The sequence below is a fragment of the Phalacrocorax carbo genome, chromosome 3 (genome assembly GCF_963921805.1).
Source record: "Phalacrocorax carbo chromosome 3, bPhaCar2.1, whole genome shotgun sequence".
Lineage (NCBI taxonomy): Eukaryota > Metazoa > Chordata > Aves > Suliformes > Phalacrocoracidae > Phalacrocorax > Phalacrocorax carbo.
In genome coordinates this window covers 67,756,337-67,900,515 of record NC_087515.1, presented here as the reverse complement: position 1 = coordinate 67,900,515, position 144,179 = coordinate 67,756,337, and the positions used below count along the sequence as shown (strand labels likewise).

The window sequence follows — 144,179 nt, the reverse complement described above, 5'->3', positions numbered from 1 at the left end:
AAGCACAGCTTTGTCAGCTCTGGGAAAAGGAATAACAGGTCTTGAGCCAGAGATGCATTTTATTTAAAAAATCTGGCCTGCCTGTATTGCTTGTGTGGCACGAAGTGCTAATCTCCACAACACAACCATTGCCAAAGACAGCATAATCACATCAAAAGCCCCGCCTCCATGCTTCCTTAGCTTCTAGTACTTCACTAAACATTTTACCAAAATTACATTGTGACTTCTGATTCACTGATGTTATTATCCAAATGAAATCACACATGACATTTTAACATTATTTTTCTTCTTTTACCTGGAATTAATTTTTAAATGATAGTAAAGTATTCCCAAACAGATGGTTTTGTTAACTTTGCAAATGTAAAACATACCAGGAACAAACAGTAGGATCACATCAAAATTCTACCTTTCACAAATATAATTAATGCAATTTTTTAAAAAGTACAGAAACATACCAGCTTAAGTTTTATAGACAAACCAGGAACAAATCCTGGTCAGCTGGTCAGTTCAAGGATGGCTAGTAAATGGATTTCCCATTTCACAAAGATTGCCACAAAATCAGAACACAAACCTGGCCAGAGGTAGAACAAACTCTAAGCAATCAGAATTTCCCAATACAATAATTTTACAAAATCTAAGGTTTTCAGTGATTTTGTTTTTAGCAAAATATTCAATTTTTATTTTGTCTAACAAATACAAGACTTTTAAAAACTGTAACAAAAACTCATCTTGAAAGGAAAAAAACAAATTGATGGTGAATCATTTCTGTTCTTTTTGTTGAAATCAATGTAGTGCAAAGTCCTTTTGAGAAATTATCGACTTCTGACAGAGAAGCAACCTTCTTCAGAGCTGTCTGACTGCAATTAACTGTGATGTCTCTGCCCATGTCCTGCTGGGTACCGTGCATTTCTACAGCCCATCTCACACACAGCAACTCTATTGTCAAGGTGATAGCGAATGTGCGCTGAATGTCAGGGAAAGTCCTTGTGTGGACAAGCTCTCTGAGGTGACGCAGAAAACTCATCCTTACTTACAAACTGCTTCTGATGGCTCTAGTGTCACGTTTTTCTCCAGATCAGAAAGACACAATCTCTACAGCGTGGCACATTGTCTGCGGGATCTCTGGATGCAGCTAACCCCTGCAGTTGTAGGTGCCTTTGGGCACTGGTACCATCTGGTCTCTCTGGCTCTCAGATCAGCGCATACCTTGGAAGGAAACAGGGTGGTCTTTATGGGTTGTGATCTGCAGAAGGTCATGATGCAGATATAGATGGCCCTCTTAACATGGCCTTCTGTAAAATTGATGGACTACGTTACGAGAAGCAGTCCTCCACAGAAACATTTAATGTGACAGTGAAGAGAGGGAGTCTCAGAGCCCCAGAGAAGGATCAAGAGGTATTTTTAGAGGCTACGTGCAGAAGAAGATAATGGTTGTTGTCTCTGCTTCCCCTTCCTTTGGAAGTTCTTCAGTGGCCTATACTTTCTCAGGCTCAGCTACAGTCTTCTGCTTAACCAATCCCCAAAGGTTCAAACTCTTCATGCTTTATAAATCCTTGGTAGTCACAGAAGTGGCAAATGGTGAGTGTCAGTTTGGCAATTCTATGGTATTTTTGTCTGAATGTACTTGCGGCTCTGTTTTCTTCCCTAATTTTGCAGCATTGCCTGGCTGAATGCCTTGAACTGAGTCCACAGGGGCTGTGAAAAGATGGAGAAAAACAAGAAGAAAAAAGAAGAATAAGGAAATTTGGTCTCAGGTAAAGAGCTTCAAAGGTGTTCAGATAACAGTAGTTGGCTCCAGCCATGTTAGGACAGAATACGCTACCCAAGAGTAATTCCAGGACCAAAGGAGACCTAAAACTTCTAAGAACTGAGAGCGCTCCAAGGATGCATCAGTGAAAACACTGACAGAAGGGGGAAAATCAGCACAGGGAAGGGGAGCACCCTGTGGCAATACAGCCTGCTCCTTGCAGATGGGACAGGCATGCCTGAGCTGTCGTGGAGAGGTTACAGTTAAGGAGATATATCTAACTTTATATGAGGCCTCTATATGTCTTGGACTCCTGGAAAAGCATTGTATTCTTCCTTTGGAAAGACCTCTGAGTCACTTTACCTTTAACCATTTCCTTAGCCATGCTGAACTCTTCTTGTATTACTGGTGAAGCTCATGGCTAGAAATGATACTCAGATCCCGATCTGGGACTTGGCGAGTAGCTCAGTTCCACCTCAGAGAAGGTAAAGGCCCAAGGCCTTGGTGGTTTCACTCAGAGAACAGAGACAGGCTCTTGTGATATTCTGTTTTCCACAGTATGGGAAAGGAGGGTAGTTAACTCTGACCTGTTGAAGCTAGCCTTTCTGTGTTGGCACCTGCACCAACTTTCTTCGCTTGTGGGAGGATAAGCAGGCCTTTCCCCTGAAAACTCAGTCATTTTACAGTCTTCTGGATACCTGCAAGGTGCCCCCAAGCTCTCCACCCTCACAGGAAACTTCAGATGAGTAAAACTCATGACTATGTGATGGGATAGAGATAGCAACTCCAGCACAGGAAGACCTGAAACACACTGGAGTACAAGAGGAGAATAGAAATAAACTCTACAAATTGGAGATACTTTTTAGAAAAATGAAACCAACTGCAGTTTAAGAAGTGAAAAATTTTACACAGGAAATTCTGCCCAAGTACAGAGTAGGGGCCATTGGTTGGCAGCTGCTCTACAGAAAATACAACATCCTAGAGTTGATCGCAGCCTGACTGCAAGTTAAAAATAATCACCATCTTTAGGAAAAAAAAAAAAAAGGAACCATCCCAGAATGTAAAAAAGGGAGTATCTATTATACCATAATAATATATAATTCCTTTGATTTACTCAGTACTGGTGAGACCCAACTGCAGAACCAAGTCCAGTTTTGGTGCTTCAGGAAACCCACTGAGCAATGACCACGAAAGAGCAGCATGAATTATCAGTGGTCTAGAAAGCACAACCTACAAAGAAAATTGGAAGGAACCAGAAACAGAAACGATATGACACAAGTCTTCATATATTTGAAAAGACTGGCTGCTAGGAGAAAGGCAATAATTTGCTCACAACAGTCACTGCAGAGAAGGCAAGTAGTCTCAAGGAATAAAAAGATCAACATTAAACCATCAAATGAGGATTGTGAAGCTCTGAAATTGATATGGTAATATTTCTTACTCGTATTTGTACCAAATGCTCTTATTTAGAGGCACAGCAGGTCTCTTGAAATTTCTGCTGCAAGATTACTTCCCATCCATTCCACTGACAGGTGCACTGAAAGACTGATCATACAGGCAAAGGAAATGGTCGTCTGTTTCTGAGTAGTTAGTGCTGCCCTTCACTGTGTAACTAGGGGAAGGTACACCAGAACAATGAAATTCTCACAGTGAAATGCTGTCCTTTCTGTTAATTGCCACTGTGCTGATTTTGCTAAATATGCATCCACAGACTAAGCAGACACAGACACATATGGCATGTCACTGTTAATGTTGTCACTGTTCTTAAAGGTGATTGCCAAGAACAATTCTATGAAGTGAGTAATTTGCTTACTGTGTAAAGAAAATTAACACCTTTGAAGCCAAAGTCTGGAAAATGAGGGAAATGCCTTCACTGTTATATCTCTTTGTGAAAGAGGCAGCTATTAATCTATGTGGGCAGAACTGTATACTTGGTCAGAATAGACCGAGGGTGGTAATTGACAGGTACAACAGCCACTTTGCTTTAGCATCCTCCCATTGTGACATGGTCTGCTTTGTTTTTAAACCTCAGCTTATCTGCAGCTGCTCTTTGTGGTTAAACTGTGGCTTAAAAAATATCAGGAGCCCCCTGTTACAATGAAGCCTTCCTTGGTTGCCAGTGACCTGAAATAACACCAGTGTGGTAGAACCAGCATGGATGTTATAGGATAATATTCCCCAAGATCACCCAGGATGCAGAGGCAGTGCAGTCCCTCAGTCAGGTGACTCATATCCCTGGGGATTACAGAGGGGCACAAACTCCCATCCTGGGCTCTGTGCTGAACACGCAGCACCTGTCTGAGCTAGAAAGTGGAGACTTGTCCAAGAATGACCAACCTTGACCAAAGCCGTTCCCCTCTGGAGAAAGAGCTGAGCTGTGCCATCTGGTGTCTCAGGAGCCTGTACACCCAAAACACACATGTTTCAGCAGCAGAGGTCAGTGAAGAAGGATACCTAGTGAGCCCAGCCTCTTCTGGAGCCTGACTTCTTATGCAGCAAACCCCACCTTATAAAGCAAAATCTCATCTTTTTTTGCGCAAAACCCAGAATAGCTACCTGTTTACCAAAAATGATTTTGGAAGTACAGGTTCTAGAAACCTAGCTGGTCTGGGTAGGAAATAGCCCACAGATTTTGCTCATATTGATTTGCAGACTGTAGTCTGATTTCCAAAGCCCTGCCCATGCACAAGCACTGAGGAAACAAGGCAACCCAAGAAAGTACTGTCGAAGCAACATGCTGGCCTCAGTGAAACCAGCAGGGCTGTGCCACCAGCAGTGCTGGCAGCTGGAGCCCATTCGTGTTTCGTGTTCTGCAGAGCTTGCAAGTCAGATGAAAATACGACTTGATGAGACAGCAGGGAACTGAATCTAAAGTGGTAACAGTTAACACAAGTGATCCCAGAAAGACTATGTTTTCCCTCTAGGAAAGAAAAAATATTATTTCAGAGGAAAGGATCCTTAAAGACCCTATTGTGGTTTGAAGACTCTCCCAATAAAAATATTCTTTGAGAGTAAAGGATCCTTAAATACCCTATTGTGTTTTGAAGACTGTCTGAAAGATGTAGATCTTAAGGAGAGTATTAGGTGGCAAAGGGAGAGCAATCAGCTGGTAAAGAAATGTGTCTTCCCCATGAATGCATCCCAGCAGTACTGCAAAGCAGGAAAAGTAGGCTGTGTTCAGCCAGCAAGTCCATCCTTACAGCAAGTTTTTGTTCTCTTCATATATTATGTGTAAGCCCTGTGCACAGCTTGCACAAGACTACGCATTATGAATAATAAAGAAAGCTTGAACTGTAACTATTTTTTACAACATACAATTTGCAGATATACCACTGTGTTTTACTGGACATTAGAAAAGAGAAATCAGCATGAAATTCCAGGTTTGAAACATGTTAGCTGAGATATATAATACATCAAATAAGATTTAAATGTTAATTTCTAACTTTGTGAAGGAGTAAAGTATGAAACGAAGCTCTGCAGTACTGTATGGTATCCGTATACTGACTCTTTCACAATAACTGGCACTCCCGCACCTATTTTCCTAGGTATTCAGAGGTCTTGGGAGGTGGCTCTGAATTGCTGTACAGACTAATTTGAGAGTTGTTAACTCAGCAACTGAGAGGAAGCAACCCCTTTCGGTAGAAGTGGAAGGAGGTGGAAGTTGAAAGCAGGTACAGGTAACCTGGGAGGAACACGACACTGTCTGAGCATGCAGAGACCTGGTTAGGAAAGCCAAATCCCAGCTGGGATTTAATCTGGTTAGGATGTCAAGGAAAACAAGAAAAGCTTCTTTAAGTACATAAGTGGTACATAAGTTGCTGAATGAGACAGGGGCCCTGGTGACAAAGGACATGGAAGAGGCTGATGTACTACATGCCGCCTTCACCTCAGTTGTTGCTATTAAGACTAACTTTTGGATATCTAAGGAGCCAAAGACCAGGGAGAAAGTCTGGAGCGAGAAAGTCAAGAGCCCCTACTCTTGGTAACAGGGGCTCAGTCAGTGAATACTTAAGCAACATGGACAAACATAAGTCCATATGACCTGATGGGATGCACCTACGGTTGCTGAGGGTGATGTCATCACAAGGCCACTATTGATAATCTTTGATCAATCATGGTGACTGGGAGAAGTGCCCAAAGACTAGAGGAAAGTAAAGGACAATCTTATCTTCAAGAAGGACAAAAGGAGGACCCAGGGAACTACAACCTCACCTCAAGGCCTGGGAAGGTGATGGAGCAGCTAATCCTGGAAACCCTTTCCAGGCACATTAAGGACAAAAAAATCATCAGGAGTAGTCAGCATGGATTCACCAAGGGAAGTCATGCTTGACCAACCTGATAAACTTTTGTGATGAAATGACTGGCCTGGTAGATGAGAGGAGAACAGTGTATATTGTCTACCTGGACTTCAGTAAGGCTTTTGACAACATTTCCCATAAGATCCTCATAGAGAAGCTGTTGATGTATGGTTGGATAGGCAGACAGTGAGGTGCATTGAAAACTGGCTAAATAGCCAGGCCCAGAGAGTGGTGATCAGAGACAAAAAGTCTGGTTGGCAGGCAGTAACTAGCATCGTACCCCAGGGGTCAGTACTCGGTCCAATCACATACCACATCTTCATTAATGATCTCGATGATGGGGCAGAGTGTACTCTCAGCAAGTTTTCTGATGACACCAGACTGGGAGGAGTGGTTGATATGCTGGAGGGTCGTGCTGCCATCCAGATGACCTCAACAGGCTGGAGAAATGGGCTGACAGGAACTGCATGAAGTTCACAAGGGGAAATGCAAAGTTCTGTACCTGGGGGCTGACTGGCTGGAAAGCAGCTTGGCAGAAAAGGACCTGGGCATCCTGGTGGACACTAAGTTGAACAGGAGCCACCACTGCACCCTTGGGGCAAAGGCTGCCAATGGCATCCTGGGCTGCATTAGGAGGAGTGTTGCCAGCAGGCTGAGGGAGGTGATCCTTTCCCTCTATGTGGCACTTGTGAGGCTACACCTGGAGTTCTGCATCCAGTTGTGGGCTCCCCAGTACAAGAGAGACATGGACATACTGGAGTCAGTCCAGTGAAGGGCCATAAAGATGATTAAGGGACTGGATCATCTCTTCTACAAGGAAAGGCTGAGAAACCTGGGGCTGGTCAGCCTGGAGAAGAGAAGTCTCAGGGGGATCTTATCAAAGTATACAAATACCTGAAGGGAGGGTGCAAAGAGGATGGAGCAAGGCTATTTTCAGTGGTGCCCAGTGGCAGAACAAGAGACAATGGCCACAAACTGAAACACAGGGCATTTAATCTGAACATCAGGAAGTGTTTTTTACTGTGAGGGTGAGCGAGTACTGGCACAGGTTACCCAGCAAGACTGTGGAATTTCCATCACTGGAGATATTAAAAAGCTGTCTGGACATAGCCCCAGGCAACTGGCTCTAGGTTGAGCAGGGGGTTAGACCAGATAACCTTTAGAGGTCCCTTCCAACCTCAACAGTTCTGTGATTCTGTAGCTCATGATCTCTGCAGTGATAATGAAGTGGGGAGCACACTTGAACCCTGAAGACATGAAGAAAAAAAGAAATCATGTGATTCCACCCTTGCATAAGTCCCTGTGAATGTTTTTGAGGTGTTTCTTACAGACCAAAAGCATTTTGTATTACAGAGGGGTGTGACAGATTTGTAACTTGAGTTAGTTCTCACAAATGCCTTTTTAAAAGTATCTTCTTGTAAAACTGGAATAACTTATTGAATTATATATTTCAAATTGAGATTGTGTACAGCTGAAGATGGTAGTACAGTTACCCAGGATCCTGACCTTAATCTGTTTTCTAATGCAGTTAATACAGTGTATTGCAGATCTATCTTTGATCATTATTATGGGTGAGCTGGGTGTTATTATTCAATGTAGAACACTTGATTTAACTATTGATTTCTCCTTCATGTGTTTGCATTGAGTGCAATACTCAAGAAGTTTCTTAAGAACAAAAGTCTTCAAGAAGTTGAAGGATTTGCTGCTTTGAATTTCCACTGACATCAGCAAAAGTCTCTTGCACCTTCCAGAGTATGGCCCTTAGCAGGTCTTCATTTTGCTTTCTGCTAATCCTTCTAATAAAGGTGTTGAATCCTAAAATATGGATGCAAAAATCCATTGCAGAATAGGCTTTGAACACCGACACTTTCACACAAACCATTAACAGACATAAGCGATTGAATAATGATTTTTACCCAGCAGCAGAAGTGTCTGAGCTGCAACTGACCTTGTGACCTCTGAACAAGTCTCCACAGTTAAGCCATCACCAAATGATTAGCCAAACATTCCCTCTTTCCTTCCATATCAGGAGCATTAGCTCCTGATGGAATAATGATGATCATAATGGTGGTAGCAGCTGTGACAGTTGCGGAAAACCGAGGCCACATAGCATCATTGCTAATTCCACTTCAGTGTCTGTACTCTGCAGGTTTCCCTTCATTTTGGAAGCTGAGCATCACCCAATAGCTGACAAATAATTACAGCCTTACTACTATCCCCTACACAGTGAAATGATTTAAACTGAAATCCCTGTGATCATTGTTTCATTTAAGGCTTTTGACCAAATATCATCTGAAAGGGCTAGGCAAAAAGCCAGGTTAATAAAGGTAATGTTTGAATGAAGCAATATGCCATTATGTATACAGAGAAGTTAATTCAGATTGTCAGCTAACTACATTTTTAATAATGTCCTCAGAGCACTTAGAGTCAAGTTGCTTTCTGAAAATTCCCTTTGTCATTCTACCAAATGAATTTTATATCTTGGAAATTAGTCAGATTTCTACTTATCTGGAAATAATGTGGTGGACATCAACATACTTGAATTAATGTATGAGATTGCCATTTATTGACTCTGAGCTCTAGAGCTTTTTTCAATTCCTTTTGGTGCACCTGCCCAATCAGATTATTTTCAGTCACTGGGGTTTTGTTCAAACATCAGCCTGTCTGGATCTGGACTGCCCCTGCAGGTATCTCCATGGGCTTCTGGAACGTCTCAGGCCACTTGTTTTTTCACAGCAGCACAGGTTATTGCAAAACATGTGCCTCTGGTTCATATAGCCTGTTGTAAGAGCTTTTCAACCACACTCTCTATCTCAGATTTCTGCTGAGAAATACACACTCCCTCTCTTTCTTCCCTTCTCAGTGATCATCACATTTTTTGGAAATGCATCTCTGGAAAAGAAACTCAGATCTCCATGCTATGTGCTGTGGCAGGACAACACAGCCCACATAAAGTAGTATCATTGTTGGGGGAAATATCTGCAGCCAGAATCACTATCTAATCAGATATATTCTCAGCCAAAAAGCACTGGACCTGGAAACTCTGGAAAACCTTGAGGACTGTAAGTCTGTTAAAATTATTTAGGCATTTAGACATTTACTACCAGTACTTCAACTAAATCCCGCTGGTCTCATGTTTTCCTGTCCCAAACATTTCCTGGTGGACCTTCTCCGGAGGCCAGCATGCCTACATCTCTCCTATAGTGGGGGGGTCCAAAGCTGAGCACAGTGCTCTGGATGCAGACTCACAAATGCCAGTTAGACATAAATTAATCACTTCCACCAGCTTGCTCCTTAGGGTCTAGTAATAATATCTTCCTCAAAGTTTCAGGAAGAAATCTCACATGGGGGCAGAGCAGGCTCTTGTTTGGCTTCAGCTTCCTGTTTTCTGTGTTTTCCATGTTGTGTGCGTCCAGATATTGGCTCCTAGCTGGGCTTCTGGCACCCTGCTTTCTCAAGGAAAGTGAGCATTGCCCTGTCCCAGGCACATTGCTCCCATACTCAGTTTCCCCCTGTATCTCTTGGCTTTGGTCTCCATTCTCCAGTGAACCTTGTTCAAAGCCCTCCTCACTACACTAGCAAGGCTGTTGGCAAAGATGATTTGTCAGGTGGATCCTGTCTCCACGCAGGAGCTCTCATCCATCAGAAAGTGGGCACAGAAACCAAAGCTCTCCTGCGACACAAGGTGCTCAGCTAGGCACTGATCCATAGTTTGTATCTGCTTTCACCCAAGCTTTTCCCCTTGACTGTGGGGACAAAGGTGAGCAGTAGCTGGGCACCTCTCCTCTTCACCCTAGGCCTCAGAGCCAGTAGTCACCATGTCTTCTTCCCTTCACAAGAACTGGGAGCAGACCTAGGACCCAGTGTCTGGACAAAAAACGATGGTGAATGAAGTCCTGCATAAAATTGCCATAAGATTGTTGGGTGCAATACTAATAATTTTCATGCGAAAACACAGGAGAAGGGTTAGGCAGCTGTAGGAGTGCAGCTAGTCAAATGCTTGATGGAAAACAAAACGGTATCTTCTCAATAATCTGCTTGTTACATTTTCATAAGAAGGACAGAGTAGGTAAAGAAATAATTGAGATTTGCATTTATTCCTCCACTATTCCGGGCATAAGAGACATGTGACCTGTGGAAAGTTGGATAAATCAGGTGGTTGTCTACTGACTGCATATTGTAGCTTATGCTCTGAAGTTGAGCATGTCCTAAAAGGTAAAAAGTCAGTCCTTAAACATAACTGAAGGCTGTCATGCCCTATCTGGATTTTAGTGCTAGGCATGATTGGCACTCCTCCACATCTAGTCATCAGCTGATGTAGTCCTTGAGAAGGTGAGTCAAGACAACCTGGCAGTAAGATGTTGTGTCAATGCACATGATGCTGATACAGACCAAACTCCTCCTCAGGTCCAGCAGGGCTGGGAGGGCTTGCGCCAGGAGCGAGCGCTTTGGGTGTTCAGCCCAGAGGACCCTGGAGGGGCCGCCAAGAGACCTGTAGGCCTTGGCCCCTAAGGGTACAAGCAAAGGGTGAGGGTGGAGGCCTGAGAGACATCATAGCTGAGGGCCCCTGGATGTAAATATAAATCCATCAGACAAATACAAGTCATGGAAGGGATACAACCTTGAGAGCTGAATAGAACAAGTTCTAGGTCACAACAAAGGAAACAAAGAACATATATCAAACACATGTGTGAAAGCATCCCTCTGTGATATGAGCACAAAGGAAATAACAAGGTACTAAAAAATGTGAACAAAAGCAGAACAGAAAGAGAGGAATGGCTTTGGTATGGTCAGCCTTGCTAAGGACTCCATCCCTGGTCAATGCCACTACTTACCTGCAGCCAGTCTCCCTTGCCTCCAGTAGAGTCAATGCTGCTTTTTAAATTGCCACTCACCATATTTTATACTATATGTTGGCAATTTGTATGTGAAGTTGTATTTTTACTCTACACTTGGTTAAGTAAGTTAGAATTTTAATTCTAATTTAATTCTAAAATACCCTTCACATAACAGCAAGCTTTACCAAGAGTAACACCCCATTTGCCATGTATCAAACACAATCATCTAAAAATAGCCCTTATTAAGCAGCTGCAGGGCCTCAGTCTGTAGGAGGGATTTGTGTCTGTGCAAAGAGGAAACTAATGCATTTGTCTCACATCAATACCTTCCTAATGGCCTTGTCCAACTGTCCAATGAAACCAACAGCCTGAGGGTTGCTGGGTGTGGTGGGCTCTGGATTGGGCCTCTAGCTACTGAAGTCTGAGTAATCTGTTGGAAGAAAGAACATCTGAGCCCCCTGGAAGCTGCTTTAACAAAATCTTTTCCAAAATCAAACTATCATTTATACCACTTTCTAGTTTGCATTTGACATCTGCACTTCTCATCACCAAGGCAACGTAGTGATGTGACCCAATGTATATTCTTATAAAAATTTATAGCAAAGTGTTTTATCAGCTTAAGTCTGATAAACCTTTCTGAACAAAGAGAACAGCAGGGCTTCTGTTAGCCAAACCGAAGTGCAAATGTAGAGGGTTTCCAGGGTTCATGGCAACCAGGAGTCTGCAACACTTTCAGAAAAAATGATAATCAGTTTGAACTACTTTGCTGTTCAGGGAGAGAAGTGATGAGATGCTTTTACTTTCTCTTTCTTTCTCTTTCACTCTCTAAAATAATTGCTTTTAGTACTTAAGTGTTTATACTTAAGTACTATATGACAACATGTTGGAAAATATCCATCAGTTTAAAAGACAAACATGCAATTAAATGATTAATTGGTTTTAAGTATGATTCAACTAAAATTATACAAGTTTTAAAAACTATGAGATGACTATTATTTTCTCCCTGAAGCCCTATGTGTTATGCGGTGTAATTTAAGAATAATAATCTGTTTACTTATCTGTTGATTTATCTAATAAAGATGGCCCATTCCAAACAAGAAGAGTGACTTCACAGATGGATTTACCTACCTACTTGTCCCTAAAATGTATATGCTTTTAAAAATCTTCACCACTGCAACCCTCAAAGTACCTCACATTCCTGGGTTTTGGTGCTCCCTCTAACAAGCTCCTTGGGTTTCTGCTTGCGGCATTGAAGCCCCACAAAGCCCCCTTCTCAGGGAGGTCACTTCCCTCCTCACTCCTGCTATGGGCCCTGCTGGGGTTGGTACAGAGTGCCCATTACCCTGCTACTTCTGGTGAACAAAAGCAATGGCACAGCTGGGATCCTGTTCTATTTACTGCCTTTAACCACTTATTAGAAGTCTCACCTGATACAGAGAAACCAGGGTTATTCTCTTTGCTGTTTGCATGGTGTTAGATCCACATCTCCAACGTACTCATGAATAATGCAGATGTGAGATACTCTGGGGTAGGGCTCCTCAAGCCTTCTGGTTTGAACTGTACCAGTTTGCATCGGATAAGGAATGGTAAGTACGACTCATTAGCTATTCTAGGTAGCTCCCTTCTTAATTGCTATATTTCATTGAACTTGGTCTAACATATTTAATTATCCCTGTCAATTTAATAAGGAATTTAATGGCCTAGAGAGAAACGTGACTGAAAATTATATATTGCAATGTCCTATTGTCCAGGAATTCTTGTAGGTGTCTACCTCTACTGAATTGGGTTCTTACACAGAGCTGTTCTTAAAAGTATGATACTGCTGCTTTCCAAAAGGCTCAAGAGAACCACACGGATCGGGATGTTGGATCAGACATGAAAGCCTTGAAAACTTTAGGAGGCATTTGACCTAAAACATTCCTTTAACTTCCTTGAATCATCACCCTTTGTGATGCCAAGTTATGGAAAACTTCAGTTAGAGGGCAGGGAAAAGTCTCAAAATTTAGTCTGGCAATTCACAGAATAACAGAAAAATTTAAGTTGGAGATCTTCTAATCCAATCTCCTGCATGAAGCTTAGCTACTTATCATGTAATTGCAACACTAGCACCAGGAAGAAGATTCTAAGGCATACCTATCCTACACAGTGAAGCCTGGAGGTACCCCAGTTGCTGCTGTACTCACACAGAGCAGCCATCCAGTTCAGCTGCGTTGGCCCAGACCTGAAGCATTGAAGAATTGCTTGGCATCAGCAATGCTGCTTTAAGGCCACACCTGGGTAGTCTGCACAAATCCTATTTGCTGTGTTACTCTACCACCTTCAATAACCAAGACCACACAGGTCCTAAAAAGCTCTGCCTGGACTCAGTTGCAAATCACCTTGAAATTGGTATTAAAGTATTGAACTGAACTATAATAATGAGTAAAAATGGATTTATATTAAAGATCAGTGAGGAAATAATAGGGCTATCCTTACTAAACTATTTGTTTAGTAAACAGAATGCAAAATAATGAGTGGCTTCCACAGATGCAAACTTCCAGTTATTCTGTTGTTCTTCCTATTTTTCTCTCATTTTTGTTTCATGTTGCATCCTCAAAAAATATTGTAATATATCCTCAGTGCTGAGATTTCAACACATGTGGACTCATATACCATGGTAGTTAATATGCAGGAATTTTGATATTTTACCCAAATCATTCCCATTTCTGGCTGCTAAAATGCATGGCCCAACACTGAGCAGAATAGGACAGCCCATAACAAGCCCTAGCCACAAGAACACTGAAATCCAAAATCACACCTTATTTTGAGCGAAATCACCATGCCTAATATTTTCCCTGACAGTACAGGGTGAGCCAATAAGAAACTCTTGGCCCAGGGATTTATGTGGATTTCAGGCTTCTTAAATCTGGACCTAAAGAGCTGGACTCAAATCCCACCTTGGTTCACGGGAGTCTTTCTACAGAGGTTAACCCATTGTGCACAGGAGCGAACCACCATCACACAGGGCAATATAGGATGAGAACAGCTGGCGCAGCTTTTCTGTGCTTGTCTCAGTTGCTGCTATACTTTCCCATGGGTAGAAGGAGGTATGATGGCAACTAGATTAAAAGTCATGATTCCCTTAAAATAGTATTTCTGAAAGAGACAGGGTACCTGGTACAAACAGAGGAGAAAAGTGGGTAGAAATGAGTAATGTCACAGTCTGGCTACCCACAACAAGGATCGCTGCCTGATATTAGGCAGCAGTGTGGAGTTCGAATGCATGGTACTTTTCCTTAAAAGCCTATGAAGAAGAGAAGGCTCAAGGGAGATGTTACGACTGTCTGCAGCTGCCTGATCAGAGGATCTGAGGAGACAGAAGACATGAGAAATTCCTGTTAGGTATTAGGAAAACCTTTTTTTTGCCAAGAAGACAGTCCAATACTAGAACAGGGCCCAGGGACGTTGGGGAGCCTCCTTCTCTGGAGACGTGATTGGAGAAAGGTGAGAAAGATGATCTGATGAGACCTTCTCTGAGCAGAAGGTCAGAGTAGATGGGATCTCAGGACATCCCTTCCCACCTAAACTATTCTGTGATTTTCTGAATCTGTGATTCAGGACACACACAACCTCGCAGGGATGGGCCTTCAATCTTTGTTCACTCATTGTTATGATCCCTCTCTGGATATGTCAAACATGCAAGTCTTTCAGTGTCCACACATACAAGTGGACAATCTAGACAAGGTAATACTTTATTTCCTTTAAATATGCTCCGTGTAATTAACCAGGAATATTTGTATTTCTGAATTTCTGTACAGTGCTTCTGCAGAGAACCTCAGGATGCCAATCTAGATATTTTGGGGGGAAAAAAAAAAGATAAAAATAATTTTAAAAAACCCTTTGCCAGACCCAGAGTTGGAGCCTGATACAGACCTTACAAACTGCAATACATTGGGTTCATCCTTAATTTGGGTGGCTTTTTGCCTAAGGACTTTCTGGAGGTAATTTCACCACAGATGTACTCAAAGTGGTGTTGGGAGATCCTTACATTATAGATGAACTGGTTATACTCCAACGCTCGTTCCCGTTTACATGTGGAAGCATAGGATTTTGCTTCTTTTGCCTGTTACTTGTAGGTTGCTGTTAGGAGCCTGCAGAAAATAAATTATACTGAACATGATTAAACTGTCAGACTTTTGAGGTCTGCTTACTGTCCATATAGGCATGATGTAAAAAGCTGATGTAAAGGTAGACATCAGCAGAGAGAAGGCTGGTACTCATTTCTCCCACAGCCTGTTCCATGAAGGAACCTATCCCACTGAAAGTGTCCGTGGTGTTTGTGATTCACTGGGGTCTCTCTTCAGGGTTATGAGCTGTGCCCAAGCTGATGCAGACGCACAAAGCTTCATGCTCTCATCTGTTCCAATCCTAAATTAATAAAATCTTAATTACAGAAGCAGGGGAGCAGTAACTGTTTTTTAACAAATTAAAATACTCTATCATGTGCTTTGTACTTTTTCCTAAGCAACTGGTCTTTTTCCCTCCTCATTAATGCTTTTCTCTGAGGATGCTAATGACACAGTCAGTAATGATGCCATTGCTTTTAGTTAATCAGTGCATTAGCAGTCACTGCTGGTGTCAAAATGAAACCAACCTCCTCATCTCCCATCGAGTATAATTCGCACAGTGAATGTTAAGCAGTGAAAGCATTCGCAAAAGGTGTGTTGTAAAGTAGCTTTTTTACCCCAATACCTTTCTGTCACAACCACACCAAATTCATCATGAACTATTAATATTTATTCTCCAAAAATAATAAATTCCTCTGCATTTGCTTCTCATCTGCAGAGGGTAACAGTTACACAATTGGAAAGGAGTCTAACCCTGTATAAAACAGAAGGAAAAAGTTCTCAGTTGAATAATTTATCTAAAGAACATATAGCACATGCAAGGAAATAGGCTATGGTAGAAACTTTTGAGGAATCATCCATTTACATATCAGTATTGTCAAACTTTGATGGCTGGAACTAAGGTTCCTGATCTTGATACTCTCAGTTTTTTATTACAGTTTAGGTACCTGTTTTTAAAATAATTTATCTCAGGTAAAGATGACAATATTGGTTTCAGATTGCAAGAGGCCTGGAGCACCCTTCTGTCCATTTTGAACTTTTCTTTGTCTAGCAGAATGTGGTGGGGTCAACTGGCAGGTACTGATACCTTGTCCTACTGTCAAGGTAGACAGAGGATGTGAAACAAAACCACGATTCAGTGAAGAGCTGGCTGCACTCTCACCATTTGGTTTGCTTGTTAATATTTCTATAGGTAGACTGGCAAGAAATCATTGACGGCAGAGGGCAAACAGGGACTCACATTCAACACTGAAAGTACAGAGACACCCAGCATCAAGGAGAAAATGCAAGTAAGTGGTAGCCATAGCACTGCTCTGGTGCTCCCTGAGCTCTGTGCTACGGCCTTCAAGGGAAAGGAGTACCTGGAGGAGAAGGAAGAGGGATATTTGGGAGGTTCAGGGAAGGAATCATTGCATTTGCAACCCCAGATTGGAGATGAGCCTAGGAGGAAGGACTGCAAGTTGTTGTTCCTTTGGAAGGAGGGCATAAACAAACAATTTGAGAAATACATTCACCATCTTTTTCTCTTTGTAAGGCATGCACAAGAATTTCAGAGCAGTGCATTTCTGGTGTACTCACAAAATGTACCAGGTATAAATGCCGACTATCTTGGTGCTTTCCATTTCTTGCATTTTTTGAGCCATTTAAAATTGAACCTTGAAGTAAGAAAAGTAAATCTAGCATGAAAAGTAAATCCTTCATCTTACAACAGGCTGGATTAATTTCAGACTCTGTTTACTTTGCCCCCATAAATCTGCCTTTCTGAATACTGCTTATTACCGGTTGCTTATTTCAGATTTTATTTTTCGTTTTATCTTCTACTGCTGTATTTTGGACACTTTATGCTGGCCTGCTCATACGTGTCTTCTCCCTTTGAAATTTCCTCCTTTTGACTCCAAGCTGAGGCAGTAAGACCAATTGCCTATGAATAAGGAGACTGGGCTGGAGGATACAGAAACTTTTGAGGATGTTTTTCCTTTCAATTACTATCCTATCAGAGTCATCGGAAAGACTCCCATGAACTTCATTAATTATCAGACTGGGTCTTTACTGAACACCTACCTTGATGACGATAAAGACAGAAGCTCTCTAGTTAGCTGTTATAAGTATAAAGGAAAGGTAGTGAAAATAGGTCAAGTTCAACACTGTTGAATGTTTCTCCCACAAGGAATGAAAAAGGTAGTTTAGCCTTTCAGTTTAGGAAGAATATCAGCACATCAACTAGAATTCCTCTCTTTTCATTATTTTTAGTTGGCCTGGAGTAGAAGGTGCAAAGAAAGATAATAGGAAGGCCTTGAATTTGCTAAGACAATTAGCTGAAGTTGCATTTTTCACTCAGTTTAGTTTATAGTCCTTATACAGTAGCTGATCGAACATGCAAACCATCCCTCCTAACAACACCCTTGTAGAACAGAGGTGTATGAGACAAGATTACAGATTCAGAGAAAGAGTAAACAATGTAAGCTACCTCTTCTGAGTTTTGTTCTAGTGCCTTAATGCAAGATGATCCACCTCCTCCAGTCTATAGCACAAAATCTTTCACAATGAAGCTGTCGTCTTCCTCTGAGACTTGATGCCATCTAGATGCACACCACTGACAAAGCATGAAATAGTCGTACCACCCAGACATTGAAGGACATCCTTAGCATTTTATGCAAACAAGGTTAATGCAATGAGAGTTCCCAAATTTTGTGATATTTTCAACAGATGGCGCTAGAGAATTGAAGTTCTTTAGGAAAGAAAGGCATTTACACCTGATCTCACTGATCTCAAAGGTACCAAGGAAACAAATATAGATATATATATAGTTATCGTTTGTAAGAAAGTGAAAATCGCTTCCTATCACTCAATTCTGCCTGACCTTCCATAGAAAATGTTGTTCATAACCAGCCTTTGGCTTTATTAAATCTTGCAAAAAAAACCCCACCCAACACAGAAGGGCTTGTTCACAGAGCAGTCTCTTGAACAAGCAAAGTGTTTTGAACTGTGCTTAAAAATATGTATATATGCTCCTTGCAACAAAGCAAGTCTTATGCATTATTAGGTCACTTCAGAATAGTTTAAAAAAACCCCACCTACTTAGAAAGAAAAGCCATTATGATGACTGTGTGGGACACATTCCTCATCAATTCCTTTTTCTTTATTCAGTCACAGTTTAGCATTTGGGTCACTAAAGCTTTATTTCACCAGCATGCTGTATGTTTTCACGCTCACAGCTCCAGTGTCATCCCTGATGTGCCTCTGATGGTCCTTATGAAGAAATAGGTGAAATTTTGCCCCTCTGTACCTGTGTACATGAAGTGATTTAGGGTTTCCAGCTCAGAGGGAGTGATACCTCAGCCTTTGCTATCAACTCCCAAGCAGTGATAAAAGCCTCATAACTTTTCTTCACCACCAGACTGGTGCAGTCAGTCAGTCAATCAACCCCTCTTTCTCTCATTTAAGGCAACAGCTGTGAATATTAGGACAATAACATAAAAAGTTCATTCCCATCTTTGGCTGCTGATGAATTCAAACTAGAAAATTCGCAGCTAATTAACTCACTAGGTAGAAGCTTGTTGACATAATTTGCTCTGTTTGTGATCTAAATTATTCAACAATAAAAATAAGGCAGTTTCCTATTTAGATTTTTTTAAAGCTGAATTGGTACCAGTGCTTTTGTTGTCCTATTCCTCCTTGCCAAAAGCCGAACAAAGGCCCCTACTGAAAAAAACGTTGCATCACAGAGAACACTGATGGTAAAATGACCTCCTCAGGCAGGTTTCAGAGGGGTTGACCTTGCTTGGATGAAGGAAATGCACAGAAACCACTGCTAAGGAATGAGTTTTGTGCAAACAAACTTGCTAAAATAAACCTTTCAGTGTGCTCTCAAGCTGCATAGAAAGAAACCATTGATTAGTCCAAGGACACTCCCATGTTTGCAATTGCCCATTAGCCAAAGGCGAGGGCTGTGGGAACATGCTGGTGAGATGTGAGACTCGTGGGAAGTGTGGCAAAGTCAAAGTGAAGGGAGGGACCGCGGGGATTGGGATCCAGAGGGCCAGGAGGCCAAAACCAGGCTTTCTAAAACGTGTTCAGAAAGGGCACAGAGTGAGAGTAGACCAGGTGTATAAATCCAGGGGTTTAGGTCCACAGATGAACAGTAGGAACTACCCTGTCCTCCCCTACTCTTGCAAACAAAGAGCTTTAATTAAGCCAAAACAAATATTATCCTCTCAGATGAAAACAACCTAAACAATCTGATGATTCATTCAGATAAAACAAAATATGTTGTGCGTAATTAAACTCCTTTCAATTTTGCTTTCTTGCTATACAAAAACCTGTTGTTTTGAATGAAACGTCAAACCATTCTAGTCCAACAGCATTAACACAAAGCGTTTTGACATTTTCAAATCAAGATTTTGTTACCATGTCCCTTTTGTTTTTCTACTGTTGAGGCATTTTACAGACCTACGTCATGGGTGGAGAGAGTATGAGCAGAACTGTCCCATTTATATATGAGTTTTCTGAGGTGCTTCTGCTGCTGTTTCTGAGGTCCTAGTACGCTATAGCACTGAAGGCCACATAAATGTGTATATATGACATAAATAAATTTATTTAGAGAGGAACTGGACAAGATTAATTTATCATTGCTGTACAGCACCCTATGAACACAACATTCAACAGCAAATTCTTAAACTGCAGATTATGAATGCTGGGAGGATATGCTAAGGAAAGGAGCCTGTTTTGCCTTACTCTTTCTCTGAGTCGTGCTCTAAGTTTCTGTTTCTGTGATGAGCCAGCAGCAGTTCTGGACAACAGGACACAGAGAAATACTTTACCCTCATAAATCCAGTGTTAATATATTCAAAAATACAAATAAAACCTAAATATCTGCTTATCTATTCATACTGCCATTCTGCACAGCGACACCATAGAATATATATTTTAAGACGGATTTTATATTTATATATTAAATTATTGACAGATATCAAATTACTAAATATTGCATATTAAATATATAATTATTAAATTATTTTAAAACAAGTATAAAATATAACTGGAAGAAGGGAAACATTGTGACCATCTTAAAAAAGGGTAGAAAGGAGGACCTGGGAAACTACCATCCTGTCAGCCTCACCTCTGTGCCTGGGAAGATCATGGAACAGATCCCCCTAGAGGCTATGCTAAAGCACATGGAGGACAGGGAGGTGATTTGAGGAAGTCAGCATGGCTTCACCAAGGGCAAGTCCTGCCTGACCAACCTAGTGGCCTTCTATGATGGGGTGACTACATCAGTGGATAAGGGAAGAGCTACAGATGTCATCTATCTGGATTTCTGTAAGGCCTTTGACACAGTTCCCCACAGCATCCTTCTCTCTAAACTGGGGACGTACGGATTTGGTGGGTGGACTGTTTGGTGGATAAGGAATTGGTTGGATGGTCACATCCAGAGGGTAGTGGTCAATGGCTCGGTGTCCAGATGGAGACCCGTGATGAGTGGTGTCCCTCAAGTGACCGTACTGGGACCAGTACTATTTAATATCTTCATCAATTGCACAGACAGTGGGATCAAGTGCATGCTCAGCAAATTTGCATATGACACCAAGCTGAGAGGTACAGTTGACACACCAGAAGGATGGGATGTCAGCCAAAGAGACCTAGACAAGCTGGAGAGGTGAGCCTGTGAGAACCTCATGAGGTTCAACAAGGCCAAGTGCAGGGTCCTGCATCTGGGTCGGGGCAATCCCCGATGTCAATACAGGCAGGGGGGCAAAGGCATTGAGAGCAACCCTGCAGAGAAGGACTTGGGTGTACTCATGGATGAAAAGCTGGACATAAGCTAACAATGTGTGTTTGCAGCCCAGAAATCCAACTGTATCCTGGGCTGCATCAAAAGAAGCATGGCCAACAGGTTGAGAGAGGTGATTCTGCCCCTCTACTTGGCTCTGGTGAGACCCCACCTGGAGTACTGTGTCCAGCTCTGGAGCCCTCAGCACAGGAAGGACATGGACCTGTTGGAGCGGGTGCAGAGGAGGCCACAAAAATGACCCAAGGGCTGGAGCACCTCTCCTACAAGGACAGGCTGAGAGAATTGGAGTTGTTCAGCCTGGAGAAGAGAAGGCTGCGGGGAGACCTTATTGCGGCCTTTCGGTGCTTAAAGAAGGACTATAGGAAGGATGGGGGCAACCTTTTTAGCAAGGCCTATTGTGACTGAACAAGGGATAACCATTTTAAACTAAAGGAGGGAGATTTAGACCAGATATAAGGAAGACATTTTCTGCAATGGGGGTGGTGAAACACTGGCACAGGTTGCCCAGAGAGGTGGTGGCTGCCCCATCCCTAGAAACATTCAAGGCCAGGTTGGATGGGGCTCTGAGCAACCTGCTCTAGCTGAAGATGTCCCTGCTCAATGCAAGGGGATTGGATTAGATGACCTCTAAAGGTCCCTTCCAACCCAAACCATTCTATGATACTATTTAAATAGGATTTCAATTCTACTGAGATTATGAATTTTTTTTCCCCGTTATAAGCCTACATTAAAAACTCTGACTTCAGCCCATCTGTTGGTGGGGAAAAAACAACCTTTCCAGAGATGGCTTTTGCTATTCCGGCTCCATCCTGTGGCTTGCTATATTATCACAAAATCTTAAAAATTCAGAAATTTCTCTTGCCCTCCAAAAGCTTTTCTGGATAGTGCCTTCCACAGCTTTTCTCTTGACACAGAACAGCATTTGCACAAATGGGTAAGGTAGCAGTGGCACTGTAGCAGAAAAGGCTCCTGGTAAGGCCATATAGCATTTGTCAGAGCAAAAGGTAGAAGTTCTTAGTTTGTATAGGGGATAATGGAGGGAAGATGTGCTAAGTTAAACTCACACAGTATAGGCTGAATACAGCACTACAACTACACTTCTCAGGAGGACTAGGCAATGGGACATGTGGTTGTCGACCAACCCTAAGTGTAGTGGGTCACAGGGCCATGGATAAGCATGCATATGCATTTGGTGCAGCGTATGTTTGCCTGTCCTGCACTACCATGCATGACATGGTGTTTCAGCCTGTTCCTCAGAGGCAAGTTAGCTCTGCAAGGAACAGCAGCAGGGACAGTCAGCACCAGACTTGGCTCTTTTTAAGCCTCCCTGGGGTGGCTTCTAACCCCAGGTCCCCTGGTGCCATCTCACCGCCCTTGTCTTAGGCTGGGGAGACTGGTAGGCGCTGCCTGTCCATCTGCCTGACTCACCTGAAGATATGTTTCTGAGCACTAACAGCCCATTGGGCCTGAAAAATTATTTAGGCTACACAGATCAGACATTGTTTAGCTGGACTGCAGAATAACCCACAGCATCTCCAGCGCACTGCAAGGTCTGCTCTATGCACCTTGCTCTCCTGACGCCCAGCCGCCGCAGGGAAGGTCTCTGCCCAGTGAGAAAACACTGGCGTGCATCTTACCTTCCTTTCTGTTTCATTTTCAACCACACTTACAAAGAGCTACCTTCTGCTTTTCCTTTTTTTTTTTTTTTTAATTTCCTTGTGATGTTATGTCTTAATCAAAGTACTTGTGAATCCCCCTCTGTGTTATCGCAGCATTTTAGGAATTGGAAAAATGATAATGGTTTTTCCCTAGCTGAAAAATAATGAACAAACATTGCCAAACTAAAACCAAGAAAAACAACTGATGAGTATAAAATCTTGCATGTGATACACCTTCTTATCCTTAATGTAGGATTTGCATTTCTGCCACAATTTGACTGCTGTTCAATACACGCATCTAACTTTCTTGCTTTGTAATTGGGTTGTTTGAACAAACTCCAGGCTTTCATGTGTTACTTTTGTGGGTGGTGTTTTTTTAATTCGCTCATTTACCCTAATGCACAAAATTATAATTCTGCATATTACTGAATATCTTACAGATATTCTGGTCTACTAAAATGAATCCACATGATTTTGGAGCACTGTCATGTCAAGGTATATCATGGCTATAGCACCACTCGGTGTAAAGGTGAACACCCCAGCTTGGATGAGTGATTTTTGGAATGTGTAAAACCAAAACAGAAGTAAATCGCCATCTATGATCCGCTGGGTGTTTATATGACAAGGGTGTAACACTTTGAAAGAGCATGCATTCTGAAATGACGTGTGCACCCAGTTTCATTCTTTTGAAATAATATTGGTGAGGCAAAATCCAGCTCCCTTGGAAGCCAGGAATTTTTATCAGAGTAGCAGCATTATAACTGTAATATGATGAAGGTTGTAATACAAGCATAAATCCCTGCATTTAGTCCCCCCTCCTGAGGAAGTTATAAAAAGTTTCTTCTAAATTGCAATTTATTGATTGGTTTCAAGGATCTTAGCCAAAAAGACGAACAGAGGACTATTTCACAGCATTCCCATCAGGACAAGCAAAGCCCCTGAGCAGCACTGTGTAGGCATTTCAAGGAAAAGTACACGTCAGAATCTGCAGAGCACCTAATGTTGCAGCACAGACGCATCTAAAAGCCCTGCTGAGGGAAATTAAAGCTCTGTTTTATACGTTACTCAGAACAGATGCAATAAGAGAGTTTTCATTCCAGGGAACTTTAGACCTTGTATGTGGTAAGACACAATAGACAAACATGCGAAATATGTAGGGAATTTGGCCAATGTAAAATGATCAGGTTTAGTATGAGCATCAGTTGAAGTTGAAAGATAGTTTAATATCTCACCTAAAAACTGAGGGGAACAGCAAAGCTGAGTGCAATTTTTTGTGTCACTACTGTGACTTCTAAAGCATCGGTATGTTACCTGTCTTCCTTCACACACTCCTGAACCTCCACACAAAGTTTGCATGACAACACCCAAACCGTTTTTCCCTTCGCTGCCTGCTGATACGAAGAGCTGCTGGTTTGGAAGCAGTAACTTTGGCAAGACTGATCCACTCAGCGAATGATCTCTTCTTCTGAATGTTCAGAAAAATAACGGAAGTGTCTTTGTTGTGAAAGGGAGAGGGGGAAGGAGGAGGAAGAGAGCTGACACAATAGAAGAGAAAGTTTCTCTGCACCAGTTTCCAACAGAACAAATTGCCATCGGTATCTGCTTCTGAACAGCTGGTAACAGTGAGATGAGGAGGCAATTTGTGAACCCTGGGGAAACCAAGTCCCACCTCTCCATATGATCAGAAGAGAAGCTTTTCAGGTCACTGTGGTCTTGCATATTTGCATGTGGGAAAAGCACAAGCTCTAGCTGTCTGAAGGGCTTGAAGTTTGCTGTCACTGATATGACTGTCGCTTCTGGTTCTTGGTTATGGCTGCATAAACTCAATATATTAATCTGAAGTGCTGGAGGCAATGAGATTAGCTGTAGTGCATTGTTAGGCACACTACTGCAAACTCAGGGTCTGTATGTATAAAACTATGGTAACTGGATTTACATACGCTTCTGAGTGATAGCATGGGCTCCCCACGTCCCAGCAGGGGGCTGCTTTCAGCACTTCGGGATGTAGCAGGGCTGCAAATGCCTCAGCTTTCATTTTATTTCATTAAAACCTCCTTGTGACCACGAAAGGCCAGGCCGTTTTCCTGTTGTCACCTGTTCATCTGGATTGCTTTGTCCTCAGAGCATCACGCCCCGGAGAGAAGAGCTCAGTTGTGGGGGGCGGTGGGCACGGGCGCCCCTGTCCAGCCCTCCTCCTCTCACCCTCGCTGTCCAGCCCCGCATGAGGCCTGTCAGACTGGCAAGGGCCGTGGTGGCAACGTTGAGGGGCGTTCCAAAACTCAGTGCACTGAGCACAAGCAGCACTGCAGCTGCAGTCCTTGGATGGAGTGATCCGTGTTCAGCCCAGGGCCTGACGCCCTGTGTGGGAAGGGGAAGAGGAAAGGGGAAAGGGAAGGAGAAGGGGAAAGAAAAGGGGAAGGGAAAGGGAATAGCTTCTTCCACATCACGTATTTAAGATGAGAAAACAAGAAGGACCATTATTATTCATTAAAGTGTATTTTCCTGTTGAAAGAAAACTAGCTGTCCATGTTGTCCATTTGTGCCTGGTTTGGCAGCAGCAGGAGCCATCACACTGTCCCTACGCCTGATGCCAGGCAGGGATTACAGAGCGGTGGTAAGTCACAGTCTGCCCACGCTCACAGTTCATGTCTGCTCGCTCACCTATCCTATTCACTGGACTCCTGGTGGTACCACAGGGGTGCTGTTTACAGGAAAACCAGCTTGATATACAGCCGAGCAAATGATGAGTCCAATTTTTCCTCATTTACAGCTGTGATGTTGCTTCACCACATCAGGAGGTGAACGAAGCTTAAAAACACCTTGGCACAACACGCGGAAGGACAAGCACAGAAACCTCGCTGCGAGGTGGAAGAGCTTAATGAGGGGCACCACATACCTGCCACCATATATGCTACGGAGTTGCACCACTACCACGCTCTCCTGTCTGAATGACACAGCTCTGCTATAAACAAACTCTTAGTCTCCTCTGGACTAATACCTTCTGACAGTTTCAAACTGAGGTCCTTGACTAAGTTACTACAGGGATGAATTTAATTGTTTGGCTGTAGCAGGGGTTTCAACAGTCTTCCCATACCTTCACTGATGTTTTTTTGCCCTGGGATGATACTAGGATTGCGGACAGGGATTTCAGCAGGAAATGTCACCCATTCAGATAAATGAGCTCATTAAAAAAAAAAAAAAAGGTGTATAGAATAAATATGATCTTGTCCCTGGAATGCTTATGCCTCTATCCAAAACTTCCTTTTGTACCCTAGTTTGGGGAAAACAAAATCCACCTCCATCTTAACAATCGTTATATAATTTGACCTGGGACTCCCAAATTGTGGTAGGTTTGGTATGGGGCCTGTAAGCTGTTATTTCAGATCTTACAGATGCTGACCAAGCAACTGAAATTTTTCTGTAACATACAGAAACCGGGACAGCAGCTGATAACGGTGACGATGGTGGCAGCACAACAAGTTTGGGAACCTCTGCAGAAGACAAAGCAGACAGTACCAGGCTCAAGGGAAAGGATGCTTTTAGCAGTTTAGTTCATGATATTTCCTGTTATTTCCCTATGGCCATCACATGGCCCTGATTGTCACTATGTATATATGAGTACTTTACAGTCTCCATGGCCCAAGCAGGACGCTGGGGAAGTCTTATTTGCCATGTTTTACTGATGGAAAATAAAGGCACAGTGAATGCCTGAGCTTTTTTCTAAGGCCACTTGGGAAGACTGTCAGAGAAGAACGAATCTAGGTTCTTGCAGTCCTTTCTTGTACCTCAGCCACTAGCCCATCATTCCTTGGTGGTTTGTCAGCATTTTATATTTTAATTTCTCAAATACTCCCACTCTGTAATGTTTCATCCTAATTCCTTTTTAATGCTGTCCTACTTTCCTGTCTTTTAGCTTGCCTAATTTCAGGGAGAAAGACAGACAACTGATGCCAAGGAAACCTACAAATCACTTTATATAATTCGTAACACTACTGAAAAATCTGTTTGGGATTTATGTCACCACAAATGAAATATACCATTTGCAAGCTGCCTTTTATAATTTATTAAGCAAGTTGAAAATGTTATTTAAAACAAGCTTTGTCACCTTGTCATCTACTGGAGCAGAAGAAATAGTTTGCTGATGGATCACAGAAATTAGATTTTTGTGGTGTCCCATACATTTTGAAGAGCTTTCTGTTCTCTGACAGGATTGACACAGAATGCCACTTCAGAAGCATTGCACGTGCTCCAGAGCACTGCCTCTACTTTTAATTCATACAACTATCCATCCTGCATTTTTCTCAAGTTAGCTGAAAACCATATGTTCCAATGTCTTAATCTAAAATTATAGGCGTGTGTGTACACACACACACACATTAAATGCTTAGGGCTGACGTGATGCACATTTGAAAAGCTTTAAATGGAGCATTCGTGTCACGTAATCTGCTTTGGGCCATTGCTCGCTCGTGGCTGGCTGTGCACAACCCCACTGGGGAAACCTGGTGACAGGGGTGCGTGTGCCTGTCCAAGGAAGTGGCCAAATCCCAGATCCAAATCCCAGTGAAGTGATGACAAGTTTCCACGGGGCTTCACCGAGGTTTGACAGCGGACCTGAAGGAACATGTCTGAGCAATGTGTCCATTTTAAGGCTTTTCTTTAATAAGCCAAAACATTGGGAAGATGCCTAGAGCAGGGACTAGCCTAAGGGCTGTACCAGTATTTTGGGATACAACACTAGAAAAGCCTCCTCTGTGTGACAGCTTGGATACACTACATCAGTCTCATATGTTTCTAATGTAAATAAGGCCCAGACGAGGAATGTGTATGTAAAAATCTGTTTCACAGCTTGCAGTACTGCAGGTTCGGCTTGCACACTGGCTGGAAATATTATCAAGCCAACACCTTCTTGAGTGTTGATTTCATGCACCAGGAGAAAAAGAGAATATAATTATAGCACCCTGTTATTTTTACTTTGGCTAGAGTGCTCATTTTGAAAAGAAGAAAGTGGTAGTCCAAACTGCCTCTGAGAGAGGCGAAAGCACCATTAACAACCTCTTTGCAGGCTGGGAGGTTGGACCATTGCCACAGCTGATGTGATAGCCCATCTCCCAGAAAGCTATGCAAAATAAAATCACATAGTAACATTCCTTTGCAAGTGGCAAATATTCTAATCACCCTCACATGTTAGGGTGACTGAGAGAAAAAAAACCCAACACGCTAAATAAATTTCTCTCAAAGCTGCATGGCAAATATGGTGCTTTGTATTTTCCAGATTTCTCAAGACCTTTTTTAGATTTCTTCTGAAAATAATGAGAAATTATCATGCTCTTATTATTTTCTTGATTATTATAATTTCTCTTGTTCTCTTTTAAAGACAAGAAGTCCCATGTCTTCACCAAATGGTTACTTGTATTTGCAATACGCGTGCTCAGCTCTTGGCTGCTTCACATGCTCGCAGGGGTGAGGAGCTCAGAACTGGGGAAGGCTGAATCCAGTGGAAGTTGTGGATGGTGGCCAGTGAGGTTCTGCAGATGAAAGCTGTGGTGACAGCAGTGAGAGCAGGAGCATGGAGAAGTGGCAGAAACGGGATAATGCCAGCATGGAAATCACAGAAAACCAAGAAACCACATTGCAGTGGTTCATGATGGGGCCACCCTCCATGGGCTGGTCTGAAATCTGTCCATTTGCTCACTGGGTGAGAAAGCAGAAAGCTCAGGGTTGCAGGAGCTGAATGTGGTGGAGCCCATGAAGGCAGACATGGAAAGGTGCTTTGTGCCCCTGCTCTGCGTGACTCTCTCCTGTATGGGCTTGCCCAGTTGTGCCCTGCATCTGGGGTAGAGTTTCTTGCAAAAACTGAAGCACAGGAATTTTAAATTTTTCTCTGAAATGTGACAATGTACTGTGGGGAATCATGAAAATCCTCTGGCCTTGATTTGTCTGTCTTTTTCTTCAGAAAATTCTGAGTAAAAAAGAAGGCGATAGAAAAAAAGACAAGGAAATCTCAGACGGAATTTGAAATAGTTGCCAGAGTGCAGAGTTGACAGTCATTATTGGTCAAGGATTATCCATCCTTTTAAAGCTTTTGTGTACAGTAAAATGAAGCTGTTGAAAAAAAAAATTTACCTATTTTATAAATAGCAACATGAGATAGGATGTATTCCGTGAAAGCTTTGCCCTTCAAGGATACCTAAGAGATGCCACCCAGCACTGCACATCATGAAAGCACATATTTCTTAAAAACTGCTATAGTGGCATCTTAGTCATATGAAAGACTGCAAATTAACAGTCTAAGAAAACAGTAAAACCATTACTGCCTTGCAAGAGGCTCATTGACAAGAAAGGAGTAACTGCTGCTGCTGGGTTTGTACATTTGCTTTTTCCTGTGGATGGAAAGAAAAAAAATAATCTCTGTACAGTAACTTCACCCCTGTTGCAGGTGAGGGAAGGCTGCTTCCTGCCGGGAAGACAAGGGAGAATCTGTCATCCAAGGGGAAGGACCAGCGCTGCTTGGTGCGACTCCCCAATGGCGAGGCCGTGCGACACAATGAGTGTCAAGTTGAAGCCGTGAGCAGGAATAATTGGAGCTCCTCTTTCAAAGGGACAGGTAAACAGCATCTCTGGCTTTTGTCAGACCAATCTAGAAACACTTTTGCTTGGAGCGTGTGAGGCTGCAAATAATGAAGTTGCCACTGACTGTGACCTTTCTTCAAGGCTGTTCACGCTTTTTGTGTGAAAAGAGGGGCACCGTGGAAAATATGGAAAACTGAGCCACATTTTTTCTACTGGGGAGGAAAAGGAGTTTTCATGAATGTTACGTTCAGGATTGACATCTGTTGTCTTTGTTTTGGACTTAACATAGAAGTCATTTGGGGAAAATCAGAAGCTAATTTTGTCCAGTGTTCAGAGTGATGAGGCCCCTCAGCCATGCCTCATCTCACCCCCATTTTTGGCCTATTTCTCCAAACCCTGAACATTGCAGAGCTCAAAACCAGCTATTAAAATGTGTAAAACCAAGCCTAAATATTAAAAGGTGCCTTTTTATTAAGAAAAAGAGGGGAGTTAAAATGAAATTACTGTGGTGGTTGTTCTCTTACATCTGGAGCATGGGAGTTTTACTCATCCTAATACTGCCTCGAAGAGTGCAGACTCTGGCACGCAGCCACCTTAACGTAATAAACTTATTTGAGGCTACTTCTTCAACTAGATACAGCACATAGAGTGTTTCTGCCATGTTAAATTTGAGGCCCACAGGACTCCAGACCATAATGCCAACGCCTGGGTGCTGTTCAGACTTCTCTCAGTTGTTCCTTTAATTGTAGAGGTGAAAGGCTCAGAAAGCCTTTATTGTGTGTGTTGATTTGCATGCTGTCAACATTTAGCTTGACCCGCAACGCGTGAGCCCTCAGCACCCTCCTCCCTTCAGCTACAGTGAGGGCCCTCCAAGGGATGAGCAGGGACTGGCCAACAGCCAGGAGGTAGCAGGAGAGGCGAAATCCTGTCCATCCTGTCCTCAAGAGGGCCAGGATACGTCCAAGGCATCACATGTCTTAATCTGGGATCATAAGTAGGAAAGAGACTGTAAGGTCCCTGTTTTCAGCTGCTCTAAGAGTTTGCATTGAGCGCCTCCAAAAAAGGCATTTCTCTGGAAAAACCTAATTCTCCAGCCAAGCTCTCTCTGGGGAAGTGGGCACAAAGCCACCAAAGAAGAGGAGGTGACATGGCTGGTATGTGACCTGCGCTTCCAAAGTGTGGGCACATCCAGGCGTAGAGACACATTACTGGCATGGGCTCAGTTCTTTGCAATTCAACCAGCAAGAACAGTCTGTGCCGTGGCTTAGTTAGATGAGAACTGCACCCCAAATCTTTCTTTCCAACCTCACAGAGCTTCCCCCATCACTGATCTACTTCTCAAGCTACTAAGTAGCCTAAATGTACCCATTCAACAGTTCGGACTTCATTTCATGCTGACAGCCCTCCGCTAGCACGTTCACCACAGGCCGCATCAGCTACCTGCAGCATGGAAGCTGGGAGGTGCTCGTGGTGCCCGCCCAGCCTCTCCCACGCCAGCTCCCAGCTGGGATCTGCTCCCGTAGGGGAGAAGTCATGTTTTATTTTCACAGGGCAGTTCTGCAGTTAGGTAGGAGGGTAGTCACTGGGGGCAAGAACAAATAGAACAGGTGGGAAGGGAGAAGTGGGAGCCAGTATTGCTGCCGAACTCTTTTTATCATGTCTTTTAACATGGCTTTTGCTCCCAGAGCAACACTAATCCTGCAGTGGCGGAGGGGATATATTCTCCATCTCTCCCCTTTTTATCCATAGTCAGAGCACCGCCGTTGATTAAAGAAGGCTAAGAGCTAGCTGAAAGCAGACAACAATCTACCTTTACTGCCTTGCATGGAATCAATCTGCACTCCTAAAGGAAATCATTTCATCTATCGTTTTCAAGAAAGCAAATAAAAAAGGGAATCTACTCCTGTAAGTGCCCTTAAAGGCTATTTCAGCTGGGGCTTGATAACACAAAAAATCCAACAGAAAAGATACTGATGTGACAAGCTACACCCAGGTCTCCTTTCTGCTAAAGTATGTCTTAGCAGGAACGACATGAAGGAAGGAGCCTACAGGGATTTTCTTAGAGAATTCAACCTCACAACCCTTCTGCAAACATCAACAGTTTCCATTCCTATCTGTTTATCTCATCCACACCTCTTAAGGCCCTTCTGCATTTGCCAAACAAGTCAAAGATGGCACACATCCACCTTGCCTCTGCAGCACTCACAGGTAAATTGATAGGCTAATAAGAAAACCCAACAAGTTATTATTTTTTTCTCAACTACACAATTTTTCTGCACACCTTCATTTATAGGATATAAGTTCTTCAGTGCAGAGACTGGTTCATTCAGGACCTTGTTTCGTGCTCTTCATTCTGTCAGCATTTAATAAATAATGGCATGCCTGACTTTTAGCTGCAGTGGGAATCAACACTGAATTTCTCAACTCCAGTGCCATCATACGGATAATGCTATGCTGTCATTTCACACTGAACATGCTAATTGTATTTTATACAACTTTCAGTAGAACGTCACTAATTTTAAATGTACCTGCCATTGCTTTCAAGACCAGCATTGGGAAAATGTGCTTCAACCGAAAGGAAAAAAAAAAAACAAACCAAGGAAATGTCATGACAGATACATTTCTCACATTAGTGTGGAACAAGCCTCTGCAAATCTTGTATCTCAGTACAAGTGTTACGCAGAAGGACTGCCAGACCCTTTTCTGTTCATTTTTCACTGTAGCCATCAGTTTTCTATTTGTAAGGATGTGAATCATGGAACTCACCGACACTTGCATGTCCTTTCCTTGCTTGTTTTGCTGTATTTAACATGTCCTAGAGATCACTAGGTATTACATCCTATCAGCACTAGACTGTACGAACACTACCCTATCCGCCATTCAGCACCTAGCTTGGCCAGCCACTCTCCCTTGACTCGACGAGCAGTCAATGGAAAATGGAAATGGCTAATCCAAGAGGGAGGTCATCTGCAGCCTTGTTTTATCACATTTTCAGGGAATGCAGTGCAAGCCTTAGCCTATGCCCTCCCAGCCCTGCCATTACGGAGACATGCATTAAAGAGGTGGAGATATCCAAAATCCATACTTGTGGGGACCCTAAAAACATAAAGCACGTGAATCTTGGTTCATATACGTGATGAAGAAATTGCATCTGAGAGGCAGTAACTGTGAGAATGGCTCTTGTTGATGTGCAGGCTGATTTGACATGGCTCAGCCTACAATGAAAGGAGATCACTTTGCGTCTGGGGGCTTACAGCACCACAGCTGTGTGTAAGTCCCCAGGTAGGGCTTGCAGATGCAGCTCTAATAAAAAGCAGCAGCTTTACTACAGTAAAACGATTCTTTTTTTTCCTTTTCAAATTTCTTTGTTGAATTCTAACGTCACTCAGCTGCAATCTGCTACCACATCAGATTTCTCTCCTTTCACTTTCCAAAAATAACTCTCATCCCCTCAAGTCTGCACCACAATAAACAATTCTGACCCAAACAAAGCTTTACTTTAGCCTGCATAGCTCTTCTCATGAGCAACAGTCATTAGTGGAGTCCCACCTTAAATCTGGAATGTCAAACTTCCAGCTATGAAAGGATCAGGGCCCTCTACAACGTGGATGGTGTTATATACCTAGGGACTATTTAACAATGTTGGGTTTTTTCCCTGTGCCTGCATGGCCTCCCTCAGTCTCTCCTGCTTCCTGCAGCTCAGCTTTTTGCTTCAAAGCCATCTGGGTTGCTTAAAAAATTTCCCATGAAGCACTGACGGCGGGGGGAGGGTGGAAATTAGGTGTGGGGCATTTCAGTTTCATAATTAAAATTAAACTATAAAGCAGCTCGAGCCCGCTCAGTGCTGAAACAGGGTTAGGGCAGAACTATAGATCCTCTGCCTTTGATGGCTGACAGGAACCCACTGCGTTCCTCTCACCAGGACACAGACAGGATTCCCCTCACATTTCAAGAGAAAAATATTCAAAGGTGCCCATTTATGTTTAAAAAAACTCAATTCTATTAAATCTGACATCAAATGCCATCACCAAGTCAGAGAGTGGTCTCTGTGTGAAAGTCTATGAGGTGAAGGACCAGACCTGAACAGCACTACAATTTAAAGATTATACAGAAGAAACATACAGGAGGGAAGGACAAAAAAAAAAAAAAAAAAAAAGACATATCCCCCCCACCCCCCCTAAAGGAAAGAGAGACCAAAAAACCCAGGACCTTTCTTCCGATTCAAATGATTAGAAGAAAGGAGGGAGAAACACAGTGGTGCCTCTGACCACTGCTAATACCGATGTGTAAGTAAAGAAATAGGAGGGTTGGAGGGGAACCTCTCCATGCGGGGTTTCTGGATCCTAAATCAGAAAAAAAAGTTTGTGCCTTACTGTGCCGGTATCTGCTGAAGGAACAAAGGCACAGCAGAAACCTAAAACATTCTTCTGCTTTTGGAGTTGTAAAAGGTTTAAGTTGGCATTATTGTAAAGCTGATAGAGAATGTGGGACATGGAAGCATATGTGCTATGGTCAATCCTTGTTTTTAAGGTAATGGATATGGAAAATAAGTAAGCTTAATACTAATACAGTCTTTTAAAGAGTTTTTTTTTTAATTTAAAAAGTTTGTCAAACAAGATTGAGTATTTACAAAACACTGAGCCTTTCATTCTGTTATCAAAACCTGCTGAACACAGTACACATAAAACTTAAGTAGAATATTATACAAATCTAAAATATAAAATATCAGTAAAATTCATGTGATTGGCTTAAGAAAAACTACACCATTTCCCAAATCGGAAAGATAAAATACGAACCAGCACAGATTGAACTGAATACGCAGGCTTAGACAATAGATTCATTAGCGAGAGCCTCTGGGTGGTACTCTAACAGTCTAGCAATTGATGCTAGATCAAACCCATGGCTCATCTGTTGAATATAAACTGTACATACAAAATTTGCAGACATTTTCAAAGGCTTAGTCTTTGGAAAGATGTTACAACTCAATGCAATTGATGCAGTCTCTCTGTCTAGGACCGTTTCTGTATAAGGACTGAACTTGTCTGCCCAAAAGGCAAAAAGAATTTAAATTCTTCTGTTGGACAAAAAGAATACAAATTTGTAATGAGGTGGAACCCAAGTTTAAAAAGGCCATTTCCTACCAGGCTACATACATTGAGTGTCCTTTCATATCACAGACAGAAAGCAAGGAAAAACCCAGATGACTCAAAGCAGGACAGGGAGCAGGATATTGTAAACTCTTCAGAAATCCATGCATTTGGTTGCAGAGAATCTTTACTCAGTGCTTTCAGAGAAAGGCAAAATACACCTCATCTAGTGCCTGATATAAACAGGTAAGAAGACTGGCATGCGTAATAAAGTTAGACAGCTTTGTTATGCAAAATAAAATGAAGCACAGATCTGTACGTGGTTTGCTTTCCTTTCGCACAGCACACCAGATTTCAGATCAGCTGATGTTTCACCTTGGTCAGTAATAGAAGGAAGCCTTCACACCGAGGCCAGCTGAACACTTCATGTCACTGTGTTACTGGCAAAGCAACATTGACAGGCACTTGGCTGGGCTGTTGTGCTGGTGACCCATTACTGAGCTGCTGTTGTGGAACAGCAGCTGGTTCCATTTTGCTGATGTGTGTTATGAAGCGTAACCGAAGTTTCAAAGCTGGTCTTAAATTACAAATTATTTTCTCAACCTGTTTAAAATAAATAAATAGGACAGAAATGCATTTGGTAGAATAGGAGTATTTTGACACATGTCACTACTATACACAGATGTCACATTAGTACAACGAAGAAAGGAAAAAGATATAGTAAATAGTGGTATTTATGTTAATGTTTTATTCACTGTGTTAACTTTTGGACCTCTTCTGATAACTAACCTTAAAAAAACCAGATAACCCTCCCTGGTGTAACAGTTCTACACCAAAGCTTTGCAAAACGATTCACACAACAGACACTTTTAAAAGTGCATACAATTATAAACCAAACTTAAATCAGATGAACAATTTTTCACTGAACATGGACACATTCTTGCTTTTGTCACATGTCAAGTTATATTAATGAAACAGAAATTGGGTAAAAACTTAAAAGGGACAGACTGAAATGAGGAAAAGTTATAAAACATCCAGTAGCTTTATTTCAAGCGATTGCTTTAATAGTAGTACTTAAAGCACCCTCAAGCTTATCTTAAAATTCAGACTACAGAAACTGATCTTGAAATCTAAGATACCTTGCCTATTGCAGCTAAAGCTTTTTAATGTGTAGAAGTGCACCTACTTCCTAATTTGCACAGAGAGATTCAGCAACTGCTAAGCATTTTGTTGTACTGCTACCTATGAAAATAATTCATAAAGTGATTGAACTGCTATATGGGGAGAAAGGTGATTAAAGTATGAATATCTACTGTTCACTTACTTGGTCTTTCACACTGTCTCCTGTAAACATATACTTCATATGATACAAGAAGTCACATATAGGATCTATGTAGTTCAGGTGTGAGCTGTACCGATCCGCATTCAGGAGCATTTCATAAAACGCCACTCCAATCTGTTTCCACAGACATAAAAAGCACCTCCAATTAAAACACCTTTTAAAACGCTTTAGAGTAGAAATACAGTTGAAAAGAGTGTACTGCTTTTGAAGTATCTGTGACTCCTAACTATTTACTTTGTTGCAAGGACAAACATGCAGGTCTAACTCATCCCATTATGCTCCACTAAAAGAACCCATTTTCCCAAGTCAACTTCCAGCAAGTACAATAATGGTATTTTGGTACAAGCTTCTGAATTAGCGCTTAAACATCTTGAACTGCAATACGGTTTGAGTAAGCACCTACAAAATTTTCAAAAGTAGACCTTAATAAAAAATAGCAAGAGCTTAGCACAAGATTTATGTCTTCTAGAGAGAAGAAATTGCACTTTACTGCATTCAGCTTGTATCTAGAACCCAGCACGGTCTTCAGCATACAGTGCATTTTAATGGTTCAAGCATTCTCTACAAAGGGATTACAACTACAGTGTTCGAATATAGTTATGAAGGAAGTGCGGTGTGCAAACATACGTATGCCTACGACCATTTGAAGAAGGCAATTGTGAAACTTGAACTTCGTGCTGGTCATTTAAGTCAGATGATAGTTGCTGCCTAGTCTGAGGGTAGCAACCCCTCACAATATCCTCACAAAGAAAAAGAAGTGTTACGGGAATGTTAAGAAGCACAGAAAGATGACAGCTTTTTAACTTTTCTTGTATTTTGGTTCAATACAGAGAATGCAGGCACAGAAAAAAAACCTTCCTGACAGAGGAAGGAAGAAACCAGTCAAAGCAATACTTAGAATCTATTTATAGTATAAAACAGGAGTCCACGGAATTATACTGATCCATGCCTAAACAGTACCTTCTGTTGCTCTCCAGTACTTTTACTTAAGTGCTACTTTATGAAAAAAAAACCCAATACTTTTTGGAGTAACTTAGTGTAGCTTTAAGACCAAAAAAAAGAAAAAGAAAGAAAGCATTCCTGAAGAACTATATATGTATTTTTTTTGTCTCATGCTTCCAAAGTATACTTAAAAAGAACCAGAGAAGGCCGTAACTCAGTGGCAAAACTGAAAGAAATACGTAAACAAGTATACAGAAACGCTGCCGTATCATTACTTAACTGCTTGATTCAGTTTCTTTCTCAGTATCCTGTGTTCATGATATATCCAAAAACATGGGAAGAAAAGTTGCAAAACACTTCTCCCACTGTGTACACATCCCTACACTTTTTGACTTCTTCATAAAAACAATGTATGCAAACTAAATATTTTAGAAACAACTGGAAGCAGGGAGGACTTGCAGCACAGGAACTAATGGACACCTAAGAAGGTTAAGAGGGAAGACCCCAGCACAGACATTGGTAACTAGGGATGAAAAAGTAATCAGTAGTGGTGTATTGCTTGCTATTTTGGGGGTTGTATTTTTTTAACAACAACAACAAAGTGATATGTGTTTTATCCTGAACAAAGCTGACAAGATTTCAATTAACTGGATAACTGAACACCAGCCCAGCAATTCAGATCCTTGAAAATACTGTTTAATTTGTATAGAATTTAATTCTGAATGTTTATCAACGATCTCTATCAGATTCTGCCTTGTAATATATTTGCAAAGTTCAAATAATATATACTGTATAAAGTCAACTAAGAGCTTCACTTTACCTCTATCATGCATCGTGTCCGCTCCTGCTGGAACCGTTGTAGAAAAGGACCAACAAGATGGTAAACGTAGAGTAACTGGAACTCTGTTTTCACTATGGGTATCAATACTTCTGTGAGGAACCTGTAGTATTTCAAGACACTTACTACTTCAACTGGATTTCCGCCCACCCACCCTTTTCCCTACCCCAAACTCTAGCCAAAACATCACATTCTCTCTCACAGATTCGGGCCTTCATTTTAGAAAATACTGTGTGGTTATGCAAATATTAGTCATTTCAGTGAAGCTCTAGAACATTTCTAGTCATTATTACTGGACTAGAACATGCAACAATTTTAAGCTCAGCAGAACGGTACACACAGTCAAAAAGCTGTCCTCTGATGTTTTAACACTACCTTAAAATCAAGGTGCAGGATTAACCGGGGATTAGTTGAGAGGAATACATCATGCCACCTTCATTTCTGTCCAATATTTTAAGACTTAGTAAATGAAGTCTGCTAGTTCTCTCATTAGCATGGCACTGGGGAAAGTCTAATCAACTTTTTAGAGCAGTCGTATTTTTCACTTGCGTTAATGATTAAGTGGACCTCTAACACATCCTTCAGTCAGCAAAGCATCTCAACTTGCAGCTAGGGGGTACTTGCTAGAATTAAGGATACATTTACTGATTACAGCTGATACTTCAGGAATATACTACAGTCAATGGTTAAAAAAAATTGAAATGAATAAAAGCATAAAAGCAAACCAAGACAAAAAAAGGCTCATTAAAGGCAGCTGCGCTCTAGACGAAAGCCCTGAAGCCTACAGATGACAAGAATTGTGTCAGTGAAAGCCATGCAAATATTTGCTGGTATAAGGGCTACAGGTATAGCTTTGTTATCTACAGTATGCATGGAATTTAAAAGACAAATTAAATAATCAAAAATCATTGCACCTACTTAGGAATGAGGGAAAGCTGTCCAATGCTAGAATGATGCCAGACAGCATGTGCTAAAGCCAAAGTGTAGCTACAACTCATCTCAGAATAAGACTGGTGACACGCTGTGAAGTCAAACAGCTGGAATGGGTAACCAACCCACTCTGTCTCTGACGTCAAGCTGGGACTGTTGATAACGCTCACAATGCGATCATGGAGAACAATCCAGTACGGCTCCTGGAAAGCACAAGCAGTTGGAATCGCTTCTGAAAAGAACGCCATCTAAGACAATGCTTCCTCATCTCTTTCTAGTATTATTGCATTTCTAAAACATTTTCAACTACATGGTAGTTTATAACCCTGTCTGACAAACATGAAAATTAAGCAGCACAATACAGAAAACATCCATATTAGTGGATGTGGCACACTTGAGGGTGTGGCATTATCAAGATGCATTTCATTAATTATTTAGCTAGCTAATATAAAGGTCTCCAAAAGAAGCAGAGCAGAAGCAAAAAGCCTTAATGGAAGGAGACTGAGAATCTTCTGAGTTTTCCAAGTACAGGCACAAACAGACCAAAAATCCAAGATGGAAACAGGAAACAAAAAAAGGCACAAAGTCAAGGAATATAGATGAATATGCAAGGAGATGGAACAGGAAGAATAGTAAGAAGCATTATAAAAATAGTAAGGATTGAATCTATGGTGGCCTTCTTCCAAGAAAAGGAACCATTTTGTTGGGGAAGAGAAGTTGCAGGGAAAGGATAACTGTTGTACATATAAGCAACAGGTAAGCAAGATCAAAATAATTCAGGCAGTCCTGGACAGGTACCAGGAGTCATTATATTTAGAAGATCAAAGTTTCTAATGATAAACTCTAATACAGAATATATCTGCTTCTGCAGTTTTAGGCACATCTCTTAAGAGATACAGGGTGTGCATGTGCAAGCATTAATAGAAAGTTAGCTTTGCATCAGAACCCTTATAGACCTTATTTTATAGATCCAGTTCTCAATTAATACTACACATGTGACATTTAATTACCTTTTTAAATAGGAGTGATTTACTTCTTTTCACCCGAGGCTCAAAACATAATAGAAAAACAAAACCTGGTCAATTTTGCCATGCTGCAGGAAGAGGTATTTCTCAAACATGCAAGCAGCCTTTCTGAATAGCCCTCTCTGGAATCTACAGATGTTGGCTATCACACTGCAAACTGCAGAAGTTTTTACAACATACAATAGAAAGATGATAAACCTTACGTGGAAGAAGATACTTTTTTATTTTAAAAGACAACATATTGACTCACTGGTAAGGCTGTGATAATTAGTCCAATTGCATTCATCCAAGCTGTGATATTCTCTCTTGGCACCAGGGGCTGACTAGAGACAGAGAAAACGAAAACTGAAGCTCTAAAATTCAGAACTGCAATTTGTGCTTCTTGTGCAGCTGAAGACAAGGTATACTTATGCAAAGAATATTTCTCAAGCTGAGAGAATAATACACATACAGGTAAATTTAAGAGAGCCAGCAGATGGTATAAATGCCATTGTGACGTTGCTTGCAAAACTTTGTTCAGGCATGATTTTGTGTTAGTGGATTCAAAGGCTGTTTTTACACTGTTCTTCCTGCTGAACAGGCTTCAGTGGTTAAGGGTTACTTGTCACTTTATTTACTCCTTCCCTCCATGTGCCCCAAATAGAGCTAACAATAATATATTACAAAGCTGAATGAGGCTGAAAACTAATCATTTCAGTTTGTCATTGCTCAAAGATGACATGTGAACCACTGCAAGAATACCACGACCTTTCTTTCACTTCAGTTCTTCTACCAGTGCCTGAGCAAGAAACAGAGCCATGGGTCAAACCTAATGCATCATGACAAAAAGCTAGCCTTGGTACACCACTCTGTTTCAAAGTACTTCCAATTTTACATTAGCATCAGGAGGATTCAGAGTCCTGCTGAATGCTTCCTGCCCCTTTCTTTGCGTTCAAAGATGCTGTGGTATTAACTGATGAAATGTCGTCCTCCCAGCACAGCTGAAAAGGAGAACAGACTGTTTCCAGCCTCATGCCACTGAATCCACTGGACAAGTTCTTTCCCTGTGTGAAGTCTTTCCTCTGTCTTTTAAGGGGATCACGCTGAATCAACTGTTCCTGAAGCACACACAACCCACTTGAGCACAGAAATCCAACATGTGATTTTTCTGATTGATCCCTACAGCCTTGTTTGCCCTCCAAAAACGCTTTATGTGTAAAACTTAAAGGAGTTATACTTCATTAAAAAATTATAAAACCCCAAGAAAATTAGTATCACAGACTACCCTAGCAATCTCTAATTATGTATTATATATTGCAGTTTGAGAGAGCCAACATACCTCTTCAGCACAACATTCAGTAGTGCATTGCCCACATCCTTCCCTGGAACAGCCAGCGCCATAAGCTCAACACAGGTAACGTGGAGAGCATGGGCAGCTGGGTTAGGAAACTCATTGAATCTCCAGTCACAATTCGGAAATGGACCGGGTGATTTGCCTGCCATAGGTGGCAATGATTAAGGAAAAGAAGTCACTACAACACGGACTAGTGTAAGCAGCACACTGCCTAAAAATATAGGCATATACTACACATGCTAAGTTGAACTGAAATGAAATATAAGTTACTGAGAACAAATAAAAAAGAACATCATTTAATAAAATTAAGACATATAGACAAAAGGATGAATATAAGGCAATGATACTCATCACTGAAGGACTGCACGAATACATAGCCATAAATATACCACACACACAAGGTCATGCAGACGATAAATTTCCCCAGTTAAGAGGTGTAACAAAACAACACCAACCATCTCATTCACCATCTGCTTCCAAGGCAAGAAGATTAAAATAACAAAAATTTTCTACTCTGCATGATCTGAAATCATTAATTTGCTTCAATATAAGATCTTTCAGCAGAATGCTAGGGTGACAGTTTATGCAAAACGAGCACCTGCTTAGTCTCTGAAAATATTCTGTTTTCCCAACCAAGACTAACTCATTTGAGCTACATATAGAAACGGTCTCCAAACAGACTGTTAACATTTGCATAAAAGCAGGGGTTTATATAATTTTAGCTTTCTTTAGACAGATCTAATAAACTTCTCTCAAGTTACACATAAAAGAAAGGCAAGGTCGGGAAGAGGAGTGAAAGAAGGCATATAACATCCAGAAAATTGGTCAACTCCCATAAAGCTGACCCAGAAAGATGACGACATCCAGGGAGATTCCACTAGCACTATATCCCAGAACATAGCTGCATGGGTTCACCAGCTATTTCCCCAGAAACTTAAATTAGCTGTAGTCATAACTGTAAAAATAATAAAAGGCAGCAATTAAGAAAATGTAGGTTTGCATTAAAAATATAACTTCTGGTTTTTCACTCCTAAAAACCAGATTCTCAGCAGCTGTTAAGAGCACATACACCGATCTTCAGCTAGGCACAGCTAGTTATATACCATCTTAAATGTGACACTGCTTACAATATTTTATTCTCAGTAATATTAATAATTCCATTAGAATAAAGTAATCTACTTTTCTACATTTTTTTAAATATTCATGCTTTGTATCAAGCTGATTTTATATGGCAGTTAGAATTCAATTCAGAATGCATATGCATCAGTTATTTATAAGTGATGCGTTAAAACAGTGAAATATTTATACAGCGGTACTGTGCTTTGTTCTCACCATATCTTTCAAGACATTTTCACCAGGGCAGCACAGTCCCTGTGTAGAATAATGAAAAAAATTACACTGAAGTAAACCAATATGAATTTAGACTGATATATGCAGCTAATGAAAGACTCCAAGCTTTATTTTGTACCTGAATAGATGGAAATTGAACTTTATATTTTGATGAAACAAAGCTATAAGACATTGGCACCGCTTAATGCAAACTTTAAGAAGGATATTGTCTACTAGTCTTCCAATGAGTTTGCAGTAGTAAATGTCATCAGGAACCCATGGGTTTTCTTCTCGGGCATTCATAGCACATTTGAGATAAGTATCACTTAGACACCAGCCTAGTGGGCGATTATCTTTGAGAGAGCCAATTATGGCATGAACAAGTTTCCTCTTGAGGTTTGTGCGCTCTCTGAGATGCATCTCATAATAATGAAGAGTGTTGTACAGGTAAGTCACTGGACGGTCTGCCAAGAAGAAAAGGAAAAAAACAAAACCCAGATATAACATCTAGCATCACTATTATGTTTATGGTGGCAAAGAAAATGGCAAAGAAAATCAGTATTACTAGCAGTTCATATCATTATGATAATACTAACATATTTGTAAGTAAACTCTCTAAATCATCCCTTTGTATAAAAGGTATTAAATAGGAAGAATCCAGGTATGAAGTCACAGTGAAGAAAGAATTTTATAAATTGTCTGGGCATATCATAGCAGTGACATCTGCACAAAAAATTATTATAAAAGTGTTTAAAAAAAATCAGGTTAGTTCTCTGAATCTTAAACAAGGATAGATGGAGGAACTGCTTTTTAGCTGTTTCAGTCTCAGTAACAGAAAGTTTGTTAGGGCACAGGTCCAAGTACTTACTACTAGAAGGGAGTGAAACGGAAAGGTGTGAAGAAAGCATGAATTAGCCAGAGCTACCTCAATAAAAAGCTGGTTCACTGTTAGGCTGAAATTCACTAAATAAGGATTGTACTTCTCTGTGGAAATGTACACAGGGCTTACAGAATAGGAAAGGATTAAAACACTGCTGTGACAGTAGATGAAAATTATGAAAGAAAGAGATGAAGGAGACCAGAATGACTGCAACAGGAATAAAGGTATGTATTCACAGATAACTTACCATGGAATTTGTATAAACCTCCCAGATGATCCAATAAAGTTTCTAGTGATTTGGATACTGGAAGCAATTCCAGAAATCTATGGATTACAATGTCAAACACTGGCAAAAAGCGCAGGCATACATTTCCAAAATAAATTGGTAGGTACTGGGGCTGGATCTGAACTGGGGGATTGACTTGCTCTGCCAAGCCTTCAAAATACAACTTTTCAGGATATTTCTGGAAGGAAAGAAATCCAAGAAAATCAAAAGCTCTTTCCTTAGAAGCAATGCATTAACATTCAGCATCTACACTGCTTTAAAAAGACACTTCATAAATCTCATTATCACACAAGTGCAGTGAGATGATTTCACTGCAAAGCTTACCGAAGAAAGTTCAACTCTGAGTGAAACTATTTAGTTATTAGACTAGCAGATAGCTTCTTAAGAAAAAACCAAAGCACACCCAAAGTTTCACCACCACTTGAAGTGGGCATAAGAGAACATTAAGCATCCCCAGGCAAAGCTGAAAGCAGCCAGTGCTTATGTGTCCCTTGTCACGTATTTTAAGAGAAAACCTAGGGGAAATAAACACTACTGAAAGTTTCTGCATGACATACTGAATCAGAACACTAGAAGTAATACACACGTAGTAACTCCCTGGGAAGGAACTGGAATGTACTCAAATACCAGATGAGTAGAGCTGAAGGCTCAGCTTATAGCGTTTTACCTGTGCCTGACATTTCTATATGGCAGATTGGGTCTAGTAACTGCACAGCCATGTCAGAGCACTTCCCAGGCTACCCTTACACTTTTAGGCATTGGTAAGACACTGTATGGCTAAAGCAGAGGGCTAATACAGACCAAAGAGCTTCTGGATCAGAACTAGATCGTATGTGTAGCTAACTACATGAGAGTTTGCTTGCTTCTATTTCATCTGAACGTTGATGTATCGTTTGACAGAACATTGCATTGGTACATCCTTTTCCAGCCAGCAAAAGCCACTACATTTACAGCAGCATTTAAATCTCAGCAATTCCCCATTCCCCTCCCTAAAATATCAGGCTATCATGTTCTTGCCACACAGGAAATGGAAGAAGCTTTAATAATTAGGAGAAAATGTCAGTTTAACTATTGCTATAGTCATGAAACACCAGAAGGAAATACCTTCTCCCCGATGCACAAAAGCTCAGTTCTAAATTAGTTTCAGTAAACCCAAGATTTTAAAATGATTGCATTTAAATGAGCAATAATGAATTTCCAACCAACTCTACAGCTACTTCTGTCTTTGAATATCACTGCATTATATTTTAAAGTTATTACATAAACATAGTGATATTTTTTTTTATAATAGCCCAAATAAATTACAACTTACTAAGTAACTGCAAAAACTGAGAAAGCTGTCCTGTCATTTAGAGGACAAAAGACTCTCTGGCTGATCTCAACTCCATGGAAAGTATCACAACAAAAGGATTTTATTAGCTTTGATACCTTGTGATAACTCATATGCTTAGTATGCCAGTCATTCTGCAGCCAGTGCTCCGGAGAATTCTCCTTCACAAAATCACTCACTCTGTTTCTGAAATCGTTAGGCTTCAGTAAGAGTAACTGAATTATGAAGTAACAGACTTGAGCTTCATTTCCTTCATGGCTACGCATAGCCTGAAACAAAATGCATCAGAAGACATGGAATTAGAGTTGACGCTGCTCTCTGCTTTATAACCCCTAAACATTGGCTAGCAAATCTGGCTGCACATTCAGTACATCTGCACACAAATTCACACTGAACTTATGGTCTTTCAACTCTATTGTTCAAGTGGAGACACGGAACAGAGGCAGGTTCAATCACCCTTGTGAAAAGTACCCATCACATTTTTTATTCCATAGGCAGTGTCTTACAGACTCCCCAGTGATAGCACATTCTCCAAGAATTCCAGCTCTCTTCTAGCTGTCAGTTCTATTATTGAAAATAACCAATTAATTGTAATGAAGTTAAGATTGCTTCAAACTTCCGGCCATTCTGACATGTTTGGAATTCAACTTGAAAACCAAACTAAAATTCAACCAACCAGCCTTACATTAAGATAAGATTTTAAAATATAAGTAAAGGATAATCACTGAAGGCAAATTTAATTCTCTCTAGGTGAGTTCTGCTTTATTTTGTAGGGTAACCTAGAAACACAGAGAATGCCACTTCTCTTGTTCTTTTCTGATGAAACAGGCTGAATGCTAAGCAAAGAAAGCATACTCGAATGGGCACAACATTTTCCTTTTGCTTCTGAATCATGACATGCCATACCCCTTCTACCTTTTCAGGCTGCAGATACAATTGCATAGCTCTGAGGTCAGAGACCCAAAGCACTAGTAACAACATTTAATAATACCGATTCAATGGTTGCCATTAAATAACCAAGAAAAGCTTCCACTGAAGATTCAGAGAACTGTAAGACTCTGAGTTGTATGCTGCTTACAGAAGTAATTTAACTTGATTACTGGGTTAGTAAATAGTCACTATTTAAAACCAATGCATTTTTTAAAAGATTGCTCCTACAAAAGCAACTCAGAAAGCAGCCTCTGCATGAAGAACTAGCATAGTATCTTCTAAGGCAATACTTACCAAACACAGTATCAGCCTATCCAGAGTTACAATGTTGTATTTCCACACCATATCATTGAGAATCTCAATACATTTATTGAGCTGCTGGCCTCCTGCTGAGGTAGAGAATTCATACACTAAGAAATCTGCAAATGTCCTGACATGTGCCACCAGAGCTCTGGCCCCAATTCTTTCTAACACTCTAGCAGGGAAGAAGAAAAATTAGTGGGTTTTAATACAATTGTCTTAATAAAAAATAATATAATAACAAAAAAAGACAAAACCCCTCCCTTTATTAAAGGAGCTGAAGAAAACCCCAAAGCAAAGAAAAAAAAACTTAGAGCAATGGAATTCCAAGGTCTGCACACTAAGAAATGCTTCAAGTTTGCCAATTCTTATGTATAGTATTTTGCCCAGAATCGATGCTTTAGTTACGCACTTTTAGTTATATACCTCTTAGGATAATCTTTTGCAACTCAATTTTATTTTCCTGCAGTATGCATTTTAATAAAACCATAGCATTAAAATACTGGTATTTTCTCATTGCACAGAAGAGTAACACATGTTATCATAAATTCAAAAGACCTAACAAGGACTGAAAAGAAATAATGTATTTTTCAGGGCTGAAGCTGATCCTGTTACTACTGAGAACAAGTGAAAAAACTGTAGGGTTACTAGTCCTATCATAAATTTTCATCTTAATCCAACATTTGTTTTGAGAAAAAAAAAAAGATATCTGGCCTTTAATCACATACAAAGGCAAAGTAAATATATGCTTTATATTTTCTGCTTACTTTTTCAGTTTGCCTGAAACGTTGCCATTTGCTTAATTCAAACACCTCACATCCTTATCTCTTACCAGGAAGAATGTGTGTTGCAGACCACTGTATGGTGTAACCAATCTTAAACACTGCACAATGATTATGATATGCTTGCTAATACCTAGCTCCACTCCTTTTTTCCATGCTCTGCATGCTCTGAATTAATGAAAAACGTACAAATCAAGCTGTTAACGCACACGGCCTATGTCCTCAGAACAGAGAATATTGCTGTAATAACTCTGAAATAGCACACCTTTTAAGCTCACCTGTAGCCAATTTGATTAATGTGGTCAGTATCTAACAACATCTTCCATAGGAGACATAGGAAAAGTGGGGATGAACCCTGCGTAGAGAAGTGTGAGATTATGTCATTCTCACTGGTCATAGACTTCCACTTTCGGTATTCTTCTTCCACATTCTTCTTCAAATTAAAACGGCTTTCCTGAGGTACGTTATTCTGCTTGAAGAATACCTGAAATAAAGTAGGCTTTGTTGTGACTGAGAGCCTAGAATAAATAATTTCAGCAGGCAAACTTTTGCTTGACTTAGCACCTTATGAGTTCCTAGTTCCTTGTACAGTACAAACCTACCAGGTAGGGTTGTTGCTTCACTGTGACACCACAGTGACCGCCTTGTCGCTAACAAAGCTACATGACAAATTGCCACATGAAAAAAAGGCTTCTCCAATTTTTTTAAATTTTATTTTTTAATTTTTAAAAGATCTGATTTAGTTTCCACCAGAAGTATCAGTTGGCCAACTTGGCCTTAGAATACTCCAGGAGAAGCTAATGCATTTCTGAATAAATAGGAATATTACAATCATGCTGCTGTCTTTAGCGACTTGAGATAAATGTAGTCTGGACAGAGGAAGAATCTCACCAACTAGCCAAATGCAAAGAATCTTGTTAAGGGAGTAAATTCTTTGTATCTCCAATTATAAATTCATCAGTTTGAAACTATTACCTGCAGAGGAGCTGGAAAACAGCTTAGTGTATGTGATGCCCAGTTATGCGGAGTAAAACTCATGATAGTCTGCAAAATATCCTTGCACCAAGTTCCCTGAATTGAATCAGAGCCTGTGAAAAAGTCTATAGAAAACGGATTGATGGTATTAGAATTTCACACAAAAAACCACATTTCTTATTTGTATTCCTTTTGTAGTCACACACATCAAGGCTTTGCTAGTTCAACAGAGTTCCTTTTTGGCCAACTTCTCCCATCCCCTCTCGTTAAATCTTATTTACTCTACAGAACAAGCTGGATATTATCTTTTTTAGGGTATTAACAATAACAAAATTATTTTTAGGTTTTGAGCTAGAAATAAAGCAATCCTGATTTTAAGATTTTACATTTAATTTCCTGTAATGACAGTAAGCCAAGCTTTTGCTGATTAACTGATTAGACTTCAAAAAAAATCCTGAGGAAGATAATGATGAAATTGCCAGATTCCATTTTATATTACTTTAAAAAGGCCGTTCAGCAGTACCTTTCCCAATTAAGCTGTAGAAATAAAACACAAGCCTCATTCCCCCAACCCAGCGTTGATTTAACACTAAAGGTTGAGCAAAGGCTAAAATCTATAAAAACCTAACACAAAGAAGCCCTTTCCCGTTCAAATCACCTCCACCAGTTTTTGTCAAATAGCGTTCTAACTCACCAGTGAGCCTCCAGACTACAAGCATAGAGAGATAGAAAATACATACCCCTCCACCTCCAAGCTAACAAAAACCTGACCCATGTCATTGCACGTTGTTAAAACTTTAAAACACACAATAAAAGCTTCCCCCGCTCCCCTCCCTAAGAAAGCAAACCTAAAACACACACTACTTTCCCTTAAAAGTAAGCTGTAAAGGGGGTGGCTACCACATGAGCAACATACTTGCTGTGAACATTCCACTTTTTTTTTTTAAGTGGCATCTATCCAAATCAATCCAAACATTTGAATTTAAAATAGTGAAACTGAAAATAAGATAGTAAAAAAACCTAGTCACACTGTATCTCTGTACAAAAATAAACTTCTAAACAATGTCTGATTTCACTACTGCTTTAATAATAGCTTTTTGCCTAAAAACAAGTAATTGGAAATTAAAATTATTTTTTTTCAAATCTGGAGGTGAATAGGATATGTTTTATGACTGGGTCATTTCCATGCTATTCTATTAAACAGTATTTTAGGCTTGACTACAGCTTTCACTTAGATGTTATCTACAAGTATTGTTATTACCTGTCACATGTGTTGCCCTTGCTAGAGTTAAGATCAAAGCCCTGTTGAGTTCTTCTGATTCTGCTGAAAGAACTGTTTTGGGATCACTGAGGAATCGTGTAAACTGTGGTTGGACTTCCGAGCTGCCCAAAGCTGTGATTAGCCTTAGAGCAGTACTCTCAACACTGAAAGAAGGAAACAGACCAGTTACCAAATAATGCTTACGCTGCTGCTTCTAAGATGCCCAAAATACCTATTTTTCCTCCGTCTTCTGCTTCAAGTAATACAAAAACATTTGTTTTGAAAGTGATGTTTTTAATCTTTTGGAAAAGTTTGCTTCTTCAACTGTTTAATAAACTTAAGTACTTTATTTTTCCGATAAAGCTCTCAAATGTTGATTTAGTGAAATTGCAGGTGCAGAGCCCCTGAAAAAGAGCCTCAAATCTCTCCAATTTACAGACACACCACCTTCTGCTATCTCTGAATGTCTTCCTCTAAACAAGGCTACATACATAAATAAATACATGCAAAAACAGAATAAAAAGTCATGAATAATGCATGGGATGTTTCAAAGCTAACCATCACCTTGAAGCAGACAGCACTAAATTGTCCTTATTAAAGAAAGGAGGAAGTACTGCCTTTGATTAGAAGTGCTATATTTTCCAGTGCTCTAGATGGAAGAGCTTTTCACACCAGGTAGGTTCAAGGTTATTTAAGAGACTCTTATAACATTGTGTCTTTGAAATGCCAAAGCCATAGGTTAGTTTACTCCAATCTAGTTCCATGCAGTGCTTAGCAAAAGTGACCAATTAACACCCATATTTCACAGACTAAGATGACAAAACAAGATTTAGGTAAATAAAGAGCAAGATCTTGAATTTAAGGAGAAAATTGCCTTCACTTGCTCTCTTTATTCTTGGTAAAGAATAAGCAACTGATTGATTTGAATTTGGACTAAGAAATTCCTGTGTCATTAGACTTCCTTGATATGAACTGATAATAATGGAGGTTGCTCTGTCTCCCTCACATACACCCACAAGAATTATTCTACTCTGTGAGTAGAGTGCATGGACACTCTTTTCCCTGATTTTCTACAACAAACCCCAGGTTCTACATACAAACTGAATCTCATACCCTCCACCTTTTTAACAGTAAGTTAAACTCAAAGCTCTTGACTAGAATTAGCGGCATATAAACTCTCAAGCTTCTTTAACCAGCTTTTCCATCTTTCTTATACAGATTAGCCATTGTTTTGCGTGGTTTACACTGGCAAACACCAGACAATGGAAGTGACACTTTTTTGTCCACTCAGGTTCACGTGCAGCCACCATAGCTTTGCACCAAGTCCTTTACAGCTGCAGGATGAATCAGATTATTTCTCTGATCTGACTCTATATTAACTTGGCTAAAGAATTAAGTGGAGCCAGCTTAACTCTTGTAATGGAATTAAACATTCTCTACAGGAGTAAGCAAGCACAGTCCCACTGGCGGACAAGCCAATCACTGCGACTACAAGGAGCAGGCATTGCTCTTTGTCTCCAGTGCAAGCTCAACAGTTGCCTGACACTTCCTGACATGACGGTTCTGGTATGCATTCCTGTGTTTTGACCTGTGACACTGCTGCCATGTCTGCGCAAGAGGCTGCCTCATGCAACTCTGCAGGGTACTACTGCTAAACATCTAACTGCACTTCTGAAACATGACCTGCTGAGATACCACAAAATAGTTTAGCCACAGAACTAAGGTTGGGAAGTACTTATGTCCCATTTAAAACACAGTTCTCACACAGCTTTCAACACACAATGAAGGATGAATCAGAGATTATGGTTAAACATGGCAACCATCACTCACCACAGATGAAGCTGATTCTGATTAGTCTGTGGCACAGCAGCCAAGGAATGAAGATGGCTGAGCAGCTGGACTCTGTAATGAGGCTGGATGTGATGCATTCGATAGCTAAACATTTCTAGCAGAGTGTGCAAAATTCCCCATGCGTGAGATTTGAACACTGTTGGCAGGAGCTGACCTTATGAAAAAGAGTTTGTAAAGTAAGTTTTCCAAGTGATTACACTTTAAAATACAATTACAGAGTACACTGTTGATAGATGGTTATATTTAGCTGCAAGTCAGATATTTGATTTGAAAATTTTATTACCGCCAAAGACTGCATGAGCAAGTGCTGTCTGAAGAGGCTGTAAATGTGCACAGCTCAATAATCTTTTGAAGGAACATATACAGCAGACATGCAAATTATTTTAACAAGTGCAATTAAATACCATTTGCATTTAATTAAGTAACTTTGCTTACAACTTTCCACATTTAGCATATTTTTGCAGAATGCAGCATAACTAGGAATGTTCTGACCATACACATGGCATGAAGGGACAGCAGCACACTCATCTAAAATTTACTGCAGCACTAGAAGGACTATTAGAATTTCTTTTACACTAAAATAGTTTGTACATGTATTCAGCATGCTGTGTCATTAGATTTTCATTTTACTATGGTCCCTAGTTGCCTTTAAAAGAAAATGCTACTGAACAAAACGAAAGGGAGTTTTAAAAAAAAAAAGTTTTCTTTCTTACTGATAAAGCCTTTGATTCCCAAGGACTCTATTTCCATATAAACGAGCAGGCGACTATAGGTTTCCACAAGAGCAGGAGCCAAGGCCAGACTAGATTTTGCGTGAGCCAACTTAATAACCCTTGTAGCTATGCTATGAATCAGACTGAGGAAAGACAGAAAGTATTTTTTGATCAAAAACAGGGGCATGAAAGTTAAGAAATTTATTAAGTAAACAAGCAGATCGATCCATGACATGTCCAGACACAGGAAAGCTTTCCAAAAGAAAAGAGGAAAGGAGGAGAAAGAGGAAAGGAGGAGAAAGAGGAAAGGAGGAGAAAGAGGAAAGGAGGAGAAAGAGGAAAGGAGGAGAAAGAGGAAAGGAGGAGAAAGAGGAAAGATAGCTGCATACTGTACCTCATTTTGGCATGAACTGTGAGTGAGTCCAAGAGGTTCATTGGCAACGGTGTAATAGACCCTGATGCCATGCAATTAGTCCCCGGAAGAGATATCCTCATGTTGCCATTTCCATAAATAGTCTCTACTAGTACACCCATTGGCAAAGTGAAACACTCTGAATTGGTTGAATAAGCATTGCACAACAAGGCAATCTTGTAGTCATTCATCTGTAAGCTTTTATTTCTTAAACTCTGTTGCAAAAACCTGCATGCCAAAGAGATTAAACATTAAGCGGAAAGAAACAAGCAGAAGAATACACATGCATTCCAGGATTACAGCCACAATAACCCCAGTCAAAAATCCATTGTAAAATAGTAGAGAAAGCAAAATACTTAATTGCACCACGTCAAAATGACTATATCTTATGCCACAATTCCCTATATCAGAGAAACACCTCAGCAGAAAAGTACACTTTAAAAATCACCTTTCCAGACAAAACTTAGTGCAGCATACTGCTTATCCACACTTTCCAAACCACAGCATAATAAAACAAAACAATTTGCTTTCAGATTCTCCATCAGTAAAAAAAAAATTATTAATCTGAGACGTAATGTATTTATTCAGCCTGGAGAAGAGAAGGCTGCGGGGAGACCTTATTGCAGCCTTTCAGTACTTAAAGGGGGACTATAGGAAAGATGGGGGCAACCACTTTAGCAAGGCCTGTTGTGACAGGACAAGGGGTGATGATTTTCAACTAAAGGAGGGCAGATTTAGACTGGATCTAAAGAAAAATTTTTTTACAATGAGGGTGGTGAAACACTGGCACAGGTTGCCCAAAGAGGTTGTGGAGGCCCTATCCCTGAAAACGTTCGAGGTCAGGCTGGATGGGGCTCTGAGCAACCTGATCTAGTTGAAGATGTCCCTGCTCGCTGATGGGGGGTTGGACTAGATGACCTTCAAAGGTCTTCCAACACAAACCATTCTATGATTCTATGATTCTATTTCCATTATCTATAACAGCATTCCACTTTTTAATGAAATATTTCGACTTTGAGCTCTTTCTTAGTCCTGCTTCGTTCCTTTAATAACACAGCATCCCATCACACAATACATTCTGAATACAGACTTGGAGCTTCCTATTCCATTATATCTTGAGACAAGTCAAAACATAACAAAACCCCTAAAACTCACTCATGGTGAAGCTTAAGAGAATGAGGAATGGGAATCTGTAACTTAGAGTTGTCACTATGTGCCTTCCGATTCAGATGAATCCAAATACAGGTCATTGCAAAAGCATGAGTTGACTGGGGTTTGTTAATATCAGGTACAGGAATACACTAAAGAAAGAAAAAACACATGAAGGTGACATATTGCATGTATTAATGGACAGAAAATCAACTTGGATAGCCAGCATTCACAAGGTCAAGTTCTTCTTTTTCTGACTTGAAACACCATAAGCAACATTTTTGAAGAACAGATTCTACCCTCACCTCTATGTGCAATTTTAAATCAAGGGCTCTGGAAGAGACCTGGATGTCAGTAATTATTCTGAAAAAAAAAAAAACCAAAACCAAACCCAAAACAAATAATCTAAGACCTTAGCAAATGAAAGTTCATGCTTAGAATATACAAATTCAAGACATCCATGGTTACAAAGTATATACTTTTACTCTCAATCTCCCAGTTATACATTATTCAGAAATCAGCTATGGTATGTGCTTCCGTAGTAGGCACTCAGTGGTTCAGCAATATTTTCTGAAAAATCTAACTTGTCTAGCATCTCCACTGTATCTAAAGGTTAATACACTTCCTATGAAAACGAACAGATACACCCCAAAATTCAAACGGTTTTAGCTACGGACTTGGGTATATTACTGCCATTGGAAAGGCACTCTAGCTCTCTCCTCCTGCCAACAGCTGCACCTCTTTTCCTTTGGTACAGTTACTACCGCAGAAGTACTGCTGATAGCACAGGTGAGACAGCAGCAACACATAATCAAGGGGAGAGCAACACTGATCCTAAGAGCAACAGCTGTAGTTAATATTTAAACTTCTTGTGAAATTGAATCCTCAGAAATACCCTAGTCCCACAAACACTTTGAACAAGGTAACTCAGAGAACATCACTCCAGTTAAAGCAAATAGTCGGGTCACTCTTCCCATATTTTGTGCTGCCAAAAGCAACTGCAAGCTTATGAAATAAATTGCACAGAAGAATTTCTGTGGGTCAAAATTAACTTAAGAGGAGGAAAAACGTAACTGCCTATCAGTTTGGTTAGCATATCTGCTATGACCCAAAACAGAAGGCACTACCATAAGAGCAAGCAATCAGGACTTCATGCTGACAATGCTGTCATGCTGGAAGTTTAAGAACTTCCCCTAACTCCCCCTTCCTCAGGAACCTTCATTCTAGAGGAATGTACAAAGCATGACTAGGATTTGATTTACTACCACAGAATGAATTTAAGTAACCATGAATACAAAACCAATTTAAAGTGTCTTGTTCAGTTTTCTGGACCTGAAAGTGCCTCTCAGTGTACAGCCCAGATGTAACAATGAGTGAGCAAGCGGCTGCATGGTGTTTAGTTGCCAACTGGGGCTAAACCACGACAATAGTATCCTCAGTGCTTTAACAAACTCCTCAAAACCCTAGTCAAACCAAAGTCAAGGAAGAGATGATTAACAGAAATCTTTTTTTGCCCCTAAAAACACTGCACAAATGCAGCTGCTGGGAAAACATAGCTAGGAAATCCTGAAAATTTTCATTCAATTATAGAACATCTATCTCCAACTATGCAACAGTGACTCAAGAATGATAGTAACATTGACATATGAAGGTCTCAAGCTGAATTAAAAATGAAATGTTTCATTTCAGAGAGAAGACTTACTTCTTTCTCAGGATACAGGAGGTCAAAAAGCTTCATAACCGGGAGGAAGTCAGCCAGCGCGTTTTTCTGGATGCTGCCAGAGATGAACTGAAGTAGCACCCACATCAGATGGTCTCTTCCTTTAATAAGACCACGGCCTGCCAACTGTCAAAAACACTCAGCAACAGACAAATACTGCATGCAGAAGAAAAATCCCTGCAAAGATTCCTATAAAAATAGAAGGGCAGACTAAACCAGTTCCAGCAGACATTACTGGAAATTTTATAGCAGGACTTAGGCAGAAATGTACGTCATGTTTTCAGAAAGATGGCAAACAGTACATCACTTGTAACACAGAAACAGACTCTGGGAATTTTTAAATTAAATGTATTTAGCTCTTGAGAATCACTGTTTTGAAAAATTAGCAACTCAAATGTTGGACTAAACTGTCAGCCCTGTAGCCAAGTTCAGAACTGCCACTGCCAGCAGCAGGCCAGACGTTTTATATTAACTCTGTCTATAAAGTCTTTGAACCAGAACAACTTGGGCTCGCTTTATCTGGACCCCTCTGGGTGTTTTACTTTTTTGTTTTTTACATTCTTTATCTGTAACAGCAATTCTCTAATAACCAGTACTCTACTCTTAACCTCTACTCTTATCTAGTTTGCTTTAGTTTTAGATTAGATTTGTACAATTGTACTGTAGAGCGCCTATTGTTTCAATGGTTCATTAACAGGAATTGAAGGAAACCAACTGTGGTAAAACTAATTTCAGGGATATTAAATAGAGCAGAGAACTAGAATCCATCACAAGTAAAACATAATGTAAATAGTAAATTTTGATGTAACATGGAACTGTGGACAAATGAAGATGGAGCAACATGTAGTGCATGTTAGAAACTGTGTCTAAATAGCTACAAGCTAATCCTATAGTGAGGAGAAACAACAGTCCTTTCCTACCATCAACACCATACTTGCCCTCAGCAAAGAGCTCGGGATGTTCCTGAGTTACTATAATCACTCCTCCGCTTTCTTATGGAGGACTGGCCCCACCACCCTTAGAGTTCAGAGAGGCACTGGGTGCCAAAGAAAAGGGTAAATACTAAAAGGTGTATCAGTGTTAACGGAATTATTATTAGGAAGTAATAATAACTTTGGTCTGTGATTGCCCAGATCACTGTAATTGGACAAATAATCTTTGATTACACTGCTTTGGTTAGATTTAGACAAACTCTAAGTTCTTGCATCCATTTACGTGCCATGTTTCTCTTTGAAGCTTGGCTGTACGTTGGATGTACTCAGGTCTTCTGAATTATGCCAAGTTTACCTTTTTATTCTAGTTACTAGCACATTTTGAATCCAAATATAACGCAACATCCTGTAACTGCGTACACTGGAAACAGACCTAGCTCATAGTAATGTAACTTGAGAATTTGACTTACTTCTACAAAGCACAATGATCAAAAATTTAGTTCTTGCACATAAGGTACTTCTTGCAGGGGTGAGTGACTTCTTTTTAAACTTACTTTGTTTTGTTTTTAAAAATCTCTCCTACCAAGTGGCAACAATACAAACAATTTACCTTTTGATGGAGTGACAGGACCATATGAGGAAAACTTGCAAACTGAAAGAGCACAAAGAAAATGAGCTGACTGGAGAGATGCTGCCACAGAAGCTGACTGGTTCCACCATCATCAAACTTCTCTTCAGTCTCAGACCGTTCCATGGCATATACCACAAGATCCACCAGCTGGTCTTCCAGCACAGGGCACCGCTGCTTGTGCTGTAAGGCAGAGATCAGATACAGTATTCCAAAAGCCTTGCCATTAACTTCAGAACTTGTACAGTTGCAGTTACAGTATGGTATTTCGAGAAAGGCTGGGAAGCATGAAATGAAGTCTGAACTTAAGTTCAGGATAAGCCAGTGTATTAAAGCTGCACTACGTTACAGGTCATGATGATTTTTACATTTTATCACATATTACGTAATTCCCTACTCAGTTCCAAAACAGATCATCGATGCACAGATAACATCTGGGGGTTTTGTTTGTGTTTTTTAATAAATTAATGCAGAATGCTAGTTCTATGATCTTGCATTCATGGAGAAACAAAGTCCATTCTTTTCACACACTGGTGGGGTTCCTTTGTTTCTTTGGGGAGTTTTTGTTGGTTTGGTGTTTTGAGTTTGTGGGTTTTTTTTACCTTCCCTCTTTTCTCCTTTAAACTCCATTTCAAAAGTAGGGATCATCGTAAAGAAAAAGAGAAATCAATTATATCACCAAACCCAGAGGAAATATCCCATATATAAATGTTCAATGACTATTCTCTTTCACTTTCATTTTGGGCTCACCTACAGCTAGCAGCAGAATTAACACCTGGTTGATACCCCTATAATTAGGTGCTATCCTAGTGACACAGCACCACCAGGTACAAGACAAGGTCAAAAAGATTTGACATTTAATCTGATAGAAGTGATATGTTCTGTTCTATTCACAAACTATAGAAATTACATATCATAGTGATGAGCCCTTTAGAGGTTCAATTTAGACTGCCACTATCTCCACAGCGAGCTATGCAAACACAGAAATAATTTAAAGTACACACCTTCCATGATGACTTCTAATAATGATCAATTAAGAAATATATTCTATATTCAGATACATACATTAGTACAGATGTAAGTAAAGGAGGCCCGCTACCAGTGGTTTGGAACTCAGATTATGTATCTTCAATTTAAGACCCTCAAATATAATGTCACATATCACAAGTTCTTTAGTGCAACAATCTTTTATTACACTGCATTTGTATAGCTATACTGGTATAAAGTACTACTACTAAGGAGAAAAAGCTGTGTGGAATTTAACCTACTTCAGACAGTGCTAGCACTTTGGAAGTAATCTAACCTCTGTTTGTTTCAAGTAGTATCTCTGTTTCTCCTGAACAGAGATATTCAGGAATGGTTTGGGGGTTTTTTGTTTGTTTGTTTTTACACCTGATGCCTGTAACATAATGCAGCCTTAAAGAAAACATTATTACTTCAATGATATAAAAGGAACTGAGCTGCTCAAACACTAATCATGAAAATGCAGTATCCCTTTCTAGAGGCAAAAAGGTGTATGTAAAAAAGTTTAAAAAGATCGCCCAAATACTCATAAAACATTTTAGGGATGCCTTAGATGAGTTCTTTGACTTACTAGCCAGGCAGCCTAAAAAAAATAAGACAAACACCTTTTAATTAAAAAAAATAAAACGAAAGAGATGCTGAAAGGAGATGCTTGTTCTACCTTCATCGATGCTAGTCTTTTGCCTTGAAAAAAAGATTCTTTCCAATTAGAAATAAAATGCAAGAATGGGAAAAGTTGACAAAACAATGAACAGCATCCCCTGTTGCATGCTCCTCACCAGCTCAAAAATGCAGAAAAAGCTACAATTCTAGCTGTGCTTTCCTGAAGCATGCTTAACACAAACCTCTAACTAAAACAGAATGCATCGATTACTGTGTCACCTTCTCTTCCAGTACACAATGCCATTATCACGGATCAACCACATTACAGGTTTACAGAGAGCAGTCTTAACACCTCCAGTTGAGAATACTTTGGGGTTTTTGCCGTTCATTTTTTTTCCCCATCCCAAAGCAACTAATTATGAAGCAGAGCACAGTGCAACAGACAACACTACAGACTAGTTTATAATCCAGCATGCAAAACTACTATGTACAGGGCTTGAAATTTAATAGTTTGCTAAGCACTGGGTTAATGTCCAAAAGCCTAATGATATTAGGCTATATTACTTTAGAATAGTTATTTGAAGAATACAACAGGAAAATATTACTATTAAAAAGAAAGCCAGAATTTCCAGTAGGAATTTTCACTACTCTGAATAATCCTAATATTGGGAAAAGTTTAGGAGCCAGGAAATAAAAAAGAAATAAATACACTCTTCTATTCTGAAAATCATGCTTTTATGGCTTTAAAATATTTTTCAGTAAGAAATACAGCAGTACTTCACATTCTATCTTCATTAATGAAATTTTCTGGCATTTTTTTTCCTGCATTTTCAGTGAATATAAATTTTTACACAAATTTTGTATCTATAGTTTTGGAGGACTCAGAAATAAAATTTGGAGGATTGGGTCCTTGTTTTATTAATTACTCGTAACTGAAAGAACATCTCAGTATATACTGAGATGAATGAAAGTATAGGTGAGTGTTGATTTTCCTCACAAATAAATGAGAATTCATGTTCTGGTGTGGCTTAAACAAAACAAAAACACCAAACCAAACACTGTTTTGGGTTATATATGGAAAAATATAGCATTCAAAACCATTATAATTTTTTTCTAAAGAGGAGTTTATTCAAATTTTTGTAATTTGGTTATATAAATACATATTCTCTATTTTGTCCTGGAAAAAATATTTAAAGATCTGACAAATACATAATCTCATTGAAAACATTATTAAACCATAAAGAAATACGAGGGGGGAAAAAAGTACTACCATGCCAACTTGATACTAAAATTTCTCTCATGACCAGCCCTCTGACGGACTTGTACTTTTTTCAGTGGATCAAAGCTTCTGTTGGTTTTGGGGTTTTTTGGGGGGATTGTTTTTTTCGTTTGGGTTTGGTTGGTTTTTTTCAGGTTGGTTGGGTTTTTTTTTTGTGGGGATGGGGAAGGTGTGTGTGGGGGGTGAGGGGCAGGTAGAGTTGAAAGTGTTCCCTAAAAGAAAAGTATTTTAAGAAGTCAGTAGGCTAGCTGCAAGCTATTACAGTTTTTGAATGTTTTAAGCAAACAACATTTAGCTCAAAAATATTCAACAAGAATCTACATGTCAGAAATGGATTCAGAAGACTAAACCTCAGAGCCCAAGATCCCTGCAAAAGTAGATGGTGTCTCCAGAAGTCCAATTCAAAATGTGTAAGTTAAATCCCTAAAGTAGTTAATACAACACAGAACTATAGCCCTCTTATCATTTCCATTTTCCAAAACTGTATGCTAACCAGACACAAAGCCCTAAAAGCTTGCCTATGCCTGATTGTACTTCTACCAAGTTCGGTGGGCATTCTCAAGTTTTCCTCATTAAAAAACGGAGTAAGTTTCAACAAGGAAGTTGCATTCAAGTGCTCTCAACACACACACTTACAGTCAAAACATATAAAAATAATCACACCCCTTAAATTAAGTGCTTTGCCATGTTAATGCCAATAATATCGGGTAGTAAGTTCACAGCATCAACCTACAATATTTTAAAAATGAAAGGGAAAGAAAAGTCAATTTTTGAATATTGCATTATGTCATTCCTTACATTTAATGATTCTGCTTACTTAGTGAACGGACAGACATGAAATAAACAATATCTTCCCCAGGCAAACTATCCTTGTTTGTAGCTAGAAGAGTACACAACTACACATTTGCCTGAACAGAGTATGGCATAATTTCCTACTCAAAGCTGCAGATCACCACTGCTGCTTTAGAAGGTGACCAGCCAAATACAGCATTTAAAGAGCAAAATCATTAATAAAGTAGCTGCTAATTAAAAGTTTGTATAACATTATAGAAACAAGACACCTGAAAATTAACTCCTCTCTCAAATACTCCCCAAACCAGAGTCAAAGTTCAACAAAGGTTTTCATTGTTTAGAGGACTGCAGTACAATCCTGACTGCAATTATGCAGGCAAAAATGGCATTTTATTCTTCATGCAAGTTTATACATATAGAGAAGAAAAATATAAACCAGAACGTTCAAAGTGACTTTGTGTCCTGAAGACATTACTAAAGCTGTTTTAAGAACAAACTGTAGGATCCCTAAACTGAATGTTAATTTGGCATCAGTGTATAAAGACACTGAACTGCTACTCATTTCCCAAAACAGATTATTACATACCTCAAAAAATTACTTAGAAGATAATTGAGTATTGGGAGTACCACCCCAGCTAGGAGCAGAATATATATTGACACAGAATCATAGAATAATTTAGGTTGGAAAAGACCCTTAAGATCATCGAGTCCAACCATAAACCATGATAAAATACATGATAAAATACAATTTAAATCTCTACTTCTTACAGACCAGTTCAAACAGGCATACAAGAGGACGTACTGTCCCACACAGAAGTATACAGCATGAAAAACTAAAAATCCCCACTCTGACAGAAGGAAGATTTTGAAGTCTGTATTATTACATATGGTCTTAAAGCCATATACTCGATAAAGGTATCAGAAAACCCACAACAAAACTTAGAATCCTGAAAGGAACATAGGAACCTATAAACATATAAAATTTTACCTTCATTTTTGTCTCTGCAAGTTTAACAGGACAGCTGGAATTGTACCTTTTTTGTTGTTACACAACTCAGAGGTGGTTTGATTAACAGTTTTCTACCATAGATCTGCTTAGTTAAGACTGAACCAGAAAATTTCATTGTTCATCTTCAAGAGTATTTGAGAACTAGGACAAATTTGGCTGAACCATACCTAGTTTGTGTTGCCAAAAGATTCAAATGAAGGCTCCAATCCTGTAACTGGATCTGTGTAAATAGTTGATAGGGCATACAAGCAGCTTCACATAAATAATTAATGATCATGAATAAATAATGATCATTGCTTTGAGGTGTTTCTGTATTTACTTTGAAACGAACTTGGTACTACTTGCATTTCTAAGTGTCTTCTATTATACTGACAATTCATTTATGCAGGTTAGTTCAGTTCTAATAATAAAACACAGTATTATCAGCCATTTTACTGAAAGCATCAATACAGTTACAGAACTTTTGAAAAGCATGCTACTATTTTTTGTCAGCTAGCTACATTAACAAATTCAACTATGACATGAAGTTAATTTGTACCTAAAAGCGAGTAAAATTTTAATGTTTCCCACAGTTTTAAACAGAGCATATTAATGTTTAAATGGCACGTTATTTACTGTTCTATATCACTACACCACCCTACTCTAGATTTATATTTTTAACTCACAAATTTTCAACAGTCCAAACATCTTTCTGCTGATGTAACTGTAGTAGTACAGCTATAGTTCATGTTCTGTCAGCATTTCCTTTATAAGCTACGTTCTTCAAGTTTGTTCCTTGGCCATAAAAATTCACGCCACGTTGAAACTTTGTGTAGGAATTCCTGTACTAACAAACAAATTTTAAGAAGTATAGTTCAATGTATTTCATTACTACATGTAAATTTTCTTCAATTACTTTTAGGGGACAGTCAAATAGGAGTTAAAACCCAGCAATTTTAACATCTATGTTTTTTGACTTGAAGGCACAGACCACCCACAGTTAGAAGAATAAAATGGGTTCAATATACATTTTTGTCTGGATCTTGCCATTATTTACCTGCTACAAGATGCATAGAGGAATAGTTTGACCTATAACTGAATATAGATACAGAAATAGACACAGAATACAAATCCTACTCATTTCAACATTAAGCCTAGCAGCTCATTTCCAGGGTTTAACATTTCAGCTGCCATAAGTCTCAAATACAAAAGATTGTCATATACAACAGAGTACTGTTTGTCAAGATGTAGGAATCTGCGCATTCAAAAACACTGCCCTAATGCAGAAAGAGCACTGGTGTATTCAGTTACAGTAGGAAATATACACAAGGTTTCAGGATCATGTAAATTTTATAGTCAAGTTACAAATCTGAAAAAAGTTTCTTTAATGGAAACACTGACACAACCTTCACTATAGTATTGCAAACAGCAACGCTATTTCATAAATCTTAAATGATGTTTTTTAAAGTAGGTGTGGAATTGGTTATTGTAACAAGGGAACAACTGTAAATATAATACCCATAACTTCAAATTTCAAGCAGAAGTCCACTTGGTTGATTTGCTCAGGCATTTATTTATTTATTTATTTTAACAAGTAGTCAGATTTTAAGGAACTACTTTTCACATGGTATTCTGCACTACCTTTCTTTCACCCAGCTTGGAGAATATTATAATTGCCTGTTGAGAAGTTTGTTACAGAGGCTTCCTAATGATAAGAAAATTCCACTAGTAAAGCATTTTTTTACCGCCATTGTTTTCTTCTTTTAAACAATGATGTATTTAAAGCTTTATAATTTTACAATCAAGTGCAGTGGATGTTTCCACCTGCATGAGGAAAGAAATTTTGAACTAAGAATCTCTCCTCATCTGAAAATTCCAGCAGACAAAGTAGTTCTTATGACTGGTACAGGAAATGGTAGCAATCCATTCCAACCAAAATTTTAGGACCAAAGGACCACTGACTGTCAGCTTTATGCTACGTCTCTCATATCTCTAGAGATTTGTAGTGAGAATTTGCCCTTGCCTAATGGTTCTGCCAATTTCAAGCCCTGACTGTACATGTATTCTCTAACTGGAATCAGTGGCTACAAAGCGGCCAGCGTATCGTTAGTCACAATACAACAGTAAGGTTGTGAACATACCTGAGCAATGTTCAAGGTCTAGAGCATTGGAGGATGGGCAGGACAAGACAGGACAGAACAAAAATAAAGGAAGAAAAAAAGAAAAGACAAAACAGTGACTATGAGGCCAGCCTCAAGGATCCCCGAGTCAGACTAAGCCCTCCCATTCTAAGATACAAAAAGAAAAAATTTAAAACCAAAACCCATCTTTTCACTATTCTAGTATTAGAAATGCCAATATAACAGAGTACAACAATGCTTTAAAAACTAATGAACAATAACCATTTTTATTGTTTGAGCTAGCAGTCTCCTACTGTCTGTCAAAGGTGTACTTGAGGCTGGCCTTATAGGAAAAAAAAGCAATGCAAAAAAAAAAAAATCATATTTTAAATCTCTACTTTTCAGTTTAACATTCGTAAAGCAATATACAAATGATAGGAACAACAGTGTCCAATTAACCTAGTATGATCTCATAAAAAATAAAAATTAAAAAAAAGAAAATTAAAAAAATCACTTGCTGGAACTAAACTGTTTTGCTTAGTTAGCTATAGCAAAGAAAAGAGAAAAAGAATAGTGCAGATTCTATGCAGAATTAAACCACGTGTTACAGCATAGTACAGTACCTGCTTATTCAGACCTAGCATATTGCAGACCATATCCCTTGAATACGGTTGTTCCAGCACATATCTCAACAAAGCAGTCTGTGGCTCAAACAGATCCTTAAAAAAAAGAAGCAATCACATACAAACATATATTGCCTCAAGAGTACATTTAATACTGAGTTCATGTTTAACTGAACTAACCAATTTGAGAACAAATGTTTTATTTATGCAGATATGTATTATCTGGCAAATCTTTTTGCTCTCTGATACCCAAAAGAAAGGGGGAAATAATCACAACTCTTAAGAAGTGACAGATTTTATGGGGACCAAGTAGAGGAACATTCTTCAGCCAATAAAAGGATGGCACAAGTTTTGAAACAGCCTTGAAATACTGGAAGACTGTCAGGAACTCAAAAAAAGCCAGGTAAGGCAACTGATGAAGCACATGACCAAGACCCATAAAACCCAGCAGTAGCATGAAGAAAGCATATCAAACAACTTCTCACTGTATCTTCCAATAGCTGAATCACTTCAAAGAAAAATATTATCTCAAGCCAGGTTGTAAACAAACAGAAAGAGCTGATTCCTCATGCAACATGAAGTTGAAATGTGGAACTCCTTGTCAAAGGGATGTTGAGGATACTGAAAGTTTACACAGGTTTAAGCGGAAACCAAACAAATATTTGGAAAAGGAAGGTTTATCAAATATATAGAAATAAAATCTGTCTCAGGAAACACCCAAAATGATAATGGCTGTAGACCGTGAGCACTATACATGCCATTAGATATGCTATCTTTAGATCATTCCTTAGACACCTAGGACACAGGGAATAGGATGCTGGACAACGTGGATTTTTGTCCTGATCCTTTACAGTTTTTAAAGTCTTTCAGTATGCCAGTATTTCACACTAGGAGTTTTAAGTTTAAATAAGCTGATTTATATTTAAGTTTGAATTGTAAAGTTATCTTTCCTTTAGAATAACAAAGCGCACAGAATAGAAAGAATGGGAAGGTAATTTCTTCATCTCCCCACTACTAAGCTAATTTTCCAATCAATTTTCTGCTTTCACTTTCTCTCTCATATGCACACACCCACAAAGTGCATTAAACGTCTCATGCTCTTCAGCATCCTGGGCAGCAGTTATACCACACACTACTTTAAAGGTCCTCTTCATATAGCTTAAAACTACTGAAATATGTAACACAGTGAAAACATCTACATCTTTAACATTAGCCTAGCTGGAGCAATTGGATATTCATAGCTGAAATTTCCTGCCCCCAATGATAAAAAAGCTTTGTATTTTAGAATGTAACATGTTTAAGAAGCTTAACAAGGCATACCTTATCATATGGTAAGAGACCTTTCAAAGGAAAACGAAGGGTTGTAGGATCCAGCTTCCATGAGTTACACATGGCACCTGAGTTATTTACCACAGGAAGAAGACTACAGCGACCTACATGCAATGAAACATTATAAATTCTAAAACAGTGAAACTGGCCTGTTGTTTAATCATTCTGATGCAAAAACTGTCCTCAACCGCATTTATGTTCTCCTTAAACTTCTACTCTTTAAAGCTTTTTCCCATAGGATTGCTTCAGGCTGATTTTATTTTTCTAACTTATTTTCAAGTAATGAATGATCTAACAAGTAAAAACTATTTGTTCAGATAGGGTACCCCAAAAATAAAGTATTTACAAATATTAATCTAAAACTGTCCTTTTAGGTTACCATAGGACTGTTCCATTGCCATTGCTTGACCTAGGGATTTAATTTTGGCACATGTACCTTCTCCACAAAGCAAATGGTATTACTAATCTAAGTATATAATCTAGCCTTTTGGTCTCCCTTCATTCACTTTGTAAGACAAACTGTGGGCAGGATTCTGTCCATCAAACTAGTCAAATCCAAACATCTGTTCTGCAGTTACAGTCAATGGAGATCTACGCCAATGTGATTCAGCTGATGACATACGAAGAGTTTTTTGTAGGGTAAGTTTAGACTTGTTCATCAGTGAAGATCAGACAACTGGGATTTATTTCAGTTGCTTAAACACAGGCATCTGAACTGAGCCCCTAGCACACCTGTAGATCTGCATTGAAATCTAGGTGCCTCAACTTTGACCTAAATCTCACTGTCAGTTCAAATTCCGTGACTTCTATTGTCCAGACTGGCCATATTACTAACAGATAAAATGAGAAGTAAATAAATATTTCTTTCTCCCCTTCAACCACATCTATACAGGTCATTTATGTGTACAAGACTTGTAAAAATTTGTGTGTGATGCCTGCGAGTCACATGCACAAAAGCGATGCGATGCTTTCAATGGAAGAGTAAATAAATGCTTCTGAAACACGAAATGTTTTGGACCATTACAGATGAATTTACTTTCTTAATCTCTGCTCTGAAGGAGCTCAGTTGCAGTAAACGTTGCTCAGATCTAAGATACAATGCAGCTGTTATTAAGCTACTTAATTCTCAAAGCAAACAGAAGGCATTTTTATCTTTCTGAAGAAAAATGCAACAGGCATCACAACTAGAACAGCCAAATTTTAACCTTCAGATTTCTAGCAATAAACAAAGGTGAGTTTTTCTTTCACAGACGAGGACAGCCAGTATTCATCTGAGCTAGGAAATGTTCACACAGAAACCTGCAACTATAGGGATAAGGCTGAGCAGCTCAAAAGCTCCAATGGAAACTGAAGCCAGAAAACACTCCGTAACTAGCATACCAGTGGATCTGTATTAACTCAAAATCCTTGAGCCTAGAAAACCTACGGTTTTCTTAACATTTACTGTAGTTAGAAACTACATGGCCATGTAACAAGTAGTACACTTCCACCACCAGCTTGTAGCAAAAAATTATTTGTTCTCACCAATAAGCTTTCCCCTTCAAAGCAAAAACTGAAGAGAAGCAAGTCTGAGAACAAACTGACAAGAGTAAAGAGAGTACCTGAAACATAAACTCCGAATCATTTTGCTTAGATGAGTATATGCCCCAAAAGGTTCTAAGAAACAAAATTGTTCAAATAAATGTATTAACTCCAAAGTCATTCATTAAGTCGTTCTCTTACCACAAATGGAATTTATTCTTGCTGTAGGTCTGAAGGTATCCACAAAATCCGATACTAAATTACCTAGTATCTGGGTGAGAAGAGGAGAAAAAGTTAAGGATTTAAGTTGCAGCTACTGATAAGGAATATCTAAGACTTTAAAAATAGTTCATATATTTTAATCAAATATACAGGAATCTACTAAAAAACCTAGCTTCCTACACGTTGCGACAAGTTGGAAAAATCATTCAGAACCTAAAACCAAAAAGGAAAAGCGTGACTTTGTATAGCAGGGGCAGGAAGCACTCTTCTCAGTTTGGACTCGAATGAAAGTTTATGTAATACTTGTTTCTCCTATGTGTACTATATTATTTCAGCACATACTATTTAGTAACTGATGATTTAAGACAAGCTTTAGAATTTCTGTTCATAACAAATCTCTGTTTGCCTCTGGATAACGATTCCACACAGACAAAGGACCTAGATTAGTACACTCTGGATTAGATCTTCATTCAAAAGAAGTCAGTAACAGTTTTCCCCTTAATTCAAGGGAGTTGGGATTTTATCCTTTTCCTGACTCCTAGTTATTTTGACACAACACAAAATTAAAAACTGGATCAATGCTATGTTCTTTTTGGAAACAGTGACCATTTTCATTGCACCAGAGCCCCAAATATTTTTGCATAACGGAATTTAAATAGAAAGAAAACACTGGCCAGCTATTTAAAGTGATTTTTCTTGTCTTGAAGCAACAGAGAACGCACAATCTGCTAGGTAAGCATGACCTGCATTTCTGAATGTATTCAACAAAACCAGCTCAGTGCTTCAAGAATTTTGAACATCAGGCCATAGGCCAAAACTTCAATTTCATGCAAAAGCAAAGGGAGCTGCTGCTGCAATCACATCAAGACTACATCTTAATTTACATGCCCAAGCACAGAATTTGCATGCCCAAACACAGAGCTTACTCTTGAATAGAAGATTCTAAATCTTTGTTTAAATTTTATTGTAAAAAAATAGAAGTCATTTTGTTTTGTATGGAACAAAACTCCAGACTACGTGATTTGATATCATATCATTACCCAATGGGGAAGTTTTCCTTCAGGATATAGTTTTCTGATTTCTGTAACTGCAAAGTAGGCAGGTAACAAACATGCATTTCTTTCCAAAATGTAGGCTACCACCTATAAATAAAAAAAATACATCAATGTATAAGGCTTTGGATAAGGTAAACAAAGCTGTACTCTGTCTACTAGTCAGAGGAAGCCCAGGAAAATAGATATAAAAATTAAAATACTTTTTCTTAAGTTGAATTCTGATAGTACATTAGTTTAAAACTTGGTTTTGATTGTACAAGTGCAAGTTAGACTGTTTAAGCCTAAGTAAAATTATGCCTCTATGTCTGCCTACAAACTATTGAAAACACTATTTTTATCCACTAAGAAAAAAAAAAAAGAAATTGATCTCAGTATTATATCTCATACATCTTACCTCTAGCAAGTCAAGCATTGGGCCTGACTCTCCTGTTACGGATTTTAGTACTTATCTACAATATCCCCCAAAAGCTCTTTGTTTACTGTATAAAATGCAATTACAGAAAAGAATTAGAGCACAAAGCCTAAGTCTTTACTGTTGAACTGCACCAACTCTTAAAGAGAGCCATCCCAGCTACTAGAAACTCATTAATGACAAAAGAATGAGGCCTATCTTCCTCTGCGGTGATAATATAAAATTCAGACAGTTACCTCTCTTGCTGCTAAAAGCTGCTGTACAACAGCTGAGCTCACAGTGTTCGGAATTGTTAAGATTTTCTCCAGGATCACTTTCAACAGATCACGCACACCCTAAAAGACAGCACACAAAATTAATATTCCCAGATATTCCTTACTTCTGGCAGAAGGATTAGCAAACAATATGGTAAGAAAATATTTTGACAGAAAAAGTAGCTGTTTGTTGCTAAATGTCAAAAGACAGACTTCTTCTCAGAATGTGAGCACTAACAACATTGAACTCCTTACGGAGCTTCCAAATCTTAAGATAGCCCAGATGAAAAAGTAACTGTTGAAATTTTGGTGTGCAGCCAGAGACATCCAACCTACAATGGCTTGTGCAGACTGACCAAAGTACAACATTGTATTTTATGGTTTTTGCTTTAACATGCTCACCAGTGCGGGTGAGGGGATTCTCTGCAAGAGGTGCATGGTTTCCTACTCCTTCTGTTAGAGTGGTACCCTGCCAAAAACAGCTTTCAGGACATTTCTCCTAACCAGCATCAGGAGTCACGAGCACATGCAAGAACTTCAGCCCTAATGCTCGACAGTACTACTTTTTCATGTGTACCACTTCTGCAACTGCATTAGGGTTATTTAGCTTGTAACTGAAAGAGGCATGGAAGATGACTGTGTAACAGAGAAAAGCATAAGAAGAGTTACATTGTCCATATAGAATTGCCTACTAAGGTAAAGCTCAGCTATGAAAGAGCATTAAAAATGGTCTCACTGAACTATTTTTTTCTTTCATAATCAAAGCACTTTGAAACACTGGATGTCTCTGACATAATACTGTAAAAACAAAGCCAGAAAATAAGGTATCTTATCACAACGAAAGGAATGGGGGGGAAGATACCTTGTAGTCTACACCTCCAATAATCTTCCGGACCAATTTAAAAGTTAACGCCCACAGTTGCGTCCTTTCCCATTCAAGTGTATCTGAGTTTATCAGAGATTCACAAACCATCCTAGCAGGAGACAATGTAAGAATGAAGGACAGATAACAAGCACATGCTCTCCAGCAATAATTTTACAATGTCATCATAAAATACCCTCCAATATCACAACTTGCACACATCCTATTTATCAATTCATTCTGACGCAGCTTACCTGGGTGGCAAAAGTCCAGTTTCTACTGCCATTGCTAAACAGTCATAAAGAAAAGAAATTCTTTTAGGACTATGTTGACTATGAATGAATCTTACAATCCACTGGACGCACTGTTCATGGGATTCCTGGAAAAGCAGTAGAGGGGAGAAAGAATGTATTTACAGGTAGTGAAATGAACTGTACAATTCATATAGTAGCCTACCATGAAGAAGTGAAACTAACAGAAAAACAAGATTATAAATGGTAGAAGTTGTCCAGTTGTCCAGAAACAGTTTTCCCTATGAGTCTTTGGATCTTCTTTTGAAGAAGTCCAATTGTCCAACAGAAGTTGTCTAGTTGTCCAGTATTGGAAACACCTCCTAGCTGAAACACTGATTTCTATATTCAACTTTGGTTTTCACATAAAAGTTAGCACAGAATAGAATAAAACAGAACTGTTCTATATTATTCTTTCCTTTTCACAGTTATAATCAAATTCAATGAAAACAAAGATGACCAGGTCTCCAATTACAGAGGAGTGCCTAGAGGTATCTAACTTTCAGAAGGTAATTTCTGAACATGAATATCTATTTCCTTTTCTCTTTTGTTTTTTACTTACTCACTTCTACCACAAATCCTGTAACAAACTACCTGTTTTGTTTGTTTCTTTAATCTTATCCTTCCATTTGCTTATCTTTATTTGCACTGCACACCAACCTCTGCTGAACAACTGCATCATCTTATAAATGTCAAAACTAATGTTTCTTCCTGCAAAGTCATCCTATATTTTTTACTGCGCCATATCTGAAGCCAAATTCTGAATGACTGGACACAGACCTAATAGCTTAAGTGTCTGTCTACTAGACAAGGCTTCACTGTGTTAAAAAAAAAGTATATAAAGTACACATAAGCAACAAATTAAATGTTAACCTGGGAAAGACTGCTCCAGAACTGTCTAAAAGCACCCAGGCAGCTGATCAGTTTGGTTCTCTCATCTTCAGGAGTGTCCATAAACATACTAATGCAAATAAAAATATTAGTTATTAGTAGTACCCAGTGAAAGAGCACAAGTGGAAAAATACATGTATAGAGGAAGTCTTGCACAAATAAACCAATATTATACTCACCCAGGAAAAGCCTCTTCAATTACTTCTGTTTTCTGTAAGAGAAAAACCCCAAGTGAGCTATTGTGAAAAGGTTTTCTATGAGTATCACACCACCAGGATGAAGCACAAAAGAATGAATACTGTTATGGGACTGTATCAGAGACAGGTGTATTTCTTCTGCTACGCTAGACTCTTTCAAAGTTAAATTACTTCGTTTTCCTATAAACTTATAAACAACATACATCATGAGACCAACCACCTCAAGGGTGTGCATGGCTATGGTGGGTCTTTGTGTACCCCTCCAGGGAAACCTGCATGCTCAGTCACCTCTCTGAAATGCCTGGACACCAATGCCTGCACCATGGGGAATAAACAGGAGGAACGAGAGATCTGTGTGTAGTCGCAGGGCCATGATCTCATTGCAATCACAGAGACATGGTGGGATAGCTCGCATGACTGGGATGTGGTCATGGATGGCTACAGGCTTTTCAGGAAAGACGGGTCAGCAAGGCAAGGGTGGGGGGCAGTTGCTCTTTATGTGAGGGAGCAATGGGAATGTATCAAGCTCTGCCTTGGAGTGAACGAAGAACAAGTTGAGACCTTGTGGGTAAAAATTAAGGGGCAGGCAAATATGGGCAACACTGTTGTGGGCGTTTGCTACAGGCCACCTGATCAGGAAGTCAACAAGGCCTTCTATGGACAGCTGGTCATAGCCTCACAATCGCGGTTCCTGGTCCTCATGGGTAACTTCAACCACCTTGATATTTGCTGAAAAGCAAGGTATGCATGATACAGAAGGTGCCTGAAGAGCATCGAAGACAAATTTTTGATGCAGGTGGTAGAGGAGCCAATGAGCAAGATGTGCTGCTCGACCTTATACTAATGAACAAGGAAGGGCTGTTGAGGATGTGAGAGCTGGGGGTAGCCTTGGTTGCAGTGACCATGAGATGGTGGAGTTCAGGATCTTGTGTGGTAAAAGCAAGGCAACAAGTAGGATTACAACCTTGGACTTCAAGAGAGCCAACTTTGGCCTCTTCAAAGACCTGCTTAGAAGAGTCCCATGGGCTAGGGCTCTAGAAGGCAGGGGGGTCTAAGAGAGCTGGTCAATATTCAAGTACCACTTCCTCTGAGGTCAAGATCGGTGCATCCCCACGAGGAAGAAGTTAAGCACAGGAGCCAGGAGACCTGCAGAGATCACTGAGGAGCTTCTAAAGAAACTCAAATGGAAGAGGAAGGTTCACAGTATGTGGAAAAAGTGACTGGTCCCTTGTGAGGAATATAGGAATCTTGTCAGGGTATGCGGAGATGTGACGAGGAAAGCCAAGGCCCAGTTGGAACTAAACTGGCAAGGGATGTCAAGAATAACAAGAAGGGCTTCTTTAAATATATCAGCAGTAAAAGGAAGACTGGGGATACAGTGGGGATACTGCTGAACAAGGTAGGGGCCCTGGTGATGCAGGATGCAGAGAAGGTGGAGTTACTGAATGCCTTCTTTGGCTCAGTCTTTACTGCTAAGGCTGGCCCTCAGGCATCCCAGCCCTCAGAGGAGAAAGAAAAAGTCTGGAGAAAGCAAGACTTGCCCTTGGTTGGGGAAGATTGGGTCAGAGATCACCTAGGCAAACTGGATCCTCACAAATCCATGGGCAGCGATGGGATTCACCCACGAGTGCTGAAGAGGCTAGCAGATGTTCTTGCAGAGCCACTCTCCATCATCTTTGAATGGAGGACAGGAGAAGTGCCTGAGGACTGGAGGAAAGCAAATGTCACTCCAATCTTCAAGTAGGACAAGAGGGAGGACCTGGGAAACTATAGGCCAGTCAGCCTCACCTCCATCCCCAGAAAGGTGATAGAACAGTTCATCCTGGAGGTCATCTCCAGGCATATAGAGGAAAAGAAGGTTGTCAGAAGTAGTCAACATGGATTCACCAAGGGAAGATCATGCTTGACCAACCTGATACCCTTCTATGATGGTGTGACTGGCTGGGTTGATGAAGGGAGAGCAGTGGATGTTGTTTGCCTTGACTTCAGCAAGGCATTCAACACTGTCTCCCATAACATCCTCATAGTCAAGCTTAGGAAGCGTGGGTTAGATGAGAGGACAGTGAGGTGGATTGAGAACTGGCTGGACTGCAGAGCTCAGAGGGTTGTGATCAACAGCACCGGGTCTGGTTGGAGGCCTATAACTAGCGGTGTTCCCCAGGGGTCTGTGCTGGGTCCAGTCCTGTTCAACATATTCGTCAGTGACCTGGACGGAGGGACAGAGTTTACCCTCAGGAACTTCGCTGATGATACAAAACTGGGAGGAGTGGCTGATACGCCAGAAGTGTGTGCTGCCATTCAGCAAGACCTGGACAGGATGGGGAGCTGGGCTGAGGGGAACCTCATGAAATTCAACAAAACCAAGTGAAAGGTCCTGTACCAGGGAGGAACAACCCCATGCACTGGTACAGGCTGGGGGCTGAGCTACTGGAAAGCAGCTCTGCTGAGAAGGACCTGGGAGTGCTGGTGGACAGCAAGTTGATCATGAACCAGCAATGTGCCCTTGTGGCCAAGAAGTCCAAAGGTATCCTAGGCTGCATTAAAAGGAGTGTGGCCAACAAGTTCAGGGAGGTTATCCTCCCACCTCTACTCCACCCTAGTGAGGCCACATTTGGAGTACTGTGTCCAGTTTTGGGCTCCCCAGTTCAAGAAAGACAGGGAACTGTTTGAACAAGTCCAGTGGAGAGCTGCAGAGATGATCAGGGGGCTGGAGCATCTCTCTTATGAGGAAAGGCTGAGAGACTTGGGTTCATTCATCCTGGACAAGAGAAGATTGAGGGGGATCTTATCAATACTTATAAATATCTGAAGGATTGGTGTCAAGAAGATGGGACTGGACTCTTTTCAGTGGTGCCCAATGACAGGACAAGGGGCAACGGGCACAAGTTGGAACACAGGAAGTTCCAACTAAACATGAGGAAAAGCTTCTTTCCTGTGAGGGTGACAGAGCAGTGGAACAGGCTGCTCAGAGAGCCTGTGGAGTCTCCTTCCCTGGAGACATTCAAAACCTGCCTGGACACAGTCATGTGCCCCCTGCTCAAGCAGGGGGTTGGACGAGATGATCTCCAGAGGTCCCTTCCAACCCCTACCATTGTGTGATTCTCTGGATCCAGATTAAGGCTCTTTGGTTTGTGGGGTTTTTTGTGGTTTGTTTGTTTGTTTGTTTTTCTTCTAAGCACCTAGACATTAATTTACTTCCCAAAGCTGGAGAAATTGTTTGGTTCTGTTATTGCAACTCTTTTGTCATACTTTGAAAAATTTAGTATATTTTAATCCCATTAAGTTTTTGTCCCATTTATGTTCCATACCACTCAGTTACACAAATCAATTACATAGTTACTGTCTCATCGGAGTTTAGATGTGTTGCTTCTTAAATTCTATTAAATCATTATATGATCTTGCATTAGGTGAAAGTCTATACATGAATATCCAGTTTATCTCCCCATAATCATTCTTTTCTGCCCCCCCTTTTTTTTCCCAAAACTGCATTTTGCTGAAAGGCTTCTACATCGTTACTCTAACACATCACCAAAAAACATTCTGAAAAACAGTATCCTATAAAATTTTTCCCTTTATAAGAATTTCATATTAAACTCAGATGTGATCTATAACTGACCACTAGGTATTGTCATTATTATATTGTGGAAATAACAGCATGTAATAAAATAATGTTTCTGGTGATCCTTTTCAATCATATAGCCTAGAACTGCCTGTCACTGCTCCTCATCACTTTCTCAAGAAGCAAAAGAGAAACCAATACTCATCAGTTTTGCAGAGAAACTTAGGTCTAAGTTTTACTGCTGTCCACCACATCAGTAATAGCAGCAGTGAAAGTAACAATACGCTATTTTCTCAGTTATGGCTTAAAAAATGCAACGAAATTTTGTAAGGGCCTTTTTTTGTTACATAAAAATTTTAGGCAAATAACATTGCTCACAAACAGGCAACGTAACAATACAGTCAAATCATAATGTTAAACGTGAAAACATAATCTGAATGACAGTGCCAAAATGAGAAATCAACCTGTTATGGGCAATTAATATGCTAAGAGCAACTTAACACCATTCAAAGAAAAGTACATTGTGCATTTTATAATGCAAACTTAAAACAGAAAGAAAAACCCAACATTCCCTCTACTGAAATTCATCATATGGATGGAAATCAATCATTTTCAACTACGCTTCTCTACAAGACCTACATATTCTTTCCAGTTCAGACAGTTCGACCAGCCTTTTCTGTCCAAAACATCAGTCAGGCTCCTCTTCAGGACCAATCAACTACTGCCACCCCACTATTTAGAACATGAAGTGCTCATATCTACCAAGAAGCTCATTCATTTGTGCTCCACAAAACAATGACTTAATGACACAATAACTTACGTTCACAAAGGGGAAGTCCTGTTTAACTAATTTGTTACCCTTCTGTGATAAGGTCACCTGCCCAGTGGATGAAGGGAAGGCAGCGGATGTGGTTTTTCTGGACTTTAGTAAGGCTTTCGATACTGTCCCTCACAGCACCCTTCTGGACAAGTTGTCCAGCCGTGGGATGAGCAGGTTCATCATGTGCTGGGTGAAGAACTGGCTGAAGAGCAGAGCTCAAATGGTTGTAGTGAATGGAGCTACATCAGGCTGGCAACCGGTCACCAGCCATGTTCCTCAGGGCTCAATTCTAGGGCCAGCTCTGTTCAATAGTTTTATCAACAATATGGATGCAGGAGTGGAATGCGCCATTAGCAAGTTTGCTGGTGATACCAAACTGGGAGGTGATGGTGACTCCCTTGAGGGACAAAGAAGCCTTGCAGAGATGCAGATGGATTGGAGGACTGGGCTATGATTAATGGGACGAAATTTAACAAGTCGAAATGCCAGAGTCTGCACCTAGGACAGAGTAACATCAGGCACATGTATAAATTGGAAGAGGAGGGGCTGGAGAGCAGCCCTGCAGAAAGGGACCTGGGAGTGCTGGTCGACAGCAGGCTCAATGAGTCAGCAGTGTGCTCAGGCATCCAAGAGGGCAAACCGCAGCCTGGGATGCATTAAAACACAAAATAACCAGCCAGTCAAAAGAGGCAATTATCCCGCTGTATTCAGCATTGGTGCAGCCTCACCTCAAGTGCTGTGTGCAGTTCTGAGCCCCACAATTTAAGAAGGATGTGAAGGTCCTTGAATGCGTCTGGAAGAGGGCAACAAAGCTGGTGAAGGGGCTGGAAGGAATGTCCTATGAGGAGTGGCCAAGGACTTTCGGCTTGTCTGGTCTGGAGAGAAGAAGGCTGAGAGACAACCTCATTGCTCTCTAGAGCTTCCTGAGGATGAGTAGTGGAGAGGGAGGTGCTGATCTCTTCTCCCTGGTATCCAGTGATAGGACACACGGAAATGGTTCAAAGCTGCGCCAGGGGAGGTTTAGACTGGACATTAGGAAGCATTTCTTGATAGGCTTCTTAGAGAGGTGGGCAATGGCCCAAGCCTGTCAGTGTTTAAGAGGTATTTGGACAGTGCCCTTAACAAGATGCTTTAACCTTTGGTCAGCCCTGAAGTGGTCAGGCAGTTGGACTAGATGATCGTTGTAGGTGTCTTTCAACTGAAATAGTCTATTCTATTCTAATAATCTACCAAACTATGCCTCATTTTGCCGATACCATTGTGCAGGTGTATTTCCATGATTCGCTCATTCCATTCTGCTGGCTGAAGAAAAATGTCTCCTCAAGATATTCACCTTCTCGTAGTTTCCTTCAAAGCATTTCCTTAAACTACTTATTCCACAGTGAACTCAGCACACTATAAATTGGTTTTCGGTAAGCAATGTGCCTCCCCGTTTTACACCCAGCCCTGCCCTGCATCAGCTCCCTCATAAAAACTGAGCAGAGGAAGGATCCCAGCTCTCAGAAATCACCTCCCCGCCACTCACCCCCCGGCGGCAACAGCACAGCCTACCGCCGGGGAGGACGGCGGGCCTTCACACCCCGGGGTCTCAACGCACAAGGCGCGCCAAGAAAATAAAGAATCCCCCTTTCTCCCGTTTTATCCCCTTCAGGATGCCCCATCCCCGCGCGGGGGAAGCACGACGGCCGCAGGGCCCCGGGCCCGGGCCCACGACGCTCCCCTCCGCCCCCGCGGCTGCGCTCCGGGAACAGACTCACCACCACTTCCTCGAAGATGCTCTGTAACTGCGTCTCCATGGGCACCATGGGGATGGCCATGGCGCCTGGCTGGGCCGGGCCCCGTAGCCGAGGGCCGCCGGCCACCAAGCCCCCTCCCAGCCGGAGACGGCGGCGCCGCGCACCCTCCCCGCCGGAAGTTCCTTCCCTGATCCCGCCCTCCGGGAAGCGACTGCTCGGCCCGGCCGTTCCGGCGGTCGCAGCGTTCCGGGTGGCGCCGCCCGTCTCTCCCTGCTTGGTCCGGGGCGCGGCAGCGGCGGCCACTGTCCCTGTCCCTGTCCCTGTCCCGGCCCCTTTCCCCGCGAATGACGGCCCGGGAGCGCTTCTTCCGGGGAAACAAAGCGGGAACCGAGGTTGAAGGGGAGAAAGCAGCTGCCGCTTAAAATTTGGGAGCTGTTTTTTTTTTTTTCCCCCCGAAAATATTTGCTTAGGCTTCTTTGTTTTTTGAATAATGTTTTCTTAGAATAATCTGACAAAGCACATGCTCTGGTTCTTATAGTAAGGGACTTAAAAATTTTAAATTTTTAAGTTCCTTAAATTTTTAGGGGATTGTACTTGTCTGCAATTACTATAAAGTTAGAATTACTATTTCCCATAAAATGTCATAAAATTAGAATAAACTAAAAATGCATTTATCTGAAAACATCTGAGGATACATTATATGCATGCAGTGTTTTTTTTAGATTAAAAATAAAAGTGAAATGCCAAATCGAGACAGTCCTAAAGTTTTGTGGCTCTCTGACGTGGGCACGGTATTTTTGGAGCTGTTGGTGGCTGTTTGGCCACATAGTTTCCTGGAATAGCACTTGGGTCTCAGAGCAGTGAGAAATTAACATTTCCAGGCTTGGAGTTGAGTGGAAAACAACAGGGTGTACGCATGGGGGAGATCACGCGTGGAATTGGATAGAGGATTATTTCTTGTAAGTTTAACAGCTTTTGTGTAAACAGGCCTAGAAAAATTGATAACTTAAACAATGAGAAATGTTATAAATAAATTTTAAAAGTACCCCAGGAAATAGTCATATGAGGGACACTGGGACTTGCACAGGTAGCAGAGGTACGTACTGTAGCCAACAGGCAGTAGTATGGGTGATTGAAGTCAGTTTGTTCTTGTCAGCAATGGGAAATACCTTGTTAAGAAACAGTCATTAAGTTGTTAAACTGTCTTTATCTCAGCTCATGAGTTTTCTCACTTGTACCCTTCCAATGCTGCCCCCAGTTCCACTGCGACTGGCTGGGGCTGAGCTGCTGCTGGGGGTTAAACCACAACAGCACTTTTTGGCACCCAGTGCAGGGCCAGAGGGGTTTGAGATAATGACAGATTTGTTTGGAACGTGCTTGATGGAGTTTATAGATGTTACAGCTGTTTAGCTATTAATTGGCAGGCTCCTGCACTTGCTACGGGACTTGCTTGCTTTGCTGTATATTAGAGTCAAATCATTGTTAGTGGCTGCTGCTTGCTGTACTGTTTATCATCTTACTTTGCTGTGCCTGGGAACATTTTGATAACAGCACTGGCCATGTGCCTGCCCTGGCAGATGGCCAGGGCATTGCTGCTGTCCCTCTACTGCTATAGTAGTAACCCGTTGTTTGAGTTGCATGTTGGAGGGAGTACTACAGCAGAACCACCTGAACAGAGGACAAGCCTCTCAAGAAACCCTGCAAGTGTGACCCAATCTGAATAGGCTTCGGCAGCCAATAACTCCACACAACACGCTGCCTGTCCTGTCCTGAGCAACCACAGATGGTCATGGAAGAACAGAACTCAATGGATGTTTTATGGGCATTTTACACAGGTGGCTCATGGTGTGAGAGGGTAACATCTGTCTATATAGCAAAGGGTGGGCGGGGCAGAGGGGGTGATTAGTGGGGGTGTACTGGATAGTGTGGAACATGAGCATGACACAAATAGTATAGAATAAGGGGTCGAGATTGTACTGGTTTGGGCTGGGATGGAGTTAATTTTCTTCATACAGGCTCATGTAAAGCTATGTTTTGGATTTGTTTTTATAATTATCAATATTATAAATTTATTTATTATAATTTACAGCTCATGCAGTGCTCAACTTTAGAATCAGATCAACATTTGAATAATTACGCTTGCATAGCCTTAGTAGGCTCTGAAGATACATTTTCATAACAAACAACCCTTCCATTAAACACCAAATTGAAAAACAAATGGATTTCAAATTGTACTTAAACAAAACCTTTTTATTTTTTATTGAATTTGACTTGGCGGTATATCGTTTGCTTTTAATGAGAACATCTATCACTACTGGAAAAAACATATAACAAGCTGAAAGAAGTATGTGACAAAAGATGGATTAAAACTAAATGGGAGGAATCCTCTGGTGCTAAATAAGGGGACAGACCTAAAACCATAAGTGTGACACAGAGCAGGAGTTAAACTGTCTACTTGCACATTGGTTTTGTTTAGTATATTTATCTCTTTGCAGATAAATACTCTGGATGCCAAGCTTTTAATCAAACAGTTGAGTACTTGGATTTGTGTCATTTCTGCATTTTATTGCGGGGCAACGTATTATTCCTAATCTCCAGTTAAGAGTTTACCTAATGCTGTTTGTCCTTCTCTTGAGAAGTGACAGATGGGTCCTCCATGCACAGATAATGCTTTTCACCCTTTGAACTTTCTGAGTCATTTTTCTGCTTACTTCGACTTCCTGCAAACTTATCACTGATGCAAAACCCCACAAAAAACCTGTGAACAAAGTATGTACACACTTGAAGGAGGACTAGCGTCTTAGTCACAGCTAACCCAGCTGGGGAGGCTGAGGAATGCAGCACATGTGCAGCTGAGAGGCAGATCTCGGCGAAATGGAGCTTCGGGATGTTACCACCAAGGATGAAAGAGAACGTTTGGATGAGATGTCTTTAAAACAAACAGAGTATGTGAAGAAAAAAACCCTCCTGATATACCAAGCCATCTGTGCTGTAAGTAGGTGCTGTTCTTCAGGGCTGCTAGTTTAACAATTCTCAAATTTGAAAAACTTTTAGAAGTTCACTGTATTAATATTCAGGGTAGCTTGGTAATTGGCACTTAAAGTTTTACAGCATGAATGCACTAACTTCACTGGTAGATTTCTGAAGTTCTTCTGGTACTTACCAAGCGAACTTGGTTTTTTTTTTCTGGTGGTGCACTGCACTTCTTGTTTTACTATGATAACCTGACAGTTCTTTTGCACAGCAAAGTCATTGCTTCAATACTTTATTTTATATATTTGTTTAAAACAAATATGTTTGTGGCCAAAGCAGCCACTGTTCCTTTTTGCTTACTTTTTTATCTTTGGATTTGTCATTAACAAACCGGAACGTGTAGGAAAGGCACTGGTGAAAAACATTCAGGAAGCAAGGCATAGGGAAAGATCAATGAACTGTTTCGTACAGTGTTGTCGGTCCCACATCTCAAATATATTGACTTTCCTTCTTCCCCAGGGCTTCAAGAGTCTTGCAGCTGCCTTGGAAATAATGTGTAGGAGTGTTGTTATGCTTTTTAAATCATTTGTTGTAGCCAATACACAGTTTTAAGCTTCTGTTTGTGACCACAAAAGAAAAAAACATTGCAAGTGTGTATACGTACATGTATATGTTTGCACAAGCTCTTGCATCTGTAAATTGGAATTTGGAGAAAATGACAGGTACTGATTCGGGAAAGACTTAATTTTGAAAACAAGCCTATGAAAAAGTGAGTCAAGTTATGATACTCGTCAGCTCTATATCATCAGAAAAATTCCATGTAGTACAATTTCCTGTTTAATGCTGCATTGTGCAAGGATTGCATAAAATATGAGGGAAATATTGGAAACTGAGAAAAAAAAAAAAGAAGGTAAAATAACAGACATTTTTTCCTTAAGTCTTCAGTAAAAATAACTAGATCATGAAAAACAGTTTGGGAAATATGCCTAACTATGAAGGAAAGTAAATTAAGTAAATTATACTTGGAAGAGTAAAGTGAGAAATTTAAGTATCCTAAAACACTCATTTTTCAAATTCATTAGTTTTCAAATGCCTACATATATGATAAAACAAAATCTAGATATTGGAGGTATAAACTGTTAATATTCTACACCATTTATCTATGTTTTTGATAAACTATATGCAGTAAGTACTTCCTTGGCAAGTTTTTCCTGAAAGCTTAGGCAGAGAATTGTGTACTCACCAATAGTAGTCACGCTGTCTAGTAAGTCCTCCAGAGAACAGAGAATATGCATCAGGAACAACTTTTTTATGAATAAGCAGCCACAGTCCTGAATTTAGACAGGGAAGTTAGCTGTGGAAGGTCTGAGGATTTGAGTAGGTGCTACCACTGTTATTTCACCTTAAGGATGAATGTCCCAAAATCAAGAGTCTTTGTGTAAATGCTGTAATAAACGCAGCATCTGTCTACCTGCTGTGAGTTTTGGGGTTTTACTTCAGCTCTCTTTACTTCAGCTTGCAGCAGTGGGAATGTTTGCTTCTGTAATACCTGTGCTTCAATTCAGTATCATCTATTTATTTCAATTACAAATGTGAGTTGTAATGAAAATGGAGGGTAAAACCATAGTGACCTTTAAGGTGAAGAGTGTGTGCCCTGGTGACTGGGCTGAACTGTACTCAGAAATAAGACCTGTTAGGTTACCCTGGCAGCGTTATCTTCCCTCCCCAGAAAGAGCGGCTGCTGTTCTAGTGCAAATGTGTCCCCTGATTCTCAGTCCTTGCTGACTGGATGTAGGATTAAACTGCTGCCTTCACTCCTGGGGCCCCTCTTCAAAAGTCTTCTTCATTTCTGCCACTCTGGGCAATCTTTCCACACACACTTATCCCATCTGTCTCTCTTACCCAGTTCTCTCGCCACTTCCATTTCCATTCCTACTTTTGGGGTATTTCTCCTGCACAAAAACCAGGGAGTGAGGAGAGCAAGAAGGTAAAGATGGGAGAGAGACAGTGTGAAGGGATTAACTTTGGCGCTGCTGGTGTTTGGTATTGCTTGGGGAAAAAAGCAGTGACGTGAGGCTGGAGAGGGTGGGCAGCAAGGGAGAAACACGAAATTCTTGAGCACTCTTGCAGGGAGCATGGCAGCAAGAGGAGAAATAGTGGGGTCTGGAAGGAGCCCCTCGATTGTATCAGTCCAGAGGAAGAGGTATATGCCATGCCAGTTGGGTCTCTGGGTTGTCGCTGTTAGAGGGCTAGTTGGAGTGTGCCACACTCCTGACTTTCTGGCTTGCGTGCCTGGATCTTCCTCGTCTATGGGAAAGAATAATGTGTGCTTGGACTGTCCTGGTGTGGAGCTGCTCTGTGACCAAATTTTACACCCACACCTGAGAACTGTGCAGCCCTTCCTGCTGCAAGAATTCTGCGCAGCACCTGAAAGGCAGGACAGGCAGTAACAAAGAGCGTAGGATGTTTTTTGTGAGCAGGGATGGGTGAAAAGTAATAGGATGGTGTACATGCACTTGGTTATATCCTGCCCACACACACAGTTTTTCTCAGCTCTTTACAATTGCTGTAGTCTCAGTTAAGAGGCTCCATTACAGTAATACTGGGAATGAGAGTAAGCATCTCTCATTTCCACTTCCTTTTGAATCTTAGTATTTGCTGGAAATGGCAGGAGATAAAAGAAGGCTCTGAGGCAAAAACGGGAAGTAAACTGGGCTGGTTTATGGTGACATTCTGTGATTTGAATTTTCTTTCCCATCGTTGCCTTAGTGAACGGCATACACTATGAAATACTTTGAGAGGGTAGTCACTTTTCACTGTGCTTTTCAGACGGCATAGGTCACCATTCATCTTGAGTGTCTGTTAAGCTGATAGAGGCTTCCTCTGCTCTACCCAAATCTCCCAAACTTTAGGCTGCTTTCTGTTATGGGGTTTCCTTGGGCTGTTCGTCTCTTTCCAATTTCCTCTAACTTCACTAACAGGGTGACTTATTACAAGAAACTGGCATGCGGATGAAAATTGGACAATAACAGCCTCAGTCCAGCTGAGTGTCTTAAGAAATGCCTGTGGACATTTCAGGAAAATACAGAAGCTAAATAATAACAATTTCCTTCTCTTTACACAGACTAAGAATTTGCAAAACAGATAAATATATTGGTTACTTCCTACTTTCTTCCCCAGCAAAGACTTCCCCAAGTACAACATCGGACTGGCCATAGGTTAAAAGTGCAGTATTATGCCATTGTCTTGTAAGCAGTTCACAAGATTATCCTGTCTTCAGGCTCAGAATATCTCCAATTTTTTGATGAACAAGTTCAGAGAAATTATTAGTTCATAAGTAATTATATGTTCATAGAAATAATAATCACACAGTTAATTTGTAATAAACCTAACAGTTTATCACAATTGTGAACTTCAATTTTCCTGTGTCTGTGTGACAGGTTCTGCTGTGTGCTTTGGTGGCTGTGTCACTAGGACTAGGTTTAGGACTAGGACTGAACCATGGAGACCAGGAACAAGGTATGTTTTATGATACTTCAGAATAATTACCACTGAAGCTAGATCTGGTAAAGACCTTTAGCAAAGGTTCTTTTATAGTGTAATGTAAATGCTCTGTGAACATTTATCGCCTGTGAAAAAGTTTTGTATTTTTCAAGTTGGGTTGTATAAAAACTGTACGCTCACAATCTATACTTGAAAAACCTATCCTAAACCACTGAGTGGCTTGGTTCTCTTTCCAGAAGTGTTAAACCTAGTTGACAACAGGTTTGTAAATTCTATTACAATAATACATTTAGGAAATTTGAGATAGGAAATATCTTATTACATATAATACCTTGCAATTATCTAAGCAATATGTTTTGTAAAAGAGAACCTGGTGGACAGCAGGTTGATCATGAACCAGCAATGTGCCCTTGTGGCCAAGAAGTCCAAAGGTATCCTGGGCTGCATTAAAAGGAGTGTGGCCAACAAGTTCACGGAGGTTATCCTCCCCCTCTACTCCGCCCTGGTGAGACCACATTTGGAGTACTGCATCCAGTTCTGGGCTCCCCAGTTTAAGAAGGACAGGGAACTGTTTGAACAAGTCCAGTGGAGAGCTACAGAGATGATCAGGGGGCTGGAGCATCTCTCTTATGAGGAAAGGCTGAGAGACTTGGGTTCATTCATCCTGGACAAGAGAAGATTGAGGGGGATCTTATCAATACTTATAAATATCTGAAGGATTGGTGTCAAGAAGATGGGACTGGACTCTTTTCAGTGGTGCCCAATGACAGGACAAGGGGCAACGGGCACAAGTTGGAACACAGAAAGTTCCAACTAAACATGAGGAAAAGCTTCCTTCCTGCGAGGGTGACAGAGCAGTGGAACAGGCTGCTCAGAGAGCCTGTGGAGTCTCCTTCCCTGGAGACATTCAAAACCTGCCTGGACACAGTCATGTGCCCCCTGCTCAAGCAGGGAGTTGGACGAGATGATCTCCAGAGGTCCCTTCCAACCCCTACCATTGTGTGATTCTGTGATATCATTGGACCATCTTTGGGACTCACACTTTGGGTACATTAGGCATAGTTCAGGTGGCTAATGTTAAAACTGATTATGAATTTTTTCTGAAAACTTCAATTTATGTAAAGCTATGGTAAAAAGGTGTTGTGGTTTAACCCAAGCCAGCAACTAAGCACCACACAGCTGCTCACTCACTCCTCCCACCCCAGTGGGATGAGGGAGAGAATCAGAAGAGCAAAAGTAAGAAAACTCATGGGTTGAGATAAGAACAGCTTAATAATTGAAATACAATAATAACAACAGCAACAGTAATAATAATGTAATGAAAAGGAAAACAACAAGAGAGAGAGAAGGAAGTGAAACCCATGGAAAAAACAAGTGATGCAACCACTCACCACCCACTGACCAATGCCACCAGTCCCCGAGCTGCCCCCCAGCCAACTCCCCACATTAATATAATGAGCATGACGTCATATGGTATGGAATATCCCTTTCGCCAGTTTGGATCAGCTGTCCTGGCTGTGTCCCCTCCCCTCCTGGCTTCTTGTGCACCTGACAGAGCATGGGAGGCTGGAAATGTCCTTGACTGTAAGCACTGCTTAGTAACAACTAAAACATCAGTGTGTTATCAACATTATTCTCATGCTAAATCCAAAACACATCACTATTCCAAGTACTAGGAAGAAAATTAACTCAATCCCAGCTAAAACCAGGACAAAGGGGGATAATGCTTTTATTTTCTGGAATGTTATTTTTATTAGAAAAACAAAGTAGCATTTTGATGTCAGGAGGTCAAGCTGGATGAGAACAAACACACCACATAGTCAATTAAATAAAACACTTCTTTTAGAATCAAAACAATGATAGTCTCATACTGAAGGGGTTCAAGGAAGCACAGTCTTTCTCATTCCTAATCAATATATACTGAACTTGTTTACTTACTTATTCATCAAATATTAGCTCCTTCTGAGACCTTTCAATACTATGGGCCTAGCAAATAGGAGGAGATGGAAATGTAATTGCTTTTTGATGACACATATATTGTATTACAACTTCCCGTGTAACATATGTAGATACCCACAGCTTTAGTCTTTACTGACTTTTACCTGAGGAATTTGGTCAGAGTTGTAGTAAGTGAAAGATGGCACCAAATCATCATGTTACCATTTTGGTGCCCCTGACTGCAGGCATTACAGAGCAACCCTAAACAGGGACTGACTACCTTTATTTGCTGCTTTCATAACTAGACCTACCTGGGAAAGATGAATTAGCAACACATGGTATTACACTGCAGAGTGGAGGGGAAGCCTCAGGCCTGAGTGGCACACACCTTTGTGTGGTTGCATTTGCAATGAGGACACTGGGAAAGAGTGTGGCTGTTCAGGATGAAGGGAGTCATGGTCAAGATGAGTGCTGGCGGCTTGTGGTCTTGGGAGAAGAGGCCTGGAAAGGAGTCAGGAGGACCTGTCATTCTATATGTTAATCAGAAGATAATTTGGTGATAGTACACTCAATTCTGTCTGTATATTCAAGGTAAATTGCCTTATAGCTCCTGTAATTATGACGATTATTCCAAATTAAAGTTAATGAAATACTAAATTCCTGATCTCACATAGTTATGTAAATATTGTAAAGAAATTAGAAGCATGGGTTGCAAATTATGAGGGGTATGAACAGTTCCATTGCAGACAGAAGAAAAGATTATATATTTTCTTAGACTCACCATGCTGTATTCTATATAATTTTAAATCAGGTAAACTATCTGAACAACTTTGAGTTGTTCAAAAGCCAATGAATAGAGGAAAAATTAAATCAGCTACTCTAAACTTCAGCCAAAAAAGCACAGAAAAACTGTTTGCATATATTGATGTAAATTTGTGAAAAATCATAGCTCTTTCTTGACAGAACAGACTCCAGTCATAAAACAGTTAACCCTCAATTACTTCTTTCTATCTCTACTTTTGACAGATCCGTTTATGCACATTACATATATTGTTTGTTATTCTAATTATTTGCAAAGCTTTCTTGCACTCAACCAGAGTTGTTGATGTAAGCACTGAAACCTCAAGGTACGTCATGAGAACTTTTTACATGTGACACAAGCTGGCTAGCTTGAAAAAAAATCACTTTAGCTCTACATGGCTTCTATACAGTGGATATTAAAGCCCCAATTTTATAGGCAGCGCACCCTGCAAAAGCATGAACCTTTTGGCAACTATAATAGAATTGCACCAGCAAATCTGAGTGATGCCTGGAGATTTGGGGTTGTCTTTGGGTGTCCTTGGGAGAGCCAGAGCTCCTCTTTCTCCCTGCACGAAGGTGTCAGAGCTGTGTTGAGGAACTGCATAGCTCCATTTCCAGCACAAGGCCCCTCATTTGGACCCTTTTCTTTCTTTCATTCAAAGCAACCAAACCTGCAAATTTTTAAGGGATGTTGTAACGATTATGTGGGAGAGGTATGGGTAGAGTCCCAAGTGCACTAATAAGCATTATAGGCCCTGCCCAGCCCCCTGGGGCTGCCCCCACCGAGCCCACAGCCCAGGACCTCATGTCAGCCCCCTGGGGCCATCAGCCCCAGCAATGTGGCAGCATAGCTGTCTCCAGCCCCCCACAGCCCTGCCCTGCCCGGCCATGGCTTCCACCAAGCCAGGCCCACCCACAGGCCAACAGCCTGGCCTTGGCCTGTCTCCAGGGAGGTGCCCAGGGCCTGGGCTGGGGCTGCCCCGGTGCCCTCTGGCTGCCCTGCTCCTGGCTGGGGCAATGAGATGGGCCCTGGCTGCCCGGCCCTGCCCAGCTGGCCCTGGGGAGCGCCCTGTGGCTCTGGGTGCCTGGCCCTGAGGGAGCCCCCATCCCATGCAGCTCCCTGGTGGGTACATTAGGGAATGTCCAAAGTGGGAGTTGCTCTTCTTCTTGCATCCTGGACCAGAGACACCAGTTTCCCCCTGCTCATACTGGGAGGGTGGGACACCTGAACATTGCCTCCTGTGCCACCGGACCTGGGGAGACCTGCTGCAGACACAGCCCTGCCACAGGCTGTGGGCAAGCACAGCCCAAACAGCCACCAGGACCTTCAACATCCAGAGGACTTCCAATGGCTTTTGTTTCACCTTGCTGACCCTTGTGCTAGTGACCACATAGGAAAAGGAGTCGGGAAACGGATTTGGGAAAGAATGTTTTTCCCCACAGCCTGTGTCTGTGATCCATTTAACTGACCTGCCTGGGACAGGGTTATCTGAGGACTCAGGGTGGCTGCCTTCTCCTTACAGTCAGCTGCAGACACAAGTGCAACGAGGTGCACAGGGAAGAGGTGCCTGGCTGCCGGTGCGACAGCGGCTGCAAGGAGCGTCAGGACTGCTGCTGGGACTATGAGGACACCTGCGTGGAGCCAAGTATGTTCCCTTGCAGGCAATGCTTATTGGTTTCCATTCTATTTTGGGTTTGTTTTTTTCACATGATAGCAATAGGAAAAGGAGAAATTCTCATTTTTATACAGATATACAGAAGCTATGTCACATTTCCTCTGGGAGGGAAGGACGTGGCTTTGTCAAGTTGCTGCTGCACTCAGATGGCTAGAGGGCCATAACTTGGTGACCTGGCATGACACGAAATCTTCCTGTGTCTTTCTCAAGTCAGATATTTCGTCCCCAGTGGATAACCAAAGCGTTTGCAGTGCATATTTCTTGGTCTGGATAAAGCTGTGGATGAGTGTGAACAGAAATCATAAGTTATCTTTGACTTGGGCCTTGAAATAATGCTGCTGTGCTGCCTCCTCTTGTGCTTTTGGAAATGCGTGGGTGTTTCCTGGCCAGGTGCACTCTCAGCCTCATGCAGCACTCGGTGGGGGCCGGGGGTCGGAGGAGTGCACTCATCTTCCAGGGCACCAGCCTGGCTCTGCATTCGAGGGCAGACTTCTGTCCAGTTACTCTCTCTGCTCTCCCAGCAGCTGCCTGGATGTTTCTTCATCTTTACCACTTTTTCTGCCCACTTCAGCCCTTACATCCCTTTTTTTGCTGTCTGCTGAAAATCATGTGCAAGAGCAGGAAAAAATATCTGTTTCCTTCTCATTCTCTTCTGTAGTAGAAATCTGGGTTTGATTATTTTTTTTTTCAGATCTTCCTGGTAGGGTGGAAGGCATTGAACAGGGTGACTTTGGGGACCCCTTTGTGAAATAAATTACTCTATGAGTCTGTGTTACCATTCAATGGCCACAGAAGTAGACTTTACATGTTAAATGAAATCTTAAGTTTTCCTTTCAGATAAAACTTCTAAAGCCACTGAAGAAGGACATATAAATTACAGTTCAACAAACCCCCTTTTTTTTTAACATGTTTGGGGAATTTCCATACAAAGGAGTTTACGTAAGGTTTTGTGAACTGCATCATAATCTTTTTCTTCCAATTTTCAGCCCGATCTTGGAGGTGCACTAATTTCCGTTGTGGTGAGACACGGATACCTGGAAGTTACTGTTCTTGTTCTGATGACTGCTTGCAGAAAAAAGACTGCTGTGTAAACTACAACATCATTTGCAAAGGTAAATCAAAAGTCCAACAGTTTTATGTATAAATTGTCCTGTGAAATAAATAGATGGGCAAACATGGCAAATATAAAGGTAGATGCATTTGTTTCTCAAGACTAGAGTCTTACAGTGACGTTTTAGAAAATGAAGATGTTTTGAGGTGGAGCTTTTGGTATCTTTTCTGAATATTTTTGTTCATGGCTGATTGTTTCATACAGACTCTGGATAAACACATTAAGAATAGCACTAGTAAAATCAGATTACAGGAAATATACCTGAGGAATAACATGATACCTGTTATCAGAATTCCTTTATATTGTGAGGTGGAAGAGATTTAAGGCAACTCCTGCAAAATTATATTTGCCACATAAATGCAAATTAAAGCTAAAAGCAGTCAGAAGTTTGACTAGGTGCCAAACTGATAGAGCTGACCTAGCTAAGGTCACTGCACATCCCTGCCTTTGGCTGCTTACTGTGAGAGAAGCTTTCTGTGGGGAGCCAAGAACTTCAACAGTCACTGCTTCTTCTTTTTTCTTTATATTTTTTCATTTCTTGGATGCTTTCCTTCTTTCTTCTTTTATTGACTTCCCTTTTTCTTCCAAAGAGATGGGCAAACATTATCGTAAATTAGTATAGCTGTAAAGCAGGTGGAGAATATTCAAAGGAGAACGGGAAGAATTACTTGAAATTTGGAAGCCATGGTCAACAATGAAAGATTGAAGGAGTTTGGGCTTTTTATAGAAAAAAAATAGAAAAGGCTAAAGGGAGCCCTGGCAATCATCTCTAAATGTGTAAGTAGTATCTGCAAAAAGAGAAGGCAGTAAGCCACTGTGGACAGGATACAGTTTAAATGTTTTCCATTTAAAACCAGACAAAACTTAGGCTAAGTTTTCATAGTGATTTCTTCTCCATTTTATTTGTTTGCTCGTCTGTGTGGTATATGTGTTTCAACCAGGAAACTTCTTTGTTGTTTGAGTTGCATTGTTTAATGCTGACTCAGTATTTTCTGTTGTCCTTTCAGGTGAAATACCTTGGGTGGAAGAACCATGTGTATCACTTGAAACTCCTCAGTGTCCAGCTGGGTAGGATAAAAGAATTTTGTCTTCTTAGGAAATAAAATCATTGTGATGGTCAGGAACACTCCAGTGGCCTGAAGCAGGCCTTCATGAGGTTTTCATATTTACTGAGAATAAGATTCCTGCCCTGAGGAATATTATACAGAAGCAGTTTGTGCTGTCAAAGTTTTTTCTTTCTAAAACCTTTGTCATTTTGTTGCACATTCATGTACTATTTACAGCTGAGAGCAGAGTACAGGAGTTCAAATCTGGATTGAAGGTTGATTTGCAAAGACCTGGAAAAATTATTAGAGTTATCTCAAGGTTCATGTATCACAAATTGTTCATAGTCCGTTTTATGTTACCATATTGTATCTGTGGTAATTTGGATAAATCACCTTATGCAGGCTGTAATAACAGTTAGAATCTGTGATTGCAGCTCCCTATCTAAGTAACAGGGTTTTTTTTACTTGAATTATCTGTGGAGAAAAAAGGTGTGTTAAAAAGGAGGCGATTAAAGTAGCTATATATCTACAAATGGTAGAACATGATAATTCTGATGTCCACCTGTAGATATTTTGCTATTTGTGCACTGTTGCAGAATCATAGGTAGAGGCTAGGCAAAATCAAAGTTTAAAAAGTTGTTCTCAAAGAAAAATTAATTATTTTCTAGTTCAGGTATGGTTTTTTTGATGTTATCCATTATTCTATCCATTTTACTGCCAATTTAGTTTAATTATAGCAATAATACCTTTAGTATTGTCACCTCTTCATGGAGTCCTGCATGCGCCTCTGAACATAGGTATAAAAATATACTTATTAGGTTAATAAATAAGTTATAATAACTTTGTGATTTAACACAGTTTCATAAAGCTTGGAAACTAGTGGAGAAGGGCTTCTTTAAGTGCTATAAACAGCATTGCTGTATAAAGCTCTGTTTAATTTCAGATTGTTTTATAGAAACTGTTTTTGTACAAACTGTTCATGCCAGTGTAGTTCTGTGTTTTGAAAAGATCACTGTGAATGAAAAACAAACTAGGATAGGCATTACTTTACTGCCTGTTGTGAATATATAACTTTTTTTTGATAGTTACCACTCAAAGTATTGCTCAAAAAAATGGTTTGAAGTCAGTTAACAGTAACTGCATTTAATCAATCATTTTCTTCCCCAATAGTTGCCAGGCTTATGTGGTGAACCATTACCATAAATTACAAATAGTTGAGAATTATTTTAGACATTATGTGTAGTGAAGCCTGCTTCAAACTACATATTTTAGTTGTACGTTTACAATTTTTATGTTTCTTTATATGTTTCTAAGGAGACTGTAGAACATATAATGATTGTTAACAAAAAGACTGAATTTGCAGAACTAGATGACTTGATCCTACTGATTTTGCCACTTTGTGTTATGAAGAAAGGTCCTATAGCACCAGAATTTTATAACTGTATCTTTCTTTAGGAGTCCTTTTAGGCTGGTTAAGAGAAGGCATGTTTAATAACTTTGAAGTTTATTTTCACAGTTAGCACCTCCTAGTTAGAATTTTTATAACAAGAATTTGAACACTGTTCTAGAGAACAGCTGCAGTTTGTGCCTATTTTATCATACCTACTGTATGAACTCAGACCTGAGGCTTTTATCCTTGTTTCTCTGCATAAAGTCTTCCGCTAAGCACATTAGCAGATGCTGCATTGCTTTTGTAGCTTTGAGTTGAGTTTGTCAGGGGCCTTGAGGCAAAAAAAACATGTTCTCCAGCTCTGTGAGAGCTGGGAAACTTGAAAGATATAATCCACAAAGAACATGGACTGATTACTGATGTCTTCACAAAGGGAATGTGGTAAGGTAAGGGGCTAGCGCAAATCTGGCATTGCAAGGAGTTTCCCAGCACTGAGGCCAATTGACCCTAACTGCTTGCTGGGTGATTGCTGTGCTTTCACAGCCCTTGTGCAACTGCGCTGAAAGATTTTTAAAGATGCATTAAGAGACAAGAGACAGAATTCAACCCATTACTATGTACATATGTACAGAGGGACTTTGGCCATTCTGTACTCTGGGCTTGTATTTGGATGCTAGTCTGCAGCATTTGTATTTATTTGTATTTGTAATTAATTATTTCTAATGAAAAGATTAACAAAACCCAGTTTCTTTTCCTAGGTTCTCTTTATGCTGAGTAGCTTGTATTTTATTCCTCCAGTGCTTTTTCCAGGAGGATTGTGTATTTGATCTCAAAATCGAACTATTTGTTTATCTCACAATGTGATTTTAATTCTGGGAAGTATACGGGAATTCTGGATCCTGCTTTTAAAAGTAGAATTCATATTGTTGATAAAGGTCTTAACAAGTCACCAACTCTCCAAACTCCTTTATGATGACAAACTCATATTTTCTTGTAGGTTTGATCTGCCACCAGTTATCCTTTTTTCAATGGATGGGTTTAGAGCAGAATACTTGCAAACTTGGAGATCTTTGCTGCCAAATATTGAAAAACTCAGTAAGTTACCAAGAATGCTTTGACTATTTTCTTTAAGTCTACATGCAACCTCTCCAGTCCTGTTTGCTGTTGTCATGCATATGTGCTGCTCAGCAATAAGAGAATCACAGATCAGGTCTCCCTCATCAGTTGTATATATTTATTATTATATGTTCTATATTAATTCTTGTATTTGAGTGCACAGCAAACATGACTTTTTTTAACACAGTCTCTAATACTGCTCAGCAACTTCTTACTAAATGTATAGCTTGAAATGTACATTCAAATACAGTTTAGGACTGAAAAAAAGTTCCAGAGAAAGATTTCCTGCATTCTCTGTACACCACTGAAAAATTCTGGCTGATAAGGATATCATCATTAAAGTATAATATGAAGAGAAAATGCATTGGGTTATTGGGAAAACTCAGTCTCAAAGATGTGCTTTTTAAAGTCAGATATTTTAAGTTATTAAAGAGAAGCTGCATATTTAAAAGTATATCAGTGAATATTACTATATTAGACATAAATGCAATATAATTTACATATTGGTATAATTTAATATATTTATATGATTGCAGTAAGGTTCAAGTTAATGTTTCCCAGTGTTTTTGAATATTGGGAGAAGTTGAAGAACTTTAGCTTGTGCTATAAAGGGCTCTAAAAAGTGAGACCCATTAGTGCGCACTTTGTTAAAATTTTCTGAATATTTTAGAGCTCAGCTATCAAGATACTTTGTACCTGGACAAAATGTCTGCATGTTTATTCATTTCTTCTCAGCAGTAATAGTCTAAATTGATAGTGTTTGTCCTGAATATATCATATTCTGTTTCTATTGTGCTCATTTGAAAACTTCACATGGATGTTACAAAGTACTACATTTTACTGAATAGTTAACAGTCTTATTTGTGGATTATGAGGGTATCCAGAAGCCTGAACTTGAAGCAGCGTGCAAACCTGACTTCTTGTGCAGGCTAGTCTTTGATGTCATTCTGACATTGGAAGGAACTTGAATTGGTGAACTAATCACGCAAGCAGAAGTCAGTGTTCAGTTCTAGTCTTTTGAAATAGGTGAAATGGAAATGCCAAATTGACAAAAGGAATGAAAACCACACTACATGTACATTTCCAATAAATTATTTCAAGCAGGAACAGATCTAATTCAGCATTACTCATATTTGTGGTCAATTTAGAGAATTACTTATACACATTCATGCTTATAATTCTCAGAAATCCACAGTGTAAAGGAAAGGGAAATTCCTTTCTTTGCAAAAGAAAAAACATAACACTGATTTGTAGCATAAAATATTTCCTCTCTATTAACTCCATTAGCCTAGGATTTTCAGTAGAGCTAATCAAGCTAGTTGTTATAGAATATGTACACTATGAGTGTACCTCCTTTACCATTCAAGAGAGATCCATAAAAGATTATGCTGAGTTTCTCATGTATTTGTCAATTATTAAGCCCTTCCTTAAACACTCTTTAAGCCTTTTTTTCTGTACCACACTGGAACAGTTTTGTAGAATAATTTCAGGCTTTTATTGTTTAGTTGAGGTTGTTTAGTTAAAATCAGTTTCTGTTCTTTGACCAAAACTCTGTACATCAAAGAATAAAGTGTGTTTGAGTGTGAATCAAATAAACATCTGATTACAGCTTAATACAGAAATGTTTTTACACGTAAATTAGATTAAAGAATGTCATTAAGTCATCTTCCAGTCTTTACACCTTTGTTTTGTGTGTAAATAAGTTGGATACTGCAGTAGATTTAGATATTACAGATATTCAGGCATGGTAAGTGCCTTAGATTGCTGAGAAGTGATGCAATGTTTGGAGATGAAGATAGAACACCTGGGGTGGGATTCACTCCAGAGCAGGACACCTACATTTAGCTATGTTCTTGGAGGTGTCTGCATGTGAGATGTCTACATGCTTGTTGTAGTCAGTGTGTTTATGGTTAGTACAGTCTGTACAGCACAGTGCAAGAGCCTAAGGAGCAAGTCAGCTCAACCAACAGACATGGTGCCACAGGACAAATTGTTGCCTTAACCTATATTTGTAGTATACTTCAGAGTGTGGTGGCATATCCTAGGTGGCCTTCAGCTGCTGTGTGATCTTGCATCAAAACTGCCAACTTTCATGCAGATGTCTTGGATATCTGAGGGTATCTCCAATGGCATGGGACTCCAGAGCTTAAGCAACTGAGTCCTTGCCATGCAGCTAGTCACCAGACAGCTCTGCAGAATATCTTGCCCTGGCTGACCTGAGGCTTCAGTCTCATTGTGTAAACATATATGTCTATTTGCCATTGTAGGTATTAGAATTACCCAAGACACTCATCTGGGTTGGCAGGCAGGACTTAGGAGCAGCATCTGAAGGCCATGCAGGATCATTAAAGATGTCTCAAATGGCCCTAGGTGTCTAGGCATTAGGCAGCTGAACTGAGTGTCCAGAGTCCCTTGATTGCAAAGGGACAGTAGGCCTAGCTCGCAGGGAGACACCAGAATGTATGCGTCTTGATTTGGAGTCACATTTCCCCTGACAGCAACTGACTGTGGTGATATTTTTTTTGTTTGTTTTTAAGACTGTTAGTTTTTGATTTAAAAAATTTATATGTAAATTTATATTAATTTCATGATCTGTTGCAGAAACATGTGGTACACATCCAAAATACATGAGAGCTGTTTATCCCACAAAAACCTTTCCAAACCACTATACTATTGTCACAGTAAGTAAGAATTTGCTATTTTTCCTCTTCATTATCTGGATGAGATAGAAGGAGGTATGTGGCACCAATCTTTCTGTGGGACATGGGAACTCAAAATATAGGAATAAAAGAGAGAGAGATATGCTGAAATAGTACATGCAGGCATGACCTATGTGGCGATATACGTATGCTATCTGATACTGGCCTGTGAACCGGTTATTCCTGATCTTTGTCAGTCTAACTGGATACCGATGAGTATGGGTGAGGACACAGCTATTTGATGAGAGTGTGCATTAGGATGGGTTTGGCAGCTGATATACAGCCGCATGACATATATGGTACTTAACCTATAGCACATCAGGTTTTAATCGGGCTGGGGAGAAAATAGGGAGACTCAAGGGAACTTGACAGGTACGCTGAATTCATTGGTGGGAATGTGAGTTAGGAAAGCATGTTCTGTTTCTGTGATAAAACAGCCCTAAAAATAATTGTAACAATGCAACAGTGTGCATAACAACATAGTTTAGGCTCCATTTGATTTCAACATTCAGCATTGTTTTTTGTTTATTTTCATTTTGCAGGGATTGTATCCAGAATCTCATGGTATTATTGATAACAGCATGTATGATGTAAACTTGAACAAGCATTTCTCACTTTCGGGGACAGAAAAATTCAAACCTTCATGGTGGAAAGGGCAGCCAGTAGGTTTATTTCTCATCACGTTATTTCTTTATGTATAGAGTGGCTCATGTGCCATATTATAAAACAAAACAAAAAGAGAATGAAATGCAAAGCTGTGTGATATTTTGGCAGCACGTGCTAAATATCCTGTAGGCTTCATATTTATAGGTTGCTTACAAAACAGTTTGGTTTTTAGGAAAGTAAGAGAACTCTTAAACTGTGAATTCTAAGACTTAAAAATTTCACTTAATGTGGCAGTTAGTAAAAAAGACTTAAATATTTCAGTTAGTATTGGAACGGATTTCTTGCCACAGGAAGCCACAGTCAATTTTTAATATGGTTTTATTGTGGGGTATTTCTTCTTTGTCTTTTGACAACCAGCTACAAAATGAAACCTGAAAATCGACTTCCAAATTATATCCATTTACAAATACACTTACGAAGTCCAGGCATATAAAAGCAAGGAAGAGAATAGCCAAGAGCTCTTCTTTCAACTTCATGATACATTCCACTGGCATTTGCCACAGGAAAAAAGATCACTACCTGTTGCCAATTATGGAAATACCTATATGATTTTTTGCTATGCTCAGAATAGCCAAGAAATGGCAACATAGTGGCTTCCGTGCTACTGATTTTTCTTCAGAATGTGTATATAGAAAAAAATCTCCAAATCAGATATGGTCATTAGGCAACTGTGTGATGTGTGAAAGAAAAAGGAGGAATGCATGCTTGCAGCCCATATTTGTGACCCAATTATGTATTTTTACTTTGGTGATCTGAGGTCCTCCAGTGGTGTAAATGCCATAAAATCATTTGTATCTTTACCTGTAGGTCTGGCTGACAGCAATGTATCAAAATTTGAAAGCAGGCACGTTCTTTTGGCCAGGCTCTGATGTTCCAATTAATGGAACATACCCCACCTTGTACCAGGTATTCAATGGGTAAGTTTTTATAGGACTTATAATAAATTCCTGTAAATTACTCCAAAATTCTAAATTGCCATATGACAGTTGAAGGAAATGAGATGTAATATTTTTAAACAACATTCTGAGAGGTAAGTGCTATGTCACATTATCCTTGTTTTGCCATGGAACTGCCACTTTTAGCTGAAATTTTCAAAACCATTTAGGGGATTCACAATAAGAAAGTCAAATGTATATTATGCTCTCCCAGAAACTTTGGAGTTTCAGCCAGCTGCAAACCACTGATGTCCCACTAGGAAGTCATCTAGGAAAGCATCCTATAACTGATTAGTGGCCACTGCTAAGCTATACCAATGATTGCCATATTTCCATACATAAAATCTGCACATACTATACAGCCCTTTAAAAATACTTGTGCTTGAGAATAAGCTTTCAGATAACCTATACTCTGAGATGATGAACACAAACTTGGAGGCAAAAGGGTATAGAAGGCAGAAACTAATTGACGAGGGGATGCCGGATAGGGAAGCTACTAAAGGAAGATGGGCTCTAGTTCCATTTCCTCCGGTCTTGCTTGCATGTGTGATAATATGCACATGGCTGCTGAATCATAGGTCTGTATGTTTTGTTTTGTAAATTCACAGGTTACACATGTCAAAATATACCAATCACCGTCATAGTATTTTTTTTTGTTATGGAAAGTATTGGTATTAGTAAATTATTTCTAAATTTTCATTATGTTTTCAGTAAATCTCCCATGATTCTTCACATTTACAAAGACAATCTAAAGCAAGAAGTCTTTCACAAGACTTCTTGTAAATTCTCTATAGATAACAAAGGATTTGCAGTGATGTGTAGGATTGGTGCTCAGAAAACACCCGAATACTGTAGGTAACTAATATAAAGCTTGTGTATGAGTTTGGGGGAAAGCAAAACTATTAATGGATTAATTCCTTCATAGGAAACAAAGCATGATCTCACAAAGATTTTGCTGGGGACATTACTTGCTTTTAAGATATGAAAGACCAAGGCTTATACATGCTGGAAATAATAAAAATTACACTGACTTATACTTCAGGTTTATGTCCTGAACTTGAAATCTTTTGTTCCGTGTATTTAATTACAAATATGAGTACTCCCATTAATATCACATGTTCTGTTTGCAAAATCAGGATCTGTCTAATTTACCATTACAAGTGAGCTACATTCAATCAAAAAGGAGAATAATAAAACTGATTGCTGGTACCTTGTTAAGATGCATCATTCTTGAAATCCAAATCTGTGACTTCACTATATGTCTAGAGGGTGCACACTTTCTCTGTATCTTGGAATTAGAAGGGCTTATCAGAAAAACCTTGCTAACATCATACCTTTTTTTTTTTTTTTTTTCCCCAGTTCAGTTACATATGAACAGAGAATTTCAGGAGTATTGAAATGGCTTGATTATGCCAAATCTGAGAGGTAACACTTAGTAACATCTAGCTGGTTTGTGACACTATAGCTTAGAAAGGTTTTAATGCTTAGCAGTTGAAACTTCTGTTGGTGTTTGTGGAATCCTCCTCACCATCTCAAATGATTATTTACTGAACTTAAGCCTGTTCTATAAGTATAGCTAATCATTTTCAGGATAAGATTGTAGATCCAGAAGATGAAAAAGTGCACACATATCTGAATGGGATGTACTGTTGTATAAGTTTGTTTTCATTGTTGTGTCTTTTTTCTTGGTGCATGGCCCAGAGGAAACATGGAATATTCTGTCTCTAGTCTAAGTGTATGGATGAAAGATTTTACATAAAAGATATTGCACAAGAAAGGTTAAATATCTGAAAGTAATTGCAGGCAGTAATTCAGGAAGAAAACTAGATGTCAGTACTGTTTGTGGTGCCTAGCTTTGCGACATGTAAATAAGTGAAATCTTTTATATGATAATTTGCTAACAAATTCCTAATATCTTTGCAGTTAGGAGATGCTCACTAGAATCTCACCGCTTAATCAGGAAGAGATCATTTAGGTGGTGGTTCCACTTACATCTCAAAAAGGAACAGCTTACTCTGCTGAGATCTTTAATTTTTTCAGAGTGATTTCTGGATACCATTTAAAGACATTGAATACTGTTTCTGAAATTGTAACTTCAAATAGTCCATGTTGATTAATTACAAAACTCAGAGGAAGCTAAATGAATATATTTGCTGTTTGGATTATTGTTAAGGTTTAAAGAAGTTATTTCCAGTTCTGTTTTAAGTTTCATTTAATATTTTTTTAAAATGGAAGTGTACTTTTGAAATGCTGTCTCCAAATTCTCATAATATTCCATTCTTGTTTATTTCTAACTCAAGGCCTGATTTCTACACTTTATATATTGAAGAACCAGATTCTTCTGGACATTCATTTGGGCCAGTTAGTGGTGGTGTAAGTAGTTTTTGTGTTTTTCTTAGACTAAATTGCACTAAAAAAGGTGCTGTTCTATGAACTTAACCAACTTATAAACTTGGAAAGGATAGTAGATAAAAAATTACTGTTACTGTTTTATGAGATTTTATTAAGAACTCTTGCTTGTGGTTTAGCTCATTGTTATGATTCCAACATTGTGTGTGAATCAAAAGAGCTGTAAACCAAACAGACTGGCAGAAAATAATTTCAGATCATACTATTAGTAATAATATTAACGGTTGTACTTAGAACTTTAATTTTATTGCCAAGTGATATTTGAAAGTATGTGGTCTGGCGAATCCTCAGAACTGACTTTTTTTATTCCTAACACTGTACTTCAATGTATGCTAATTTGTAACCCAAAAGTATTACATTTTTACTTGCAAAAAGTTCAGTCTTTAAGGAGTTTAGAAGTTTAGGACTTACCATATCAGCTCCTTCCTGGAATGGTCTCGTTTAATATATTTGAATATATTTGAAAATGGTGTTCAGCAAAAGGCCTTGTTGTAGCAAACAACAAGGACAGAAAAAATTATTTTTGTAGGATGGTTTTAGGCTTCCTAATTGGAAAGGCAACTCCATTGTACATAAAGGGCTTAAAAACCCATTACTGTGTATGTGATTGTATATGTGTATGTTGTCCATGCATGCGAGACATTCAAGAGAGTGTAGCAGAGTTAGGCGAACAAGAAGGGTGCAAGTGCTCAGACATGGAGTCCTCAGACTCAGCTGGGTATCATCCTTACTGTAGGACTTACGGGAAGACTGTAAGTCAGCTGAGCCAACTAGGGAAGAACTATCCTTTGTGAATGGCTGCCTTTTGTGCTGGATTTCTCCCACATTACTTCAGTGGTGATCAGTGTTTTTCTGTAGGAAGTTTAACAGGACTGTATATATGAGAGAAGGGCACCATGCCTTCTTGGATGCTACGCTGGTCTTATAGATAATATGTGTGTGTAAATATTTTTGAAACACTGCTTACTAATGTGTTAATACAATGACATGTTCATGCTACAACAAAAATTGTGTTTAGTGTTATAAATCTGATATTTTATACAAATTTGGGAGCAAGGAACAGATTTGATCTGAATGTGTGTTGCTGTACACTTCTATGGGAGAACTTATCTTGGGCCACATATCTCCGGGACACAGGGCTCTACCCACCCTGGGGACAGCGATGCACAGACATCAATATGATGGATACAAAATGTCCATTTATTTAGCTGCGTCACACGCTTACATAGCTCTTGCGCTTCCTGTTCCTGCCACTCCTATGGGGAGGAGTCTATCTTTCCGTCACAGCCCGTGATCTTCCAGTCGCCGATCCCTGTCTATTCCCCTACAAATGTGTTAATTTTTTTCTTTCAATAAACATATTTTAAAGCTCAATTTTTCTAAGGTGATAGAAAAAATTAATTGCGAGTCTTTTTTTAAGTCACATATTCTGCGGTAGAGTAGTGGAATTCTGCACATCTATACTCTAGTGGTGATGGAAAAAGAGAAGAAGAAGCAATATTAAGAACCTGAAAACTGACAGAACAGCTCACTTTTATCAGACTTTGATGATTTTATTTAAGTTAGAACTTGAAATCAGAAAGAAAAATTCAAATTAAACTGGTTTATCTCACAGGTAATCAAAGCCTTACAGCTAGCAGATCAAACACTGGGGATGCTAATGGATGGACTTAAACAAAGAAACCTGGACAAATGTGTAAACCTCATTGTTTTAGCTGATCATGGTAATGTATATTGTTCTTTTTTCCAGCCTAAATTTTACTGGGTCATTGTTTTCTTCCCCTGTGTAATATGAGTGCTTACTAATTTTAATGATTTTATAATTCACTTTATCTTCCTTGCCATATATTGTATATAAAAAATAACTGTTTCTGTATTGTCCTTTAGGGATGGAGATGACCTACTGCAGACAGTTAGAATATATGACTAATTACTTCAAACAGATTGATTTCTACATATATGCTGGGCCTGCAGCTCGCATTCGAGCAAAAAATGTTCCAAAGGACTATTTTATCTGTAAGTGTGGACCAGTCCTGGGATTGCACAATTAATATAACAGGAAATAAATAAGTAAATTAATGAATGGGAAAAATGGATAATCAGTAGTAATCAGCAGTGAATGGCTTTCTGTTTCACTTAACCTGACTTAAACATCCGTGGAAGTTGTTTGTTTGTCTGTTTTTTCAAGAACAACCCCTTTAAATGAAATTGAAGGTTAGAAAAGCTTGTTGCAGTCTCTGATTTGCATTTTCTTGGCATGTGGAAAGGTGAAGTAAAGATAGTTTTATTGTTTTGAACTGGAACATCAGGTCTTTTGTAAGTGCATTGGTCTTCACAGATTTCTTGTGCAACATTAGCAGAGTCAGTCTTTTGGAAGCAATGACTATTTCTAACCATGTGCACAAAATTATGGAACCTGAATCTTAGCACAGTGCATCTAAGACTTGGTTGAGCCCTTTTGCCAGCATCACAAAAGAACACAAAACTGAAACCGTATGAGCTGACTTGGAATAGATAACGTGCTACCAGACTGAAAAAAAAAACCAAACATCCTAAAACCTTCTGTATCAGGGAAAAGAATGGATAGAAGGGAAACCATGGAAGTTCTCTATTTAGTGAGTCTGTAGAATTAATAAAGTATTTGAAAAGGTGTAATTCTTGCAGATCTCAAATAAGAGCTGGGATCCCATTGTACTTTTTATTTTATCTTTTCTACTTGTATTTATACTTGCAGGCACAATATTTATACAATATAAAACAGATGTTCCTTAATTTAAGTAGAAGACAGTTGAAGTCAGACAGGAGCAAAGTAGTAAGCAAAGGATAGAATAATGATGTTTTGTATGTGTCTGAATCTCAGTATAATTGTTGACTCATTTCCTCTAATGGTCTTACTTTTTCTGAAGGAATTTTCCTTCTGTAAAGTCCTCAGATTTGTTTTTAGAAAGCTAATGTCAAAAAGTTAAAGTCAGTCTTTGAAAATGTGGAACATCAAAGTACTAAGACTGGATTTTTCTCTGTGACTGCTGCTGGAAGTGGAATACAAGACAAGTGCTCCAGGTCCAGTTCAATGTAAAAAAAGGTTATACTTCAAACAGAGGTTAGGTGGGAGAAGAAAATTTGGTTCTGATGATGTGTCAGCTTTAGATGTAGGCAGTCATCATCATGGCAGTTTTCTACAGTCTGTCTTAATGTGCCCAGAGTGCTAGGTACTTCCACAGGCTAGCACACTTACAGACAGTCACCCTTGGAAACACAATCTTCCTACCTGTGGAAGGTTATTGTTACCATAATCTTCACAAGCTAATAAAGAAATTCAGTTTTGCAGAAAAAAGCATGTTGAAATTTTTCGCATGAGGCTTTGGACTTTCAGCTGTTTGAATGTATGTTAATTAATCTTTTCTTTTTAACAGTTGACTCAGAAGGAATTGTTAAAAACCTCACAGTGAGTAAATATTTTCATAATTTTTCCTCATAGTTCCTCTCAATAGGAATCTGACCAAAAAGCCCAGTTTGTGAAAAACTGAGGGTACAGTGCAAGTTTAAATAGTGTACTGACTCCAGTGTACCACAGGAGGCCGTTCTGGAAATTGTTCGAAGGTGGTGCACAAAGGTTTGCCATGGGTGATCTCTGTTCAGAGCAAAAGAGTTTTCAGTACTTCACTTTGAAAGAGAAGAAGTGGCTGACTTCACAAGGAGAAAGTAGGGTATATCTTCATTATAGAACAGAATACAACACAGAGATGTGTTAGATAATAAGCATCTGTTAGCTCTGGACCACAAGTGCTGCACTCAGGCTAGGTTAAAGCAACTTTTCCACAAAACAGATAATAGCATTGTAGAGTACATTGGCACAGGGTGTGTAGAGGCTGGAAATATAAATAGGAAGGGGGGATTTTAGACACATGAATGGAGGACAGGCCTGTAAGGGCATGGCACAGGCCTATAAACGCGATCCACAAGGAACCTTGGCAAGGCGGACCTTTGGCATGAGGCAATATGGCTCTTCTAGGATCTTTCATGACATACCACTCAAGTACTTGCAGTGCTTTTAGGTATGCTGCACTACCACTGGGACCCATACTGATAGTTCTGTTTGGATCTCTGCCTACTGTGTGGATGTAGCACTTCAGGGCAGGTCCAAGCTTGTCTGTGTCTCCCATGTAGACCATTGCTCCTTGTGGGTACACTCTGAGACAGCTGAGCTCTGAAGGGTGCAAACAAAGGGGTGCAGAACAGAGTGCAAAAGAAAGGAGGACCAAGCCTATTTATTTTACTGAAAGGTAATAAGATGTGACAGTGCATGTTTTTCCTTATACTTTTTTAGATAGATAACTCACTGCCTTTTTTTTTTTTAGTGTTCATGATATACATTAATACATGTGGGATGAATGTGGTGGGCAAACTAAAATGCTTGTAGGAAAGTTGTCTTTATTTTGCATTTAAAATTTGCAGTGAGTTAAAAATTTAAACTGCTTCCTCTTTATGTATTGTCATAATTTTCCCTTCTTTCCTTCATTGGCGGTTTGTTTTCTATTCTGTGACTAGTCCTAGTCCAAGCAGTAGACATGTTCTGATACTTTTAGAATAAATGCTCTCAGCTTGGAAGAATTCTGGGCTGTCTCAGCTGGGTATACTTCTGATAAATCACCGCTAGAGGTCTTCCTTTAACCTGTTGAACAACTCAGTTGTGCAATGTTACATGTAGCTTTTGCCTGCCACTAAAGTCCAAAGGGCAGTGAACGATCCTGTTTAATATTTTATTGACTTATTTATTCCCCAGCATCGAAAGCAGATGTTACCATATCAATACAACCATATCAATGGTCGGGAGTAGCAAAAGATGCATTTTCAGTGCTACATCCCCTACCTCATTGTATGATGTGGAGCCTGTCATATCAAAGAGCATCAATGTGAGGGAATAGCATAATTTGCATTTTCACAACCTCAGTTGAAACTGCAGCTGCTAATAGTTACAGAGATGTGATAACTCTGCCTTACAGATAGAGCCTGGTATTATGATACTTCCTCATTACTTTTCTATTCATAAACAGAGTTTGTACTTTGTCCCTTTCAGGTTCTTAGAATGAGGGTTTTGGGCAAAGAAAGGAGTTGTGTGTTGTATATTAATTGCTTATCAATAGACATAAAGTCATATTATATGTTGATTTCCTCTATTTTTCCCTTTAATAGACTATCCTTTGTAGAGTGACCACCTCTCCCAGGCTAGCAAACACATTGAATCCTTATTTTTCATCTTTCTGGATTCCACAATGCTTCTTTGATGACTATGCAGGCACACTTGCTCTCATTTCACATGTTAATGTCATTCTGTGCAGAGTATACAATTCTAGTACTTAGAGGTGAAGATGTCAGATCAGACTCCAAGCATGCTATAGGTTGTACTGCCTGTGTGGTAAAACAGGTCCACTTCTCTGGCTTAGCCAGCTTCCTAGCAGCTCTTCCCTCAGCATTTTACTGGCTCTGTGTTGACCCAGTAGTGGATTCCTGATCAGGAGCAACACTTCTGAAACATTGCCATGATGCTTGCAGCCAGATGACTGTATGTAGTTAAACATCTCCAGTATGTCATATGGTTGTCATTAGGCTCTCAATGCCAAACTCATTCATGGCATGCCTGCTAACACAACAGTTATATTAACACATTAAATGTGGATGTAAAAGCTAAGGCCTTTAGCTAACAGCTGAGCACTGGACATTTACATGGCATAAGAGTACATGTTCAGTCTTGCAACTAAAACCCTAGACTGTGCTACATTACGTATACCTGGTTTTCTTTGTTATTTATTGAATGGTAAAGTAATAGAAGATGGCAGAAATAAGCTTTCTCTTCTAGAGTGTAATCTTACATACTAGATGCCAGTGACATTAGTATGGACATATAGACTAAACCTTACTACTAAATGTCTTTCAGCCTTAGGAGTACTTTTACCACAGTATTTGTGAACTTGCTATACATTTTATAGAAGTAGCAGTATATTTTCAAACAGTTCCAAAAAAACCCCAGCCATTTTTCCTTCCATTGCTTCTTGGGCCAAAAATGAGATCTGCAGGTTATCCGAGAAACTATCTGTGAATAATGTGCTTTGTGCTTACGTTCCTCTCACTAAGATGTTTGTGATAAACATCATCCTCATTTGGAGGGATAAACAATCATCATCATTTTGAATTTATTTTTGATGCTGAGCAAAACTCATGACTGGGCTCTTTCCTCTTCTACAGTGCAAAAGATCCCCTCAGCACTTCAAGCCTTATCTGACGCCTGACTTGCCAAAACGATTCCACTATGCTAACAACATCCGTATTGATAAAGTTCATCTTTTGGTGGATCGACAATGGCTGGCTGTGAGGTAACATAATTTGTGTGACTGTTATCTTACCTTTTTCATCCCATTCTTAGCCTTTTAATTTCCTTCACAGATGCCTCATTTCCTGTTTTGCTTTAGACTTGTTAAATTGCCATGTTTGTTACATAAAATCTTACTATGTGTAAAAAGGAAAAAGGCCTTATACATAAAGCCAAGAATGTATTATTGGTACAATTGAAATCTTAACAGTCTAATAAAATAATCATCATTACTCCAGACCAAATTTTTACAGGAAAAAAAATGGAAGAAAAAGAAAATAAAGAACTGAATACTACTACACAGAAGAAGTCTCAAAAATAATGCAGTTAAAATTGTCATAGAAAGCCTTCCTAGTATCTATCCCTTTTCTTGGTGTTACAGTCACCTCTCCCCTGTCCTTCTGGATCCTAAGGTTGATGGCTTCAGTCTGGTGCATGTGTGGATATGGCCACTGATCAGTATTACCAGTCCTTCATCAGGAGAAATGGGATGTCAATGTTTCTTCTTCCTCACTGTGTGATCAGAATGTGGTCTTTCCTATATGTATGCTAACACTACAGCTTGTTCATTCTTCACTGGCCTGGAAGTTAACATTACCTCTCCGTTCAGTAGATGTGGTGCATTCTACACGTGTTAGATATTTGTTCTTTATTCGTGTTCTTACCTCTAAGTCTGGTTTTGCTCAGTTCCATATATGCATTTCCTTAATTGACCAGCGGTGAGCTAATCTTGGGGTCTCCATTCCACCCAGAATAACTAATTGTTACTGCTATCTGTATGAAAACTATGTCTTTGACATGTAAAGATAAGCTGGTAAGATAACAGATGAGACATAACCACCTTGTCATTACAAAAAATTGCTCTAAGAGCTAAACAATTTAAAAATAGCTGTGAACAGGTCAAAAGCAGTTCAGACAAGCCTTAGTCCTGAGGCTTTGAAAACTCAGTGCAAAGCCTGGGGTGTTAGTATAAGTACTGTATTTACTAAGCTATGGTGTTGCAGTAGGAGAAGCATGTGCCAACTTGGAATTTCAAGACTATTTAAATAGTATAATACCTGATTGTTTTGATGCAACCACAAATAATTGTCCTGGGTATATAAGAAATGTCCACTGAAAAATCTCAGATGCACCCTTTTTTAAACTGTGCTCAAATGTTCTTTGCCTCTGAAAACAGGATACATGTGCTTGACAGTTGTGCATAGAATCAGTATGGGATGACTATCTCTTTATCTTTCCATGTATCTCAGCAACGGGTAAATTAAAGCAAGTGTTAGTCATTATAAGTCAGACTATTCTGGTTTGTAATTAATTCTATAACCCACACACAGACATCCACATGTCTCCTTCACCCTTTGGAATCCGTGATGAAAATGCACTCTCTTGTAAGGCAAAATCCCTTGCAGTCTTATTTCTGTTCCACAGAGGCTAACAGCAGGGTTTTCCCTTTACAAGTTTTCTATTAAAATGCAGATACCATAGAATACAATGGAGGACTTCTTCCTTAAGTAGATGACACTTCCCCGGCAACTTGTAGCTAGGTGAAGGCCTCAGTTCAAAAATAGCCATTTTTTCAATTTATTTTGAAAACATTGATTCACTGTACACTCATTAGCTACTTAGGATAATTTATTTCTGTCCATCGTGATCTCTGTTACAGGAGATGATCTTCATAAAAGCAAACACTGGATGAGCAAAAAGTACTACAATATTATGCCAGAGTCAGTTCTTGAGACACGATCCAGGGTCTGGTGATTCAGGATGACTATTCTAGCTGGTTCTATTTGTGCCATTTTTATTTACACTGTATGATGATTTCTCCTTAGGGACAGAAGTTACACATATTGTGATAGGGGTAACCACGGCTATAACAATGAATTTAAAAGTATGGAGGTAAGATGATTTCTGTTCAAGTCTTGCACCTTCTTAAATATAAATCACAATGTGCTAGGTGAGCCATCAGAATATAGAATATATGATAGTTTTTGCAGTGTTCTTTTTCTTCTGTATCACCCAGACATGTAAACCGTGAACACGTACGGGGTCCATATATTTGTATTGCCTTTCATTGGCATGATTGAGGCCTGCTTCCTTGGGATCTTGTAGTAAAACTTGTCTGGACTCAACTCCATGGAGCCAGATAGACTACAGTAAACCAAGAGTACGATGTTTAGCTATGGGACACTGAATTCTTTCATTCTTTCATTCTCCTACTGAAGCAATGACTGAAAAATCTCCATAGGCTCTGGGAGTTCAGTTGGGCATCTGAAAGCCTGTGTGCTCAAATCAATTTAATCTCATTGTCTCTGCTTATCTCACAAGACTTAATCATATCATCAGAGCAAAAAAGGTTATTAGTATAACCTGTATGTTAGTATAGCCTATATTGCTGTTTCATCTGATTTTCAATTCTGGTTACTGTGAAAATATTTTGAGGTCTTGAGCTTTTGGTTTTTTAATGTACTTTCTGTGATGTGAATCTTTAAGTAAGGCCAAGCATGCCTTACTTGAAGTAGTCCCATGTTCTGTGCCTATGAATCAGATTCTTTCAGAACTTCACAACTATAGTAAAACCATATGTCAATATACTGATCAGAACAGTGTTGAATGTTTGTATGGAAAGAAAAGGTAAATTCTGGTTACCATGGAAACAATGATCATGCAATGGGCAAAATTGGCCTTCTTTACCAGAACAGTTCTGTATTTTAACTTTTATCACTGTGAAAAGACTATATTTTGTTCCAGTGTCACTGTTTCCATAAAATGCACTTGAATTGTTTTCTGATCTTAATTTCTTTAGATAACAACTTTAGTTTTATTACAATCTAGGCTATATTCTTAGCATATGGCCCAAGCTTTAAAGAGAAAACAGAAGTGGATGCTTTTGAAAACATTGAGGTTTACAACCTTATGTGTGGTGAGTAGAAACAATCCAGTACTTTAGATGGTAAACTAACAGTATTTTCAAATACCAGTGTTGTAGCAGCTTAAAGAAGAGTAACTAAAAATTCAGTTAATTCAATTCAGAAGCTTGATTTTTTTTTCTCACAAAACACTGAAGACATGCTTTTTTGCCTTCTGTACACTGGTAAAAATTAACTGCCAGAAATTGTTCTGCTTTGAAGGTTGTTTCTGATTGCAGAAGGAGTCCACTAAAGAGTCAGAGAAGCTCTCAGGCCACATGGGCTTGCTGTTGAAATGGTGCCTGAGGAATAATTTTGGGATAAGAATCATGTAGAGAGTTACCGCTCTTGCTCATAACTTAAGATGGATCGAAGGAGTCCTGGCAGTGAGCAATTAGGAACTGCGTACCTCAGAAGACCACAGCATCACAGAATCCCAGAATCCCAGGTTGGAAGAGACCTCAGGGATCATCTAGTCCAACCTTTCCAGGAAGAGCAGAGTCTAGACAAGATGGCCCAGCACCCTGTCCAGACGACTCTTGAACGTATTCCAACGTGGCCGAGTCAACCACTTCCCTGGGGAGGTTATTCCAATGGGTGACTGTCCTCACTGTGAAAAACTTCCCTCTGGTGTCCAGTTGGAATCTCCCCAAGAGCAACTTGTGTCCATCCCCCCATGTCCTCTCCACGGGACTCTGTGTAAAAAGGGACTCCATCTTCTTTGTAGCTACCCCTTAAGTACTCTGTATACCACATGGTGATGAGATCCCCCCGAGCCTCCTTTTCACACGGCTGAACAAACCCAGTTCTCCCAGCCTATCCTCATACGGCAGGCTTCCCAGTCCTTTGATCATCTTGGTGGCCCTTCTCTGGACCCCCTCCAGCCTGTCCACATCCTTTTTTTATAGAGGGGACCAGAACTGTACACAGTGCTCCAGCTGTGGCCTGACAAGCGCTGAGTAGAGTGGGATAATGAATTCTTTATCTCTGCTGGTGATGCCCTTTTTGATGCAACCCAGCATCCTGTTGGCCTTCTTGGCCGCAGCAGCACACTGTTTGCTCATGTTGAGCTTCGTGTCCACCAGGACCCCCAGGTCTCTTTCCACAGAGCTGCTCTCCAGCCAGGTGCATCCCAGTCTGCGCTGCACTCCCGGATTATGTTTTCGCAGGTGCAAGACCTCACACTTGTCCTTGTTGAACTTCATAAGGTTCTTGTTGGCCCACTCTTCCAGCCTATCCAGATCTTCCTGCAGAGCAGCTCTCCCTTCCGAAGTGTCTACTTCTCCACTCAACTTGGTGTCATCAGCAAACTTCACCAGGCTACACCTGATGCCGTTATCCAGATCACTGATAAAGATGTGGAATAACTTTGGCCCCAATATTGATCCCTGGGGGTCTCCACTAGTGACAGGTTGCCAGTCTGAGAAAGAGCTATTTACCACCTTCCTTTGGGTGCGACCTGTCAGCCAGTTCCCCACCCACTGCACAGACCACTTGTCTAGGCCATAAAATGTGGATTAAGGCATCACACAAAAATGCAGTAGTCTAGTACGCTTCACAATGTGATGCATTCGCAACCAAATTGTATTCTGTGTTAAATCATCTAATCTTATGAATGTTATGGGAATGTATAAAATTGTATCAGCAGTACACAAATACATAATTACCAAATCTTGATGCAGTGGAAGATAGCAATGACCCTTCATACCTAGTAAATTGCTAGTTGATGATAGGAGTTACCATAATTTAGATAACTGAATAAGTTGTTTCTTCTATATTTAGAATGAATACATAGGAAATGTGTAGAGTTGGAAGGATAATGACTTTTAAAAATGCCGTTTTGGTCTTAAAATAGCTGTAAAATATGTTTAAAAATTTCAAATATTTCCACAGATTTGCTGCGTATTACACCAGCACCAAACAATGGAACACATGGCAGCTTGAATCATCTCTTAAAAAACCCTTTTTATAATCCTTCACATGCAAAAGAAGACTCATCTCCTTCTTCATGTCCAGTTTCCCATCTGACTCCTACAGATGACCTGGGATGCAAATGCGTCCATGTAAGTAGGGGCTTCTGGGATCTTGTAATCATCTTTGTCAAGTGTCTTGTCTTTTCTTTATTTTTTTTTCTAAACTATGGATTCATTCTGAATGATTCTGTTATATTTTACAGATATCAGATATTACAGCACTAAATGAGAGGTTAAATCTCACCACAGAAGAAAGTAAGTAGCAAGAAAAGAAAAGGACAGCAATATTTTTAAATTTATGCCTGGTTTAGATTTTATAGTATTATTGGTTTCAGTGGGAATTTTGCAAAGTTAATTACAATTTAAAGTGAAGTAGGAAAGCCAAGGTAGAAGCATAACTTGTTTCTTTTTTCTTTGCATTTCTTTAAAAAATACTGTTATAACAACATTTCTGCATAGGAACTGGATCTGAATCCCATTAAAATCTTGGGAAAAAAGACAGGTTTCAGTGGTCTTTCGGGAAAGCCTGAGCACTTCCAGCCTATACGCCATAATTCTTGTTCCCCACCTTGTAACCATAATTTTGCCTTTTTCTGATCAAAAATTCCTATAGATATTTCTGTGTGCTTTTTTATGGGGTTTCTGGAAATTTTAGGAAGCACTATAATGCTTCCTAGCCAAATAAGATGTAAATTTCACTCCACTGGCATGAGAAGTTCAAAAGATTTATATCGGTATGAAATTGCAAAGACACAAGAATTTGCAAGTCTGATATATTACATTGACTTCTGTATGTTAAACATAACATGAAAACTATTTCCTACGTTTTTTATTCCACTCAGAAGCTAAAAGCTTAAAGAAACACATGCCCATGTTTACTATTTATTAATGTTTTAATTTACATTTTCCTCTGCTCTCTAAAACCTTTGTGCCATCCAAAATGTTATAGAAGAATAAAACAATAATTATTGCTTAAATTCTAGTAAAGAAGGCAAACTCTTATCATTTGCCATACGGGAGACCCAAAGTTCTTCAGAAGAAAAATGTCTACTGCCTCCTTTCACATCATCAATATGTGAGTGGATACAGCTATGATATCTGGATGCCACTGTGGACTGCATACACTGTGAATAAGCCTGTAAGTTATAAAATGCCCATACTATTCTTAAATATGCAATATAAATGATTGAAAATGTGATTCATTCACCAGGAATCCTGGTTGAGGACTGGTAGATATCATGTGACTAAGGCCCTTATGTCTGAAAAAGTGTCTTTGATATCTTTTAAGTTTCAACTATCTTAAAATACTGGTTAAAAAGGTAGGAATGGCCATCTGTTAGGGACACAAAAGATACAGAAGAATAGACCTGTTGGTAAGCTGGTTCCATTATTCCATTAAGCCTGTTCTGGAAAAGGGATAAGCAGTCAAGACATTGCTCCAACTTGCCTGTCAATTCTTGAGGAAAAGCAGGCTGTGATTTCCAAAATCAGAGCTTTTAAGCTTTTCTATGAATATAATGGTCTTTTTCCTATTAACAAACCTTTGTACAACTCTGCAAAACAGTTTGAACTAATGCATATTTCTGTATGTTCTGTTTATTTGCTCTCTATTACATCATATAATTTCTGAAAAATGTAATTATAGCCTATTACATACCTCTGAGAGTTCAAGGGTATGTGGCTCTGGAATAAATTGTTCGAGTTTTCAGGGCCAGTAAACTAGTGGGCATTCATGGCCTTAATTCCCCCTATAATTTGACCCTTTTTCTAAGTTGCCCTGAGGAAATATCTTTTACACTGATTTTTTCTGTCTGAAAAGAACCATTATTGATGTCTACATGATTTCTTATTTTATCAGTACAAATATGGGGAAATTATTTTAATCAAATATATGCTGCTAGAATGTTAGTATTTCAAGAAGTTTTACTCCATACTTTCTACAGATTTTTCATAATCTGGGTGAAGGATCACAAATCCAGCCCTAAGAAGACTTAAAGTCTAGTGAAACAAATGTCCATTTCAACAAAGATTATTTTTACTTCATCATATTTGAAGATCTGCCCTTATAGCTTACTATGAAAATGCATTACCCTGATGAAAACCAGTTAACTGTGGGCAGGTTTTCTTCTGATTTTGCTCTGAAAAGATTAAAAAGTCCCACCAGAGCTGGGGTCTTTTTAATATTTCAGCACCAGCAGCAAAAAGCTCAAAAAAAGCGCAAATAACTTTTCAGACATTTTCCTTTGTTGAAAACCAAATTCTCAGTTGGAAAAGAAGTGTATAAATCACAGAATCCCAGAATCCCAGGTTGGAAGAGACCTCAGGGATCATCTAGTCCAACCTTTCCAGGAAGAGCAGAGTCTAGACAAGATGGCCCAGCACCCTGTCCAGACGACTCTTGAAAGTGTCCAACGTGGCCGAGTCAACCACTTCCCTGGGGAGGTTATTCCAATGGGTGACTGTCCTCACTGTGAAAAACTTCCCTCTGGCGTCCAGTCGGAATCTCCCCAAGAGCAACTTGTGTCCATCCCCCCATGTCCTCTCCACGGGACTCCGTGTAAAAAGGGACTCCATCTTCTTTGTAGCTACCCCTTAAGTACTCTGTGTACCACATGGTGATGAGATCCCCCCGAGCCTCCTTTTCACAAGGCTAAACAAACCCAGCTCTCCCAGCCTATCCCCATATGGCAGCTTCCCAGTCCTTTGATCATCTTGGTGGCCCTTCTCTAGCCCCCCTCCAGCCTGTCCACATCCTTTTTTTATAGAGGGGACCAGAACTGTACACAGTGCTCCAGCTGTGGCCTGACAAGCGCTGAGTAGAGTGGGATAATGAATTCTTTATCTCTGCTGGTGATGCCCTTTTTGATGCAACCCAGCATCCTGTTGGCCTTCTTGGCCGCAGCAGCACGCTGTTTGCTCATGTTGAGCTTCCTGTCCACCAGGACCCCCAGGTCCCTTTCCACAGAGCTGCTCTCCAGCCAGGTGCATCCCAGTCTGTGCTGCACTCCTGGATTATGTTTTCGCAGGTGCAAGACCTCACACTTGTCCTTGTTGAACTTCATAAGGTTCTTGTTGGCCCACTCTTTCAGCCTATCCAGATCTTCCTGCAGAGCAGCTCTCCCTTCCGAAGTGTCTACTTCTCCACTCAACTTGGTGTCATCAGCAAACTTCACCAGGCTACACCTGATGCCGTTATCCAGATCACTGATAAAGATCTTGCCCAATATTGATCTAAATCAACAGAAATACATATTTGTGGGAGTTTCTTCTAGCGGTTCTTGCAACATTGTGGGAAGAAGTGAATGATTGAGAAAGAAGTATTGGAGGGTATAGTTCATAGCGCACTCTAATACAATGATGTATGTTTTCTATAGAAAGAATAGGAAAGAATTAATTTCCTCTGTAATACAGAGACACAACAGTGAAGGGTTATAAGTGTAAGAGCTTTCTCGCTGACTTACCTTACACAGTAAGCTGACATTATGATTTTTTATTACAATGCATAGTAAACATGAGAAAAAAGCTTTACAAATTATAACAGCCATGGAAGGACAGAGGGATAGATAATGCCCTTGACTGTAAGCTTTGGCTACATTGCTTGGGAATGACAGAAAATTGTGATATCCACAGGATTTTCATTGCATCCTAGGTTATCTATGCTGTGGATAAAGCCTCTGCAGTGCTTTGCACAATTTGTAAGGTGGGGCATTTCTTGACATTAGGTAGCTATAAAGAAGGGCTTAAACAGTAAAACAGATGATGCAGACTGGAGTTGTGCTGATTTTGTGTGATTTTGAAGTTGTGAAATTGGTCTGGCTGATCAAGCCTGCACAGTATTAATGCACCTGCATGTGATATCAGAATCAGGGACATTATGAATAATATATAGTTACAGATATTAAATAAATGATGCCATATAGAGTTTGGTTACTTAGTATTCTCAGTCAAGAGAAAATTTAAGATTGAAGGACATTTATTTTCCTGAGGTTTTATACTCATCTGCCAGGAAAGCAGATTTTCTTGCAAAAAACCAGTCCCTCCACCTGCCTGCAGAGACCTATGGGATTTAAATAGCTTTGCTATGTAGAATTACTGAAGTATACTCTAAAAATATATTAAAATGTATAACAATCTGATCTGTCCTGCAGTGGGATGAAAACAGCAATGAGACTTGTAGAAATCACTGGGATTTTTTGAACTAAAGCTCAGTGCACTGGGGATTATGTGAGCTTTGTTTTTTGTGGTTTAGTATTTTTTCTTCTTGACTACTGAAAAAAGATTCCTGGAGGTGGCTGAAGTTGACATGACAGACCACAGCAGATGCTTAAATCTGTCATGTAATGCAAAAAACTCATGCTTTTCGACATTAATTACTAGCTTGTCAGAAGACAATAGCCTGCATCAGAAAAGGTAATGCATATGTGATGGGCAAAGCCATTTTTCAGCTGAAACTGTTTTCTTCAGAAGACATTATGATTTCTTGACCGGAAAGACAAGGAGCCAAAGGGCTAAAGCTATTGAATTGGTGATTAATATTTTTTTCTGATTCTGAAGTTTTGAGGCAGTGGCCATCACTGTCAAGATTAATTTAATTTCTTAATAAATGAGCACTTTCAACAGCTCCTTTGAGAATCATTCTGTTCTTATTGATAGATGATCTGTTTAAAAATAGCTTATTCCTCTATTTTGAGGAAAATAAGTGAAAAGAGGTCATAGCAGAGTGAATGTATTAGTTCACAGAGCACTAGCAACATGCCTTGCAGTCTGGGGTTGCATTAACTGTTGATCTCGTACTAAAAGGTGACATAGACATAGCCATTCTCATCTGTCAACAGCTTTTGATATTTTTTACTTGCTGACTTGTAGATCCTTGAAAAAACTAGCTAAAATATTCTCGAGTTGTTGCTTTGTGAGAGTTCTCAGGTTCATTATGAATTCTCATTTCTTCAGTTGGAGAATTTTCACCTGTGATGTCCAATTGAAATAGCCATGAGCAGCCTTCATCTCCTAACTGTAGGAGAGTGTTTGTGAAGATACAGGTTATATGATGTATTACATATGTGATGGACAGACAGCTCTAAAACACTGTCCTCCTGCCTTGGCACTTGGATTAGAGCTCATAGCTCATACATTTAGCTTTGAGAAATGTGAAGTAATGAGAAGAGAGTTGAGTGGTGCCCTCATCGCTTCAAGCTGGAGAAAATGTGAATGTTATTAATAATCCAGATTCCTTGTATAGGTCAAAAGCAGATTCCCTAATGTATTTGGATAACATTAACTGTGACTACTGTATTTAGTGAGAAGAATGAAGTTCTTTTCAGGACAGTCCTTGGCATGTTTGCTCAGACCTTTGTTACTTTGTCTCGGGCTTCTCGTCAGAAGCGGTAAAGAAGTTGAAGCCATGGTTGAATATCACAGCTCAATTATTAAGTTTAAAATATTGGTTTGTTCAGTGACCCTGATCCATTAACCCTGCCTTATTGATTTGGACATGAGAAAGGACAAGTTGCTCAAATGAATTGGATGTCAGTTTTGTATTGGTATTTCCATTTGCTTGACAATGACAACTTACCTGCTCAGGTGGCAAAGGCAGTCTTTTGTCTTTTATATTTCATTCTATGTGGCATACATTTTTTCCATTAATATACAACCCGACCATAATATGGGCATCTACAGGAATTCTCCTAAAAGTAAGTAAAGAAATGAAATCAAGGGGTACAAGGAAGAACAAGAAGAACATTCCAGTTCTTTATTTCTGCTCAGTTTTAACTGATCAAAATAAACAATGTACTGAAAATCAATTTAGATGTCTAACTACCCTTTATAAAGGTATAAAGCAAATAAATATATTACATTCTAATAAATTACATGTAAATGAGTATGAAAAAGAAAATGCAGTTAAACACAGAAAAACATATTCTGATGTTTTAGTTAATGCTGTCATAAAGTTATGATAAAGATTATAGAAAAGGTTATACGAAGAGAAGTAAAGGTTATAGAAGCAATTATACTCATCAGGTTCACTTTTGGCCAGATCTTAGCTAGTGTGCATGCTAGCATGTCTCAGTGAAGTTAGTGAAGCTAGCCAGTAAAATGTACTGAATTTACTATGAATTTATTTAGCTTTAACTCTTCAGCAGCACAGACTCTCATTATGGAGATAGCATCCTCAGATGCTAAGATGAGGTGATAGTGTCACCTTTGTATACCAGCTGCTTTTCAGGAGGATGTGACATAAAGTTTGTGTTTCCAGAAATATGTGAAAGTGACGAATGAGCCAAACTTGTCACCTTTTTTTTGCCTAAAGTATAACCTTATCTTGCTACTACAATTTTACATGCTGCATAAGGATTTCCCTGCATTACCTAAAAACAGAAGTAGAAGAAAAACACTAGGCAGAAAGCATCAGTGTCGTTACTTGCAATTGGCCTGATTCACTATGAAAATAGGAGAAGATTCAATGAAGTCCGTTCTAGAAAGTTAAAACCATACAAAGCATTGGTTTAGCCACAGCCGTGGGTGTAATACTTTTTTTTTTTTCCTTTTCACAGGAAAACACATCTCCTCTTCCTCCCACTGTTTCAAACTGTCTGCGGGCTGATGTTAGAATCCCTGTTGCTCGGAGCCAAAATTGTTCCAACTACCCAGAAGGGCTGACCTTCACCCGCAGTTTCCTCTATCCTCCCAGTGAGCGTGATTCTTTTTATAGCTAGAGCTTAGAAAGTCTTAATCAGCTGGATGTGGGTTTATGTTTAAACATATACCCAAACACCAAAACAAACTTCTTCGGATCAGCATGTTGGGCAGAAAAAGGTTTCCAGTGTTTGTAGACTGACCAAAAGCAAGGCAACTGCTACATGTATCTAAATATTTTCAGTTGAGAACATTTAAGTTTTTTTTTTTTAATGGAACAACTTGAATGTGATGAAAACTGGTTGGAAAGATGTAAAGAGTTGCAGTGAAGGGTGGTCCCTCTTCCTTTGTATGAATATTCATTTCCTATTGTCAAATTTGATAATTACTTTATTGAACAGATTATACAAGCAAATTTGGAGATATGTTTGCAGTAGCATTATACACTCATGCTCAAATGTCAAATGTAATAGAATGTACCTGCATTTTATAATGACATATGAATCACATGAATCTTTGTATAGTATTTCATTAATTTATACTTTGTTCTTTTATATAGACTTCAATTCATCTGCTCTTGAACAGTATGATGCCTTACTCACCAGCAATATTGTTCCCATGTATACAGCTTTCAGAGGTAGGTTGCAGAGCTTTGATTCATTTTGATTAATTTTCAGTTCTGGATTTGATAAAGCTACAACAAGGACTTAAAAATGTTAATGCATGCTCTGCAGTATATCCAGATCTTGCACAAATATATATCAAACTTTTTAAAAGTAGATATGTGAAATTTTAAAACACACTTATGTAAGGTAAATATTTTTCTCTGTATAATCCTGTCTGACCTCTGCTTAGGTGTACCTGTTCAATTCTGAATTTTCTCATCTCCTGTGTGCTGTCCTAACATGAAATGCTAGCTAGGAAACTCTCATGAAAACATCCCATTGGAGAAATGCTCAAAGTGAATGAAAATGGCACTTTTTCTTTCCTTTTGCAAGGTTTCAAGAGAAGGCAGTATGAAGTTTGTAAACAATGCCCTGATACAGTGCCTGTTTCATCAAGCAGAAACTCAAACCAGACAATATTAATTTTGGAATATTTATTTCAGGCAGATGTTTCTATTATATAAGTGCAGTAAGCTACATTAACTCATTCCATCCAGCCTGACTCACATTTGTTCATAATCACTGATAAGGAATTTTCCACAACTGCATATCACGCTGTTTTACTCCTAGGCCTAGGCTCATTTTCTTAGACAAAGGATAGAAAGAGAAATTGCGTGCAGAAAAAGCTGAATGAAAATCAGTCATGTAACTACCTTTCTAATGCATTCAGACCTCATTTATTCATTCACTTGTGTCATATAAAAAAATGAGACCCAGAAAATCTAAGTGGCTTTAATCTTCCAAGTAAATCAGAGACATGAAAATCCACTTTTCCAAGGAAAACTCTAGAAGAGATTTAAACTTACAAGCAGTTACTCTAGACCACAAGAACGAGGTAAATCAACAGGGGATGCCCTCAACCCCCAAACCTATTAGTTCTTTTGCCATGATAGCTGTAAATATTTTAATAACCTCACTAGCTTATCTACAAATTATATTTTCTCAAATAAATCTGTGAAATAATCCAAATTATCTAATGATATTTGACATGAGTTCTGTAGAATTAGATAACTCTCAGGTGGTAAATACTCCTTTCACAAAGCCATTATCTCAGTTTCTACTAACTGGCACAGTTGCAGGTGCTAGCAGATAGGCCAGAAATGAATGACCTCTCAGCTCTAGAACTGTAGCCTCAGCTCCAGATCGAATGCCGTATTTCCAGTAGTGCAATGGGCCTTGCAGAGCTATAGTAGCATTTACCATGCCTCTTCCAATGGTGAGTAAGAGTATGTCCCTTCTGATGAAATCTAAATTTTGTGTAACAGAGAGTTGATTTTACAGGCAGTTTCATTGGGAACTTCCTATTATTCATCTATAGAGCAAAAAGGAAATATGTTCTTTTTCTTCTTAACTTCTTAACTTTAAATTTATGTTAAATATTCTTATATTTTCTTTTAATGACAGACATATGGGACTATTTCCATAACGTGCTTCTTAAGGAGTATGCTAGAGAAAGGAATGGAGTAAATGTAATCAGTGGACCAGTGTTTGATTACAATTATGATGGCCATTTTGATACTCTTGATGAAATTAAGCAGTAAGTACATGGAAAAGCAAGAAGTCAAACTCCAGACTATTTCCCACTGTATTTCCACACAAACAAACTTCTATTAAGAAAGAACAAGAAACAAGTATAACAGAGAATGGAGTATTCACTTTATAATACTACATCCACTGCCACTCATACAACAGCAAATACTCTTGCAAACAGATACAGTACTGTAGAAGTTGAAATTCCCGAAAAGAGAAAAAGGCTTTGCACTTACGCGTGTATCTATGTACACGTGCACAGATACAGACCAGTAATTTGCTTCCCAGGCTTATGCCTAGATTTTTGGCCCTGTGCAACAGAAATACTGGGAGAATATAGGGCATGTGAATATGCAGATGATGTGCTTAAGCATGATTTCCTCGCTTTCATGTTGGGCTCACTCACCTGTTTGTTGTTTCTACTGGTTGTCTCAAACTGATGTATTTTATCAAAGATCAGATTTCTGTGTTTGCCTTCACTGAATCATGTAACTGGGAATGTAAAATGTAACATTCTTGAGTGGTATCTTTGCATAACTATGGCTTACACGGATCACTTGGAGGTCTGACAAGTTCTAGATTGATTTTAGTGAGCTCTGGTAGCACAACAAAATACATTTAAAAATCAATCTGTGTGTAGAAACAGGAATAAGAGAAGACATATTAAAAATTCTGTAAATGAGAAATATAAAAGAGAAATAAAGCCCAATTACTTATGTTAATGAATGAGGACAGAAGGAGGAAAAAACATAATAAGAATAAACAGCTTTGTTCCAAATATAGGGAAAATGCTTTGTGACAGTAAGAACACTTAAATAGCAGAAAAGTGCTGGGAAATCTGCACAGCTGAATCTGTCACTGGAGATGTTTTATTCAGGGCTAGACTTAATACCACATCTGTCAAGAGTGGTTTGAGAATGGGAAAATCAGCTCTGCCACGAAGTAGGAGGGTGAAAGGGAGGAGAGACGAGAACTTCCTTCCAAGCAAAATGCTGTAATACGCAGATGACCACATAATATTGCCTACAGTTTGGAATAAGCATGTTTTATTCAGCATGGTTAGTCAGTCATATGAAATAATATAATGATTTCAGTGATGGTGTTCTGTTGAATACTGAAGATGTACAGCACATTTGGGAAGCATTCAGCTCCTTATAACTTTATACACAAAAGTTACCATGTTCATGGAATAGCCCAAAAAGGGAGGCAAAGACATTTTGAATCAGGTATCCTAAACTGGTTTCTATAGCACATAGCCATGAGTCATCATTCTGGCATTTCTTGCTGGCAAGGCACCAGAAACTAATTTTCTTGTCACTCTTCTCCAATTCAGTTTCATGTGGTTGAAATTCTTAATGTAATGAAGGGCAAATATGATGCTTTATCTTGCCTCTTCTAGATGTAGAGATTTCTGGCTTTGGTAAAATAAGGTGTTGACCATGTAAGCAATCCTGTTGGTTTCAGTGGGACTGCTTGCAGCAAAAGGACTAATCCATGTGTGTTCGGCTGTTTGTGAAACAGATAGTGAGGCTGTCTATCCCATCAGGTATTTATTTCAATTATAAAATAAACAGAAGTCATATAGTAGTGAAAGAACGATGCTGAGATAAGTTCTGTAAATTACTAATGGCATCAGTGGTTTTAACACATGATGTCTAGATAAATCCCTTAACTGATATTTGTTTTGTAGGCATGTAAACAATACAGAAATCCCTGTCCCAACCCATTACTTTGTGGTTCTGACTAGCTGCAAGAATAAGTCCTATACTCCACTGAACTGTTTAGGCTCCTTGGATGCTTTGTCTTTTATCATTCCTCATCGACCTGACAACACTGAAAGCTGTGCTGTAAGTATAGTTCTATGCTCCTGTGTGCCAATGTGTGCCTGTGTGAACTGATATCTGGCGGGATTTAGTCATCTGGAGAATCTTTAGAAGTCTGTTTAATTAATTCATTCCCCATGAGTTGAGAATGAGTTGAGAGCTAAAGCAATGACTAGGAGAGCAAGAAGCTCCAGAAGAAGTAGCGGGAAACCAATGAGCTGATAGGAAGCAAGGAAGAAGAAGAACACAGGGTTTGATAAGAGGACTTGGAAATGCTGTCACCTGAGGAGGGCTGAGAACAGCAGCACAGCCAACAGGGTGATGAGATAACTTATGGAAGGCTGCAGGATAAACTTGCTCCAGAGGTATCAGACAACTTTGAATGTTATTCCCTTCAGTGTAGCTAGAAGAATTCCTTCACTCCTTTGTTCCACCTTTATCAAAATTAGACAGTAGGCATTTAGATGGATGGTTCTGCAGTTGAAAGTCCTACCTGAATTAAATAAAATCTATGCTGACCACTAGCAGTGTACATCTCATGTTTGTAGCTGAGTGTAATATGTATTGTTGAGCCAGCTGAGTGTCTATTCCATAAATTCTGGGATGCAGAAGGCTCCTTAGCTCAGTGTGTTTTACAGTCTGCCCACACACAAGTATAGCGGCACAGACTTGAACTGGCCCTCAAAGCAATAGAATTGTGTTTATTCACTTTATTTTTAACTTTGAACTCATAACTCCAGACAGGTGCAAGCTTGCGCTGCTTAGAAACAACTTGGGTGTCTCCTCATTTGTGGTGTAGATAATCCACAACTGCTCAGTGGTCTTTTTGGTAGTTGAGAGTTGGCTAAATATACAAAATCAGTAATTTGAATGAATTAGTCTTTATACTTTAGAAATTAACTTCTGTTATTTCTAAAGTTTATCAACAAGCCCCAAATATTGTTGCACTTTATATGCATTGTGTCTTGCAGTGATGTAAATTTAATGAACCATTTATGTCAGAAGCAGGTATTATTAATGGAAGAGAAAATTACCATCTGTCTGCAAAAAACCTTTGTAGTGAAAGTACTGAACAATAACATTTTTGATTGATTAGAGCTTACATTTCCATTGTTTTCCCTGTCTATCTAGCAAGTATTATTGCTGTCCAACAATCAAGACTGAGCTGCTGTAAGGACTTTGTTCAGGTTGTCAGCTGCCTGTCGTTTGGCTAGCCTGAGCAGTGCAGCTAACTTACACTGTAACTAAAACTATCCTTACTTCTGTGTCTAAAACATGACTCAACTGTACTTTGTAGTTAAAAGCCATATTTGCCATTTCAGCATAATTTTGCTTCTCTGTTGCTTTGGAGGTGGGGAGGTGGGGACAGCCATTTGATTCTGTTTGAATGAGATCCCTAAATGCAAGGCTCTAAAGATGCCTAGGAAAACCTGAAAGAAGTTTTACCAGCCAGAGGCCTTTCGTCTGTCAAACCAGTTCAAACAGTGGTTATTGCCTAACACCACCAAACAACAGAGTGCCTTTTATGTGTTTGAACATTGTTCTTGTTTGTTTTGACAGGAGAATAAGACACTTTCTGAATGGGTTGAAGAAAGAGTTCAGGCTCATTCTGCACGTGTTCGGGATGTGGAGCTGCTAACTGGGCTTGACTTTTACCAGGAAAGAGAAGAACCCATCTCTGAGATCTTACAGCTAAAGACATTTTTGCCAATATTTGAGACCGACATTAACTGAGTATCTGATAAAAAAAGTGTCAGTGCTTGGAAGAAAGCAAATTTAAGTGATTTAACTTTTTCCTTGCTAAAGTATTAGTAAACATGACTACAGCTCTTCTATAGGAAAAGACACTTAGAGGAGCTAATTTTTTTTTTCAAATTCCTGTTCTTCAGTCAAGTGTTCTGTGCCAGCTGAATAAAAATTGCCTAAAGTAAATTAAATCATCATTGCTGAGCCAGGCTTTCAAAATAGAGAATATTTTATTAGTAATGGTTTGAAAAAAACCTGCAAAAGGAACATGTTTCATAATAGAGAGACCCCAGAACTGTAAACTGTATAGAAAATATTTTTATAATGGAGCTGGAAAGTGAAACATTTTCAGAGGAGTGTGTGTGGGTTTCCCCTTATATTTATCAGAGAGGTTATGGTTACATAATACTAGTATGTCCTGAAATGTTCTGAATTTCTCTTTCTGAACTATTACTTCACGTGGAAACTGCTATGAAGAAGAAACATATTCAGACTCACAAAAAGTTTTTATATAGTGGAAGTGTCTTCTGTGATCATCCCTTGTGTTTTCCACTTGGGTTAATTCATTTTGCTAGTAACAAGTGAAGTGAAGTTAGAGTAAATCAGCTGTATTCCATACCCTTTGGAAATCTTGAAGTATTCTGAACATGAAGCAGTAAAAGAAACCCTTTAGCCAGAAGAATTTTGGCTGGATATTTACCTGTATTTGCAATGATTTCCAAATGCCTTTTTGTGTGTATTTTTAAATAGCTAAACCTGAGATTAGAGCACAGAATTAGTGGTGACATCCAAAAAATAGTCAGTGTTCCTTTCTGTAGTGACTTTACACACAGAGACTCTCTAACGTGCACTGTGCTGTACGCAGATTATTACTGAGGGCAGATATGTGAGACAGGGCAGTGGAAATTCCCAGATTCTGCTATTACAGAAATGTCACGTGTTAACTGAGTGTTTAGCTGATTTCCTCCACTGAAATGCTGCTAAGCCCAGGTATGAATAACAGCAGAAAATCGACCATTTGTCTGACGTATAGGCACGGTGGGGGAGTTTTAAAGAAGCATGTCAAAGAGTGTTTCAGTCTGTAACTAATTGTGGACTGAAGGAGATATGTCTTTTAAAAAAAGGAAGCTTTAAAAGCCTATACAAAAAAAAAACCCAAGTCACCACAGGACAGTTTTTTCCCCTGTGTCTTAGATGATCAGTGTATGCACAAACACTCCAAACGTAGCTTAGCAATATTTATCTTACATTAAGATGTGGGACCGAGCCAAACATCAAGATTTATATCTTTGGTTAAACCATTGCACCATCTCCTTGAACATAGAATTGTATTTCACCCTGCAACACTGTGGCATCTAAGTCTGTCCATCTAAACTGGAGACTTCTGCTAAACTGCCTCAATTAATAATACAACTGATTTTTCACTGCAGAGTAAATCATACCCTTAGTCAATGAATCTACATAACACATAATAATTTAGGCATGTAAATTAACTAGTCTAGAATCATAAAACTAATTTCAGAGATAAGAAGAAACAAACAGTTTCTTAAGAGTATAATATTTGGTATGTCTACATTAGCAATTTAAAGTAGAACTAGCTTGTCTGATGTGATATTGTGACTTGATATGTTTAAGTTTGAATTACCCCCTGTATCACCAGCCATGGCAACAATACAAGCTTCAGGTCAATACTCTAGTTCAATTGTGAAAGCAGATTTCTGGTGTAGATATGCCTTTGTGAACAGTCACACTCATGTTTGAATTTTGTATATCTCTGGGTACCTGCATAATGAAATAATGCCATTGAGGTTTTCCCAGGTGCACAGAATCACAGAATGGTAGGGGTTGGAAGGGACCTCTGAAGATCATCTTGTCCAACCCCCTGCTTGAGCAGGCACACCCAGAGCAGGGGGCACAGGAACGCGTCCAGGTGGGTTTTGAATGTCTCCAGGGACGGAGACTCCACATCCTCCCTGGGCAGCCTGTGCCACTGCTCTGGCACCCTCACAGGAAAGAGGTTTTTTCTCATATTCAGGTGTAACTTCCTGTCTTCTAACTTGTATTCATTGCCCCTTGAAATTGACTCCTGAAAATTAGTTTTATCCATACTCTCACGCATAAATAGCAGCAAAATTAATCTGCTGTCCTTCTTCACAAGATCCTTTAATATTGTTATCAAAATGCCTAGCCTCTCCTCCCAAAAGCATCACACACTGCTGATAAAAGTTGGCCCCTTCTGCATAAAGATTGCTGCCTATCAGGCTGACAAAACCTGTATTTCTCGTTCAGCATTTGTACAGCACCTAACACAAGAGGATCTTGAGCACGTATTTGGGTTTTACACAAACCTTTGTGGTAACGGACTCTGAAGTTGCAGTTACTCTAAGAAGGCAAATATGAAAGTGATTTTGCTATATCATGTCTATTTCCTCTATTATTCATTCAGCTGTCATAATACCTAGTATTCAAAAGTGTAGTGGGTCATTTACAGATAAAAGTATGGAGATTACATAGGAATAACTCAGTGAAAATTTTCTGTGAGTAAAGGGTTTGGTTCTTAGTCCTTTATTCTTCCCTTGGCACTGAAGCCTGGGTACTCTCTTCATGTTACAGAGTCTCCAGCTTTCTCAGTGCCAATTCTCTGTGCAGAATCGTACAGCTTGTGTCACACCCCGAGACATAAACTCTGGTATAAACTGTTTCTGGCAGCATTGTGTTTCCTGTCCTTCTCCCCAGAGGCTGTAATGTCCATCTGTTAGTTGGTCTTGTGGTTTCACAGGCCTCCTTAAGCCTGTTGCATTTCTTGTTACTTACAGGAACGACCATGGCAAGTTTTCTTTCCCCCATCACTACTAAGTTCAGCCAGGGAGCCTAGTCATTGACTGCTTTAGAACACATCTGGATTTCCGATTGATTTGGTGGAAAACTGTGGGCTAGGTTTTCTTGCTTTCCCTTCCCTAGTTACAAAAGCCAGTGCCTGCATTGGATACTGGGAGAACTAGTAGTGCAGTTCACAGAATGGTGATTAGGGGACATATCTGGCTCTGTCTACCACCCCTGTGTCACATCGTTAAAGCTGCACATGGGAGGAAGTGCAGCTCTCAAACCCTGGAGGTTTATGCAAGGGAAATTTATGAGGGTTTGGGCCTTGGTGACCTTATCTAAAATTTTTAACAGATTCATAGGGTAGCACAGGCATTTTTGTTTAAAATTGAAAATAAATGTAATGCCTTATCCACTTATAGTAATAAAAAATAAAAAAATCTTGCCAGTTCATAAGAAAACACTCAGTACTGTGTACATATGGTTCAATTACCAGTAGAGATATAGCCTGAAACTTACGCAGTTCCCTAAGACATTTGTATGGATCTTTTCCTTTTTGAAATAGAGCAACTTCCACAGTTTGCATAGAGATGGATATGAACAGCTGCTTCAGACAGAATTCATGCGCCACCGAAGCTACAAACTACAGCACAGTCATTCCAAGTATCTAAAAAATTTATTTTATTCAAATAAATTTGAATTCATTCCTGGAACATTTCAGCCACTTACATTTCAAGCCTCTCAACTGGTTGTCCTGGTTTGCATTTCAAAAGCAAAGAATACTTATTCTTCATTAAAGTTATCAAACATATGAAAGTTCTGGTATGTAGAGGAGGATAGGAGGGGAATAAGTTCTATCCTGCAGTTAATAGGCAGTGAAACTCGGTGACATTGTAAGAAGCCTACCTGGGACATGTTCCTTACTATAGAAAAGCAGGACAAAGGAATGGTTGACTGAATGTATAAAATATATTTTTTTAAAATTCAGAAATGCTGGGAAATTCAGAAGTTAAAATAAAGAAACTGTAAAAGTAACAACAAATACAAAATAACACATAGTAAAACCAGCATATGGTAAATATTTAATTGAAAAACATACTCCTCCTTTGATAACCACTCTGCTTTGTCCTGAGAACTAAGAAATAATGCTGTTTCTGAAACTTCCCCAAAATGGCAAGCCCTTCGTTTCTGTGTTTTTTAGCCAGTTTTGGGATCCCTAAGTGGAATAGGCATAAATCAATCTGCTGACTGTAAAAGCAGATGTTGCCAAGTCCCAACTCTCATAACCACATTATGCCTGAGAATTAAAAATTTAAATTCTGTAAAACATTACTTTCCATACATCACTATTGGAGCTAAGAAGCTGAGCAGTCCTGTAGCCATTGAAAATCTGACCTCAGGAGGATCTGGCTGTTTCCCTCACTTATACTTGTGGGTTTTTTGAGTTTTAGCGTATTAGAACCAAACCTGTGAGCAAATACAGAAATTTGGCACTACCTGTAGCTGGTCTTATCTCTGTAGCAAGGCACAGTAATAACAAAAGAGAGCAGGCAAGGGAAATACAGCCTGCCCTGCTCCAGAAAATCCTACAGCCAGAGCAAGGAAAGGCTTAACTGATTTTTTTTTTAGCAAGTCGTACTGTTTCCCTAACACCACGCCCTGGCTCTGCAAGACTGTCACCACAGAAAACAAACATATTTTCTTTCTTAATATTTATTATAGAAACTTCTGGGTTTTTTTCAGTACCTCACTGAAGGTTACATTAAAAGTTGAGTGCAGATAGTTAAATGGCATGGAAGACCCTGGACTCCTACCTTGGACATTCTTCCTTAAGGAAAATAGTATTAATGGATATAGAAAGGGCTGTTCTTTCAAATTACCTCCCACAGTGGTCTTGCAACCTTTGTACATAGGATGACGGGATTTTTCATATGCAAAATGTGCAACTGTGTTTATAAATACTTTTTTTTTTTTTAACCCAAACTGTGCTGTTTCTGTGCAGCGAGGGGATTTCCTGCCCCTGGGTGAAGAGCTGTCAAGAAGAAGGAAGGCAAATCTGTCATGCCTCTGGACCTGATGTCTTGGCAAAAGTGGAGGTTCAGAAGTGTTCTCCTAATCAAGCAGCACTTCCATGCCCCATCGCATTTCCCCTGGGGAGGGGGAAGTGAAGACTACTGAAATGACTTTCCTTCCTATAGCCTGGAAATAGCAGGAAATTTGAATGCTTCTCAGTCCCTGGTGCAGGAACCAGAGAACAGGAGTGTCCTCAGAAGGATGAAAAGTGGTGGGTGGAATGTTATTTGGTATCAGCCAGTGTCAGGGCTTAGGACAGCTTTGGGTTTGAGATCAACCAGACAAGAAGCAGGAGCAGTCTTTTGCCGAGGACCCAAATTACTTATGAATATACATTAAGGAGACCTGTCAACTGATGTGGCACATAAACCAAACTGCCCACTGTCCAGGAAGCTCAGCCACAGCCTGCTTTGCCTCTAATGGTTGGAAGCTGGGAGGAGAAAAGTGCTTCCCAAGACCGGCTGCAAGGGAGGGCAGATCTCCAGGTCTTACTCCATGTGAGAGAAACGTGGCTGGGGAGAAGAGGACTCTGGCTTTCCAGAGGCTATCCGAGGAAAGACAAACTTGCAGAGTTTTGTTTGCTCTCCAGCTTACCTCTTATCACTGAGTCAGATTGTTGCCTAACGGACAGAACAACTCACCAAAGGTGTGTATGGTTTTGCACAAGATTAGGGACTGTAGAGAGTGCTGCTACAAGCTAAGAGGCAGGGTGGTCTTATCTGGGCAGACAGTGGGCACAGACTTTCCTTCCCACCAAAGAAGAAGATCAACTAATCTGATATTTGGCAGTAAGTAAACCATTTCTCTGACTGGTTGTACCTCAACAACAGATGTTTTTCACAATCGCAGTGACAGCAGGGGATGATTTAGAAACCACTGTCTTAGGAGAGCCATAGCTGGACAAGTGAATTTTGACCACATTGTGACTTCAGCAAGACCAACAGTTCACAAACAGATATGCCAACCATACCAACTCCAGCTGTGCTTGCAAGGCATACAAAAAAGGCAACTGAGGGCTTTTTAATCACTTGCAGGATTGTTTGTAGTGCTGTGTAGCTGAAAGAGAAATAAGCTACTGGTTAGGCTCCAGACTTTGATGGGAGCATGATAAGTTATTTCATTTCCTTAAAAACAAAACCCCTAGCTTTTTTTTCCCCAATTCTGCCCTTTAGCAACTGGTGTTCTAAGCAGGCTCCGGGCAGGATAACCACAGTAATTCTGGAGGATCTCTGAGTGCCTACAAGGACCACTTATAAGGTAAGATGGAGGAAAAACCTGAAAAGACTTGAAGGTTAGTCTAGATGCATTTTCTAGATCATTGCAAACATAGTGGATCCTAATACACCAAAGAAGATGTTTCTTATGTTTAGGTTCAATTTCCTGTATTTCAGCTTGTGCCCGTTGCCTCTTGTCCTGTCACTGGACACCACTGAAAGAGCCTGACTCCGTCCTCTTTGCACCTGCCCTTCCTGTATTTATACACATTGATAAGATCCCCCTGACCCTTCTCTTCATCAGGCTGAACAGTCCCGGGTGTCTCAGCCTTTCCTTGTAGAAGAGACACTCCATTCCCTTAATCACTGTAGTAGCTCTTTGCTGGACTTTCTCCTGTATGTCCATGTCTTTCCTGTACTGAGGAGCCCAGAACTGGATCCAAAACTCCAGGTTTGTCCTCACAAGTGCTGAGTAGAGGGGAAGGATCACCTCCCTCAACCTGTTGGCAACACTCCTCCTAATGCAGCCTAGGATACCATTGGCTGCCTTTGTCACAAGGGCACACTGCTGGCTCATGTTCATCTTGGTGCCCACCAGGACCCCCAGGTCCTTTTCTGCCAAGCTGCTTTCCAGCTTGGTAGCTCCCAGCATATGCTGGTGCTTGCAGTTGGTCCTACCCAGGTGCAGGACTTTGTACTTCCCTTATTGAACTTCATGCAGTTCCTGTCAGCCCATTTCTCCAGCCTGTTGAGGTCCTCTGGATGGCAGCACAGCCCTCCAGCATATCAACCACTCCTCCCAGTCTGGCGTCATCAGCAAACTTGCTGAGAGTACACTCTGCCCCATCATCGAGATCATTAATAAAGATGCTGAATACTATTGGACCCAGTATAGACCCCTAGTGAATACTCAGCAATGGGAATGCCTCAAAGGTTGCAAGGCTAATCGTCATGCTTTTTTGGGAATGCTTTTTGAAGCCAGTGGTTTTATTTATTGTTATGAAATTTTCTTAGTGGCAGAATACAAGCCTCTTATTCTGAGGCAGTATAAAAGAGTTTTCCCAAAGTCCTGCATTTCAGATATGCCAGACTTTTTTGTATAAGCAGCTTAACACTCATCAGCACAGATGGAAGCTGTATCAGCCAGCTGTAAATATAAACCACTCAGTTTGATCAACAAAAAAAAACCTTTTTGTAATAACTATGGGAACTAACAATCTTTCTGTCCTCCTCTTATTATTGTATGCAGGACATGCCACAGAATTCTCAAATCTCAGAAGTAACCAGCTCTCCAGGGGAAGAAAGACAACTGACAGGATATGGCTGAGAAAAAGCATTTTGGAAAGGAATGCTCCTTTTGCTTTGCAGGCAAGCCAGTGAATGTAATTTCCATCCATTCAGCTGTTCTGGTCTGGAGATTTTTTTCCCATTGCTATTTGTTTTTAGGAGAAAAGCTGATAGATTTGTGTCTAACTACCAAACCTACAGCTGTGAATACCATTTCTCTCATCTCTAGAACGTTTGAAGGATATTCCCATCAGCCAATAATGCAAAACGTGCTTCAGAAATGATAGTTGGTTTTAATTTCTTCTTATTAATTTCTCCTCCATTTTAGGCAAAAGGATGCCTTTTCTGTATCTGGGAGCACATTTTCATGCAGCAGCAGATTCCAAAGAGATTAGTTTGCAACCCTCCTTTCCAATCTTCCCTAGGGGCATTGTCCACATCTTTTCATCTCACCAGTTTATATTCTTCTAAATTTTTTTCTTCAGATTGCAGATGTTGGGTATCTCCCTAGCACCATTAAGCATTTCAGATCAGTCTTCAGTTACAAAGAGGAAGAAGGGCAGAAATAAAGCACTGTCTGAATGCAGAAAAAAATTAGAATATTCAAGTTTTTGTTCCTTGGCATTTTTAAAAGCTTAACTGCAGACCCATGGGAAAGGTGAGTTCAAGCTGTTGCTTACTCTAATTCTTTCCACAGAATGAGAAATCTTGCCTCATTTCCTTTCCTCAGTTATGAGTTAGATCACATTTTATGTGGTCTGCAACTTACTTAATCTTATGAGTAGTCCATAGTTTTAGAAACAGTTTAGCTGCATAGGCTTAGGAAACACACATGATATGATCTCATAATTGTTATAGTAAATTTTTATTTATGAGCACCGCTAACAACTTGCAGGCTCTGTTTGGCATATCAAACATGCTTTTGGTTGTTTGGCAGCAAATAATTCCCCATAATCCTTGTTCCTAAAGGCACAGTTAGATAGAGTGACAGCAAATGGGATGCTGTCTGAGAAAATAGAGTAATGAGAAAAGAGGAGATGGCAGTGAGGCATGTTTCAAAAAGGACTGGTAACCTAGGAGTTAACTGGTAACCCAGTTTCCCTAGGAGACTGTGGGCTGTGGAGGGCCCAGGGACTGGCCAGTGACCCCTCTTTGTAGTTGACCCACAACACTGGGTATAAGAAGCAACCCCATCAGTTTCTATCTTTTGTGCAGTGTGTCACTGGCTGTATCTGCTGCCCAGCATCTTCCTTTTCCCATGGTTCCTGCTTATCATTTCTCTTACTCCACTGTGTGTCTTTTTTTCTTCCTAGTCCCAGTCATGTTTGTCCCCAGCACTTGTGGCTCAACGTGATCTTTGGCTTCTCCAGCTGTTGCCACTTGCAGTGAAAGGGGTTCCCATTCCTTTCTCCAGTTTGGCCCTTAGCATTTGGCCCAACTGTTCGTGTGCCAGCCATTCTCCCTAAACAATTTGGAATAAAACCAGTAGGTCAACTAGCTTCCTGCTTGGTCTTTGGGACTGTGACCACTGCCACCCATGGTTTCTCAGACCTGAAATCATGCTGCTTCTGCAGCTCAGGACTTTCAGAAATCTTGCTGTAAAAGTGATTAATTTAGTCATTAAAATCACATGGCTTCTGCCAAAGGAATAGGATGAGGTATGAGAAGTCCAGAGATAAGCATTTTCAATAACAAAAGACTTTAACAGTTTATGATATCATATATGTCATTATAACTGTTCTCTGAGGTACCGATTTCATTTAATGTAGTGGTGTAAAGACCCTTAGATAGAAAATTTCTGTTGGTCTGAATGACTTGTGGGTGAGAACTTCTAAGTAAACAACACTGTATGAGAAATGTTGTAAAACTGTATGGGCTACAGAAGTATATAGAGTCTTTCTTTCAATATCTTTCTCACATGCAAAATGTCTAAGAGAAATCCAGCTGAAATGTTGTCAGTGGTACTACCAGATGTTCTAGCTATTCAAAGCTACCAAATGTTAAAAGAGGTGCATAATAGCAAGAAGAAAGCTTTCTAGAAATAGAAATGAAAACAGAATAAAGGATTTTTGTATCTTGCACAAAGACAAGCAGTGTATATTTCAAAGTAGCAGGCAGAAATTTATACCTGCTGTTAGTGCAGTTATGGAGATCTCCCTCTTTTCCAGTCACAAACAGCCTAATACAACCGTGGACACGTTGCTGTAATATTGCTTGACAAATTTGCTGATTGATTGCTGTAAAAAATGGGCCCTGGTGAAACAAAACTGATGAATGACATAAAGTCAAAAAGAGAAGTTGTCTAACTGATTTCTGGAATATCTCAGGAACTTTATGAAACCCACTGTAAGAAAGATTATATTTCTTCATAGGAATTGATTTTCTATTTTCTACAACATGTTTCTATACCAAGATTAATGCAGAATAACTGGAAAGAAAAATAACATCAACAAACTTTGTATGTTCTGGCTAAAGCTTCTGTTTTATGAATCACTGAATCCACAATCTATTTCTTGTCCTGCAAAGCTGCACAGCATTCTGGACAGCTATAGCATGGGATAATGATATATGGGACATGATGAACCAGCGTGTTGTTGATGCTTAGGGATTTTCCTGTGTGACATCTTGGATTGTTTATTGAGGTTTGAGGTTAAACTGAAGAAAACAACTATTTCCTCCTGGTCTCTGATAATCCATCTGCTTTTTAACTACTCAGTTTCATTTGTGAACTGCTGTCAACTTCTACATTTCATTTTGAATACAAATGAGGTGTTCCATGTGTGCTTATATAGATATGTTTCTGTATATATGTGGTTTTATATGTATGTGTTTTATATACATGTGTGGTTTTTTACGTATGTTTTTATATGTATTTTTAATATGTATTATATGTATTTTTTATATATAAGTATTTGTTCCATGGTGTTTATATAGCCACATGGGCTTGGCTGGACTGAGTGACAACTGCAGTGATGCCCTAATGGCCAAGTACAGGAGAGGAAACAAAGAATTTTGTATTTTCTTCTTTAGATATTAATTCTGAGTGGTTTCACATATAGCTACTTAAAGGTTTGGCCAGCTCAGACTAGATGGCACAAGGATTGCGTTGTAGACCTGGGATGACCATCAGTGACAGTGAAACTTCCAAGAAAGTGGTCTTAGTCATCCTGAAGCCTGTACAGAGTTTGCCCAGAGCTGCAGCAGTTTCTTACCTAACCAAAAGCTTGCTTCAGATTGAAAAGGGTGTGACTGTCCCCAGTGACACCTCCCTGTCTTGGACTGCTAGTTGTCAGTAGCTAAGCAGCTTGTCCAATAGCTGTCCACGTGGTCTCCAGAGGTAGTTATTGTAGGCAGAGGCAGAGTAGAGCTGATGTAAGGCTGGCTGATGCACACTGATGATACATTTTTGTTGTTGTTTAGTTTGTGAAGGGGGCTTAAAACTGTAAGGGAACATTGTAATTCCAGTGACCGAAGAGGAGGTTTCGATTTGGAGCAGGAGCAAAGGAATGCTCCTGCTATGACATGGAAAATTAAGTCCCTGTATTCTTACCTACTTTAATCTTTTCCCAAACAATAAGAGATTTTAAAAATTTGTCTTTTAAACAGAACCTGAGAGGAGTTAAACCTCTCTTTCTAGCTGTATTGCTAAGAGTAATAGTAGTGATGAAGAGCAGAGAAAGAAAAAAAAAAGAGCTACCTGTGGTATAGAACAATATTGGCACCAAATAATTAGAATGATACATAAATTTGCTAGCAGTAGATTCCATCTGGAAGTCAGAAGACAGATTTTCATCAGTAAGCTCCTGGAACAGCTACCTAATGGAAATTGCAAGGGATAAACAAAAATACTTTTAAGAAAGAGCTTGGTCAACCTATGAATCAGCCTGAATTACAGTTACCCATGATAACAGGGAACTGCTTCAATGACTCAATTGGATCTGTGTTCTTTGCCTCAATGGATAACTATTAAAAGAAAGACAAACAAGGGCATTATTACTATAGAAAGGTAATGCAAGTGTTTGACTGAGACAGTGCTCAAGGATGTTTAATGGCAGTTAACACCAAAAGTCCTCATGGGCAGGAACTTGAGAAACTTAACTCAGTTTATTGCAATTTAAGTAAAAAGTATGTGTTGCCAGGATTTGTATGAGCACTGCTCGTGCTGCCATTTCAGCAGTCCTAGCTCCCGCTCTGCTTTCACTGCTTGTAAATCATCTTAATGAACACTTGGGTAGGGAAAGTGTTCCCTACTTGCTTGACTTTGTTTGTGAGGTTGGGAAGTATGTGTGGATGACTGAAGGAAAAGGCGGTGGGGAAGTGGAGGGAGCCTTTATTCCAAGGGTGGAGTTGTAATGCAACTCATCATACCTCCTTCAGGTATTGACTTTGTTGACTGTTTTGCACAGCACCTGCAAGAATGTGCGACAGAGAGCCTCTCTGAAATGTAACAACAGGAGATGTCATGCTGAGCCAGAAAATGTCTGTACAAAGTGCCTTTGACTAGTTAGGGGAAAAAGGGCATGGATAGAGTTGGTCAGAAAAAGCATACTAAAACTTAGCTGGTTGTGGGGGTTTTTTTTGGTATGAATTAGTCAGCTCATTGAAATGAAATAATTTTGCAGAGTCTGAATTTGCTTTCAGTGGTGTCCCAACACAACCTTGTCAGCTAAACAATTTTCAGAACAAGGTTAGATGCCAACATATCATCTTCATGACTTTTTTTTTCAGGCTTCTCCTGAGCTGACAAACAACCTGAACTCATTGAGTCCTGGCTGACAGCCATATTGCTCCAAGTTCGGCTGAGCTGACAAAATCCATAGTTGGAGCAGCTTGCAGGCACAAGCTTGATGCTGGATTTTGTACAACTTGAAGGAGTGCCTTAACTAACCTGCTACTTGTTTTGTCACCTTTCTGTCTGACTGCTCTCCCCATCTGAATGATGGCTCTGACCTGGTGCAGAATGTGAGACTTTCTGAAGTCCTAAAAATTCCCCAAGAACAGGAAATATTTTCCAGCACAGCGTTTCTGCCATGACTGTCCACTTTGGCACATCCAAAACTCATGCTGTTGTCCTTGCTTTCTTTGCCAAAATCCTATTCCAACTCCTCATAAGAAAAAGATACATGAATTTTAGTTGGAACATATACAGAGACTGGGGCAAGGCAGCCTGGCTGGGTATATGACGGAGAATGTGGTAGTTACTAGATCAGCTCAGAAGCCTTCATTGCAGCAAAGCTGCCTTGCAGACCATTTGACCATACCCATTTAGATCTACTGAGAGCAGTCAGTCAGAAGATGGAGAAGAAATACAGGAGGCCAAAGGCAATTAAATGCATTAAATTATCTAGATGTGAAAGCTGATTAACTTGCGTAACCATTACATGACTATCATAATAGCTGGGTTCCTGCCTCTTTATTGTTTTGGATACAGGATGCAGCTGTTGATCACTATTCATCAGTATCATTATTTCATTAGTGACAGAAGACTACTCAGCTGTTATCCTAGGATGCTGGACAGTGGAAAGACCTGTCTGTTTTATTGTTTGCAGACTTCCAGAGTAGTTGAAAAAAAGAATATTCTACCTTTCTGTCCACCTTTCAATTATCTAGGGGACATGCAATGCATAAGATAAACACCAATGGCTGAGAAATAACCTCAAAAAGAAGATCAGAGGGAAATTGATTTATATGCTTGAGCTGATGCATAATCTAAAATTGATATGCTGGAGCTTTGTATTTTTATACCATAAAGGGGAAGAATGAGCAGATTTACTGCCTTGTAGCTTTTATAAAAAGGTTATTCCAAATACTTTTCATGAAGCCTTGCAAGGATTCAGTATTTACATTTTCCACAGGGTACAATTAATGCTTACTTATCTCTGTGCTTTGCGTAAAACTTCTATAAAGATAGATATCTGGCATGTACTCTAAGACATTAAGCTCACACACAGAAAGGAGTACAGTAATATTTTTCCTTGCATCCTCAAAATCCATTCCATTAATATCTATCTCCCATTAATTAGTGGAGAAGCTAAACAACAGTAATATCTGCTAATATGTAGGCCTTGGTTCGTAACCAAAGTACAGACTGAACAGAATACAAGGGCAGCGGCACTGCTGGGACTGGCCAGCGGTGTTTGGGATTCATCCCACCTTATTATGGTGTTGCCAACTGACTAGTTCATTTTCGAGGCTGGTGGTTGTGGTGAGAGTCCAGGTCATGGTGGGAGCCCCAGGTGTTGATCTGTGTAAGTAGGCCTCCTTATCAGGTCAGTCTTCCTGATCCTTCTCAGAGTTGTTGAACTGGTTTTCCTCATGCTAGAGAGGTGCAGGTCATGGAAGGAAAAAGGCTTGGGGCTCCTGTACTCTAAATTGTGTTAGTAAAGAGGCCTGTGACAAAAGCCAGAGGAAATGTCTCTGTGAGGCATCAGGCAAAGAAACTATGGCTTGTTTACATGGGGAAATAGTCTGTGTTGTTTCTGTGGAAAAGCTAATCTGCATTTACAGAATCCTCTTAGACACTCCCACTGCTCTCTAAGAATGCCAAGAAGAACATGGAACTATGCCCAAAGTTTTCCTTGTTTCATAATTGTCTGTACATGCTATGAAAGCCCACTAGTGCTTATACTAGTCAAGGGCTTTTCAGCTCCCCATGCTCTGCCGGGTGCACAAGAAGCTGGGATGGGGCACAGCCGGGACAGCTGACCCCAACTGGCCAAAGGGATATCCCACACCATGTGACAGCGTGCTCAGTGTATAAAGCTGTGGGGAGCTGGCCTGGGGGCAGTGGTTGCTGCTTGGGGACGGACTGGGCATCAGTCAGCGGGTGCTGAGAAATTGCATTTGGCATCACCTGTTTTGTATTATTATTATTATCATTATTATTATTATAATCATTATTAATATTATTATTGTTGTTGTTATTATTATCCTTTTCTGTCCAGTTAAACGGTCTTTATCTCAGCCTATGGGGTTTGTTTTTTTTCCGATTCTCTCCCCCACCCCATTGGTGGAGGGAGACGGTGAGCAAGCAGCTGTGTCGTGCTTAGTTGCTGACTGGGGTTAAACCACAACAGCTGGACAGTATTTTGAAGATGTCTGGGTCTAGATCTGGTCATAAAGTAGCAGGGATTCAGCAGAAGGCACCCTGTTAGAGACTTCATGCTGGTTCTCAAAAAAGAGGGGTAAGTGCAGTGCCCTGCCCAGAACACCTACTGCATCCTTGAGATGTCATCCTGAAGGATTATTTTTTTTTTAACAATTATTTAAACATGCATTGTTCCCCTTTCCTGGTGGGCTTCTCACCTGGGCCATGTCCCAGCAAATGGTTCATATTTTACAATACCAGATATTTCCTTAAATGTGCAAAAAGTTCCTGGATCATCTGTGGTCTGTTAAGACACCAGGAGAAACATCTTGCATTGTAAAAATCACAAGGCTGGGGTTTTTTTTCATTATAATTCAGTGCAGCCAGTCTTAAAGCATCGTTGTGGGTATTTTTCAAACACAAAGATATTTTCCAGAGTATTGTTTCAATGACATTTTAGTATGTTCATATGTAATAGATGTTGTTCCAGCAGTGAAACACAAACTTGGCATTCCATGCACTTGCTTCCAGTAAAAAGGTTGTGAATGCCAATGCCTGTAGCTATTGAAAAGGAGACATGCAGCACCTGAATGGTAATGCTACTATACAGGGCATAGGACTTTCTTAAATTGCATTGACCTACATGTTTTACATGATGACAATAAATACTAAAATGTAAAGAGGAATTCCTCTGAGCACCAAAAATTAAATTGCAAGACTTCCTACTGCAGAACGGGGTAGATGCTAAAAGCGTGCATCTGTTAAAAAAGTGGTTACACATGATGAAAATGATCTCAAACAATATTTAGCAGGAAACTTTCCCTGTGGCTCAAAAACCTTCTCAGCTGCAGATCTTTAATTGCTGTTTAACCTGATTTAATACAGCTGTTATTGTACTCTTAGGCATGAAATAAAGGCAGATTTCAAAACTGTCTACATGATTTAGGAATATAAATCTGTCTGGAGATGCAGGATGTGCATTCCTAAATTCCTCAGGCATTTTTTCAGATCTCTACCCTGAGTTGTGCATCTATATCGAAAGTCCTTCCCCCCTGCCCCCCCCACCCCATCTCTGTATTGAACCTTGTTCACTTTGGGTCGTCAAAAATCAGTGAGATGTATGAAGATTTCTCAGTGTGACTTAGGGTGGCGAGGCTGAGCATTAGGAATACATCTAACAGATTCAGAGGGGAGTTAGTCGATGTAATTTCACAGCAGCCTTTCTGTATGTTACCTTCTGGATCACCAAGCTGTTATAGATGTCTTAGAAGAAATAGGTTTTAAGGCAAGGACTGAAAGAGGAGTCGGTTATAGCATGTCTATATCACGCAGAGACTAACATGTATGAGAACACAAGTACGCCTCCTGTTTATTTACCTAGTTTAAATCATAACACATTTAACTTATGAAAGACTGTTTTATCTTCTTTAAATCACCAGCTAGCTGCAGCAGATGTTACAGTACCTACACTACTGCTTTGTTCTGGACTCCTCTATGATTGATAAGCACTGCTTTTAATCTCTCTGGAAGCAGCACTGAATTAACCCTTCAGGTCTTCAATAAACTACTGGACTAGTGGCTCTAATACAATATTTTCCCTTTTTTCTTCTTCTTGTTGGTGAACATCTTACAATTTTTCCAATATAGGTACAAAAGTATTCTTTCTGGTAATAGGCTTGCTGGTGCAGACCACTTAGATATGGTTGACAGATTAGGTATTAAAACTGTGTTTGCTAGAGAGATTACACTGATAACAGCATAATGAATGTCTGCTTGGGTAGCATTAAAGTATTCAAACATCTTATAAAGTGCTTCCCACCAAATACTGCCAATACACAGTCATTGTGTCAGGATTTTATAGTTTAAAGGTGTTTAGGCATTTTTTCTGAAATCAAGTAAAGGCATTTTTCTGAAAGCTTAGATAGACAGGCAACTACTGTCAAGCAAGTATTTCCTATTGCTAAAATAAAGGCTTTTCATAGTTTGCTTTTAATGTTGCCAGCAATCTAACAACTGTTAGATTAACAGTTATTAAATTTGCAATAATATATACCAAACTAAGACTGAAAGCAGGCAGGATTATGCCATTTTTCAATGATACAGCAAATATTAGGTGATCAGTTTATTATCCTTGGATCATATTTTTCTTCAAGACCAGTAAAACAGCCAAAAAATGGGTAATTCTTTGCAATAACAATTTTCTCCCTGTAATTATCAAAAAGGGGGCATGTTGGAGAGTAAAAATAACAGATTCTGAAACAAGTAGTTACAAAGGAGTAAGTCATTTTTCCTGACAATGAGACATCATGATGGAAAGTTCAGAACCTGAGACTAGCAATGTGTGTCTTGAAACTTTACCTTGCCCTTGTGTCTTAGATCTTTGCTCAGCTAAGTACTGTCCCTTGATGCTGGTTTTACAGATATAAATCTGACAAACACAGTTCAGTCCACATGGTCTACTATGCCCATAAATGCCATGGGATTTCTGACTTCATTTTAGGCATTACTGCCAGACACAATAAAACAGTTTCAGATACACCTCCAGTTTCTTTTATCCCTTTTATTAAGGTTTTCTTCCATTTTTGTAAAGTTTTAGACATACTTTGAGTACTAAATAAAAATCCCCATAAGGATATCTGGGAAACTAAGATAATTGCTAATTTTTCATTGATTTTAGAATAGTTTACAATGCAGCTCTCACACAATACCACCAGAGAAGTCCTCACAGCAGGAGCTGAGAAACAGAGCTTCATTAGCTCCCGTAATGTGGAGAGTCCAGTGTTACACTGAGTGTTAAAGCAATGTTCTTTAACAAGCAGCCTCAGGCTTTTAGTCCGGAGCTCCTGGCCTTTTTTTATGGCTACGGGAATTTTGCCGAGGATTAGGGACAATGCAACATGAAATAGTGGCCACAACCATCAACCACCACGAGGTTTATGCTGCAATTAAGGGTCAAGACCCAGCCAGCCTGGAGCCAATTATTGCAGGCAACTTCACATGATGGCACTCCTCTGCTTGCAAGCTCAGTCTGTCCCACCGCTGCGAGAGTAGCAAGGGTCTACACGATCCGGCTGGAGTGAGTGGATAGTTCACTCATGCAACGAGGTGCAATTTACACCCTCTGTTGCTAGCCCGTAGCTCCTTTTGTGCCATAGCCACCTCACAAACTGGGGTCAGATGAAGGTTATGCAGGCACTTGGCATTTACTCCAGTCTTTCTAAGAAACAGACATTTGGTGGAGATTTTATCGAGGTAAAAAAATGCAAGTGATAAGTGTCACAAGCTCCGAGACTCAGCAGTGTGGAAAACTCCCTATGTTTACCTTTCTCTACTACAACATCATTTACATTTGTTTGTCTTCCCTGTAGCCACTAATTGCTGAACAATAATAATCGATAACCTCTGATGACTCCCTTCCCAGATAAGGCCTGGAAACACAAAGGTGGCATTGCTGCTCTTCTCCCTTGACATTTGGTAAGGCCCCTTGATTCAGTCACAGCTGGACCTTGCAGCTGTGCTGGCAGCAGCCCTGGCTTCCTCAAAAGCTTCTGCTGTCTCTGTTGAAATGGCCACAGCCAATTCTTGGGAATTGGGATTTGCAACCTCAGTAATCCCCACAATTAATTCATTGCACAATGATGTCTTTTGTCACGGATTTGTTAAAATGGTATTGACTGCTGTGTAAGCTGGCACAGGCAGGACACAGGAACAACCATAAAACCACGGGTGAAATGCAAAGAATAAATTTATTTTCGTTACCTCGCCATCTGGGGGATCTCCAAAGCAGCACCCGGTCAGAGGCACACAAGCGGGGAACGCAGGCACCACGGACCTTGGTCCACGCTAGAGGATCACCGAACCTGCTGGTTTTGCCTGTATTTCAGGGATCCGCGCAGGCGTAGCTTAGCCTGTGCTTTGATCTTCCCCAAAGCAGGACAGGAATCTCAAGCATGTTCAACAGGGTGCCTCTGAGTCTATCGCAGGCCTATGTAATCTAAACACAGATGTTCTACTTGTCAAGCACACAAGGCCAAACAGCAATTAGTATGATGCATGCATTCTTCGACACTCCAGAGGCAAGTCACTTGAGCATGTTTACAACCCTCCTCACCAATCTTCCGTTATTTTCCCACAATTATTTAACAATCCCCTCTCAAAGAGATCAAGCAGCTGTAGATTTCTGAAGGTTTAACATTAGGAATGTTCTGTCTCTTCTCTGAATATTCAACAGAAAAGGCTTTCCACCTGATGTCTTCAGTGTCAAAACTTAGTCCTTTCTGGTTTTCCGTTCTCCTCTTGCCTAGAGTATCTCGACACCCTGTCAGTCAGCTGAAATGAGCTTACTTCTCACTGGTAGGTTAACTATTTTCCACGCTTAGCCTGAGGTACCTTAACTGCTTTCATTGACACAGAAAGAAATTATAAACTTGAGGGTGTTTCATGAATATTTATACACAGAAAAGTAACTGTTAATGAATAGTTACTGACTGAACAGCTCAGAAGTTGGCTCCAGCAGCAGAATATCCTTTCTCTCTATGGAAAAAAAAGATAACATTTTTGTCTGGGATAAAGTTATACATAATTTCCATTGAATCATCAGCACACAGTATGTGCTATCCAAAATTTTGAGATGACTTATACAGGACAAGAAAGGAGATTTCAATTTGACTTAAAATTAACTAGAAAATATCTTTCTACATAGAAAAACATGAAAAAGAAAATTGAAATTTTAATTATTTGTAAAAAAAACCACTGAAGTATTTTAATTTTCTCTAATTTCTTTTATGTTTTGGGGTTTTTTTTTCAGGGGGTGGGGTGGAGAAAGGCATTTTCTTTCCCACCAGTGTGATTGAAAACAGAGAGAAAAAGAATATTTTAACTTAAAACCATGTGATTGCAGTATCTTTTCATTTTTACAGGAAAAAAAAGTGAGGTTGCTACTGCTTCTTGTTGTGCTAGTTTTTAAAACTACATTCACTGAAAAAAACCCAAACAAACAATTTGGCTATGACAGTTTTCATGAGTGCTTTAAAATTACAAATCGGTGTTTTCAATCTACATTTTTAGTAGTCCAAATGTCAAAATCCTTGAACACATAAGTCAGCTGCTCAGCTGGGGAGTCTGAAATGCCACATTAATGCAGTAAAGGAGACTCTTACTGTAGACTGAAGAGCTTGATTCTCACAGCTTCTTCTGCCTTTTTATTTTCTTTGTGATCAAGTGAAATATTAGTAGAAATTCTCAGGACTGCATTTTGGAGCCTCATTAGGTGACAACCAGCATACGAAGGCAGCTCTGTAGAAACCTTCAATATGCTGTGAGGTGCAGTAGCACTACAGTCCAGCAGTTTTGTAAATGCTATATCTTTACAATTATTTTCAAGGAAAATTGTAGTGGCAGCTTAACTGCGCAACTCAGTTGATACAAAAAACAGAGCAACAACATTTTGACAGGGATGAAAATCACTTCCAAAGGAAATCTTCTTTTAATTGTAGCCATTTTTCAGAAAATATATATTTTGTCAGAAATCATGCACGGGCAACTCCTCTCTGAGTGCACTGACAGTTAAAATAAATCTCAGAATCACAGAACGGTAGGGGTTGGAAAGGACCTCTTGAGATCATCTTGTCCAAGCCTCCTGCTTGAGCAGGCACACCTAGAGCAGAGGGCACGGGAGCTTGTCCAGGCAGGTTTTGAATACTTCCAGGGAAGGAGACTCCACAGCCTCCCTGGGCAGCCTGTGCCACTGCTCTGTCACCTTCATATTCAGGTGGAACTTCCTGTGTTCCAATTGGTGCCCATTGCCCACTGTCCTGTCATTGGGCACCACTGAAAAGAGTCCAGTCCTATCCTCTTGACACCCATCCTTCAGATATTTACAAGTATTGACAAGATTCCCCCCTCAGTCTTTACTCCAGGCTGAACAAACCCAAGTCTCTCAGCCTTTCCTCATAAGAGAGATGCTCCAGTCCCCTGATCATCTCTGCAGCTCTCCACTGGACTTGTTCAAACAGTTCCCTGTCTTTCTCGAACTGGGGAGCCCAAAACTGGACACAGTACTCCAAATGTGGCCTCACTAGGGTGGAGTAGAGGTGGGAGGATAACCTCCTTCAACCTGCTGGCCACACTCCTTTTAATGCAGCCTAGGATACCTTTGGACTTCTTGGCCACAAGGGCACATTGCTGGCTCATCATCAACTTGCTGTCCACCAGCACTCCCAGGTCCTTCTCAACAGAGGCACTTTCCAGTAGCTCAGCCCCCAGCCTGTACCAGTGCATGGGGTTGTTCCTCCCCAGGTGCAGGACCTTTCACTTGGTTTTGTTGAATTTCATGAGGTTCCCCTCAGCCCAGCTCCCCATCCTGTCCAGGTCTTGCTGAATGGCAGCACACACTTCTGGCATATCAGCCACTCCTCCCAGTTTTGTATCATCAGCGAAGTTCCTGAGGGTAAACTCTGTCCCTCCGTCCAGGTCACTGACAAATATGTTGAACAGGACTGGACCCAGCACAGACCCCTGGGGAACACCGCTAGTTATAGGCCTCCAACCAGACCCGGTGCTGTTGATCACGACCCTCTGAGCTCTGCAGTCCAGCCAGTTCTCAATCCACCTCACTGTCCTCTCATCTAACCCACGCTTCCTAAGCTTGACTATGAGGATGCCATGAGAGACAGTGTTGAACACCTTGCTGAAGTCAAGGCAAGCAACATCCACTGCTCTCCCTTCATCAACCCAGCCAGTCACACCATCACAGAAGGCTGTCACGTCTACCTGGTCAAATCCACCAGACTCCTCAAGCCCTAGGAAATCAAAACCATCACCATATTAGAACTGAAAGAATAAATCTAATGTCAGCATAGGTAACCATACATACTATAATAACTTGGAAAACGAGGTACTTTTAGCAATTTAGAGCTTAAGCAGACTTTGCAAGCCTTGAAGCTACCGAACACTCGCACACCTCTTGGAGAGCGCAACACATTCCCTGGAGCCAGCAGGCACACAGCACGCTCACCGTCCCTGCAGCACGGCCGCGCCTGCATGGGCTGGCCAAACTGGCCGTCCCCGCTGGCAGGCAGGGCTGGTGAAAACGCTACAAGCACACTGCTCCCTTGCCAAACAGCGGGGTAGAGTTTAGCAAGAATCAGTGGGAAGCGATACCAGGGAGCAACATGGTGCCTGCCCAAAATACGAGAAGACCCAGAAGGATACCGAGGTGTGCATTTCACCCT

General features: G+C 39.9%; 2 protein-coding genes across 5 annotated transcripts; one reads left to right on the top strand and one right to left on the bottom strand.

Annotated features, from left to right (window-relative positions):
• Nucleotides 1-33,579: 33,579 nt before the first annotated feature.
• MED23 (mediator complex subunit 23) lies at nucleotides 33,580-76,743 on the bottom strand. Of its 2 annotated transcripts, XM_064447275.1 has the most exons (30): nucleotides 76,581-76,743; nucleotides 70,427-70,458; nucleotides 70,230-70,317; nucleotides 69,321-69,445; nucleotides 69,067-69,178; nucleotides 68,187-68,285; nucleotides 67,524-67,625; nucleotides 66,463-66,532; nucleotides 64,732-64,844; nucleotides 63,412-63,507; nucleotides 62,810-62,827; nucleotides 55,966-56,166; nucleotides 54,406-54,549; nucleotides 52,710-52,855; nucleotides 51,537-51,782; nucleotides 51,143-51,285; nucleotides 50,409-50,583; nucleotides 48,579-48,742; nucleotides 47,318-47,442; nucleotides 46,621-46,826; nucleotides 45,555-45,735; nucleotides 44,429-44,599; nucleotides 42,962-43,178; nucleotides 42,062-42,298; nucleotides 40,491-40,656; nucleotides 39,423-39,495; nucleotides 38,136-38,350; nucleotides 37,200-37,320; nucleotides 35,420-35,551; nucleotides 33,580-34,698 (listed from the first exon to the last, which is right to left on the bottom strand). In XM_064447275.1, exons 1-30 carry the CDS (start codon nucleotides 76,638-76,640, stop codon nucleotides 34,525-34,527), a joined length of 4,152 nt encoding a protein of 1,383 aa, XP_064303345.1. In that variant the 5' UTR covers nucleotides 76,641-76,743; the 3' UTR covers nucleotides 33,580-34,524. The 2 variants fall into 2 exon arrangements, with proteins under 2 accessions (XP_064303345.1, XP_064303347.1); XM_064447277.1 differs by lacking the exon at nucleotides 62,810-62,827.
• Nucleotides 76,744-78,170: 1,427 nt separating this feature from the next.
• ENPP3 (ectonucleotide pyrophosphatase/phosphodiesterase 3) lies at nucleotides 78,171-123,145 on the top strand. 3 transcript variants are annotated; one of them, XM_064447274.1, is made up of 26 exons: nucleotides 78,171-78,394; nucleotides 79,199-79,550; nucleotides 82,973-83,051; nucleotides 87,299-87,421; nucleotides 88,438-88,563; nucleotides 89,570-89,630; nucleotides 91,996-92,093; nucleotides 94,716-94,795; nucleotides 95,356-95,475; nucleotides 96,287-96,396; nucleotides 97,774-97,839; nucleotides 98,715-98,787; nucleotides 100,439-100,547; nucleotides 100,711-100,839; nucleotides 102,237-102,268; nucleotides 105,067-105,194; nucleotides 107,017-107,083; nucleotides 108,020-108,107; nucleotides 109,987-110,156; nucleotides 110,270-110,321; nucleotides 111,050-111,204; nucleotides 116,618-116,753; nucleotides 117,259-117,336; nucleotides 118,769-118,901; nucleotides 120,585-120,741; nucleotides 122,278-123,145. In XM_064447274.1, the coding sequence occupies exons 2-26, from the start codon at nucleotides 79,434-79,436 to the stop codon at nucleotides 122,449-122,451; spliced, it is 2,661 nt and encodes an 886-aa protein (XP_064303344.1). In that variant the 5' UTR covers nucleotides 78,171-78,394; nucleotides 79,199-79,433; the 3' UTR covers nucleotides 122,452-123,145. The 3 variants fall into 3 exon arrangements, with proteins under 3 accessions (XP_064303344.1, XP_064303343.1, XP_064303342.1); XM_064447273.1 differs by having other exon boundaries at nucleotides 79,055-79,550; XM_064447272.1 differs by lacking the exon at nucleotides 78,171-78,394 and having other exon boundaries at nucleotides 78,485-79,550.
• The last annotated feature ends 21,034 nt before the right edge of the window (nucleotides 123,146-144,179 follow it).

What these genes read in the sequence shown, in the direction of transcription:
- ENPP3 (XM_064447274.1), top strand. Translation starts at nt 79,434, where the DNA reads ATGGAGCTTCGGGATGTTACCACCAAGGATGAAAGAGAACGTTTGGAT. An exon ending in TATACCAAGCCATCTGTGCT is followed by an intron (nt 79,551 to 82,972) that starts GTAAGTAGGTGC and finishes TCTGTGTGACAG; the next exon opens with GTTCTGCTGTGTGCTTTGGT. An exon ending in CATGGTGGAAAGGGCAGCCA is followed by an intron (nt 95,476 to 96,286) that starts GTAGGTTTATTT and finishes CTTTACCTGTAG; the next exon opens with GTCTGGCTGACAGCAATGTA.
- MED23 (XM_064447275.1), bottom strand. Translation starts at nt 76,640, where the DNA reads ATGGCCATCCCCATGGTGCCCATGGAGACGCAGTTACAGAGCATCTTC. An exon ending in TTGGAGGTGTAGACTACAAG is followed by an intron (nt 68,286 to 69,066) that starts GTATCTTCCCCC and finishes GCTGTCTTTTAG; the next exon opens with GGTGTGCGTGATCTGTTGAA. An exon ending in TAATTATCACAGCCTTACCA is followed by an intron (nt 38,351 to 39,422) that starts GTGAGTCAATAT and finishes TGTGCTTTCCAG; the next exon opens with GAGCCGTACTGGATTGTTCT.